At 34.9% G+C, this 144179-nt stretch overlaps 3 protein-coding genes across 9 annotated transcripts in view; 1 reads left to right on the top strand and 2 right to left on the bottom strand.

Annotated features, from left to right (window-relative positions):
- Positions 1-17127, bottom strand: part of LOC115444259 (ABC transporter G family member 20) — a 71035-nt gene extending 53908 nt beyond the window's left edge. The window contains exons 1-2 of one of the 2 annotated variants that reach the window (XM_030169960.2): positions 16905-17127; positions 3665-3690 (exon numbers count right to left, since the gene is read on the bottom strand). The gene's annotated coding sequence lies outside the window, so the exon portion shown is untranslated. The remainder of the gene's footprint in view (positions 1-3664; positions 3691-16904) is intronic. The other variant, XM_030169962.2, reaches the window with a different exon arrangement.
- Positions 17128-43861: 26734 nt separating this feature from the next.
- LOC115444254 (ABC transporter G family member 20) lies at positions 43862-127617 on the top strand. Of its 2 annotated transcripts, none has more exons than XM_030169956.2 (16): positions 43862-44027; positions 94316-94577; positions 97270-97429; positions 103727-103863; positions 106144-106269; positions 107687-107780; positions 110986-111171; positions 111571-111815; positions 112602-112836; positions 114173-114350; positions 121128-121243; positions 121425-121495; positions 122804-122901; positions 124206-124373; positions 125107-125214; positions 125533-125726. In XM_030169956.2, the coding sequence occupies exons 2-16, from the start codon at positions 94321-94323 to the stop codon at positions 125724-125726; spliced, it is 2373 nt and encodes a 790-aa protein (XP_030025816.1). In that variant the 5' UTR covers positions 43862-44027; positions 94316-94320. The 2 variants fall into 2 exon arrangements, with proteins under 2 accessions (XP_030025816.1, XP_037296009.1); XM_037440112.1 differs by lacking the exon at positions 43862-44027 and adding an exon at positions 62015-62155 and having other exon boundaries at positions 125533-127617.
- Positions 127618-128866: 1249 nt separating this feature from the next.
- LOC115444280 (lysyl oxidase homolog 2) lies at positions 128867-139816 on the bottom strand. Of its 5 annotated transcripts, none has more exons than XM_030170002.1 (10): positions 139671-139816; positions 138243-138459; positions 137494-137634; positions 136822-137075; positions 136327-136558; positions 133768-133919; positions 133043-133179; positions 132076-132233; positions 129573-129667; positions 128867-129043 (listed from the first exon to the last, which is right to left on the bottom strand). In XM_030170002.1, the coding sequence occupies exons 2-10, from the start codon at positions 138421-138423 to the stop codon at positions 128921-128923; spliced, it is 1473 nt and encodes a 490-aa protein (XP_030025862.1). In that variant the 5' UTR covers positions 138424-138459; positions 139671-139816; the 3' UTR covers positions 128867-128920. The 5 variants fall into 5 exon arrangements, with proteins under 5 accessions (XP_030025862.1, XP_030025864.1, XP_030025863.1 ...); XM_030170004.1 differs by having other exon boundaries at positions 128921-129043; positions 138243-138506; XM_030170003.1 differs by having other exon boundaries at positions 128921-129043; positions 138243-138450.
- Between the last annotated feature and the right edge of the window lie 4363 nt (positions 139817-144179).

The raw sequence follows: 144179 nt of genomic DNA, 5'->3' as shown, positions 1-144179 counted from the left end.
TACCTCTCTTGTTTTTCCATGTTCCTAATTCCGTCTTAACGTTTTTACTACCCTTAGCCGATCCTTGCACCTTATCCTGCCGCTTTGCTCGCGGACGGTATCCCTGAACTCCTCTGAGTTCGCCTGTGACTGGCTGCAAGCTCGATGAGGAGTTTTGCGCCGTATCTACCTATGTAGATACTTCTACTATATACTATAGATAGAGGCGGCTCGAGCTTATGTTACGCCTGTGTGCAAAAAATTCCTTGACGCCCCCTAGGAGACAGTGTAATCTTTAATAAATTTGATAATATTAAATTAAAAGTTATTGTGTAAAGTAAAGAAGCCGCTCGCCGGCATTAGCGTGGGCGCAGGTTGTTTGAGAGCGCCAGTGTCGCGAGCGACGCATGTCTCTTTGAAGGTGTCGTGTCTGGCGCCCCCTAACACACTGCGTCCATGTAAAGCACATATCCTGCACAATAGGTACAGGCACATCTGACTATAGCCTTTGCCCTCCTCCCTTGAGGGGACATAATAAGTGCAGTCCATTAATAAAGTACATAATAACGTCACAACCTGCTTTACTCAAGCGAACCTTGGTTTGAACCAGCTGATCGTTGACTCAAACAATTGTTAAGAATAAACAAACTGTGTTAATGTAAATACGTCATCACGTTGCGGTAATCTTGCTAGTAATTTACGTAAACTGAATCATGTTAGAAATGTAAATAATATATTGTTAGCAGTTAGCAGGAAGCGTTCCGATATACCATATCGTATCGAAAATCGTATTGAAACCGTATTTATGCTAGTAGGTAGTAATGTACAGAATATATTATTAGCAGTTAGCAAGGAGCGTTCTGATATGCCATATCGTATTGAATATCGTATTTATGGTAGTAGGTACAATCTAACAAAATATAGACGTGGAATATAGTTGTATTCCAATATAAATACTAGTATTAAAACAGGTCCAAGAATATGAAGAGCACAAGGTTAATGAGGTGACATTACGCCAGTGTAGAGTTATTAAACACATCAAATACTGTCGGACATTATTGGTCATTGACAGAAAACGACTGGCTATAATCGGAATCAATAAAACCATTAGGTTCTTTCTAAATGTCAATATGCTTGATGAGAAAAAACGCTAAAATTATAAAGATAAGTTTTGCACGCGGATTTGTTCACGTAGAAGTTTGCTTTGAAAAAAGTATTTATATTCAAATGAAATGACAGTGTAATTATTGAGGGACAGGATAGCACTTTATTTTTTTTCGATACTATTACATAAAGCTGAAGAGTTTGTTTGTTTGTTCGTATGCGCTTTTCTCAAGAACTAATGGTTAGGATTGACAAATGCTTTTAGTATTGGACAGCCCATTTATCGAGGTACGAGTGGAAATTAATGAGAACTGTCGCAAAAACGGGGAAAATTTATTGTTTTTGAGAGATTTCGTTGCGTGCGATTCGTAAGAGATTTAAGTTAGGCAACAATCATGTATGTATGTATGACTGCCTCGGTGGCGTAGTTGTATTGCATATCCGGTACAATAGCGCTCTGAGATCCTGGGTTCGAATCCCAAAGGGCAAAGTGATATTTGGGTTTTTCTGCCCAGTATCAGCCCGGAGTCTGTAATTTGTGCCCGATATGGCGCTAGGCTCGCCCCCTATCACATCATGGGACGGAACATATTTGGCGAAAAGTGGGTGCCCTAGTCGCGCCTCTGCATACCCCTCCGGGGATAAATGCGTGATGTTATGTAACAATCATGTATGACGGGATTGTTCCTCTTAAAACGTTCTGAAAAATAGATTATTAAGCAAGGTCCCACATAGTATTTGCCTATCCGAACGTGACTGACTCAAATATTATTCAACATATTTTGATGAAATTTTGTATGGAGGTAGTTTGATACTCTGGGAAGGATAGGCTCTTTATATCCCGGGAAATATATAGCGTGACCTTTATCCCGGAAAACCCTTTCACGCAGGTAAAGCAGCGATCAAAAACTAGTTGAAAGGTTATTTTAGATTTGTGTCAGTACTTGCTGAGATTAAACAAAGTCTATGCGAAATTTAACATACAGATTTTATTTCTGCACATTCAATTATTGACATAGATTTTTACACCTCGGTGTTTGAGTGTATAAGATATACTTTTTTTGTATTGCTAAATTATTCATGATGACGTCTTAAATATTATGTTAGTTATTTTAGCATATTTTAGTCTCCATTTGTATCTACAATAATAAAATAAGTAATTAATTAGTGTAAATTTGCACCTGCAGATAGGGTTGCCAATCGTATTATAATATATATTTTACTATATTTTGGGTCTGCGTACTATACACTTTTGAAGAAATATATAGTACGCAAAAATACTGTATTAACGCTCCTTTACATTAACTTTTAAGTGATGGGACAGCGTGTATCCGAACTTTTATAGAAATAAATCAGTAACTAATACATATTTGTCTATTTTTTTGCTTTTCCATAAAATACTATAATTTTTGAAGTATATTTTTTATACCTTGTGAAAAATACTATATTTCACCGAAGAGTTGTTGGCAACCCTACCTACAGATGAAGTAATAAAAAGTTTGTCAGCCGACGTAACATGAAACCACACCTGTATTCTTGTTTTTGTCATAGTTAAGTTTGACGAGGTCCTATCATCATCAGCGGCAGGATGTCCACTGCTGAACCTGAGCCTCCCCCAAAGATTTTCAGATCGACCTATAGAAAGCGGGCCGCATCCAGCCACCTCCTGCGACGAGATACTATAGTTTAGCTAATTTCATGATATCCAAGTTATTGTTGAAAGTCGACTAACTATCGTATTTCATTTATTTATTACTAACAATTTATTTCTCCATAATGAATATAATTCTGGAATTAAGTACATTCCACTTGTTACTAATGTCTCAATACTTACGCATAAAATGGAGGAGATATTGCCAGAATCTAAAATCACCTCCTCTCATATTCTTTAATATCAAAGAGGCATTGATAATTATCCTGGCATTTTTATTGTTTATGGCCGTAATTATAGGTGACCCATTTAAAGGTAATTCCTTCTGATATAAAATATGACAGCATTCGAGAATGTTCGACAATCATTCTCTTACAGACCATCACTAATAGTACACTTACATAATTCATATACCATTCAACCCATTTTCGGAGTACATTGCACCTGACCCAGATCGGTTAATGTGACGCTGGTTTCGATCACAGAGCTATCCGTATGTCGGAGCACGGAGTGTTGGCAAATGATCGCACACGACGCAATGCCCTCTCGTGGACATTGGGAAACCGATTCGGCACGACAAATTTGTAGAGTTCTTATTTTTTTTTAGCAAAGTTTCCGCTTCGTTCCGCGTCATTGGGTTGATAGTTTGATATTGGTTTGGGATCTGAGGTCAGTTTAATTATTTCACAATTTACAAATAAACTTTATTTGACAGTTTTCGTATTAAACAGGAAATGGACTCATTTTAATAAACTCATTTATTTGGGATCATATTTGTTTGGATTCATGGTGGGTTTATGTATTTATTCAGAAGCTGTGAAATTTGCCGCTAGTTTATTCATTTCATAGCTTGGGATTTCCAATTAGCTAAGGAAGGAAGCTTAGGACAATTTTCGTCGGTTAATGAAAGGATTCCTTAAAATGGCTTACCAGCTTAGATAGATCACGATGTCTACCTGAAAACAAAGTGAAAATATTGTTTATTATTTGCCCATTAGTACACATAATCTATAATTATATTAATTATAATTTATTATTACACGTATAATTAGTTATATTACACATAAAGATATAATTATTTTTTTATGTCGCCCCCCTTGTCTCTTTTTTATTAATTGATTATTGACTGCTGTAATCCTTCAGAGGAATTCTAAAATAGACAACAGCGTAACTCATAACCACATGTAATAAACTAACTTGTAAACGATAAAATTCATAAGACCTATATAATTTCACATATCTTACTGAATTTCCTGCGGAGGTATGTTACTTATCAGTTAATCTCAATTCATACCTTCTTGTCGAACACACGTTAAATCCACAACACGCCAGAGATATACTCTCAATCTATTATTGATTTTAACATAATTTTGGATATGTTAGCAAACAGGCTCTTTTTGACATCTAAAATCATAAAAAACGACACGTAAACCGAATAGATTGTCGTCGTGTGTAGTTGACCATTCAAGCAGCCGTCCTCCAAAATATGAATATGTAACGGCCGAAAACAAAAGGGTACTTTGACTTCGCATTCCAATTCCATGGAGTGAAATTAACCTTGGCTCGCATATGCAGCGCACGCGCCGCGTCGCCCTTGGCTCGTAAAGTGCGGATATGTATGTTCTTCGCGAATGTTTGTGTAAATGCTCGTGTGCTTCCTTGCAATACTCTTAGTTGCATGTATTGACAAATTTTGAATAAATAATTTTACGGTGTAATATTAAATGAAATGGGAATTCATCCTTCTATTTATATAGTTTTTTTTTTTATGTCGTATAATATCTTTAATATGTTTGTGACTTGTGCTTTTACTTTTAATTGTAATAGTTTGTTATTGGTAATTTTTTTGGTAAAATAGTATAAATAATATAAATACTTAGTATAATATAAATAATAGTAGGTATGTACGTTATAAATCGTATATAAATTGGTATGCTTGAAATTAAATTTAAATTAAATCTCCTTTGGTTTTTTGCCTTTGTCGGTTGAAATTTACGTGTATCCATGTGAATTTTTATGTCATATTAGCCAGTATGTATACGTATTATTTAAATATGTAACTTTTAATTTATGCAGATGTCAGCATTATAATTTCTAATTAATATTTTTTGCATTTTAATATAAATCACGTCAAGTATGTGGTTATTATATACCTAATTTTTTGTTGTAGAAAATCTTAGTTCTAATATAATTTAAAAATAAAAAATATAAATGTCAAGCTAAGTCGTAAAACAAAAGTGCTCAATGATAAAAAACATGACAAGGTTTTGCTCGCGGGTCTGCCTGCATGACAGAATTTTACCGGGTTAAAATTCACACTAGGTATGTACGTTTTCAAGATAATTCAGCCTAATATCCTTTCGTATGTGTCAAGGTTACTTGGCACTAAATTTTAATCAAAATCAGTTAAGTGTAACAGACAGACAGATAGACGGGAGATACTTACGCTTTTGTAAAAAGTAGCCTATAGCCGTCAGGCGTAAGAGAAAGAATTTACAAAATCAGGTACGTAGTTTGTCCATTACAATCACACAATAAATTAAATATAAATATTTGAATAAATTCACTTTTATTCCCGTAATACATTAAATATAAAAATCGACTTTACGCCCATTAAATAAGTATATGTGTACATTTTTAAACCAAGTTCAAAAAAGGAGGAAGTTATGAATTCACCGAGTATTTGTTTATTTGAAAGATTATACTTCCAAATTGGTCCTATAGAAATAGTTTCAAAATCGCTCCAGTAGTTTGGTTTTTAAACTAAAATAATAGAAGTATGTCGTGCAAGTAAAGAAAATGGCGAATTTTACTTTCCTGTAACATCTTCAAGTGTGTTCATGTGTTGGGTTTTATTGTGTATCAGACTTATTGGCTAAGAGACCGAAGCAATCGCTCTGTGTTTGTACATCGCAAGTTACGGGCGACGCGACACGTAGCTTTATGCCTTATTTAAGCTATAGGCGGATAATTTGCCGAATAACTTAGCAAATAATTCGTGAACGAATATATAATGAATTATGAGAACTAATACACTCGAATAAGCTGTTGCGAGCTCCTGAAGCGCACACCTAAAAGTCCGGTGTAATTGTATAAGCCAACCCTTATCCAGGCCAAACGTAAGAAAAAAAAAACCGTGCGAATACAAATAACTAACCACCAGCGTTATTGGTCTGATCTGAACAATGATTTTATAGAAAAGTATGCTGTTAAGCGGCGATAGCTTAGTTGGGTGTGGAACGGACTGCCAAGACGAATGTCCGCAGGTTCAATTTCCAAGAGCACACACCTCTGACTTTTCTAAAATCATGTGTGTATGCAATCTTGTGAATTTATCGTTCGCTTTAACGGTGAAGGAAAACATCGTGAGGAAACCTGCACATCTGAGAAGTTCTCTATAGGAATTTCGATGGTGTATGAAGTCTACCGATCTGCACTAGGCCAGCGTGGTGGACTAAGGCCTAATCCTCTCAGTAGTAGAGGAGGCCCGTGCTCAGCAGTGGGCAAGTATATAATACAGGGCTGATATTATGCTGTTAAGAGGCGGATATAGGTAATTTGATTTCAGAATAAAATTATGCATGTAACCTGTTATATGGATGTCACGTAATAAGTAGTTCTGATGAAAAACTCAATAAAGTATGTTCTTGCAATGCAAGACGTGAGAGAATTTAAATAATTTAAATTCTTCGTCATATTTTCTACCTTGATAAGAACATTTTTATGATAATTAATTACATATTTGTTTAAGCGTAATAAATAAATAAATTTATTTTGGAAATATACATGTATATTTAAAAAAAATATATAATTGGGAATTTTTGTGACACCATATGGTGAGAGCCCACCTGGGTAGGCACCACCGCAATATTTATTTATGCCAAGCGGCAGTGTGTAGTCACTGTTGTGTTCCGGCTTGAAGGACATTGTATGACGAGACGAGATTTACCGTTCGCCTGATAGTAAGCGATACGACCGCCCATTACAGCAGCAACAATAGAAACAGCATCCAACACCTTTAATTACAAAGTACTTATTGTTTTGGTATTACATTGCGCTCGCCATCTTGAGACATGAGATGTTAAGTCTTATTATGTACAGTAGTTACACTGGCTACAATGTTGGTTGGTAAAAGTGTTTTTGAAGTCAGAAATTGTTCTTTTTATTATAAATCAAAATTGCTCCAAGTTCCTAATAAAATATATTTTATACGACTTAGCATAAATCAGTGCTTATTTCCAGTAAAGATTTATCTGTCAACACATTTGTCTGAAACACGTGAGATGTTTAAACACAAATATTTATTTGTTAAATATTAACTCCGCTAAGTAGGTACGTAATTATAAATAATATTTGCTATTACAATAAGGAACGATGAATATTTAATAAACAAATAAACAATGACAGATGTTACGTACAGTAAGCTCTTAAATAATATAATCCGTTTTCGCGTTTCAAAACTAGTCAAATTAAGTTATAAAAACGTCTTTCATAATACACGAGTGCATATATCTAATATTTATTTATTTAAAAATCGAATTGAAGTTTACAGTGAAGGTACCCCAAAACTAATGATAATTTTTATTTGAAAAAAGAACAATGCAGAACATTAAATTATTGTAGGTTCAGAAGACTCGTTCGTATTACTAAGAAACAAAAATTTTTACTAACCACAGAAGTTAGCTATTGCAAATTCTTCTTTAAACCCATCCAAAATAAAAAATGTTGTGGTTTCATTTCAAAATATAGGCATGTTTATGGTGACGTAGCTATAATGTGTCATAAACGATGAGCTTACGTTGTACCCATGTTATTGAAATAAGATCAAAAAAGGTTATCAATAAAGAAGCGTTTTATTATTCGGATCTGTTTAGAATAACCTCCACAACGCCCTAACATTATTGATCAGAATTTTGGCCGGGTAGATAAGTATTTTCTGAGTTTGTTTTTTTATATTGCCTTGAATGACGAGACGAGCTTGCCGGTCGCCTGATGGTAAGCGATACGACCGCCCATAAACAGTAGAAACACCACCCAAACAATACCTTAAATAATAAAGTATTGTTTGGTATTACACTGCGCTCGCCATTCTAAGACATGAGATTTTATATCACCTCTTCTTATGTCCATATTTCTGCCACTAAATAGTTTCTGTAAGTATCCGCTTTTATTATCGCCTGCAATGGCTGGGCGGAACCAGCAAAATATTGAAATTGGGACCAGTGCTGGATTTATATTTTTTATGAGTGTAGGTTACTGTATGTATGTATGTATGTAGGTTGATAGTTGTAGATGTATGTATGTAGGTTTCTGAAATACCTAATAATTTTCCATTTCATTGTATTATGGAAGGCACTAAAGTTAAATAAACGAATGATTAATTAAATCGAGTGAGCGTCCTATGAAATCTGGCGCCCCTAGGAGGCTGTCGCCTATAGGCCGCGGCTTATACGGCCTATTTACAAATCCAGGACTGAATGGGTCTATGATAAAAAAGAGTTTGGGAACCTCTGCACTCTAACTGTACCTTACTCCACATACCATCTGGTGTTCTAGAGTCAGTTTGTCTTACCTCTTTAAGTAACAGATTGAATTATGATTCGAAGTAAATTCAATGTTAAAGGGAAAAGGAGGTGAAGGTGTGTAATTGTGACGGTGAAGCGAGCGTTGGCTTTTCACTTGAGTCAGCGGGTCTAACCGGTCCGAATTACTTTTCAAGTCCTAGACGGTTTTATGTAATAAGTATTTCGTTCTTAATGTCATTAATTACAGGTCTGCTCAGTTTGTAGAGGAAGATTGTGGATTTAATTCCCAGAAGGAAATATTTGTGTGAGCTGATCTAAATAGATTCGACATGCGGACGGAGTAGATATAATTTTAGATTGTAAAAGGTACAATAAAGACAAGTTGACATTCCAATACCTTTTTTACAACGGATAGACGAGCGCATTATTCATGCAACGAATTAGCTTCCAGACCTGTTGACATAAAATCAATGTATGTGCCAAATCGATTGTTTAAACTTTAGAACATTTATAGATTATGCATACACATGACGCCTTTATTTTTTTTTTCAAATAATTTTATTTCTGATTTGATTGCTATCGACATTTTGTTATATCTGTGTTTTGCATTTGGGGGGGGGGGGGGGGGGGTCCGCTATTTGATACGTAATTCGCCTTCCCATTACGACTTTATATCAGAAGGGGTAAGCAGAGGTGTAACCAAGACAACTACTTTTGCGCTTGTTTGTTTCGTCCCTAGACGTAATGATGACGGAGGCGAACTTATTGCCATGTCGGATACAAATCCCAGACAGACAGCATCAGCCTGGATGCTGATCAGAAAAATCCAGTAGGAATTTTAATCTGTTGTTTTAATTAGAAGTTAAAAGAAACTTTTGTAACGGGAAAAGTTATTACGCGGGTAATGCTGGGAGCGAAACTTAGTAAAGAAATAAAAAGATTCCCAGATTTTATCGTGGATTTTAATTTATAATTTTCTCCCGACGTTTCGAAGACTTTACAGCTTTCGTGGTCACGGGGCAGACTGAGGTGTTGGTCGCCCGAAAGCCAATATCTACCTACATTTTACAATTATATTTATAATTGTGAATGTCGGGAGAAAATTATAAAAAAAAATCAGAAATGGGCGGGCCACGTAGCGAGACTTACTGATCAGAGATGGACCGTAAAGACAACGCTTTGGAAAGGTCCACTAGGCAAAAGAGGCAGAGGGAGACCTTTGACACGATGCGAAGACGAAATCAAAAAGGTTGCCGGCCCAAATTGGGTGCAAATAGCACAAGACCGAGAAAGATGGGCATCTTTGAACGAGGCCTTTATCCAATAAGGGAGTCCTTGCATAAAAGAAACCTAACAAAACTAACCATCAATTTAAGTTTAACTAACAAAATAACACACGTATTAGTAATAAGAGAATCCTGTAATAATGCAAGTAATAATAACGCTTTTTTATTTTATTTATTTATTTTATTTTAATGTCTAACATTCGTACACATAAGACATCATAAGATTCCCACATACTCACATGCTGAATCGATGCCATTTCTACGATATAAAAATACTTTAAAATTCCCCATACATTACTCCACAATTACTTCACAGAATGAGTCGACTCAAGTTTATAGTCAGTTAAGTGTGAACGCGTGACAGACATACTAACACGTGGTTTCCTTTACGAAATTGTAAAATAGATGCCACTGAGATTAGTCGGGTGGGGAATATTAATCAGCTGTTACTATTGTATGGACTCTGGAATTTTGTTCTGATTGTTGATTTGTCAGGAAAGTGTGGAAATGTGAAGATTTTTTTTTAAATGTTTTAGGGTCGAAATGGAGCTGAATTAAATTAAAGTTGTAGGTAATAAGATATTTGTCTTTTTTTAGGTTTTTTTTTATAGCCTTTCTGATAAATATAAAAACTAATGATTACTAAAACATAAGGTACTTTATGTTCTCCTAAAAATAATATATTGAACCTGTATGTACAGTCAGCCACATAAGTAGCTACACAAACTCAAAACTTCAAATCGCCCATACAAATTAAGTTTAATTTAAATACTCTTTTGGGTGTAGTAAATCCTTTTTATTTATTTTATGAAGAGAAAAGATATGTTCGTAGGAACACGAAAGTGAAGAGACACTTAGAAGTAAATGCTTGAATGCTTTGTCCAACCTGATTGATATATTCTCATGCTCTTTGACGGAATTCACAAGGCTGCTGCTGTAATATTAAGTAATAATAAAATATTATAGTCACAAACGAACTACACTAACTTATCGGGTTTGAACTGTTAAATACTTGTATGTGGAATTAATAAATAATTGGTTTAACTACTTATGCGGCTGAGTGTTCAATAATACGACTTGCACGGCATTGCGACTATGATGGGTTGTTGGTACTAATATTCCATCATACAGTTTTACTACGTAAAACATGTCGAAAGATGTCATTAAAGTAATATATATATATTTTCTGTTCGGACTATAATGATTTTTTATGTTTATGCGAATGCTAGACATTAAATAATACAATATTTCGGATTTTATACCGGTTCTTATATTTCAATTTTCTCCCGACGTTTCGAAGACTTTGCAGCCTTCGTGGTCACGTGGTCAGTTTAAAAGTCTCCCGTCCATTATGTAAAATTGTTTGATGGTTTTTGGTCAGTTTTTGTTGAATGTAACAAAGGAATTTTTTTTTACATCTAATTTAATCTTGTTTTACTGTATTTTACACAATTCTGCAGTTTAGTTATTTTATTATATACTAAAGTATATTATTAACACGTCTTGTTGTTTAATAATTAAGCATTTATTTTTGTCATAGATTATTAAGGTTAAATATTTATATTTTGTTTATAACATTTAGTAGAATAAAGAAAAAATAATAAGTATCTAGTTATGTCAAAAATAACCTCAAACATAACAGAAGTTCAAATCAATAACAATTTAGTGATTTTTTAATCCGTCTTTTTGCAATTAAGGACATTGCAATGGTAGGACAGCTTTGATACCTATATAGCTAAATGTGTAAGAAATCTAACATTTACCTATAAGGCTCTTAAAGCTCTTCTTCTATTACCACGTAATTGCAAAAAGAATTAGCCTCCGTAGACGGTATCAAACCTCCGACTATAGCACGAAAAATATCATTGCAAAATTACTGTTCTATCAACAAAATTTACACAACTGCCAAATATTACTAAATATGCACGGAAGGAATCATTGTAACCCAAGAATTCGTGTATCACGATAATTCCTTTACAAACATAATAAATATCAACTTAACGCCAATTTCTCAGAGGTCACGCAAACAAAACCGAGGACGATCCATAGTGTGCGAAGGTCAGATTATGTGACATCCAAATTGCTGGCCAACAATGCACAATGCAGCAGGAAGAACGGCGCGCGGGGACGTGACGTAGCCCTTCCTGAATATGAAAAGCAGTTCAACGTGGGTATCACGTTCTTAAGTTTCGTTTTAATAGTAATAGTAGAAGATTTGATGATATGTGGTTTGGAATGATAGGTCGTGGTGCCAAACATTTGAGTGGAAGCTATCGGGATAAAACTGCTTACAAAGGCCAAAAATGCGCTGGAAAGAGTACGTGAAGAATATTGCTGGATTGAACTGGACGAACAGAGCTAATTGCCGTAACTAATGAAAGATGTTATGAGACCTACACTAAAGAGGTGGAATAAGAGTAGAAAAGAGAAGTAGACGGTGTTGTTAAATTTAAAAACAGAATAGGCTTAGATCGTCTCGTATTCATAATAGAACACGCATTTTTTTTAAGTAACATAGGTATCACTTGACATTTTTTTTATCGCTTTGAATGCCGAGACGAGCTTGCCGCTTGCCTGATGGTAAGCGAAACGACCGCCCATAAACAGAAGAAACACCATCCAACACCTTGAATTACAAAGTATTGTTTAGTATTCTACTGCGCGCGCCATCCTGAGACATGAGATGTTTTACTATGTCCAGTAGTTACATTGGCTACAATGCCCTAAATAACTAGAATATTATAACAAGAAATGACAATAAACCTAGTTTTCTTTAGCTCAAACGTTGACATTAGCTGAATTTACATTTTTTTTTAATTATTGCATCTTTCAATGGTCACCTGAATTATCATGCCTAATAAGTGATAACTGCTTCATATTCGTCATATTTCTATCATAAATGACCTGTGTTAAAAGCTGGTCCATTTCAACTCTTTTTTAAAAAAGTGGGTAAGTACATATATGAACAATTCTAAAGAATATAAGTTTCCTTTATTTTTAAGTGGGCTAAAAAAGTAGAAAGCGGAACACGAATTCTACATTTTAACAATAAACATTTGAACATTTTCTTATTTTGAATTTTCACTAATTACGAGTCATGAAGTAAAGGGCACTACGATAGAAGAAGTTTATTACACGTTTTCAAGAAAAAGACATTTAATACTTTACGATACAACCTCTCCAAGTATTATTGCGTTGAGCAGACGAGAGCTGGTGGCAAGGGGAAGACTCCGCTCCGAGAATATTCCAACTGATATGGCAAGCGTGTTCCATTGTAGACCACATTATCACCATCAGGCGAGATAGTGGTCAAACGCAAGCCTATATGCTATAAAAAAATATATGCATTATGGGCAAGCCACTCATGAAGGTAGTCACGAGCAAACGCTAGCAAGTACGAATTTACTCTGCGTTGTCGCCTGTTTCAAAAAACAAAGTGTCGTATTACCATGACGTCAAAATTCGTCAACAATGCATTGCGATAGCGCGTTTGACGTTTTATTATTGTTTTTAAGCATTGCTTTTTATGTTTCGCTGATAGGATTATCGATCACAAAAGTATGCCTGTAAGTGGCATGCATATCAGTCAATTGTTAGTTACAACATTTTCTAGACTTAAGGATATGTATGCGGTACATTATTAAATAAATAAGAGTAAAATATATTCAATAAATTGTTACAAAGATTTGATTTTTTTTGATTAATTGGATTTTCAAGAGATCCTTTCAATATTTTTGGAACTAACATGGAACCCAACTTAATGTAGTCCACCCCAAGTAATAAATTACAAGATCAGAATCGATTCTAGAGATCTGGAACTCGAACGATCTTACTTACTTTCATATATGTCATTGAAGAGAGTTGCTCTTCGGTCATTGGTCATTACTGGAGTCAGTGGAGGACATAATTATATCGGAAAGGTAAATTGCTTCTTCACGCTTCGTTCGCCAATCTAGTATTTAATTAGAAAGGAAACGCGCGACTTGTCGATATGTTCCGAAGATAACATACTTCTTGAATATGGAAGTCAGAACACACTGGTGGTAGGTCTCTCATATGTGAGAGTCCACCTGGGTAGGTATCACCGCAATGTCCATTTCTACCGCCAAGTAGCAGTGTTTAGTCACTGTTGTGTTCCAGTTTGAAGGGCATTGTAGCCAGCGTTACTACTGGACATAATAAGACTTGTTATGTCTCAGGATGACGAGCGCAGTGGAATACCATACAATACTTTGTAATTCAAGGTATGGTGTTTCTTATATTTATGGGTCGTATCACTTACCATCAGGCAAACGGTAAGCTCGTCTGGTAATTCGAAGCAATACAAAAAAAAGACATAACACCATAACGTGCCCAAAGCACAATGTGCAAGAGGTCAGAATTGCAAAATGATTTATCAAATTGATTGAAGAACTGCCAGTCATTGTATCCATGGAAGTCGTGGATGGTCGCTGCAAGTAATATTTAAAAAGGTTAATTACTGCCATCAATATACTTTGAAGATATATTTTATAAATGAATAAGATTTTATTTTTAACGACCGAATTAGCATAGAATCCAAATTTATTAAATGTTGTTGACGTTCGAGTTACTTTTATTGTTAAAACAATCTAATTTTAGCAAGAAAAGTTCTTTATTTTGCAAATTTTATTAGCTAATGTTGAATGTTTTTACGTGTTATTTTCAAAATATTTTGTTTAGTAGTCGAAATAGAATACTATTTCGAGCACATATTTTTGTCGACCTTACTGTTTTATCTAAAATTAAATACTTTATCCACTTATTGTTTTTTTGTGCTGCGAAGCACGAGTGTAATAAACACGGATACTATTTTACGAGTACCGCAAAGTGACCCCACTGATCCTGATGGTAAGTGGAGTGGGGTCCAATAGAATGTCGACTGACGAGAGATGATTATCCCTCAGCAGTCGACACAATTATGCAGGTCTGTTGGAACCGGATATACGCAGGCTGATGCGGGAACGCAACACACGGGCCATTATAGCGGGTTTTAACACCTTGTATACGGTGGTCGCTATCCGGGCGGATCATCAATATATCCTACCACCATCAAAAGGAATTGCACCAGACATTATTGATCAAATACTGTCTCAAGGTATCAAGAGCAGTGACAGGCAGTACTATTAAAAATGATGCAATTGCTGACCACCCGAGAAATGTTCGTTGTGTGCATATGCATTCATATAATTATGACAAGTTTTACTTCGACTTTCTACCATGCAAGTTGTATATTTTAATCCTTACGATCTGACGAGCGACTTGTTTGACTCGTCATTCAGTGCATACATATTATTTTATGATGAGTCTATGATGACTTTCTACCATGCACATTATGTTGTACGGCTAAATTATTTTGATAAACGAGTACCAATCAAAGCGGATACGGAGCGACATTGTGTAAAAACGACGAACCTCCTTAAATAAAGATAAAAAAATCATCAGACATTTTTCGACATTTAACATACGTATGCATATAATTTTATAACGAGTTAAACTCTGATTACTTTCTACCATGCACATTATGCCGTGTGACTAGATTTAATCTTGCGTATAATACTTGTTTTTTTAACAATCATCGCGGTAAAAGTAACATTATATTGTGATGGTGTAACAACACGCAACATTTCCATTGTTAAATAACGTTTTCTTAAATTTCACAAGTACAAGAGTTTGCTTTTACGCATTACATTATTATTTTAATATTTCGAAGGGTTTCGATCTTAACTGGTAACCTCTGAAACTATTTTTTTTTATAAATTGCTGCGAGGACTTGCTAGTCTAAACACGGCTTAATATTTACTTATTTGTTTTATTTCGACACCATTAATACACAGTACAAATATCTTTAATGAAGTATTAGGGTATAGAGTTTGTTTACCTCTTAAATATATTTACAGCTTATTCCAAGAAAATTGTTAGGTACTTAATTGGTTATGTATTAAAACGTTATTTTAATATACTTTTTTCACTATTCTGTGTGACCATTAGTATTCCAGATAACGCAATGATAGAACGAGATTTATTTCACGCTCTATGCTTGCGATCTATTGTATGTATGTATTTTTTTTATTTTATTTTTTTCTGTATCTTTTTTTATTTTCCGTCTGTTGGCTTTATATCACTGGTCGTTGGCATAGTCATCCTTCTAAATAGTTTTATTAATTTTAATAGTCATTGCAAAAATTACTGAATTAATTTTCTCTTAAACTATTTATTTTACTTACTGATTTGAAGTAGTCAATATTTCGTTACGAAGTTTGGTTTTAAATTTTTGGTGGAATATTCTTTAGTGTTGAGGCCATGTAGCGCTTCCTGTACTGTCTAGCCCTTTCTGATTTTATTCAAGTAAGATTGTCTTAAAAAAGAGTATTTTATATACAAATCATGAGCATAACCATAGATGCATTATTCCTCCATAATCGTTGGTGTTTCATACTCTCCCAGTGACGGTCCTGAGCCGAGGTTCGTAACCCGTTAGTGGGTTGCCCTCAGCATGGTCGCTTCATTATCAAGGGTTGCGTGCGCCTAAAGCACTCACCCAAAATTCCGGTGTGTTTGTATAAGTTCAGCCCTTGACAGGCTAACAAACGTAATGTCAGTTAAAAAAAGCGATATTCTCTGCATTACTTGCTATTAGCAATAAAATACATTTCTGTACTTACAAAAATCATTTATCCATGTTTTCCTATTATATCTTACACTTAATATTTTAATAAGTTTTATAGTTAAAAGAATGACGAAAGGTAGACTCGCTTGTATTCAACACCCAGCAGTACGAGTTTTAAAATTAATTAAATTTAGATTGTATTTAATAACATATATTTTAATTGTCATAAATTTTATTTTTAATAAGCTAAGGAATTCGTTCTTAGAGCTTTACAATTGTGTGATAAAGTAGCAAATTAATTCATTATTTTTGCCAGAAAAATTCAAACGAATGTGTATAAAATTTATGATGCGTTTAGTTTATTAATGCCAGAATTAAAAATAATATATATTATGTTGAGGTTGACTGAAAAACTTTATTTACACTTATAGAAGTTACAAACAATAGTAACTTAAGTTACCATAATTAATAGAGGAAAGTCTGTGAAAATAGAATCAAAATTTTGTTTTCATTGGCTAAATGAATTTACATTTTTTTCTATTTAATAACCGTATAATTGCATTATACCAATTTTCGTTTCGTTTCGTTCGTTCATTTCTTTTCCACATTAAAATGCAATTAACATCTTATCGAAAAAAACTTATTACATAAAATTACCTTATAAATTACAGAACACAAAAACCCGATTAACCAAACACATTTTGCCAAAAAGAACGTTATGACAAACTCACCGAAAACGTTTCACCTCCTTTTACTTTTGTAATAATTGCACACTCACTAAAACACGGTCAGTGTCAAGACACCAAAAAAAAAAAATAATATTCAAAAGATGGCGCGTGAAAAATATTCTCCCGCTAATTTATCGCGCGCCTTTTCACGTTTTGAAAATGGAACTTGGGGATTCTAGAACGTTGTGTTAGGTCCGAAGGCGGGTTCGCACTGCGGGACGTTGGCGGTTTAACGCTCTCTCTTGGCTGCTTTGCAATGCTAAGAACCTTGAGAGCGGGCAACCTATACTATTACGTGTGACTTTGCTTACATTCAGAAATTACATAAACGGAATTGATAATTCCAAGAGTATGTGTTGATTGTTTTTGGGCATCCAACACGATAAAGGAAACTTATAATTAAATCTGATGCGTGCGTTTTGGTTTGTCTGTCTGTGTGTTTGACAATTGATATCTATATTTAAAAAAAAATATGTGTGCGTGTGTTATATGTTATTATAGAAGATATTAATATAAAATAATAAAGAGAAAAGGCTTAAGTGCACCAAACTCTATGCTTTAGTTCGACTTTCGTAGTGACTAGTCTTTAAAAATATAACTGAATTCAAGAGCATAATAATATTGAGTATACGCCATGGCTCAGACTGTAAACCCGTGATTTTATGAATTTGTACACACACACATTAGTATGTGTGTGTACAAATTCAGTCGGGCGTCAGTACGCCCTGTATCTCCGAAGGCGGAGAGGCGGAAGTTCATCCATTTTAGCTGTATGTTTGCCGTCCCATGATGTTAATGAGGACGAGCGTCTCGTCATATCGGGCACAGATTCAAGACTCTGACCTGATACATAATATAAAAATCCAATATACACACATATAATACTGGATACCTTTTCCTTAAATTATTCTTGACTTAACAACATACTCATATAGTATTGGATACCTTTACCTGAATTTTATTATCCTTGACTTGACAAAAGGACGACCTTCTTTAGGAACAGTTTTTAAGGTAAATAGCTTGTATGCCTGTATAGATCAAGATCAATCCAATAAGATATTAATACTCTGTTTTTTTAGAAGGGAATAATAAACATAGCTGGTGGGATGTTGTCTTCACCATTCCTAACACTCTGAATGCCAGTACTAGGAAAAGGATTTAGACATGACTCTAGCACTCTAATACTGTTGTGCTATGAACATTTCTTGTTCAAATAAGAAAATATATAACCAAAAAGGCTTACCGCCGTTTCTAGCATTTCTAAACACTACAGTACAGTGACGTCACGCCTAAAGAGATACCTTTCTCTGCAATATCGGAGCGCAACGCACCCGATGTCCATTGAGGTACACCGCGTCGGGCCGTGATTCACGTTATGTGACCCATATTTGGTGCTCTTTTACATAAACGCGTCCTTTACCTTACATTAGCACTGTGATGTCATTATTCATGACTGTTTATACTTATTTTTTTTAAAAAATATCGTTAATTACAAAAGATTATTTTTTAATAAAAAATAACCTCTACGTTTCCGAACGTGTGCTAAATTTCATCAAAATCCGATCAGCAGTTTCTGCAGTAACTTTTAAGTCATCTGAACATGTTCACAAACACATTTATTAGGGGTATTAATAATATTAAACGATTTAATGCAATGTACCATGTATTATACATTGTGATACCCCTGATCCCTTGATTTATAATAATAATATCACCCTGTATTATACATTGTCCCCTGGGCATAGGCCTCCTCTACTACTGAGAAAGATTAGGCCTTAGTCCATCACGCTAGTCAAGTAACGGATTGGTAGACTTTACACACCTTCAAAATTACTAAAAAGAACTTTTCAGGTATGCAGGTTACCTCACAATGTTTTCTTTCACCGTTAAAGCAAGCGATAATTCACTAAGTATACACATCATTTTAAAAAAGTCAGAGGTTTGTGTCCTTTAGGGTTGCCAACAATTCTTTTGTGAAATATAGTATTATTAAAAAAAAAGTATAAAAAATATAGTACACTTAAAAAGTTTATATGTATTTTATGGAAAAAGAAAAAAAATTGTCAAATATAATATATTTGTTACTGATTTATTTCTATAAAAGTTCGGATACACGCTGTCCCATCACTCAAAAGTTAATGTAAAGGAGCGTTCATATATTTTTAAAATAAAGTATTTTTTTATTAGTTAGAGGTGATGAAAATGTAGTATTTTACGTACTATGTATTTCTTCCAAAGTATATAGTACGAAGACCCAAATTATAGTACAATACTATATATTATAGTACGGTTGGCAACACTAATGTCCTTAGGTTTTGAACCTGTAGATATTTGTCTCGCCAGTCCGTTCCATAACCAACTATCGCCGCTTTTCAAACCATTACCTTCATCTATTACCCTGATATTGAGAAGTTGTATATCCAGTTAGGTCACACCGGTAATGAAATGCCTCGTGACGAATACATTTGCGACAGCGCGTGAAAGTAATTAGGAATATTACAAATACTGTTTAAGATATCATTAGGTTCTAGCAAACCAAATCAATTATTATATTTCTGTTAACTTTGAAATAAAATATTTTTTCCGAATTTTATCACTGTTCTTTTTATATCATAATTTTCTCACGACGTTCGTAAACTTTGTAGCCTTCATGATCACGGTGGGTGTAGAGGGGATGGAGCGTGGTGGTTGAGGGGGGGTCTTTGGTTAATAAAATCCTGAAAAAAAGTTTATTACAATGTCTAACATTTACTTATACATAAGAAATCATTATGGTCAATTCTCTTTATTTTAAAGGTATTTTTTTACATTTTTACATATACATTAAAAAAAAAATGCATAAAAAATATAAAAAAAATAATTACCCTCCGATGGCGAAGCTCGGGACCCAGGCCACCGGCGCACAGTGGACGGAAAAACGGGGCTCCCTTTCATAGGAATTTTGAAAAAAAAATTGCAATTTTTCTTAATTCTAAGTATGTGGTATTATTACTATCATCTCAATATTTAATATTATTATAATTTTTATCGGTTTTTTGGTCTCAATAAATAAAAAAATGCACTTTGCAGGTTTTAAATGTATGAAAACGGGTTTTGTTTTCGTCATAACTTTTTTTTTATATTAAGATGTAAAGCTGAAACTTTCAGGTATTGTAATTTAGATCATACCTAAGCTATATGATGTATGACCTTGACCCCAACCGTGCCCGTTTAGAAGATATGAGGTCAATAAAAATGCATGTTTAGCCCATATTCTGATCAAGGCTAATGTGCCTTAAATAAATTATTTTCTCGAATTTGTCTATGCAGTAATATTATATGATAACTAAAGACCCTACACCACTTGTGGTCTTGACCTTAAAGAACCACGTTCCAAAGATATGAATTAATTAAAAGTGCACATTTTGACCATGTTGTCACAGGACCGTAAATTCATTAAACAACTCACTGTCTAAAATTACTTATCCTGGTATTATTATACATTATCTAAAGACTCAATATGATATTTGACCTTGACCTTGAAGTACCCCGTAAATAACGGAAGCTCTGCTGTTAGACAATGACTTCGACACTTTAGCTTATGCGTTGGCCAAAAAAGCAGGCGAAAATGAAACACTGACCGACTTTGCTGAATTATTAAAGCACCTAATTAAACATCCGGAAGATGCTCCAATGCTACGAGCCAGTCTGAATGCAAATCAGAGAGCTTGCTCTGCTGACAAAGCATTGGGTATCGCAACGTCTTTAAAATTATCTAAATGGCAATATAAAACATTAAGAAAAGAAATGAAAAATATGGGATGTCATGTTTTCCCTTCTTATGAAATAATACAGAATGAGAAGCAAGAATGCTATATAGAAAAACAAGATATGGTGATTACTGAATCAGAAGTAAAACTTCAACTTCAATCTCTTATGGATATCACTGTTAAAAGAATATTCAAAACATTGGAAACTGACTCTACGGGCTCCAATTTAATTCTTACCAGTAAATGGGGATTTGATGGTGCATTTGGACACAGCAATTTTAAACAAAAAATGGACGGTGATGATTCCAGCATTTTTATGTGTTCAGTTGTTCCGTTGAAACTGGCAAGAGATTACACTGATGAAGTAGTATGGGAAAATCCGAAAGCAGATTCAACATTTTACTGTCAGCCATTTTATTTTAAATTTGCTAAAGAAAATGATTTAAATATTAAGGAGGAAATGGCTTTAGTAGAAAGGGAAATTGCTGCTCTACAGCCAATTAGAGTTGAAAATGTAAGCGTCAACCACAAATTACATATGACCATGATAATGACGGCAAGATAATCTCACATCTCTCAGATACATCTACAGCGACATGTGATATTTTCAAAGCAAAACCTAAGGATATGAATAATATCGACATGTTTTCGCAAAGAAGTTTTTCTGTGGATATGCTTAAGTTTGGCTTGTCTTCTCTACATACACGTATAAGATGTATGGAATGCATATTGCACATAGCTTACCGCCTTGATTTCAAGAAATGGCAAGGTAAAGGAGATGATCTCAAACAACAATTGGCGAATAAAAAAAAAGCAATCCAAGATCAATTTCGAGATGAACTTGGACTTCTCATACATGTTGTAAAGCAAGGTACAGGAACCACCAATGATGGAAATACAGCTAGAAGATTTTTTGCTGATTCTGAAACCACAGCACGGATCACAGGAGTAGATGCAGAATTAATTAAACGCTTTCAAGTCATCCTTCAAGTAATTTCATGAGGAGAATTTGTTGATGTTGAAAAATTTCGACAATATTCTACTACAACCGCTCATAAATGTGTCGAGCTGTATGCATGGTATCATATGCCATCTAGTGTGCATAAATTACTTATACATGGTGCAGACATAATTGAGCATAATAACTTCATTCCAATAGGCAAACTCTCCGAGGAGGTATCCGAAGCGCGAAACAAAGATTTTAAATATTTCAGAACTTTTCACTCACGGAAAAACAGTAGAATTGCAATGAATGAGCACATTATCCATAATTTAATGATTTCATCTGACCCATATCTCTCTAGTTTTAGACCAAGAATAAGTCAAATTCGTAATCAACCACTTTTAGAAGAAGCCAAATTATTATTAGTGTCACTCTCTAGTGCAAATTAGGAAATTATGTTAACAGACATCATCTATTATCATTTTTTTTTCAAATAGTTAGATCCATCATTTATTTATAGTTATAAACAAAATACAAAATTTTACTTTTCTTCGATAGTGTATTTTTTTTTTCAACAAATATTATCAGTTTCTTCACTCTTGAGATGAATTTGCAAAGTTCTTTTCTTGTCTAAAGAAACTTTGTCCCAAATTTAATGATTTTAGCCTAAGTAGTTTAAAAAGGCGATGCATTTATCAGTCAGTGACTCAGTTCTCTAATTTTCATACTTCTTGGGTTGAGTCATTAGGAATTAAGGTCAAAGGTCATATCAAGTATTTACTAATTAAGTATAATACTGTGTCTCAAATCTAGTACGAGACACAGTATTGTTTGAAGTTCATAATCTCGGGTGGTAATATAGACTAAAGATTTTTTGATTTATTCATACTTTATACGGGGTCTCTTCAAGGTCAAGGTCAAAAGTCATATGGGGTCTTCGGTTAATGTATTACAATACCAGAACAATCAATTTAAGACACTAATTTGTTTAATGTATTTAGGTATGTCCGTGTAACAATGTGGTCAAAATGTAAGCTTTTAATTAATTCATATCTTTGGAACGTGGTTCTTTAAGGTCAAGACCATAAGTGGTGTGGGGTCTTTAGTTATCATATAATATTACTGCATAGACAAATTCAAGAAACTAATTTATTTAAGGCACATTAGCCTTGGTCAGAATATGGGCTAAACATGCATTTTTATTGACCTCATATCTTCTAAACGGGCACGGTTGGGGTCAAGGTCATACGTCATATGGCTTAGGTAGGATCTAAGTTACAATACCTGAAAGTTTCAGCTTTACATCTTAATATAAAAAAAAGTTATGACGAAAACAAAACCCGTTTTCATACATTTAAAACCTGTAAAGTGCATTTTTTTATTTATTGAGACCAAATAAACCGATAAAATTATGATAATATTAAATGTTAAGATGATAGTAACAATACCACATACTTAGGTTTAAGGAAAATTGCAATTTTTTTTTCAAAATTCCTATGAAAGGGAGCCCCGTTTTTCCGTCCACTGTGCGGCGGTTATCATTATTATTGTTAACTTATTCTATTTCTTGTAGTTGTAAAGTTTTTATTTGAATTGTTAAACTTGTTTTTACACAATTATCTACTTTACCTTAGCATAATTTATATGTAATCTACAGTGAGTAAAATTTGTGAATGCTCTGTCTATTTTATAATAATTATGTACTTGGACTTTGTTTTTCTTATAATTACTTCCTAGACTTGCTATAAATGTAATAGCGTATGATTAATAGCAAACCTAATAAATACATCAGGCTAACGCTATATTTAACACTAAGGCCCTGTTCTTGCAGTGAGGTCTGAATTGGATTGTACATGTACAAAATAGGTAGTTTTATTAGATTTCGTAATAAGGGAAAGAACCCCCTTTCCCTCCCTCAATTTTTTTAAAGTGCACGGCAAAGTAAAGTCGAATAGAATGTCGACTGACAAAAAATGAAATCCTTCGGCAGTCGACACATTAATGCTGACTTCTTGGTACCTTAATTACAGGCAATTTTAGATTCCAAGCTGATATGAGGAAAAACCCAATCTCATTTTATCAACGGTCGACCAGGCTTTAGCTCTCTTGTACACCAACACTAATTCATGGGCGCTGCCAAGATTATTTTTTAGATGCATTTGCATAAGTAGGTACATTATAATATCGTTATATCTATTTGTTTTTAATAAATATCGCGCTGGTATTTGCGTGTGCTAAACCATAATAAAACCTCTGTCGTCGATTGTTCCCATTGTCATACAGTTATTTTTTTATTTGTCCCGGACAGGGTGTGCACGTGCACCTTGCAACCCCCTCCCGGCGCCCATGACATTATATTATACACTAGCGACCCGCCCCGGCTTCGCACGGGTGCAATGCTGATACTAAATACACTACAGAAAAACTGTGAACGTTGTATATAAAAACATAGCGGCCCGCTCTGGCTTCGCACGGGTATAACATAACAAAATAACAGTATTTCTCCACTATTTAATGGATGTTATTATTATACATATAAACCTTTCTCTTGAATCACTCTAAGTATTAAAAAAACCGCATCAAAATCCGTTGCGTAGTTTTAAGGATTTAAGCATACAAAGGGACATAGGGACAGAGAAAGCGACTTTGTTTTATACTATGTAGTGATTTATATATACAACTTTTAAATGTATCTTTTACGTATTGCCGCTATTTGTAGAGATGGGAGATCATTGGACAATCATTTACGGTGTCACGCGGAAGTTTCATTGCGAAAAATAATTACATAATATCGAACGGTTGCCTTGAGTTTACTATTATTTAATCTGTTTACGAGCCGTGTGTTCTAGGTTTGATTAGCAAATATTGATTTTGAGGTTATGTTCTTCTTTTATTATAATAATACAGAACCATTGACGTATATATTCTATAGACACGAACGTCCATATATATAAACTATTTGTTCAAAATCTGAACTAAAATGGCAACCAAAACTGTTATAACCTATTTATTCACTTGAACAATTAATAATTTTAGTTGTTTGACTAATATTTTTTATTTCAATCCAGGTTTACACTTAGACTCGAGTTTTTATATCATGAGCATCACTTCGTACACAACCACAAGCTGTCAATATTGCCTAAACTAAAGTCAGTTTGAATGGATTGCAGTTGGATTCAGTTGAATACAGTGAATGTTCGGAAAGCCAAATCTAGTACGTAGTACATTACTTATATATCGATGTACAGGACACAATCATTAATAATAATACTTAAGCACTAAATTACATTAAGACTAGATTGCCTTCTTTAACCTTCAGTGAATTGATGCAATCTACGAAACTTTGATTAAGTTTTGTTTCAATCCCTTCCCAAAATAATGATAATAACATTCGGAGTTAATGTATATTAGTGAAAGGATTTTTGGATCGGAGCAGTATTTGTAGAGATTAGCGCGTGCAAACCACTTTAAATATATTTATACAATTAAACAGCTTTATATATTTTTTTTCCGAATAGATAAAATGTGTGTTCTTTTTATATATACTAATAACATATTATGGAGTATAAAGGCTAAAAATGTAATTTAAAGCGCATTTTTTTCACTATTAAAATATTAACGGATAGGTTAATATATTAAATAACTGATCGCTGGCAATTAACAAGGCGTTGAGACTTGACATCTTTCTGGTGTTTGGCATATGAGGCACCTCTATAGAGATCTTTATCTTTTTTTTTAATATGGGCACGACAAAGTGACTCATGCATGTCACAGTAAGTGGAGCCGGATCAATAGAATGTCGACTAACGAGAGATGATTACCCCTCGGCAGTCTATACTATTATGCCGGCCTGTTGGAACCAGATATACTGGTTGATCACGGAAAGCGATACACTTAAGTGGGCCACTATGACTTTAACTCCTTGTGTACGGTTGTCGCTATCCGGATATGAAATATATCCTACCATCCTTAGATTCTTAATTTTCAAATGAAGGGTCTCTAGGTCGAATAATTCAAACTACCAAAATTAAGAACCGTGTTTACCTTGACCGGGTTTCGAAGCTGGGTCCCGTCGTTCCGTATACCTCATAACTAATCATATAATTACGGTAGTTATTAATTTTATAACACATCCAAGGTAATGCTATTGATAATGTTTTGATACGCCCTTACGGCTAAAGCGTTTTATTGTTTCATTGTAATCACTAATCGAATTAAATATTGTTTTATTTCACTTTCAAATTCTAATTTGACATTGGGATAATACATTTGTATTGTAGTTGAATGACGAGACAAGCATACCGCCTGATGGTGGATACGAACGTCCATAGTTAGTAGCAACGCTGTATAGAACTTTGAATTATAAAGTACTCTGTAGCACTCTACTGCACTCATCAACTATGAGTTTTTTTTGTGCTATCTTAACTACACTTGATGTTAAACGAAATGATGCCCTTACAAAGTGGCACCAGCAAAAGACACAAGCATCCTCAGACGGTCGGCAGTCATGCCGATCTGCATAATTGCTTCTTCACGCTCCGCATGAAGGATCCCAAGTTAAAGGAAGGAGGGAACACGTATGCTGGCAAACCATTCCACAGCCTGACGGTGCGACAGATATAAAATGTTAAATGACATTCTAACAATTTAACCGGCTACAATGTCTTTTAAACGGGAACACGATAGTGCACGTGCACAATTCATTTCTTTTTTAATGCCTTAGTAGACAAACGAACATGTTATCCATTATAATTAAACTATTTTTTTTTGGATTTTATCGCGGTTTTAATATTTTAGTTTTCTCCCGACGTTTCAAAGATTTTGCAGCCTTCATGGTCACAGGGGGACTGAGGTGTTGGTCATCCGCAAAGTCAAAGTTACAATATCTACCTACATTTTACAATTTGCAATTATACAAAATTATACAACTTTTTTTTAAAATTTAGTTGTTGGTGGTCCGTTCTACGCAGAATGAGCTCACAGTGTTTTGAAATCTGACAACCGGTCTTTTCAATCAATCTCAAGAAATACCAAGACTTACCCAAACAAATCCTATCAAATACCGTGGCCCTACCCTTTACCGGCCACACATACATACATACATAAATACAACACTACAGCAATAAAACACAAAAAAAAAATCATCTAAACGGCTGTTCTTTTATGAGAGAGATAGCAAGAGTGAGAGGTGGAGGTAGGTAGAATAGAACAATGCGGTGGAACCTAACGAGATGTCGTAGTACTATTACTACTATTGCATCTATATGCAACTGAATTTCGTTCCGAAGTGCGAAATTAGGTGAGACGCTCTCAACTTAAAGTTAGCATCTTAGAGGGGCGTCGCTATTTGACAAACAGATATCGACAACATCTCAAATATTATTTTAACTCACAGCATATTAGATTTTGAAAACTGGGTCTTGCAAATCTTTAGGGGAGGATGTTCAGCAGTTGACTTTATATGCTTGATGATTATGTGGCTAGTGTAATTAAGGTCAGGGGGACCTATTCCGTTTATAGGGGCGAATCTGTTTTTTTTAGCAATTATGGGTGTCCTATTCGAAGGACAGATTTGATGGCTGTATAAGTAAATAGGTGTTTTTTGACCCTTTCGTCTCTAATTACGAATAATTAGTTAAATTTTGTAGGTTGATTACTGTAACATACTTATTTGCGCAATTTACAGCGGTGTTTATTCAAAATGATGAGAGATGAGATGTTGTTTTATTTACTGATGTGGTCATCTGTTGCGTACTTTTTAGGCTTTTACGTTCGGTTTAGAAGCAATAAATGTTTGTGTTTTTGGTTTATAAAACAGGAAAAATATGCAAAATTCCGAAATAATAATCAAAACATCGATTTTATACGTAAATCTTAAAAAGTACAAAAACGTGACCTATAATAAATGGCGCACGTGCAATAAAAAAACGTGACGTTATAAATATTATTTTTAGTGATATTAACGATTTTGTGTTTTGCATATTTTTTAAGGATCCGTACTGAGTACGTACGAAGTAACGACTTTCCGTCAACTTATGAATTTATATTTTGGAAAAAAAACATAGTATTATATTTATTAGCTATTTTTTAATTCATTGTTATTTTTTACATATTTCACAGAAAACCTATCTGGTTTATTATTATTAAAATAAGTTAAATAAATGAAAAAACGTTTTGTTCCTAGTTTTGGTTTTAGTTTTATCTTAAAATTTTAATAAATACGCTTTACATTCAAGTAATTGTTGTGATAATATAAAGTAAATTAATAATTATAAACCATATGGAACCCTCAATAGGTAAGTGCGACTCGTATTTCGGTTTTTTGTCCCGATAAAATTGCATATCATGCAATATTTCCTGTTTTTATGAAATCTAAGTTTGCTAATAATTTTTTTTTGGGTATTTTTGCGTTTCGTGTATTCGTCAGTTAAGAATAATTTATATTCTGGAGTTCGTTCATGCTTACTGCTTAGTAGGTTTCAGACACCGATGAATGCCAGAAATAAAAACACCTTTTTTCGACACTACGCCTGTGCCTACTCTTTTGTGCGGAACACCACAAATAAATTGTTAAACACCTATCTATTATTTGTTTATTATCATAACATGTTTCGTCGTTTTAATGTATATATATTAGCGTAATTATTTGCGATATTTTACATTATACGACACGTAGGTTGGTCAGCCATAAATTTTTTTTTGGAATTTACTTCTACCGCGACGATTAAAAATGATATGTCATTAACTACGTAGGTAAAATGGAGTCTTAATGGATCTTTTCCAAGAAAAGCCATATCTTATGTATTTATGAGAAAATATAAAATATATCAACAATACTTTCAATCTGGATTTCTATGGACAATTTAGTCTCAACTAGATTCGGTTGCCGCCAGAGTTTTTTCGGGATAACAGCTCCACTTTATATTTTATCGAGATAAAAAGTAGCTTATATCCTTGTCAGGGTTTCTAAATACCTCCGTACCGAATTCGAAAACCGTTGGTTTTAAAGTTTAGTGCGTTCAGGCAGACAGATGCGGGGGACTTTCATTTATAATATTTTTTGTAGAACTTTTTAAGAGGAACAATTCCGTCATACATGATTTTTGCATAACTTTAACCGTTAACGCAGCGCACGCAACAGAAGCTCTCAAAGGGAATACATTTTCTCCTTTTTAGCAATTGCTTTTTATTCAAAGTTCCTGATAATAGCGCATTCAAACAAACAAAATCTTCAGCTTTATATCATGTTATAGATAGATAAATGGTTTCTTAAATAGTTTTCCTTTAAGAGACTCAATTGGCTATGAATAATATTTATTTCTGAAGTATGACCAGCTTATATTCACAAAAGAGTCCTGTGTCATTGTGAATGCAGAATTGTTGATTTTTTTTGCGATGTGACCAATCCAATAAATTATAATGTAAGCAAAAAATACATTATTGTAATAAATCATGACGTGGCTCACCTGTTTTTATATAATAACATAATAATATCACCCGTATAATATACTGTCCCACTGTTGGGCATCGGCCTCTCCTACTGAGAGGGATTAGACCTTAGTTTACGCTGGCCTAGTGCGGTTTGAGAGACTTCACATATCTTTAAAACTTTCGAGGAGAATTTTAGTTATGTAGGTTTCTTCACGGTGCTTTGATGTAACTTTGATATGTCACTGTGGCTTAGGTTTTGGACTTGCTTACATCGGTTTCGTAATCCGTTGTATTCCCAACTAGAATATCGTGTATTCCATAAGTTTCTGACTGATTTTCAAATGTCGTATAAAACTGATGTACTTATCTATGTCGCGGTTACATCTTAGAATTAATAACTTTATGATATGGCCAACTATTTTGTGAAATGGTCAACTAAAACTGACCATATCGTTTAAGCGTTAACGTTTGATGATATCATCATTCCACATTTGACCATATCATTAATGTAGGGTTTCCACGACATCAAAGGTTTAATAAAAAATATGAAGGTACTTATATATTTTTCTTCGAAGTACAAAAAATACTTATTGCAGTTGGCTTGCAGTTCGACCGTTTCACTTTTATCTTTTGCGCGTTATTATTTAATTTTTTATCACAATAATTATCCGCCGGTATGATGTACCACGAAAACAAACCGCTAACAGCGCCTCTAACGGTGGAAAATGTAACTTTTTGCGATATGATCACTAATGTTTGGATATATCATGGAAAAAAATAAAGGGCCAGTGTATAGGCGATGGTGTATGGGAGTGGAAGGGCCGTGGACGGTCAGGAGCAAAATCTGCCTGACTGGAAATCTCATTCCATAGAGGAACGCGACCATCTGTCCTTCTACAGTTGCGACTATTTAAAAACTTCTACAAGTGTTTAAATAAAATTGATAAATTGCGTAATCATTGTCACTACTTTATTATTACTTATAAACTACTGTTCTTTCTTACTTTTATACTCTTAGTCAGATATTTAAAACCTAACTTTTATCTGATTGAAATTAGATTTTACGCCAAGACATATTTTTTTCGCTAAAGTAAATAATAACGAAGACTACATAATACATTTGGTTATTAAAAAAAAAAACATATTTTCGATTACTTATAATCATAAAAACGTGATACGACAAATAATTTATCTGCGTCTTGCAAAATATTTTTTGTAATAATTCGATTGGTTTTCCTGTTGATTTTCAATTTTTAAATCTAAATAAATGTATGGTATCATTGGTGATTTATTAGTGATAGAGTATAATGATTAATAAGCGTGAGGTTTAGGGTTCGATTCCGAAGTCGTGTAATATTATATTGTGCCTCTGTATATTGAGTATAATGGTGTGTGTGAGACTGTGTGACGCTTAATGCCCTTTTTTAAGCAAATGACCTTGAGTATTTATCATTTCAGCTGGGACGTGCACTGCTGGACATAGGCCTCCCCCATTGCGCTCAATGTGAGAGGCCTATATACATAGGGACCGGTTCTGGGCCGCCCTTATCCAGCGGAATCCGGCGACCCTCGCCAGGTCGTCGGTCTATCTCGTGGGGGGCCTGCCTTCGCTGCGTCTTCCGGTTCGTGGTCGCCACTCCAGAATTTTTCTGCTCCACCGGCCCTTGAGTATTCGTTTCATATAGTTACAGCGTACAAATTACGGATGAGACTACGAAGACTTACGAATAATTGCTATAAAAAATCCATTTTATATTTGTGTATCTAATTGTGTTGGTTATAAATTAATATGATATGTATTTGGAGGAAATGCACGAAATCAACAATTTTAGTGGAATTATCATTATGTAATTAAAGAAACAATCCACATTACAAAAAAAAATATGATAAAACCAAAGATAACATATTTAAGAAATAAGATGTTTAATTTCCTTTTTATACATACTATTTTTGAATAGATAGTTTCTAAAAAACTTTTATCGCGGTATTTTAACGAGGGAAGGTCTTAATCCCTCGAAAATAAATACCTAACTTAAGTTTCCATATAAAGGGCCAGAGTACTTATTTTTCAATAAATCCTTGACCGTTATTAAAGGCATGTCCTCGAGTGCATCAATAAATTCAAAGGTTGTTAATGAATGTAATTTATAATATGTTTGCCTCGAAATATTTGTGTTTTCAAGGGAAGTGATATTTAATGTTTGAAATTTGAGAGGCGGGCGTGAGGTCGGCTTTTATTACTAAGGTAAATATAAAATTCGGGACATAGATTATTTTTAAAAACTATTTTTTATTTTGGCACTACACTGAGCGTATAAGCCAAAACAATCGTAATACATTTGAGGCACCAAGAACTGGAAACCAGGGTAGGCTCTCAATGAGGTGGGCCGACGACCTGGTCCACGTGGCGGGAAGAACCTGGGAAAGAACAACCTGGTGTGCATTGCAAGAGGCCAACACTCAGCATTGGGTGAATATATAGGCTGAGGAAGAAGATTTGGGGCTTTTGGCCTTAACGATGTCGGATTTGTGTTCATTTTATAACAAGTGTATGTTGTATTGGGCAAATAACGCAAATATTTGCACAAACGTGTCAAGTATAGTGTTAGTATTAAAGCGGTAGACATTACTGTATTAAAGGGAAACATGCCTTTTTTTTAATGAAATAGCTTCCGATTCCTTTGTGATTTTTAACTTGATACCACTACGGAGTTCCTGAGAAAAGGGTCTTGATACAGACGGATACACGGGCAACAAAGTGGTCCTATAAGAGTTCCATTTGGGCCACGGAACCCTTAAAACTTTGTGGCTAAGCAGTCCGCAATGCGGTTATGGGTGAAGTTAAGTTATTAAAAAAGATCCCACACTATTTTAGTAGAGTCGATCTACTCAAAAAAGATAAATTAATGCTATTATAGTTGCCTATAAATAAACTGCTATTTTATTCATGTCTAGTGGGTCCGGCGGACGTTGTCCTCCCATAGACCGCATTTTATGTTTACTATCGTTCGCGTTTTATCTTTTGACAACAACACCATCTATCGGATTCTAGATTAACCTATGACTCAAGTTAAAACTAACTAAACTCTCGCAAAATTTCATCATTTTAGAGATTGGCGGTACGATAAAATAAATTCATACAAAAATATCATCTTATTTGCCAACTTTTCTCGTTGATTTCGTTGATAGTAAATTATTAAAATAATATTTATTGGTTTAGTTTGTTAATGTAATGCCATCTATAGGGAAAAACGAAAATTTATTCTGCCATCTGTTGATTTATAATGTAATTAAAATAAACGAACCTTGACTTTGCAGCCAATTTAAGATTTAGTTTTCCATTTACGGTATAGATGGGGCTATTTCATTAATTACTTTAATACAGCATTGTGTTTCGGTATAATTCCGTAAGATGACACTTAATCCATAAATATCTTGAACCGTTACGCTTGTTCTCTGAAGACGTAGACAGATTTGTATAGAGTGTGTCAAGTATTATAATTATAAACTTTGAAGGTCAACTAAACTTTATGAAGATTCTGTTGGCGGTGTCCCCCACACTCTCTCTTATTAACTTAAGAAATCCAGTCGGTTCTAACTTGGTCTTTAACTAGTCATTGGTTGCTAAACAGGACTCTATATACCTCAATTTAAAGTTTAGTAATTTAATATCACAATCTAAAAGCAGTTAATGTTTTATAAGAGTTCTTGGAACAGACCATTAATGGATTATTATTTTAATTAGATATTGCAATATTTTAGAGTTCCGTATGACGTACCCTATTATAAATCTATACTTATAATAAATCTGTAGAGAGGTCAATTCTGTACATGAAATATATTTCCAAAATAACTATCAGGGGGTGATTAGGGATCGATACTGATGCCAAAAATGCAATTAGTAAAATTTTTGTCTGTCTGTCTGTCTGTCTGTATAACCGTTATAGAAACAAAAACTACTCGACGGATTTTAACGAAACTTGGTACAATTATTTGTCATACTCCTGTGCTGGTTATAGTATACTTTTCATCACGCTACAATGAATAGGAGCAGAGCAGTGAAGGGAAATGTTGGGAAAACGGGAGAAGTTATTCCATTTTTTAAGCTTCCGTCGCGTGTGCAACCTTAATGGTTAAAGCTACACAGAAATCATGTATGACGGAAATGTTCTCCTTAAAATTATGTAAAAAATATCCCACGACAGCATATGTCTGTCTTTTATGGTTGACTCACAATAACACGTGTAACTCCCGATAGCTTAGCAGTTCGAAGCTTTCTCATTATATTTGTCTACTCTTACGTTTATAACACTCTCAGTCATCCCTAATTAAAAAAGTTTACATTATTAAATATTCCATAAAAAAGAATCATAGAAATCGGGATAGAAACACCAAAGTTATACATGAAATACGCTAATAATAAGCCATTACGCGTGAATACTGAATCATGTTATATGCTTCCTTCGATTTCACCAGGATTCCATCATCAGACCCTGACCGGACAATCGGACCACCTGCATACCACCATACATTAAAAAAACATCCCGACAAATTGAGCACCTCCACCATTTTTGAAGTCCGAAATCCACGCGGGCGAAGCTGCGAGCGGAAGCTAGTAAACAATAATCTTAGAATTTCTTTGCTGTTTATGTAATGCTGTTCAGTTGTTTAGATTGGTATCTATCCTTGAAAAACCGCTGGGGTATAAAGTTAAAGTTACAAAATACCAAGTTTCGTTTATTTGAATATTATAATGCAATAAAAATTATGCATGATATAAATTCACTAGCTTACATCCTGGTTATTGGTAACCTTGAAATTTTGCATAAATATAATGATTATGAAACTTGTAGTCAAAAATACAAGAAAATAATTCCTATAAATACAAATCGTTCTGATGATAATTACATTCTACATGAAGAAAAGCGCCGGATTTTCCTGCCGAGGAATCTGGTTGTATAGACCCCACGCCACTGTAAGCTAGAAACAACTTAATGTTTCATAAAAACTATTTCGTTGCGTACATTTATTTTCAGAAATACTCAATACGTAGGCGTCTACGGCAGCATGAGGCCAACTACACACTGCCGTCCATCCCGGGGGTCAAACGAAAAATGTGTAAAAAGATGCATAGAAATGCACTAGGGCGGACAGCCCTCTGCTGCCCGCCGACGACCCCCATCGTGGCCCCTATTAGTCGCCTCTTACGACAGGCAGGGGATACCGTGGTGGATTTCTCCAAACGCCCCCATTCCACAGGGCGGGAGACGCCGGTCAGTCGTCCACCCGGCGCCTCCTACGTCTCCTCTGACGGCGGGAGGGATCCTCCCTCTCTCGATCCCTCTCGGCACTCTCCTTCTGCGAGAGGACCACCTCGCAGAAGTGGGCCACCGCACGCCAGGCCGCCCGACTGCCGACCATGGAAGCGACCACGGCCGGCAGCGAGAGATCTCCTCCGAAAGGACATTGCAGCTAGTGTAACTACTGGAATAATGAGACTTAACATCTCACGTCTCAGGATGGCGAACGCAATGGAACAACAAACAATACTTTGTAATTCAAGGTATTGGATGGTGTTTCTACGGTTTATGGGCGGCCGTATCGCTTACCATCAGGCGAACGACAAGCTCGTCATGTCATTCCAAACAATAAAAAAATACAGAACCCTTTGAAAGCAGGACAACTCTACACACTCGATCAATGTTTAATAACGTCAGTTATTATAAGACTCAGTTCTTTGTTACAAGCCCAAGGTTAGAATATTGACGATGATATTACAAAACTAAGTGCAATTCGCGATAGTTTGGCGGCCGAAGAACTGGATAGCGGGATGAAGTTCGCAAGTGCGATGCAATTTCAGGCATATTTTTTGAGTTTTGCGATCGCGCGATTATTTGTTGTTATTTACTGGTCAGTTTGATTGTGAAGGAAAATAGATAGGTATCCAACGTCAAGTTTATTCTGAATAATTCGAAGCTGTAGGGGTTAACACCCAGAGTCGTGATTTTCATTGAGGTAAATAAGCTGATATAATATATAATTATAATAATAATTATATTAGCCCTGTATTATATACTGTCCCACTGCTGGGCACGTGCCTCCTCTACTACTGAGCGGGATTAGGCCTTAGTCCACCATGCTGGCCTAGTGCGGTTTGGTAGACTTCATACACCCACGAAATTCCTATAGAGAACTTATCAGTTATGCAGGCTTCCTCACGATGCTTTTCTTCACCGTTAAAGCTAGCAATAATTCACAAAGTATACACACATTATTTTAGAAAAGTTGGGGGTGTGTGCCCTAGGGATTTGAACTTGGAGACATCCGTCTCGGCAGCCCATTTCACACCCGACTAGGCTATCGCCGCTTAATAAGCTGATAGTAATGGAAAATTTAAAAACGTCATTTTGTATTTTATGATTCAGCGTCTATATAAAAAATCTGACTAAGAAAAGATATTTTTGTTCCACTGTCAATATACATATATCTGGTTATGTTAATTATGAGGTTGGTGGCATTCGACGTCATTCGCCACGATTTGTGTAATTCGTAAACAATTCTGCGTCTGCACTGATTCATCTTATAAGTACTAGCTTTTGCTCATGGCTTTATTCGCGTGAGAGTTTGTCTGGAATAAAAGTCCCGCTATAGCGAAATTATTTGTGAATTATCGCTTGCTTTAACGGTGAAGGAAAACATTGTGAGGAAACCTGCATACCTGAGAAATTCTCTGAAGGAATTTTCAAGGGTGTGTGAAGTCTATCAATCCGCACTAGGCCAGCTTGGTTGACTAAGGCCTAATCCCTCTCAGTAGTAGAGGAGGCCCGTGCTCAACATTGGGACAGTATATAATACAGGGCTGATATTATTATAGCGAATATCAGACAGACATAAAATTATTTTACGGCTTTTATTGCGGCTTTTTATATTATTTGTTCCTGACGTTTCGAAGCCTGCTTTACATCAGGCGAACGGCAAGCTCGTCTCGTCATTCAAAACAATAAAGAAAACTTATATAAAATCTATTTTTCATTGGAACGATTTGTATACCGCATCCATGCATGTACCTATACGTTGTGTCGTATTCTCTTATGATAAGTGTCATCCTTCGCCACTATAGGTTTGTACACTTATTTTGCGGTAGAAGTGACATGTTATTTATTGCGCTATCAGCAATAGAATTACAATAATAGCGCAATTTCCGAGATCGTCGGAATCCCCGTCATATTAATCGTATTATATTCTACTCATGAACAATGGACTATTAGACATGAATCGTTTAATTTTTTATGCTTAACTAGTTGTGACAGTGACTATGCACGTTTACAGTCGCATAATATATAACCATACTATACAGATATGTGGGATGTTGAAATTGAAAAATAGCGAACTTCATAGACAATACAACTTCACATCTTATTCATGTTTTTACCTCATACGTCATAATTTCAACTAACATTTTACTATGGAGGGTAGAAGTAAGGAGCACCGTCTCAGTGTATCAAAAAGTGTCCATCAAAACAAGGAAAATAAGGGTGGCGCTGCGATCGCATAGTATAAAATTTTAATGAAAAAATTTAATGAAGAATTTCATGTTAATTATGTAAATAATTGCGTAAACAGAATAATTATTTATATTTACATTTGCAACAAGTGTCAAATCGTTTTGTGCAAAATTTGAAAAAATTACTTTATGTTAAGAGTATAAATATTTAAACTTATCGAATATACATTAGTAGAAAGGTTTATTGACTACTTGATTCATGAAAAGATTTAATTTGTTCATTTGGCTTACTATTAAAGCAACCACATTCGTATCGTAGTTTTTCGTACGCCAGCGCTATTGTGGTAGGTACTTGAAACTCTATTTTCAGCAAATGCTGGACACTTTTTCGAGTTCCCCTCCATATCAGACGGTGCTCCTTACATCTACCCTCCATACATTTTACTGTCATTCGATATATTGTATAACCAACCAGCAACTCTAACAGACTAAAACCTTTTTAGATTAACTATTTCCACATACATTTTGGGTTTGAATGGTAATGATAGTATTGGGGTTTTAGCTTAGAATTAGCTTGCATTCTGGAATTTGTGCCCGAAATGGTGATAGGCTCTTCTATCAAATTATGGTACTGAATACACTACATTGCATACTACAATACATGCACTAGTTGTGCCTCTGCTTACCCCATCATGAAAAATAGGCGTGAATGTGTGTGTATAATAATACCATCCATTGGCCCGATGACACTGAGTAGAAAAACCCAATAACAGTTTGCCCTACCGGGATCGAACCCTAGACCTCAGCCTTGATATCGTAAAACAACCGTGCCACCGAACAGATGTACATATAGATAATAAATACGTTTAATCCTACTGAATAATATACTGGACGTATATTCATTTGTCGGACCCATTATATTTTAGATTAACGATACGACTGTATTACAGTCGTAATTATGCGGCTATTTTGCCGGCCGGCATAACGATATGCCGAACTATTATGCTTGTTTATGACGCGGGATATTACTCCCAGAATAGTTTCCAATTATATACGTTACCAAGAGCTTTATGGTACATTCGTATTTAGAATAGGAATTGTCTATTTACAGCATTGTGATAATATATGTTTGTTAATTTTTGTTTTGTGATAATTTATTGTTATTAGTCGGTTTTTAAACGAAAACATCTTGTTCCTGTTTAAAATTATTTTGTGAAGTTGTTATTTGTACTGCCCAGTTGTAACTTGTTCCATTTTTTAAAAACATAAAAAATAGTACTTTAATAATATTTTCTATCATCACGATATGGTTGAATTATTTATAATTTGAAATAAAACTATTTCCCAAGGAGTCTCCTCCTTGACCAAGAAGGCTGCAAAGCCTTTGAAACGTTGGAAAAAATTATGATATAAAACCGCGATAAAATTCGTTAACTTGTTTTATTTCAATGTCTCATTCGCGTAAATGGAAGGAATCATTATACGTATAATTTTGTGTTTTATTCTATACAATATAACGCTCAATGACGGATGAGGTAGTCGATCGTCTTATTATGTTATAAGAATCGTACCTAGAGCCTTAATCCCTCTGCCACACGTTATTTTGATAGTACGTCATAACCACGTAAGGCGCCGCGTCGCGTGGGCACGCCACTATAGCGGCGGTAAGTCCCCTCTTCGAGGTGTGGCTGACGAGACGTCACGGCGTCCTCTCATTCCGGACGACGCAGGTACTGACCGGTCACGGCTGCTTCGGCAGGTACCTGTATCGGATCCGGGTGGAGGATACGCCCGCGTGTTTTTACTGTGCGGATCGGCCGGAGGACACGGTGGAGCATACGGTGGAGGTGTGCCCAGCTTGGGCTGAGCCCCGCCGTGTTCTCACAACGGCCATCGGTGGCGGAGACCTCTCGCGTCGGGGCCTGGTAGAAGCCATGCTCCGGGGCGAGAGAGTGGGACGCAGTCACCTCCTTCTGCGAGGACGTGATGCTCGCAAAGGAGGTGGCGGAGCGGATACGGCGCCAAAGCGCCCAACGTCCCATCCGCCACGGCAGACGCACAAGACGCGGGCGTCGAACGTCTGCTGAGGATCGTCGGCCTCCGTAGGCGCGGACCGTCGGGTGACGAGCATTGGGTAGCCCGTCGCCCGAAACACCCCAACGGCCCGTGTGTTCGGCGCGTAGTGTTCCACGCGCGCCTCGAAGAGCAGTGTCAGAGTAATTTGCGGGGCCCCTTAGGGCCGGTGCCTGCCTAGGTCTCAATGCCACCGGATCTTGGACCTAGGCACATAGGCAAAGGATGGGAACACCGTAGGTTCTTAGTCGGTAAAAGTCTGACACGCCCTCCCGCCCATCCCAAGGCGGGAGATAGTCAACTGACGATTTACCTACGTAAAAAAAAAAAAAAAAAAAAAAAAAAAAAAAAAAAAAAAAGGCGCCGCGTCGCGTTTAATAGAAAGTGCCATACAGAATACCATTCCACCGTAATTTCATGAAGGTAACGTAACGGACGTCTTATCAGTTTCCACTGTCAAAGAAGGTCCCTGCACGTAAACGGTAGCAATACAATCCAGAACTTTGAATCTAAGACAATAACCTATCTATACACATTATAAAACAAAGTCCCTTTTTCTGTCTGTCTGTATGTGATCGATTATCTCAAAATCTACTGAACGTTTTTTTATGAAATTTGGTTTGCAGATAGTTTAAGACCCGGTAAAATATATAGCAGGACATTTACTTCGAAAAATTCCTTCACGCGGGCTAAGCCGCGAGCAAAATCTAGTAATATTATAAAGCGAAAAATTTACATTACTTTAATATCAAATTAAAAATATATTCACATTTAATTCAGAAGCATAAATAAATATGCACCCTGAAAACTTTATGCAATTCAAACTCGTTAATGCAATAAAAATGTTATTGCTTGGGTTATACTGTATGTTTATTTAAAAAGTTTGTTTAAAAACATTTTGTGTGGATGAGCCACTAGCTTTACGCACTGTTGGATTGAATGCAGGTAAATTGAGTGATATGCAATTTTTTTATTGAAAAATATTTCGTAAAAGATTTGACTACAGGTAAAAAGGTATATTAATTGAAAGAGACAGCTAAGAGTACGTTTCTTTCGCTCTATGTTACTATTATATTCATGTATTCTATTAACCGACTTCAAAGAAAGGAGGAGGTTATCGATTCGACTATATTTTTTTTCGCGGGAAGCACCAGCTTTCCAATAAATCATCAAAATTGGTTTAGCCATTCAAAAGTTCTGAGGTGACAAACATAAAAAAAATAATTAAATTAAAAGCAAAAAATTTAAAAAAATACGAAAAATTATACCGCCTTCAAAAACCAAAAAATACTTAATTTAACATTACCTATATAATGGTTACTAATTTTGGAGTCGGTGACTAATCCTAAAAACAATTTAAATCAGATCGTAAATTGAGGTTAAAATTGAAGAAGACTTCGTGGTCCTACGACCCAGTAATATCAAAATTTTTAAAAGAAGTTTAATTATAGCCTCGTGGTTCTGCCACCCTATATCATTTTTTTAAAAAGTTTAATTCTAGCCTATACTATGTTGACAATATTTACAATGTTCATCATAAAAAAGGGATAAAATTTATTATACGGTAGTTGACCCGTGTCACTTGTTTTTTATGTTTTCCGCAAATATTCAATTACTAGCTTTTTCTTGCGGCTCCGTCCGCGTGAGTTTTTCTAAGGCAAATATTTTCCTGGTATGAAAAGCCTATAGCACTCAGGAGTAATGTAGCTTCCTATTAGTGAAAAAAAATCCAAATCGGTTTAGTAGTTTCTGAGAAGCGCTTTTAAACACTTCTACTTAATATATTAGTGTAGATTTTTACATTTTGTGCGTGTTAATTAGTTCATATTATTCATACCAAGGACTACATGATATTAAAGGTACGTAGGTACCCATTTTAAGACGCCTGATTACTAAAAAGGTAGAAAAATATGTTTCAGATTACTTTTTATATTGTTGTGAGTATTGCTCTCTGAATTATCAACCTTCACAGCTAACTAAACACCGAGATCAGAAGTTGCCATATAAGTTTTGTGAAACGGCAGACTTATTAATTTCTTAGACCAAATTTCACCCAGACACCATGCCATATTGGTCGTAGTTCTACATATGTGAGAGTCAGCCTGGTAGGTGCCACCGAAATGTCTATTTCTGCCGCCAAGCAGCAGTGTGTAGTCACTGCTATGTTTCGGTTTGAAGGACATTGTAGCCAATGTCACAACTGGACATAATATGGTTTAACATCTCATGTCTCAGGATGGCGAGCGCAATGTAATACCAAACAATACTTTGTAATTCAGGGTTTTGGATGGTGTTTCTACTGTTTATGGGCGGTCATGTCGCTTACCATCAGGCGAACGGCAAGCTCGACTCGTCATTCAAAGCAATAAAAAAAAGGCCCGGTAGTTGATATAATAATATACTAAAGTTTAAACATTATTTGGTATTAATAGACAATATTTGCTATCTTTACTTTTCAGAAAGATAGTACTGGCAGTGATGTTGCATTTAAACTGGCCTATGGCTTGTTGACCTTAGCAAGGTACCGACCTAAAGGGATTTTGAAATTATTGCTTAAGACTGCTAGTAATAAAAACAGCGTCCCTTAAATTGACGATACCTCGTAGCCCTATATTTTGGTTAATAAAATATTCATAACTTCCATTTTAAATATATTAAGATGTAATAAAAAATGATAATCTTGTTGTTTTGCAAATTAATAGATAATTATTTTTAGTTCGGCGGTATGCGGATATAGCCATAAATTAAGGCTTTGGCTTTTCAAAAATTAGTATGTGGTATTTACCGTAAGATGTACAGGTCAGTCATTTGATGGTAGTAGGATATACTTTATTTCCGCCCGGATAGCGATCATCGTACACAAGACGTTAAAACACGCCATAGTGGACAGGTAAGTGTGTAGCGTTCCGAGATCAGCCTGTGTATCCAGTTCGAACAAGCCGGCATAATTGTGTCGACTGAAGGGGATAATCATCTCTCGCCAGTCGAGACTATTTGACTCCACTCCACGTACTATCAAGTGCACTGGAGTCACATTGCCTTATCAGTAAGAAAATGTATATTTGACAAGAACTTTGAACGACTACGGTTTGGAATTAAAAATAACACTCAAACTGGTTCGACCACGTTTTCATAAGATTCCATATAAAACCTTGGCGTATGTTAAAAGCATTTCCGAAATATAGTTATCCTTTTTTATTGCCTTTAGTACGCAAACCAGTATCTGCCGCCTATAGATTAAAGCAATACCAGAGGCACTGTCAATAATAATATAATATCAGCCCTGTATTATATACTGTCCCACTGCTGGGCACGGGCCTCCTCTACTACTGAGAGGGATTAGACCTTAGTCCACCACGCTGGCCTATTAGGGATTGGTAGACTTCACACACCTTCGAAATTCCTATAGAGAACTTCTCAGGTATATAGGTTTACTCACGATGTTTTCCTTCACCGTTAAAGCGAACGATAATTTACAAAGAATACACATATGATTTTAGAAAAGTCAGAGGTGTGTGCCCTTGGGATTTGAATCTGCGGACATTCGTCTTGTCAAGCCGTTGCCTGCTGGAAATTAGTATTTTTCTGGCGCATAGAAATAAGGTAATTTATTATAATTGATTAGTATAATAGTAAGTCATAGACCTTTACAGGGTTATTTTTACAGTCAGATTTAATTTAAAGAGATTGCCATGGTAATATCGTTGTCTCACGGAAAATAAACTAATACTTAAAAAAAGGACCAAAGCATTGTCTTGAGGAAAAAAACTTATGTGAATCTGTTTTCGTTACGTATGGAGTATAAAAACTGACAAATTTAGAAATAGGTAATTATAAATCCCATTACTGATTAATATGATCATTATCGTAACCCGCAGAATGTCCACTGGTGAACATGGGCCTCCCTCAAAGATTTAGATTGACATATTGGAAGCAACCCGCATCCAGTGACCTGTATTGTTAATACTTACAGTAAAAGAGAAATTGTCATCACTTCGGATCTTAGAAAAAATGAAACAATAGTTTGGACAAGACCGGGTAATGTGGTACGTATTTTAAAAAAAGAATACTTTTATTTATTTAGCTATACTTGATGTGCAATTAGCCACGAAAATTGTTTAACAAATTGAACACTTCAAAACACTTCTACATTTTTACTTTAATTGAAATATTATTTTTGCTTTATCTAAAATTTATCTTTTAAAGTTTATTTTATTGGAGAAAAAAATGTTGTTGATATCTGTGTCTAAAATAAAGTTAACCTTTTGAAGTTTATTTTAATAGAGAAAGAACTTGTTGATGTGAAAAAGTTAAGAGGCGATTTGAGATTTTGTAATTGTTCATCTATTTTCGTTGCCGACTGTACAAGTGTCATTATTTCATGTATTCATTTAGGAAACCGATTGGGCAACGTCTTTGACTGCATCTAACGCATCACAAAACGGTATTTCAAATCTGTTTTCTGGATCACAGTCCATTCTTACTGTATACAAATATCTACATCACAACTCTATCGTCTTACAAACCATTAGAAATAACTCTGACTACAGAACGGATAAACTATGATCATTAATGCACATTGACCTCGCAATAATATTGGCACATTAGTTACATTATAAATAATGTAGTTAAATGCGATACGATCAACCTCTCTACTAGAAAATTAGTGTGCGTGCAGATGTAAAATTGGACTTGGATTGTTCTACCTATAGAACTTTTTTTTTCGCAGGGAAAAACGCGGCGGTGGCTGAGGTATTTCACTATATTTTAGAAGTAACACGTGTTTACATTGTTATCATATTTCCTTCGGCAAAAGAAACAATGAGAAGGACTGGACTAAAAGTTTTCATTAAAATGTTGATTTCTATTAAACTGTATTAAACCAACGCAGCGGACCAAAGTCCTCGATTTTGTAATTTAGAAGAAAAAAACCGGTTGTCTATGGCTTCCTGTCGGCACATCAGTGTTGGCAAATTCAAGGGCAAATAATGTATGGGTTTGTTAAAAATAACATTGGGTTTTTCCAAAAAGATACTAGTTCCTTAATCACATAGTCTTGAAAGATTGTAATAAATTAAATATGTCGGATGTTCGCCGCCCATTTCCCGCCAAAGAATGTAAGGTTGTATGGAAAATCTGAGAAATGATAGAATATTTATTTACCAATTAGACATAATTTAACCATATTTATACCATATTATTATTGTCTTACAGTATGTTTTTCTTTTAGACGCTAAAGACAAAGAGCAAGTTGCGCGTGAGCATTCAAGTTCAGTGTTAATCAAACCGCGCTGGCCGATGCGCGGATTGTAGTTTATGAGCGCGCGCAAAAAATTCAAATATCGAATAGTGATTTTTAAGTGGCCAGTGATTTGTGTTATAAATTAGTGTATGTGAAATATTGGACGGAGTTAAATTTAATTTCGGTGAGTTCTTTTGTAATTTAGTCTTTACACATTTTATATTATTTATTTTAATCTATTTTTTCTAAATAATCTGGTCGATAATTTGTTTGTTTGTGTGAAGCTTTAGTAAAATTTATTCATTCCGCCTTATTTTATTGTCGTTATTGATAATTTAAACATAAAGGTCGTTAGATTTTATTTTAAATCACAAGCATGTTATTTGATTATGTAAACTAAATTATTCAAGGAAATCATATTAATATGCGAACGCAAAAACGATTTCAACACGCTACTCAATTTATTTTTTAATAAAAATAATTAGGCATGTTATTGAAAAACGGAATCGACGTGTCTATATATATTTTTTAAATATTCAGTTTATAAAAAAATACTTATAAATAATATAGTAGAACGTATTTATTGGAGGACTAAACATACAATTTTGTAAAACTATTAAAGCACTTTATGTTCGTTAAATTTTAATATACCGATGGAAATTTATACTGGTGGAAACTAAAAAAAAAAAAAAACATTATTTTTGTTTAAAAAAAGAACATTGGCCGTAATGCTCTATTTTGCCGCCATTATTCATATTTCGAAATGAGGTTAGTTCGCAGCCAGGAAATGTCATAATAGAAAAAAATAAAAATGTAATTACAGTAGAGTTACATCAACTTTGCGTCGAATGAAACCTTCTTGAGAATGACCATCAGTTTTTTATCGTATTTATGCTAATATTTCTTTTGTAAAGAGGCCATTATGGTAGATCTTCGCGATATAATTAATAACGTTATAGATTTGTGTTATGGCATCCATTAGACGTACTTTGATAGAATCTTTGATAAAATTCATTTTACTTCTAATTTGTATTGTTAAACTCAAATCTAAACTTAAGTTTATTTTTGGAAGTACCACCGGTAAATTCACAGTTGGCATACCGTCCAAATGGTTATTACCACCTTTATAATATGATAGATGGCTTATCGCTATATTAGCTTTAAAACTTGTAGCGTATCTGTAATTCTGATATAGTGGTTTGTTTAAATAAATTAGAATCACTATCAAGAGTAAGAACAATTGCCTGCGTGTCTACCGCTTCGAATTTTTAGGTTCGAATAATGGGTCGGGCAGTAATATTGGGTTAGATATTTGTGCTCGATGCGATAGGCCCTTATCACATGAAATGGAGCACATATGTGGAAAAGTGAGTGTCTAGGAAGCATCTCTGCCTACCCCTTCGGAGATGAAGGTGATGTGTGTACAAATAAGGTTGGATATAAATTTCAAACAAGAGCAACTTATTTGTTTTCGACACGAAATTGAAACAATTTTCTTTTGCCCTGAGATACGAGTCTACAAATGTAGACATAGGTGATGCGACTAATGTCTATAAAACTCTAATGTTATCAACTCTTGCCATCAAGTTTTACCCGCTGAATTGAAATTCACATAATATTGTTTACTAAATAACTTCCGATTACACATTATTTGATTTTTTGGTTTAGCTTTTTCTAAAGACGTACACTAGGTTCAAAAGACGCAGAAAAATAAACTAATATCAAATATTTGTACAAGTAATTATAGCAATAATTGTAACCGTCAAAGTATAATAAATTTACGCTTTGGATTCCTTGTTACACTCGAAATAATAAATGGTTACATAGTTTAGCACTTAACACAGCTCGAAATTTTAATTACTTAAACATTTTCAAAGTTTTTATTGTATTTTATTATACACTAGCGACCCGCCCCGGCTTCGCACGGGTGCAATGCTGATACTAAATACACTACAGAAAAACTATAAACGTTGTATATAAAAACATAGCGGCCCGCTCTGGCTTCGCACGGGTATAACATAACAAAATAACAGTATTTCTCCACTATTTAATGGATGTTATTATACGTATAAACCTTCCTCTTGAATCTCTCTATCTATTAAAAAACACCGCATCAAAATCCGTTGTGTAGTTTTAAAGATTTAAGCATACAAAGGGACATAGGGACAGAGAAAGCGACTTTGTTTTATAATATGTAGTGATATTTAGTATTACCATTACTCACACTAAGCTAGGCAATCATTAACACAGATTAGCGTTAAAGAGTGACTGCGATATTGTCACTGGGTTTAAACTATATAAGGTTAGAACATAGATATGTATGTACTACGTACTAGATCTTGCGTTCCGTACACTACCGAACACTCATTGTGTTCGAGTCGACTGTACTGCAATCCGTACACCTGATTTTAGTATGATTTCAACATTGACAGCGTGTGGTTATGTACGGAGTGGCGCTCATAATATAAGAACTCGAGTCTAAGTATAAACCTGGATGTAAATAAAAAATATTAGACAAGTAAAGCTATTTGTTGTTCAAGTGAATAAATAGGATACAACAGTGACGTTTTGGGTGCCATATTAGTTCAGATTTGAACAAATAGTTTATATAGACGTACGTGTCTATAGAATATACATCAATAGGTTAGAATAAATATAAAACAAAATCGCGACATCGCCGATAAAATGCAGGAGAGCATGCTGCAATGATATGGTCTCCTGAAAAGGAAGCCGTCTGACTCCATAGGAATCTTAGCACTACAATTAACCAAGCCTGGTCGAAGGAAGAGAGGCAGACTGAGGTCGAGGTGGAAGGATGTAGTGCTGAGGGATATGGGAGAATGTCAGGTTTCCGAAGACGTCATGTATAGTCCGAAGTAGAAAAGACAAACGAGGAAAGCTGACCCCACCATGTAGGATCCATAGCTTAAAAAAGAGAGATAAAAAATGAATGTGTGTGAGCGTATGTGTATGTACAGTGTGTACTTTTGAGTAGTGAATGATATATGGACCTCTTAACTACTTTCAAAACATCTTAAATCTCAAGATGGTTAAGTTGACTTTGGTTGGACAAATGGATAGCCATTTGTCCAGTATTTTTTTGTCTATAAATCTCTAAATGAACCCAAACGAAACTTCACGTACGTTTCTTGCACTACTTACGTCAGACGCTAATAATTTCGGAACAGAAAAATAGTCCAAATGTGAAGCAATTACTTTTCTTCGCACTTAACAGATTTCATCTCATGCCGTCACAGTTACGTTACACGATCGTGGAATGTGACGCAAACATTTTGTAATATACGTCTCGAGACGGGATTGAACCTTGACCTTTGTTGTTGGCAACACTGCTTTCGATATCATGTTATATTTTATTGACATATTGGATTTTGGTATTCGATTTGTTTATTTGTCAAATGTTTAGGAAATACTTAAAATATACGCTTTACTTGACGCTTAGTTCACAACTGATTGTATATTTCTCGCTATATCTTATTATCTAGCTTCTTAGAAATTGCACGAATCTGAAACTTAATTAAAATTATAAGATTAAATAGAAGCAAATGCAGAAACCAGAGCAAATTTGGATAACATTTGGCGTACAAGACCATATCCCATAACGTAGGCTACATTTATCCCGGTGAAGAAACTTTCCAGAAAGGAACTCTTCATCATAACCCAGATATAATCTCTGTCTACCACCGCGTTAGTTCTTCGGTCCGTTGCTTTTGATACATGACTCACTGCATTGCCGAAATATGGTTGCCACACAACTGCGCAACTCAACAACTCACCACAAATAATGTGAAACAATGCGAATCGTTCCATCATTCGTAGATATTGCCAGATGGTGGCAAATAATCGACGGCGCAGTGGGTACGAGATGGCTTTCAAATCGGTGTTTGCCAGTTCGACTTTATGTAAATATTTGTGGCTTGCAATTTTTTTTGGTTCGGGTCGTAATTTTCATTCAAGCTAAATTGAGCCTTAGTTATGAATTCACAAATTTGAAACTCGGATTTGCTTGCTGTGGTATGGTATTGACCCTGCTACCATGGTCGTAGTAATTAGCGCAGTGTTTTAGAGCTGGAATTGCTAGTGTTTATGACAGTTACTGTATTTCATCAAGCTAGTTACTTGCTAGAAATTTAGTTGCATAGCAAATAATAATATATTGAAATATGTGAAATTACAAAGATGTGTGTATTCTTTGTGAATTTATCGTTCGCTTTAACGGTGAAGGAAAACATCTTGAGGAAACCTTCACATCTGAGAAGTTCTCTATATGAATTTCGAAGGTGTGTGAAGTCTACCAATCCGCACTAAGCCATCGTGGTGGACTAAGGCCTAATCCCTCTCAGTAGTAGAGGAGGTCCGTGCTCAGCAGTGGGCAAGTATATAATACAGGGCTGATATTATTATTATACAAAGATGTCAGTAATACTAAAGGCACGCGTGCCAGTGGCGGTGACATAATAATTCGGACATGCGAATATTATGCCAAATAAAAATATAGTTGGGTCATAAAAAAGGTCGCTAAAAGGGCACTCTGATAGATAAAACCGGTCCTAGATGGCACGTAAAAGGTCATATTTTATTTTTGATATATTAATATTGGCACGTTAACTATTAAAGGTTTGCCCTAGCCTATTTTGAGGATCAACGTTAAATATAAACATGTATTTAGCTATAATTTACTGCGACACAATTACCAAACTAATCCAGATATTATCAAACCTTGTGTTTAAAGAACTGTACTGTTATTCCAAATAAAGATTTATTATTATTTATTTATTATTTGGATAAATAAATATTAGTTTTTTGATGAACTACACTTTATTAAAGTTAAACAATGGTATTCAAAATATATTTTTCATTGTTAAAAATTACTTCTTAATTTAATTTAAATTCATCTAAGATACCATGGAAATCAGTACATAATATGTATAAAGAATACATTTTAAAATAAATAAAAAACACTGGCTGATGCAAGCAAGGTTAACTTTTTTGTTACAACCTTTTTGTTTTAAGATTTATTTTTCTAAATAATAACATTCAAAAGACATTCAATATTTTTTTTATTGATTTTTATGCATACAATTAAAACAACTTAAATAAAAAAAAAATAAGGACAAATGGCGGTCTTATCGCTCTAGGCAATAACTTCCAGACGAACATGGGATGGATATAAGAAAAGAAGAAAGAGAGGGCGGTCTAGTGAATAGAATCATAATTGGGGTAATAAAACAAATGTAATATGTATATATTGTGTACCAATTCATAAGCATTTTTATGGATTATTTAAGTTGTACATTTGTTTACATAGAATTATTTCAAATTTAAGTCTCTCATCTGTGAGAATCCGCCTGGGCAGGTACCACCGCAATGCTTATTTCTGCCGCGAGGCAGCATTGTGTAGTCACTGTTGTGTTCCGTGTTGAAGGACATTGTAGCCAGTGCAACTACTTGACATAATGAGACTTAACATCTCATGTCTTATGATGGAGACCGCAGTGGAATACCAAACAATACTTTTTAATTCAAGGTGTTGGATGGTGTTACTTCTGTTCCTGGGCGGTCATATCGCTTACCATCAGGTGAACGGCAAGCTCGTCTCGTCATTTAAGCAGCAATAAAAAGAAAATAAAAAAAATGTTCGTTGCTTTAACATCAAAATTATTTTTCTCTTTACTCTCCTTTAGTCTTGCCGATGTCTTATACATATAAAAACGAAATACTGAAAGTGCGTCATCGTCATTTTAACGAGTTAACGTCGTATGCGCGGCGCCTATATTCAAATATTTGCATGGCTTTGAACTTTGCTCATCGTCTTCAAATATTAGGTAAGTATCACAATGGTAAGTATGATGCTGGATACGATACCTAACTGGAAGATAGTAGCGTTTCTACACTGCAGTTTAGCAATAGAAATAGACAAATCTCATAGCCCGATTCCTGTCTTCCCTTTAGTAATTCATGTGAACTGTAATTATCATTAGAGCGATTTTCAGACCTCATTTATGCATATTAGTATGTTGTGTGGGTTTCCTTTCCGAAAATTTCACTCTTCGCCACTGGCTATACAGGGTCATTTTGATATTGCGTTACTAAATGAAACCACATACAAGTCACCTTTGCTAATATTGTGCCAAAAATCATCCATTAATAACTAATATTTTCATCAAAAAACCTGGTTTTAATTTTCTGATCATTTTGTAGTTTAATGCGAATATGACGTTTGCGTGAGTACATTTCTGACTGAAAGAATGATGTTGCCGTTGCGACGAATTACATAGTAGTGGCATTCGGGCGCGTAAAATCAAAAATTACTTTTTATTGATATTTATTTTGTTTGAAACTTACACTTTTTTATTTTATAACTACGGCTGAAGTCATTAACTGTAAAGTGTTATTTCTAAGTAGATAACTATGTGGTTTCATTTAGCAACGCAATGTCAAAATGACCCTGTATGCTTATATCTAACAAGAATAGTTTTACTAACCCATTTTTACTGTACCTTTAGCGTTAACCGTTTTTCCCGTGTGAACTTGTTTTTCTAGGAAAATTATCCTCTGCTATATATTTTTTCAGAGTGAAAGTACCATATGTCCATTCCGGGATTATAAAATATTTTTTGTTACCAAATTTCATCGAAATGCGTTTGGAAGTTTTTAAGTTCATCGCGTTCAGACAGATAGGTACGGCGGGGGACTTTGTTTTATTATGTGGGATAATAATCAGAATAAGTTCATAGTAAAAGTAATATCTTAGCATGCCGCTAGATGTCGCTCTTAAACCATTTAGAATGTCGTGATTTTATATTAGTTTTCGTAACAAATTGTCGGTACTATAAAAAAATCACAATGCTATAATTAAATCCTATTAATAATCCTACTTTAGACCCTAAAAATAGATAACATAAAGCTGTAATCTGAATGTCACTGTTATTAAATATAATTACGAGGTAGACACATAATGGTATATTTTTAATGTTTTTTATGTGGTCTATTAAAATAATACAATGTGTGTGACAATGTTGCAACATTATATACCTTGGTCTATAATCTATATCAATTAAATTTTATAGACTCTTTAGCGGTCGTATTTGACATAGCACACACACACTAGTACAAAATATACACGCTCTCTAACTTGCGCTTAAAAAAAATATTTTATATTATACTTGTATCTACTTAACAGATTATTTTATATTATAAATTTATTGGTTTCTCAAGACACGGACTCAGCCTAATTTAAGAACCTCTGGCAATTTATTTTCTATACCTTTCTTATATTTAAATAAAGATATTTTTCAATTGGTGCGTAGCGAATGAAAAAACGTTCAAAATCGGTCCATCCCTTTGAAATCTACAATCCCATAGAGAAATATACGTTAAATTCACCGTTATGTTGGGTTCCCTTTTAAAATTTCACCTTTGGCCACTGATTTCTAGATTTTCATCTGATGTTGAAAGAATTCGTGTTTAAGATAACTTATTGATGAAAACGTATGATGAACATTTCTTACTCATGAGTGTTACCTGGAACGTGTTGTTTAAGTAAACAACTAATAATGTTTGATTATATGACATCAATTGTAAAGGTCACCTCGTATTTGTGTGTTTTTGCTGTTTTTGCATTGGTAGTAGCTAATATTTAAACAAATCCTACATATTCATGCTTTACGGAAGCTTGAAAATTATGATGCAGAGAATTTATAAAAAGATCGAATAGTCAGTTTTGGCTTGGAAATCTAGTTGGTCCACATCGCAGGTTTGCAGAATAAGAAGGAAGAAGAGATACAGTTTTATACACCTTAACACTATTAGAGACGGAAGAAATGTATTACCCGCAAAGTTTTTTGTTTATTTTTACAATGGCATCAATTTTGTAGTGTAATTCATCTGTTTAACTATTTGATGAGCATGCGCTCTGTCGAATCCCTTTTATGCCACACTGCTACTAGAAGAATTTCTGACTGACTTTATAATCCAATTTGCAATTAAAAGCATTAATATTGCAAGCCATTTGAGTTAGTTTATAAGACAAGCCACTTATCTAATCTCAACCCAAGAGAGATTCAATTCTGGCTAAATCAAAAAAGAACACGAGTTTCTCTCGAGGAATTGATTCCAGATGATCGGACTATAATAATGCCCAACGTCTCGCATCAGAGGCCTAGGCCCGCAAACACCTCCTTTTCCCCTACAGTCATCTTAGGAAGTCCGATCTTCCCCCATTTCTTTCTCAACTCGCCATCAGGCCCCTGCAGTAGCCAAGCTGGGGGATTCCAGTATCCGATTCGCAGGTTCCGAGTTCTCTGCAAGGACACCTACTTAATAAAACCGTATTCCATCAACATATTACCATTTCTACTTAAAAACGATTACCATTTCTACCTTTATGGAAAGTAATCAAATGTAATTTGTTTATCAGGCCGTAATAGCTTAATGAGTCAGCATTCGCTGTCTCGCAAGGTCGCTGATTCAAAGTCCAGCGGTAAAACCAGCCATTATAGTTACGCAATTTTCTGAGATTTAGTAAGCGCAGTTATTGCTTGCTTACTTATAAATAGGATCGGTAATATCATTTTGTTATGTCTCTTTAAAACCGTGTATCAAGAATATTTTGAGTTTTTTGGTGGATTTATTTATTTATTGTTAACAAGGATAACTTACAGCTAAAATTGACATTTTAAATGTATTAGTTAATAACACCTGGCTAATTACAAGTTTTCACATATATGTACTAGTACAATTAATGGTTGAACAGCTAACACTAAAGAATACAAAATAAGACATCTAGAGCCACTCACTTACATCATACATTACGGATTAAAAAAAGATTTACTCATTTTCCTTTTAAGGAATGCTAGTGTAAAATAGGTCCAAATTCAAATCAAGCGCCAATGTATTAAAAGATCTAGAAATAGACGTAGTATTAAGTTATGTCACATAAAAAGGGAGTATTGTATCAGTGCATACGCAATGCTGTTTATATATACGCCATAGTGGTGGTAAATATGTCGCGTTCGGGGATCAGTCTGTGTATATCCGGTTGCAACAGGCCGGCATAATTGTGTCGAATGCCGAGGGGTAATCATCTCTCGTCAGTCAACATTCTATTACACCCCACTCCATTTACCATCAGGTGCAGTGGGACACTTTTCAGTGTTCGTAGCAAAATAGACATGTGGTAGTATAAGGAATAATAATCTCGGATACGAAACTGGCGATTTTCGCCCACGCAGTGTATTTTTAAACAGAATTACCATAAATTACTCGTTTACGCATTAGTCTTAAAAATGTCGCCTGACGAGCGCTAATATAAAGCTTCTTTTTCTCTTTGTTTGTTTGTACCCGTTAATCTCAAGGACTACTAAACCGTTTTTTAATTCTCACTAATAACGAAACATTACTCCTGAGCGTAGGTTACTTTTTATTTCTGAAAAATATTTCACGTGGGCGGAGCCGCGAGCAAAAGCCAGTCATAAATATATTATGTATTACATTAGATACCTCATTATAATTCTTGCTGTGGACGAATATTTCAAATTACTTAGCAACAGCACAACCAGTTCTCAAGGAAGTAATCGCGTGTTTTGCTTATCTAGTATTTAGGCAACAAGATAAGTAATATGAAAGGCTATATTATATACGCGAAGAGAAATCTTTGTACCCCTGTCCCACTGCTGGGCACGGGTCTCCTCTACTACTGAGAGTCTTAGTCCACCTCGCTGGCCTAGTACGGATTGATAAACTTCACACACTCTAAATTGTTTCTAAATTCCTATAGGAAATTTTTCAGGTATGCCGGTTTCCTCACGATGTTTTCCTTCTGTAAAAGCAAGCAATAATTCACTAAGAACGCACATACTTTTAGAAAAGTCAGAGCTGTGTGCCCTTGAGTTTTGAACCTGCGGACATTTGTCTCGGCAGTCCGTTCCACACCCAATTAGGCTATCGCTGCTTGTTGCGAGTATATACTCAAAACAAATACAATATAAAAAAATATTATTAAATATTGGATTTACATCAATAAAACAGTTTTAAAATATTTAAATTCATAGTTTTGCTTTTCTAAAAAAGTCGGAATTGTAAAATGTAATTTTAAATTTAAATTGCGAGAACTTTAAGTTGAACTAAAAGTTGAACTTTTGACCTACAAGTAACATTAATTTCCATGTTGATTAAATCACTGGATTAATAGTAATAAGACGTAGAATGGAATAATATAGATATTATTCCATTCTACGTCTTATTTCTAATTACAATATAGCAGATATTATTTTTATAAACGGTTACTGTGTTTTTAGTTACTATGCTGGTGGCAGGTCCCTTACATGTGAGAGTTCGCCTGGGTAGGTACCACCGCAATATCCATTTCTGCCGCCATGCAACAGGGTGTACGTGTAGTCGCTATTGTGTTCCGTTTTGAAGGACATTGTAGCCAGTATAACTACTGGACATAATGAGACTTAACATCTTATGTCTCAGGACGGCGAGCGCAGTTGAATACCAAACAATCCTTTGTGATTCAAGGTGTTGGATGGTGTAGCTACTGTTTACGGGCGGTCGTGTTGCTTACCATGAGGCGAACGATATGCTCGTTTCGTCATACAAAGCTATAAAAAATTTAAGCTTTTGGAATTCAATATATCTGAGAAAATAGATGGTATAATTATGGTATATTGCGTCCATGTATGACCAAAAACAGGATCCTGGTTTCGACCCTCCAGGTTTGCGCCGTGTGCCTGGGCATCGTTGGCACCATAGTTCCACTACCTACATCCATGATTGACTGAGTTCGTATCCTAAGTGAAAAGTTTAGTAGGTTCCATCGCAATGTCTAATTCTTCGTCCAAGCAACATTGTTCTATTCTGTTCCGGTTTGAAGAACATTGGAGCCAATGTAATTACATAGTATGTAATGTCGAATGACGAGTACAGTGTTTTGTATTTCAAACTTTATGTAGTAATGCGTAATGATCATAATAATGTTCTTCGTTATCGCAAAATTGATTAAATTTTTGATTAAATTGTATTTAATTAAAAAAATAGTAAATAAATAATTTATTAACGAATAATAATTAGTAATAATGAAATAAGATTTAGGTATGTAGGTAAGGTTAATCTGATTTTTTATTTCATATATATATATTTTTTTAAGTAAGGTCATGTTTTGGTTGCTTGTCATTCAAATGGCAATTAGTCCAGTATTTTTTACTTTGTTTGTATGTAATATTATTACTTTTGTTGGCAATACTTAATAAATAAAAAAAAAAACACATACAAACTCCGACAATTCAAGATCCGACCAGTCGTAAAACTGAATGCACATAACCAACAGTGCCTAGACGATGGTACTGATATAAATTGCAATTTTAATATACATTACTTGGCCTGCAAAAATATTTGTGGCCATTAATTAATATGAGTTTTTCCTGCAGCCATGAAGGTTGTTGCGTTTTTTCCTGACATCTTAGTCGATGTTACTTAACTCGGACCTTGTGTTATCTCTAATTAGATGTATTAGAAATAACTACTGATTACTCAATGTTGCGTATATTATAGCGAGTGAGATGAACTGATAAAACCCTCAGTTTTTTAATTCCTTATCTCTGTATCTTTTCTTGTATGGAACGGCAGTGTCCTACTGCATTTTATGGTAAGTAGAGTGGAGTCTTATAGCATGTCGACTGACGAAAGATGATTGCCCCTCGGCAGTCGACACAATTATGCCGTTTGAAACCGGATATACATAGGCTGATCTTGGAACACGGTGCAGGTGGCTCATTATGGCAGGTTTTGCGCCTTGATTCTTCTAATTCTGTGAGTTCAGTGTTATGCTATCTGGCCTATGCAATAAAAAAATATGTTTATTAGTATCATAATTATTCTTCCCATCATTCTGTAATTGTCACACAAAAGAGCAATTTACATTGAAATACAACTATTTTCCGGATTATATTTTGTTTTTCTATGTTATTATTTTCTCCCGACGTTTCGAAGACTTTGCAGCCTTCGTGGTCACGGGGGGGACTGAGGTATTGGTCATCCGAAAAATCAAAGTTACAATATCTACCTACATTTTACAAATATAAAATTTTTAGCTGTTGATGTTTCGATCTATGCTAAATGAGCTCACATTGTCTTGAAGTTAAAATAATAACATACAAAAACACGATGAAATCCGAAAAATAGTTATATTTCAGTCCAACATTCGCGTAAACATTAGAAATAATGAGCCATGATCTTTGTTTTTCGTCAAATACGCCTTGAAGAAATCTTATTGCGCTAATATTAAGATTCTGTATTGAGAATCTAAGCGAGTATGAGGCGACACGTGCGTCGAATACTGCTATATTTCGTCTTCAAACTTGCACGTGCCAACTTCTTACCTTGATATAATCGAATTTTACTTTTAGAGGTAACGCGATCTTCAATCTGTAATTATAGATTTGAGTTTCTAGGTCGTTCTAAGGATAAAGTACTCTTTGTATTAGCCAATAGAGCGTAATTTTGAAGAAACTGAACCGCTTAGAAAATATCTTTCACTATTGGAAACTACGCTATTTCTTTGATGGCTTTTGTTTTGGGATATGACAGTGACATTTTCCGAGGCTTGATGAATGTCTTAGCCCTTGTCAGATCTATAATGTACTTTAAAAGCCGGTAAGAAACTTTAAATTCCTTTGCCTGTGTAGTATGTTTACAATGATCATTTCCTATCAGGCAGCCAGTCCTTTAACCTTCTATATTTAAACTCAATTGTTTACCTTTTAAAAATCAAAATTAGAAAACTTTTTATAGTCTGTCTTACAAGGAACTTCGAATTTAAAATTGGAACTCGTAAGATGTTCTTCGTTGTTGGAATGGAGCGGTGTTTTGAGGTCATTGCTCCTTGAGTACTGGTGTTACGGAAAATGCACAAAGGCGCGACAGCCAACGACCCTTGTTTGAGTTGTTTCTTACCTTTCAGTACCGATGCTTGTAATACCAGCCTTGTATTATTTACTGACTTATTATTGTACACATGCCTTTATACCACTGCAAGGGTTGAGCCGTTTTTTCTTTGGTATTTAAGTTCGTGTCAATATTTACATGATGTATTTATGCGCGGTATGACAAGCGCTTTAAGGTCTGAGGTTCGAAACCCGGGTCGGGTAAAGTGATATTGAGTTTACTATCAGTCTGGTGTCTTAAATTTGTGCCCTATATGGCTGTAGGCCCACCGTTACCACATCATCACCGAGGTAGTCATTTATTTAGATATATCAGAGCATTATGTATTCTGTGGTTTTACGATGAGTTTCCGTTATGTAATTACATTGTAGCGGCTTTGTTCCATTTACGAGGCGTCGAGCTAATGTAATTTCCTAATGTAAGATTTTTGCTTTAAAATTATATTGTGTGATTAATCCTTGTTGTATTATATACTGTCCCACTGTTGGGCATGGACCTTTTTACTACTGCAAGACTTCAGGCTTTAGTCCACCACGTTGGCCTAGTGTGGGTTGGCAGTCTTCGCATACCTTTGAAATTATTATGGTGAACTTTACAGGTATACAAGTTTATTTATGATGTTTTCCTTCACCGTTAAACTAAACGATAATTAACAAAGAATACATATATAACTTAAGAAAACTCAGTGGTGTATGTTGGATTTCGAACCTGGGGACATTGGTCTCGGAAGTCCTTTCCTAACTAGGGAATCACCACTTTTTTTCCGACCAGACTATCGCCGCACTGCCGCAGGGACGTATTATTTATCCTTTTTCTACCATTACACCCGGTAGCCAGCGATTTCTCTTTAAAGTAATAATTTTATCCTCCACTTTCAACCCCCACGCGCCACCGCCCTATCTGTCTGCAATTGTATCGTTAATAACAACCATTACAATTATTGTAATAATGCTTCCTACAAATTGAAGGCTCTTTCGATTTTTATAATTGAGGCTTTAAGGATACTCTACTTTCGCTATGACATTTAAAATAATGATATACTTTATGAAAGTATTGTTTCCGGAATATTTTTCCTGAACGCGCAGAGGGCTTAGTAGCCTTTTCTTTATTTATGTTAATTGAACCAGTTATGGACATAAAACTGGCTTGATTTTATTTCGTAGTTCCGTGCAAGTGTAAAAGAATAATACTTAAATCCTAGCAGTCGAAAATGATTATAGTTACTGTGTAAACTACATTACGGCAAAAATTACATGCGACTTTTGTAAAAAATACATATACACACAATGTGCTATCAATTTCGTAAATCTTAAAAATATAATAATAAATACTGGTATAATATTTTATCGTTTTAATATTATAATTACCTTAGAGCAATGAATTCTATTTTTAAATTTTATAAATAAATTTTAATCACGCACTATTTTTAAAATTAGAATCGAACATCCCAACATGGCGTCCAAACACGTCATGTAATTAAAGGAAAATATGTCAACACAACTGTTCAAGATGTGTGTCTGTAATCAGCTAATGTATGTTTAGATAATGACGTGTGTTGCATGAATGGTTAGCCACGGTCGGGCGCGTGCGACCTTAACGCCTATTCCTTTTGTTTGGTTCTGATGGCTACTACACCACGTTCGAGGTGATACATGTCTAATTAAAGGTTTGTATTGTCAGTTACCTTCTTGACCTTTTGATAAGAACTGTCTATGCGATCGGATTAGTATCTTCAAACATTATTAACGACGTATCAATATTTTCGGAAATTATTTTAATAATATTGTGGTGTATTTTGCTCGTTAGTAAATGAGGTTTTGCTAGGTAACCTTCATGAATCCTCTTTGGTGGGAAATTAAAGTTTTTTAAACTTAAGATAGCCATCGCCATTGTCTGTCATTAAGAGGTTTAAAAAATAAAAAGATTATTTGTTAATATTACTAAAAATTGCAGCTTGATTCGTTTGTAACAGATTACATCTAATTCTAGGCATGTTGCACCACGAAGCCTTGGTGAAGATAACTATTAGGGTCTCGTATACCATTTCTTATGATGTTCCCCTCTGGATGCGAGAATGGTTGTAAAACTGATATTTATTCGTAAGATTAGACATTAACCGTCGGTCAAGGCACTTTCTGTTTTCCCTTATTCATGCAAGCATTTGGAATTTAACCGATTTTCGGGCGACGACCTTATAAACATAGTTGTGGCCAATTTGTTGGAAATTACTTTTCGCGTTCAATATGAAAAATATTCGATTTTAGGGTTACCTCAAAAGGAACGCTTGAAGATCAGTTTATTGTCCGTCTGTCTGTTGGGCCATTTTTCTCAGGCATGTATCAAGTTAAAATCAATGCAAACTGTGGCCTGCGATCTCCTTCAGAAGTAAAAAAAAAGTAACTCAACGCAATCAAAAGGTAAGACCATATATGTTATATATTTTCGAATGTTATGCGATTTGACAAGGAACCAAAATCTATACTTAAGAGAATCATGATCCTAGAATATGACAGACGTCACTATGGCGTGACGTCACTATGTTACTATGGCGGGATCACATGCGTACGGTGGTCGATATCTGGGGCATAAAACAGCTCTGGAAAAATCCATTACACATCAATTTAAACAATGACCCAAAATTATAGTACAAAGTAATTGACAATGCAAATTGTACGTTCTTGTAAGGTCACCGCACATATTTCCTGACAACATTGCGTAATGGTTTGTTTGTTTTTGTACTTAGTGAAGTGTGTATTCACAAGTTTCTTTGGCAGTATTATATCAAACTCTAGGGGCCAATTTTAAGTTAAATCTTAAGTAGACATTTAATGTATTGAACTATTTAATAAACCAAGCTTAAGATGTCATTTAATAGCTTGTTCTCATGAGTCGGAGCTGTTAAATAAACAAAACTCAAGTCAAAATCCGTCACATATTGCGACTTGATATATCATTGAGCTGATGTCAATATGGGTTTAAATATCGACTATCTTAAGATGCTGTCTTTAAATTTTACAGCGTCTGATATCGCACTTCAGAGCGGAACTGAGTTGTATCTTTTAATAACATATTTTGCCTATGTTGTACACACTATGCTCAAATATATATAAAAGAAACGATAACATACTCTATGCGACTCTAGTGAATGATTGTCTTGGTGGTGTAGTTGTTTGGTAGACTGCAATGCTGAGATCACGGGTTCGATTTACGAGCTATATATTGTTTTTTTATACTCAGCATAAGCCCGGAGTTTGGAATTAGTGTCCTATATGGCGAAAGGTCCTCTTCCTACCACATCATGGCACAAAATACGCATGGCGGTAAGTGGGTGCACCAATTGCGTCCTGGTCCCCTTCGAGAACAAAACGAGTAAGTGTGGTTGCGTGCATTATAGAGCGTAGCATAACCACCTTAGAGCACGCCTAATCTTTATTGAAATTATCGTCAAAGCCTACTCCTGTATGCAAATCTATACGTCATTATTACTAACATAAGTCCGTCATTGCTATGTCATGATGATAAAGATCAAATATGAATAAGTTTACTCTTACGTAAAGCCGACTCATTAGATAAATATTGGGTATTCCCTCTATCTCATTACCCGACTGCCAAAGAAGGTTAATAGTTAAGTCTGTTCTTTACTATATAAACAAGCGATAAATACTTCTGTCTTAACCATGACTTGACTGCCTTGGTGGTGCAGTTTAAAGCATGCATGGTACGTTACTGCTCGAGGTCTCTGGTTCGAATTCCAAGTCGGGCTATGCTATTGGGTTTTTCTACTCAGGCTGGAGTCTGGAATCCTCATCCTTCCTATCCATCAATCCAGACGGAACACACATGGTGAAAAGTGGGTGCAAAGGCACCTCTGCCTCTTTCGGAGATAATGGCGTGTCTTTGTTTGTTCAAACCAAGGTAACCCTTACAAAGGCAAAGGTAAAACGTCATACCTTCTAAACAAGGTGATTTTCCATTCGAATTACCATTGAACACGCAAGCGATTTTACGTATTAAGGAAATGTGGCTTTATTGTCTCCTTGAAGGCTGCTTTATATTACATTGTAATTATCAAAGTGTTCTAAGATTATATAGACCGGACATTGGACGGATTGTCATACAAAAAAAAATTTCTTATGTGATGGTTACTCAATCTACCATGAAATACCAAAACATCAATCATATTTTTCCATATCATGATTTGCACGTTTTTAATGCGAATATTAGCATATTTTCTGTAAATATATTATTTTTGTATTATTATCTAAGGACGCTGAGACGACTTGTCATACGGACATTTCAAATAATACAGCGACATTACCAATAGGTAATGATTTTGGACCGAAAATTTGGCTCTGATATCCGGTTTATAACTAGCTATAATAGTTTAATGTCTTCGGTACTTAGAAATAGAACTTTGTTTTATTAGAGATCCAGCGATATAGATGAACCAAAATATTATTATTATGAATTATTAAAATCGTACCAAATGTCGGTAGGCGTTCTTTTTTATGCCAATTGTATATTACATATAGCTTGTACTTTATTTTTTATTTCCTTACATAATGATATTTTAAGGGTTTGGTAACGTCATTGACTAGTCTGTGTATCAATAAAATGCATGGTTTGTGTCTTTTATTTTGGAAATGACTATCCGACAAAACTAGAAACCAAAATTGCTAGTGGTAGTATATTTATATTCGCCCGGATCGCGATCACCGGACATAAGGTGTTAAAACCCGCCATAGTCGTCCGCGTAAGTTTGTCGCGTTTCGGGATCAGCCTGTACATATCCGGTTCGAACAGGCCGCCATAATTGTGTTGACTGTTGAGGGGTAATCATCTCTCGTCAGTCCACATTCTGTTGCACTCCACTTACCATCAGGTGCAGCAGGGTCACTTTAATAATAGTAATATCAGCCCTGTATTATATACTTGCCCACTGCTGGGCACGGGCTTCCTCTACTACTGAGAGGGTCACTTTAACGTGTCCTTATAAAAAAGAATCTTCCATTTCTACTCCCTTGGAACACTATACTATGCAAAATATTAAAGTCACCTCATTAGAAAACGACTAAAACCAAAATGCCTGACCTAGAAACCGAACCTTTGCCGCGAGATCCGACCTTAATAGCCTAATATAGGCTAATTTATTAATAATTTGTTAATCGATTTGTGGAAATAGTTTATTGCGATTTAAATCGTCATTATTGTGTAGAGTGGACGTCAGTACACGTCGTGTTATAAATATAGAAATAAGTGTGAGTGTAAAAATGGATATTTATAGAAACCGAGTGAGATTTCAAGATATTGAGGAATTGACTAATTATGGATGCTATTTTTCTAAAGGTATGGGTCTAATAGTATCAAATTCATACAAAATATTTTTTTTTTATTCATATTAATGTTTTATAATTTTAATCCATTAAGCAGACCGGTATATTTGTAGTAAATATCTGGCCGCATCATTTATAGCTGATTTCTAGCTGGTCGGATTTTTTACTCACTATTTAACAGCAATAACTTATTTGAAGGTTATTTTGTGTGGTATATTTAAGATTTGTTGAACACGTCGATAGACATAATTGTTTTTTATGTGAAAAATTATAAGTTTGCTAGTTTACTTGTTAGAAATCGGTCCTGGAACGCAACACCATCTCAACTGTTTTATGACACGCATTTCGAGCAATACTTGCATATTTAACACCAAAAATGTCTTACATAAAGACTTATCATTGTCAGATTGTATTAGATTTAAGGTATTAGAAACCATAGCAGTCTTTCAAATACTCAAAATAAATATTAGCGAACTAATCAAAATTAATTTCGGTAGGTCACACTGCACAAGAAATAACCAGGAAATTCTAACCACGTTAAAAACAAGGCGTTTCTTATAGAACTTTTTGTTTCGTATTTACGTCATCAAAAGCAATTAATAACATACCAATGCTGGCAACTTCGAAACTAATTGGGATGATAAAAATGGAAAAACAAAATGTTACGATGTGTTATGAAGCGTGAAAAAAATTAATTAAATATAAAAACAAATTGATACAACTCTTGTAAATAAATAAGTGAAATATTAATAGATTTCGTTTAAAGTTTGACAATAGCAAAAACTACGTTCTAGATACTGTGAAATACGAGACCACGGGTTTTCAATCTGTGAACACTCGTCTCGGCAGTCCGTTCTATACCGAACGAGGCTATTGCTTCCTACCTAAATATGTATCTTTATCTTTATTAACATATTACTCTAGTCATATAAACTATTGATTCCGTCGAAGTTATTAACAGTAAAAAAAAACTTTATTTATCACGTAGGCGAACAAAGTTGCACTTATGATACGTTAAACCAATGTATAAGATTAAATAGTAACGTATTATTTCTAAATAACAATTAAAACTACTTTATGATTTCTTATATTTATGCGAATGTTAGAATTTTAAATTAAACTATTTTTCGGATTTTATCGCGGTTTTAATATTTTAGTTATCTTCCGACGTTTCCTGATTTTAAGAAACAGTGAGCTCATTCTGCGTAGATCGGACTACCAACAGCTAAAATTTAAAACGTTGTATATTTGTGAAATGTGGCTAGATATTGTAGCTTTGACTTTACAGATGAACAACACTTCAGTCCCCCCGTAACCACGAAGGCTGTAAAGCCTTTGAACGTCGGCAGAAAACTAAAATATTAAAACCGCGATAAAATCCGAAAAATAGTTTAATTTTAATAAAATTACTTATATAACTATGTAAATTTTAAATTAGGGATAAAATTTATAATGAATATAAGGTACAAAATACAATGACACATCGCGCCATGGACGAATACGCTTCTCACATTCATGTTACACAAGTTGTCGCAATTGTTTCGAAGAATCATAAAGCAGTTGCTTTAACTTCGAGCCTTGGAATCGGAAAGTTTTTAAGCCTTCAGGACCGCTGTGGCAAAGTTGTAGTGTATTGTGCAGAAGTCATCCAACACAATTTTTTTAACATACGTTTGTTAGCCTGGCAAAGGCCGTCTTATATCGGATATTTCGGTAAGCATTTTAGATGCTCGCGGTCAGGACCACATTATGGCAAAGTTGGATTATGTTCTACAGATATCATCCAAAACAAAGAGTTCATAATTAAGCATAACTATAAAAAAGGCTAATCGGTCTTGATAATCATGTATTATGTAATAAAATATTTCTATCGTGTTGTCTATAGATAACAGTAAAATAAGTCTTTGTTACATGAGAACACAGATCATTTTCGATTGAAATGAATATCTCAATTTTGGCTTTGGTTAGATCATTTCTGCACAAGGTCCGTTTTATCAGCGTGGGCGTGTTGCCAGTTTTGAACATTTACGGAATTGGATTCCGAGGTTAAGGTTGTGTGGGTTTTATGTTTAGTTGGACTTTGTGATCTAGTTTACTAATAAAAATAAGGAAAAAAACACTTTTTGCTGTTTACCAATAAAATTCATGTTCAAATAATAATAACACAACTTAAAGAGAACCTTTGAGCTTAGAATATAGAAAACATATTTATCTTGCGAGTCTGAATGTTTGCGGGAACTAATGAATATCTTATATATAAATGCTTAATACAGAGTAAGGAAAAATGAATTTTGTGGCAACAGCTAACGTCACGGTAAAGAGTTTTTTTATATAACCATGGCAGAGTCCCTACTGCACCTGACGGTAATTGGAGTGCACTAGAATGTGGACTGACGAGTGATGATTACCCCTCGGCAGTCACCACAATTATGCTGGCCTGTTGGAACCCGATATACACAGGCTGATCCTAAAACGCGACACTTATGTGGGCCACTATGGTAGGTTTTCACACCTTGTGTCCGGTGGTAGCTATCCGGGCGGATATAAAATATATCCTATTTCAAGCAAAGGATGTTATTTATGAAGTATTTTAATTATAGGGCTTATTAAACCTATTCTCTATTTACTATAAAAAGGGCTAAAAACACTGCTTTTATCTATGAGGATAATCTCTGAAATGACAAAATCATTATAAAAGTCTCCCAAGAAAATTTCGAAGGCCATATTTTATTCTAACTTATTATTCTGTAAACGGACGAACCACTCATATTTTATATTTATCTTTTATTCCGAGATACTAATACAGATGGAGCCACAAGCAAGAGTTAGGTCGTATCACACCGCGTTGTGGTTACTTCTTGTATAACGATCATATTTAATTACACGACTTGACGGTTATTGTAAGGGACATTTTGAATCGATGTGCATTTTGCATTTGGTTATGGTCAATCACCACCGGTAATTGATCTAGTAATTGTATATACAAATGCAGTTTGTTGTACAATGTATTTTTATAATATCATCCCGGTATATAGTGATAAACTATATGCGTTCACAAACAGGAGCAGCGATAGCCTAGTTGGGTGAGGAACGGACTGCCGAGGCGAATTTCCGCAGTTTCAAAACACAAAGGCACACCTTTGACTCTTCTTAAATGATGTGTGAATTCTTTGTGAATTATCGTTTGATAGTGAAGGAAAGAAGAAGAGAAGAAGAAGTTCTCTATAGGAATTTTGAGGGTATGTGAAGTCTACCAATCCGCCTAGGCCAGCGTTGTTGACAAAGGCTTAATTCCTTTCAGTGGTAGAGAGTAGAGACCCGAGCCCAGCAGTGGGACAGTTTATACTACAGGGTTGATATTATTATCATAAAGATACAGTTGCCTATTAGTTAATAACATAATCGTGACGTTTGAATTATGTAATAGATCAGGATGTCGTGTAGTTAAATATAAATAATATTACTTATGAATAAACATGTTAGTTAAACATTTTTTAATCTAAGCCACGAATTTGCGACACGATTGCGTTACCAAACGCATTAGTGAAGTCTTTTAAATAGTTCGTGTACCAGTCATATGTATTATTTCTTAATGCATCATCGGGTTAGTGTGGAATATTAGTATATACTTCATAGAGAATAACTATACAGTTATTCTCTATGAAAGTAAGTAAGTAAAGAATAGTTATTCTTCATAGAGAATAACTATACAGTTATTCTCTATGAAGTATATACTAATATTTGTTTAGTAATTATGGTTGTTGCGGATATTACATTTAAAAAGTTGTTTTATCACCTGACATGGGTATGATAATACAATAGGATTGTCAGAATTTCATAAATATAAATAGTTTCTAATAGATAATATGTTAAGTAGGTACTTTTATACTAAATTCTATTTTTGAGTAGTATATTTGCAAACATCAATAATTTGACGAAATCATTAGCCAATTTCTTGAATTTGATTATTTCTTAAAAACGTTGGTAATTATAACATTGTTAAAGCCAACTTTATTAAAGTTTTTCTGTATTTTTTTAAATATTAGACGATAATTGGTAATTAATAATTTGATCTAATGATCATTAAAGTTGTGTGAGTTGGTGTCGGCGCAGCGGTGAGAGAGTAAGGTTCGTATTCACAAAAATACTTAGCTTAACAGTGGCGAAGGATCCCATACAAATTGATTCCTAACGATTTCCCTTTTAGATTTATTAACGTTTGTCTCAAATTTTGTTTTCTATTAAATTGACCGTGATATGTTAGGTAAGGCAATGTCTTTTTTGGTTTATTTTTTTTGTAAATATCACCCTTCGCTACTGTAGCTTAATATAAACCAATTTTATGATAATGAGTCTGTTTTTTGGTCCTTCGCAGTGCGTAGGCATAGGGCTAAGTGATTTGCTAATGCCAAGACACAACTTTACTTCAGTTAGCTGTTAGATAGAGCTGATCATAGCCAATAAAACTATTAAATTAAGACTATGTATCTTTATATCTAGTATTTTTTTTGAAAACGGGTGTTAAGACTCTCCGAGTAAAGGGCCTTGAGCATGCAATCTATATATTTAGGGCGCTCGAGTTACGAGCGCGCGCGCTCTGTGGCGTACCTTGGCAGAGGCCTATGTCATCATGTAATGTTATTTTTTTTTTAATTTCGAATGGCTTTTCAAAAAAACGGTAAGCGTATTGTACTGGAGAAACACTTTAATGGACTCAGTTATAAAGTTATGACACTGAGAGTTATTCTCTATGAAGATTTACTAGTATTCCACATTAACCCGATGATGCATTAAGAAATCATTCGTATGACTGATACAAGAACTATTTAAAAGACTTCACTAATGCGTTTTGTAACGCAATCATGTCGCAAATTCGTGGCTTAGATCAAAAAATGTTTGCGAAATGAAGTGGCATTTGAATGAGACATTTTTGTAATAATCTTGATACTATTTCGCGCCAATTTAGACCATGGTTACAATGTTTATTTTCACTCCGATAGTACCATGTCTAACTATAAAAAGCAGCAAGATCATTAGCGAACTCGAAAACTGTGAGTGACTGCTATATACTATGCGACTTGGGATATAAGGCTCATAATGTTTGTTAATTTCTTCTTTAATGTTCTTTACACCAAAGCAGTAGTACCAACATAGCGGTATAAACAGTACTTATTAAATAAACGTTTACAAGCAATATTTATGATTCATAAGTTGCATTTACAAAATGCATGGAATGAGACAGCAGAATATAAAATTACGTTATTGTTGGAATTGTCGCAAAATATTTATGTCAATTATATCATCATGTCGTAATTAGCAAAATTAGGGTTGCCAATTTTTGTCGACAAAAATATTTCTTTAGCGTAAGTCATGAAGCCATCTTATGTATTTCACTAGTCAGTTGATGGTAATTGGTAACTTTTGCCTATAATCATCATTAGTACGAGGAAAGGCGTAAAAATGTCGATGCGCGTGTAAAAAAATATTACTTTCCCTGAACCCTATGTATTTTCATTTAGGTTGGGATACATCTATGATGTACTAGGGGGTGAGCCTAATGTCGGGCACAATTTCAGACCTCGAGCTAATACTGAGCAGATAATCTTGTATCACTTTGTTCGAGATTCGGACCCGAGACCTCAGCGCGATAGTCGCATCGCCTGCGCAAAACAACTTCGCCACCAAAGCAATCAATAGACCAAGGCTATAAAAAAGTCTAGCAATAATTACTTTTTTAATTGGCAGCCCTAACAACACGATTTTTTTTAGTAATTTCCAAGATATTTTTTTACAACGACTTTATGATTTTAAAATAATATCACTTAATTGCTACACGAGAAGTAATTTTCGTAGATTCAAGATTTTTTGCATGTTTGTTTTTGCGCTTTCCTCCGGCCTTGCGCTGTCAAAATCATGGCTAGAAACATTCCACAATATGAAATGAAGACCTGAATTGTTAAAGTTTTAGCTATTATTATTGTCTCTATTCAAATTTGTATTACAAAGACTGCCTCTCTGGCATAGTTGTACTGCATGCCGTACCGGCAGCGCTCTAAGGTATTGGGTTCGAATACCGGGTCGGGAAAAGTGATATTTAGGTTTTTCTGCTCAGTATCTGCCCAGAATCTGGAATTTGTGCCCGATATGGCGATAGGCTCGCTCCCTATCACATCATGGGACGGAACACACTAGGTGAAAAGCGAGTACCCTGGGCACGTCCTTGCATACCCCTATGGGGACAAATGCATAATGTGTGTGTGTGTGTGTGTATCACAAAGTGCGCATTTAAAACTTCTTGTTTTTTCCACGCACGAGTGGTAGGATATTTGCATGTGCATAATAGCGATCTTCGTATACGAGCTGCAAAACCCGTCATAGTCCACGTAAGTGGCGTTCCGTGATCAGCCTGTGTATATCCAGTTTCAAAAAGGCCGGCATAATTCTGTCAACTAGCGAGGGAAAATCAGCTCGTCAGTCGACATTATCTCAACACCAATCCCTTACCATCAGAAGCTGTGGGGTCACTACAGTATTTCGTTAAAAAAACACGTCACCACAATATGGGGTCAGCGCAATATAAGATATCAAGCATGCTACTATTCTGATTAGTTTTAGTTTCCCGATCGGCTACACGTATAATGTCCGCTTAATAATCCAAACCTGGAGTTCGCGTTCATCAGTATTCTCCTTAAATACATATTAATTGCACATTCATGTTCATAATACCCATACATATTTGCATTGCCTTTTATGTTTATTTATTAACATACTCGCCATTTACACAGTCATTGAAGAACGGTTTTGAAATTTGCATTCCGTACTTTCCTTGACAATGAGTATTGAGAGTGTATTGTTGAAGCTAGAAATTCTGTTGTTAGTAACTTTGAGAATACTTCTGCATTTAACCGACTTAAAGAAGAGTAATATTAGTTAATCCCAATAAAGGTGAAATATAAATATATTATTCTTGATTAATTTATTGAGTTTGATATTTATACTAAATCAAATCAATTTATTTTTCAAAAACATTGTATAAATTATGATGGTAAATATATTACATGTGCATCAACGGTATGCTAAATTTTATATACGTACATACAATTAGAGAAGTTAGTTACATAGATTGTTATTAATAGTTCTTGTTTGTTATAAAACTGAAGAGTGTTTGAACGCGCTAATCTTAGGAATTACTGAATAGATTTTGATTGTTTTTTTACTAATAGGAAGCTATATTATTCCTGAGTGCTATAGGCTATTTTTATCCCAGGCAAAAATTAATCCCGGAAAAACATTTTCACGCGGGTGGAACGAAGGCATGTTAGAAAAAATGTGCATTATAGAGTTAAAAGAATTAAAAAAGGGATTAATTCCTTCAAAATGTATGATCTACATACCTACTAAAATAAGCAAATTAGAAAAGAAGAAGACCAAATCTTTAAAACCAAGGTCAAAATTTTGAGTGTAGTCAAAATCATATCTTAATCTAAACTCTGTTGAAACAACTGAATACAATAGACAAAAAAATAGTTAATTCACGACACATGTTTTAAAATGCTTTGTCTGATATAATGACTGAAAATGATGCACTTAAAATATAATTATTTGCAATCATATGTAGGAAAATAACTTTTATTATTCTAAATACAACAAGAAACATAACCAGCATCAAACAGTGAACACTTCACATGGATTTTCTGTGTGAGTTGTACAACTCCAGTTGAGGTAGCCCACTTTAGTATACCTATCTATAAAGGTCTCAGGAACATGCTGGATGCAGGCCGTTTTTGACAAGTTCTTCTGGATTTTTTTAAGAAAGGCCTATTTTAGCACACTTATGATGATTATAACGATATCTACTTTACCATTTGAAATTGTTTTTCTTACGTAATCTAATCTTGATTTCGCACCCAGTAGGTCATTTACAAATAAAAACATGAACGTATTTTTGTAAGGTTGATGTAAAAAGTAAATGTAATCAGATTTAGCAAACAGTTACATTGATTACATAAGGTTGCTACACTGGACATGCCCTGAATCGCACCATCTGAGGTATCTTTGTTTAGTATTGTTATACAGAGTGGTCAAATTTGTATCTGTTTTGAGAAAATTCGATGTTTTATTTTTTCTCGTAGATTTTAATCGCAGTGTAGATGCGTAAAAGTTTTCGAAAATATATCTCTCTGTATAGTTTCCCAAGCTAAAACTAGTATTCAGGATTCCAAATATTTGTGTGCTAAATTTTTGTCGTATCCATCATGCGGTTTCTCTGTTTACTTTCTGCAAAAGTCGAAACGTCTTCACAAATACTCGCGGTTATAATATTGAGAGATATTGGACTAACCGTGGCGATAAGCATTGTTCCTGATCTCTAACACAACTTAAGGAATTGTGGGTGAATCTTTATTGAAAATTGACAAGTTATAAAAAGAAAAATGTCCATGTTAAAGTATCCACAACCTTATATCAATCATTTTGAAGAATTATTCAAATTCTCTGAGTATTTATATTACCCGTGACTATGAAAGCTGCAAAATATTTGGAACTAGTTTTATTTCGATATACATTTTATTTTTATCATATTTAATGCTGATATATAATAAATTACTCTAATAATATACGTATTATGATTATAATTACAACGTATGTAATTTTGTAGTATTTTATGTATTTTTCAAATAGGAGAAACATTTGTTTTTTTTTTTAAAACCAAACAATAACATTAAGTATAAACACAAAAAACTTACCAAAAATGTAAAAGTAATATTTTTTAAAATTTAATTCAAGGCCTATGCGGCAATTTGTTTTACAGTCTAGACTTTGTTGTTTTTATCATAATATTGTTTATGAACGTCATTATACGTCAAGTAACGGCAGTTTCCATAATTTATGATTATGTACTGGGAATTAATAGCTACTCGGAAAATCATGGTTGTTTTAATCAAGTAACGTGACGTCATTGGAAATATTCAAGAATTAGATACCATGTTATTTATCTTTTCGAACTGATATTAAAATTGGGGTTTCCCAGTGAATGTCGTAGAGAGGCTGAATATACATTTTTTTGATTTATTTATGCTTTATTATTAAGTAAATTTTGCTTGCGACTTCGCTCGTGACTATGAGTTCTTCCGTTATAAAAGTCCTAAGAAAAAAGTAGTCTATGTTCTTAATAGAGTATGAAACTCTCTTTAAAACAAATGTCATTGATATTCATTCGGTAGTTTTAATAACAGATTTATTAATATGGTATAACGGAAAATGGTACCCTATCATAATTCTTCAATTTGAGTGTTTTCACTCATTCAAGGTTGAAGGTACAATTCAAATAATAAAAAACGTACCAATGATCATGAGTGCATATTAAAAACTCATTTAAAATTGATTATGATGAGTTTTTCGTGGTGTTCTCTAGTGGGAGGTTAATCGATTTTGTGTCCGGCTAGATGGTGATCTACATCTAAAAACCATAGTAGTTCTTACCATAGTGAATTGTTCTGAGACGTCTAATTCCGGGGTTAGCCGGTTTACATCTAGTGGGATAGACGGTTTCCTTTTAAGGACTGTTAAGATACTGGGAACCCAATTATATTGGGTGTTTAACGCGCATTTTTTTAGTTTAAAAATCGCATCATACGTGCATAGCAAAGTGATCCCACAGTGGGATAAACGGTTTCCTTTTAAGGACTATCAAGAAACTAGGAACGCAATCAATTATTTATCAGATTCAGTCAGATTAGCGTAGCGTGTATTTGAATCTGAACATCACAGCATACGTGCATACTAAGTGACCCCACTACACCTTATTGTAAGTGGAGATGACTCCAATAGAATGTTGACTGACAAGAGATGATTACCTTCCGACAGTCGACACAATTATGCCGGCCTGTTGGAACCGGATAAACACAGGCTGATCCCCGAACGCGACATACTTACATGAGCCACTATGGCGGGATTAACACTTTGTTTACGGTGGACGCTTTCGAGGCGGATATATAATAATTGATATTACTATGATATCATTTAATGTCTCCAATGACGCCTATTGCATAGGACAATTAACTGAACGCTATGCAAGTAATGGCCGAACCATTTGTAATTTTGTGACTCATACACCGCAAATTTACTGCATTCGTGATATTGCCACGGTAACTTGGCCTAAATTGTCTTTCTTACATCATTAATAACAATGTCTTTGATGAGCTATTTGTGAGATTGGATGTCCAAGGCAATCTCAAACTGTTAACTTGGAAAATTATTTGATATATTATATGTCCTGTGGGTAGTAGGTGTACACACATCACGCCTTTATTGGCGAAGGGGTAGGCAGACGTGCAACCAGGTTACAATTTATAATGATTTTGTGTAATTTGGTCATAATATAACGATATATTATATCAAGTAAGTCGGAAAAAAATGCTATCTTGGTGTACGTGACAGCGTACACTAAGATAGCATCTTTTATACGGAAGCTACTATGACCAAAATAGTGAGCCACAAATATAAATAAATCGGATGCTTTTTAGCGGGACTTTTATCCCGGAAAACTCCTTCACGCGGACGAAGCCGGGAACAAAAGCTAGTATACAATAATCACGCACTTTGTATAAAGTTTATATACATTCATAATTCTATGTACTAATTATAATATATAATTAGTTGAACCCTTTAAAATAACTTTAAAGTCGTTTAAGTTATACAAAACGTTTTTTTAATATGATGGTTTACATTTAATTATGTTTTAAATGATTGCCACTTACAATTGACAATTACAAAGTGTTATTTATTGCTAATAATAGTTTTTATTAATAAATTTATAGTGCGGTTAGTATTACTTCCTGTAATTAAAGGGAGTTAAATTGCCTTTATAGGGGCTAAAATGTTTCTGAAGGTGAATATAGTAATTCCTTGTTTGAATAAGTGGGGAATTACGGGGCGAAGTAAGGAATCGGCCATAGTAATATGAGTCTGTTCCAAATATTCCGTGGTTTGTTTTTCACAATTTACTACATGTTTTTTTATTGCGTATAAATTATATTCAAGGTGATTATGTCTAGTTTAATCTTTAGATGGATTTTCATTGACAGATAAAGAAGGTATTAAATAGAACTCCTATCAAATCGGTTCAGCCGTTTTGACTATCCTGGACAAACCGACGAGACTTTAAACAGATGTCTGCTCGGTGTCATAGTTGTATTACGGTACTAATATAGTGCTAAGGTCTCTGGTTCGATCCCTGGTCGGACAAATTAATGTTGGGGTTTTCTGCTCAATATCAAGGATCCTGAATTTGCGCCTAATATGGCAATAGGCCAGGAGGAGGTTTCACGAGGTTACTGGATGCGGGCCGCTTTCAATAGGGCAATCTGGAAATCTTTGGGTAAGGCCCTTGTTCGCAAGTGGACATCCTGCGACTGATAATGATGATGGCGATAGGATCGCCCCCTATCACATCACGGGACGGAATACACACGGCGCAGTCCGCACCAGTTCCGCTTCTACCCAATATAAAAGGCGTGGTCGTATGTAAACAATCAAGCCTTATTTCGCAATCACCAACATCTATTTTATCTATGACATAGTTTACCTTAAGCGTTTCCGATGTAAAGGGCGTCTTGTTCTTGCTCGCATTGCTTGATCGATGTAATTTGCGGCTCGTACAAGTTTGCGAAATCCTTTGAGTACTCACGCTTTATTACTATGTGAGCGTTCAAGGTTTTGTCGGCGGAGTGAAGAGGTGTTGAAGCTATCTGTCGTGTTTAAACTAGGTTTTGCTCGTGGTTCTGCGCGCGTCCATGTGTTCCTCGATAATGAGTTTCATTGTGCAGTCAGCCACATAAGTAGATGAATAAGATAAAAACTTCTAATCGCCTGTACACGTTAATTGAAGTATTTTTGTTCTTTATTTGAAATTATTTTGTGAAAAACTAGTAACTCAAAACTCTATGGCGGTTTTGAAGTTTGAATTTGATTAGCCTATGTATTAATCCAAAATGTGATCTATGCGTATTCCAAATTTCATCCAAATCCGTTTAGCGGTTCCTGCGTTTACTTGTTACAAACATCCTCCCAAACATCCGTATCTATAATTAGTAAGATTCGATATTAATTCGATATAGTTCTAGAAACTGTCAATATTTACTCTACAAAATATAAATTTTCCGATCAATGTTTCATTAATGACGTATATTAAATTAGTTCAAAATGTGAATTAAAATGGCAACCAAAACGTCTCTGTTATAACCTAATATTGATTTGAATAACAAATAATTTTACTTATTTTGTCTAATATTTTCAAATCACATCCAGGTTTACACTTAGATTTGACTTCTTATATTATGAGCGCCACTCCGCACACAACCACAAGCTGTCAATATTGACACCAGACTAAAGCAGTTGTATGGATTGCAGTTCAATTCAGTTCAACACAATAAATGTTCGGAACGCCAAATCTAGTACGTAGTACGTATATATCGACGTGTTTCCCTATTTATTGTTTTGGACTTTTATTCTTACCTTAAATTCAAATCAAATTTATAATTGTTTATTAGAAACATCATTTATTATGGTAATGTTTCTTCGTAAACAAAGTTTTTAAGATAAAAAGCCAGTTTTTCAATTTGTAAAAATGTGTCTTCATTGAAAGTTGAAACAAAAGAATATTCCATTGCGTCAAGACGTTAAAAGATGCTCGCCAGCCATCTTGTTGGAGATCTTCAAGTTTTTTGTTTATGAATATTAATAAACCGAATCAGTTGCATTGTTTGCTATGCTTCCAACATGGTAGGTTTCCATATTAATACAAGGTCGCTCAGTACTACAGGATTATGATATACATAAATATATTTGCTATGAAGTTTGATATTTTAAGTTCGATTCCTATAAATATTAAATTGAATCTATCAGTTTCTTAGTGGTACTCCAGAGTCTAGGATTTGTGCTCAGCATGACGATAGGCTTATCCTGTTCTATAATGGAACGGATATAAACTCTGACACTAGTGATAAACTTTCCGCTGTTATAATAAAAAATCTGTATGATATTTTTTCCCGTCTACGAAATTGAACCCAAAACCAAAAGGTAGGTCCAGGACCTCTACCACCAATAACGTAAAGCTATATTTACCTTAAGAAATGTCGAAGGTATCCGACGATTCGTGTCAAGGCAGCAGTGCCATCTTCATAAGTTCATTGTCAATTTTTTTACGACTTCCTTAATCTATAATTTTGGCTAAAGATGGACGAGTAAGGTTGCAGCATATTTATGGTTCGTAATTCGTAATTACGTAGACAGCTGTTAACCGCTTATAAACTTGATTGCATAACGGCTTTTTGATTGAGATCTTTGGATTGTTACCAACAGCCACAGATGTCTTTATGGCCTGTTTTTTACTCAATTTACGGCGATTAAAGTTAATTTTATTTCATGGTTTAAGAGTTACTTGTGGTAGGTTTTTCACATGTAAGACTCCGCTAGGTATGTACCACCGCAATGTCTATTTCTTCAGCCAAGCAGATGTGTATAGTCACTGTTGTGTTTCAGTTTTAAGTTGTAGCCAGTGTAACTATTGGACAGAATAAGACATAACATGTCATGTCTCAGGATGGCGAGCAATATGAACACCAAATAATACTTTGTAATTCAAGTTGGATAGTGTTTCTACTGTTTATGGGCGGTCGCATCGCTTACCATAAGGCAAACGGCACGCTCGACTCGTCATTCAAAGCAATAAAAGAAAATGTTAACTCTGTTTATTTAGGGCGTCCACTTACATGTCAAATTGTCCAGAAACATTACACTAGAAATTTCAACTTCAGTTTTAAATTAGTTTCAACGCTCCCAATATATGACTTGATTTAATTTATATAAACGAGTTTCGTCCGTTTGCTATATTTACCGAGGGATTTGACGTCAGTATAGGTCATTAACATTTCCCATAAGGACGATTGAAGTGACATACTGTTCATTTCTTTAATAACTTAGAGGTAATTATTGGACAGGGCCCTTATTCTCTATCCCGCACGTTATTTTAACAGTGCGTAACAAGCACGTAACACAACGCGTCATGTTTAGGACTATAGAAATTTGACTTACAGAATACCATTTCACGCACATTTCTGGGAGATAACATGACACGGCCGCGTTACGCGTTTACACTATCATACAGAATAAGGGCCCAGGTATTTTGATGCGAAGATTTTTTTTATGTACACGTCAATTGAAGTATTTTTGTTCTTTATTTGAAATTAAATTCCATTTATCTTGTTTTGTGAAAACAAATTGGTAACTCAAACTTCTATGGCCGATTTGAAGTTTGAATTTGATTAGCCTAAGTATAAATCCAACATGTGGTCTATGCTTGTTCCGAAGTTTGTTGCGAAGATTTTTTTTTACGTTTTTGTATGGGCTCCTGATGGTAAGAGTGGGGTCCAATAAAGTCTCGATTGACGAGAGATGATAACCCCTTGACAGTCGACACAATAATGCCGGCCTGTTGGAACTGGATATACACAGGCTGATCCCGACACGCAACACTTACGTCGGCCGCTATGGCGGGTTTTAACAAAATGGTGGGAAAAATATACCTGCTGGCAACAGGATATTTGACGTCCAACGACCGTACATAAAGATAAAAACCCGCCACACTGGACCACAGAAGCATGTCGTATTCCGTTTCATATTATTATATATACATTCCGAGTTCATTCGGGGTTCTGCATGCTTACTTTGTGTCAACTGGCGAGAGATAATGATCTCTGGTCACTCGACATTTTATCTGGACTCCATTCCAGTTACCAAGTTGCGTAGGAGTCACTTTTTCACGTATAAGACACCAGCCTTGTATATACTGACCCACTGCTGGCACGGGCTTTACTAGAGAGCGTTTAGGTCTTAGTCCCCCATGCTGACCTAATACAGTTCATCCTAATTTAAGTTTGTGAAATTTTTTTTTGAGATTTAGAATTTATACATTTGTTTTGATCTTAATTCTAAATAGTAGTACTTGTATGTGTCTTGTTTTAATTGCGATTAGAGTGTTTGTGTATCATTTTGCAAATTATCGTTTTTTTATCACAAATAGTGCATCTTGTGATTGCCTTAAGAAGGTGTTACTCTTATATTTTATAATATTGTTTTTCTTTTATTTAGTGTAAGCAACATTGTAACAACTACTGGCTGTCCTAAATATATAAATAGTGCGAGTTGGCTTTACATGCCTTCGAAATATTATACGGTTATAATAACGTCTCTTTAATTACTTTAATAACCTAGAATAATTTGTTACCAGCCAAAATAGTTTGGTATAATAGCACGTCTTAGCAAAAAGCATTTGATTTTGAAATGACAACCGTAATATAATGAGCATACAGCTGTCAATACAACTATATTATAATTATTTTTATCAATATTTTAAATGTGGTATTTATGTACTACAGAATAATAAGATCAGAAAAGTATTATTTTTTAAAATGAAATAACTATTATATATTTATATATGTATGTGATAAATTGGAAATAATTTTGCAAATATTGACCAGAAAAATAAAATACCCTGCTTTTGGGCGCCACTTTTGCTTTTTCGTTTTAAAAACATAGCGAGTTTTTTATTTTTCTGGTCAGGCTATTGTATCCTTGATGTTTCTAGAAATAATGAACGTTTAAGGCAAAATCTTTGCTACCATTACCTTTTTTAGAGTAACTCAATTATCAGAGCATTATTTAATTATTCATGATTCGTCGGAGAAAAATATCTTGAATAGTATTAACCTTATGATAGAAAACGATATTATTCATTATTATTTCTTGTAACAAGGTTTGTTTTCTTTTTTATTAAAACTTTTTGAGAGCAAAATGAACAAGTTACAAGCACGTGAATATTTATAACGATAGACGAAGTTTAGGCGCGTTTTCCAAAAGTATTGTAGAGGTGTGCGACATTGAAATCGAAGCTATCTTATCTTGATAACTAAACCACACACCGCAACCACTATTCTTACTCAGGAACAAATGCACTCAAAGGAGCACGGTAGCATCTAAATTCTAAAATCTCGGTTAATGTAAATACATTACATTTAGGTTTGAGGTAAAATTATACATTTTTTTCTGGGAGGTAAGTAATCTTTGACATTATTAAACCCATTCAATTTTTTTATGATTTTAAATTTATACTATTCCTTACTGTTTCCATTTTTAAGAAGACTGATATAAGCAAAGTCGAAAACAAAAGCATAGTCGTTTGCCATGACATAAAGTTGAGTCTAAAATTCGCAAAGTTGATCTTGTTATTTGACATTGACATATCATTTTGAATTTTATTATCGACATTGAGAATAATCTCGAAATTTATGCCACACTATCGAGGTGATACAGCGAGACTATTTCCGCTTATTGGTTATTTAAACTAGCCCAGAACCGTGAGATTGTAGGTTTGGTTCCGTAGTGTGTGAATTTCCTTGCATATTTAAAACAAAGTCCTCCGCCGCCTCTGTCTGAACGCGCTAAATTATAAAATTCCAAACGTATTTTGATGATATTTGCTACGGAGACAGTTTAGGACCCTGGGAAAGATATTGGTTACTTTTTATCCTGGGAAGATATAGCGAGACTCATACTGGAATAGCTCCTTAACGCGGAGGAAGCCGCAAGCAAAAACTAGTAACTGATGAAGTTGAGACATCAATCATTCGGAGTTGGAATTATAACGGTAAACGCTTTTTCAATTTCAAAATATTCACAAGAAACTTTGAGAAATCTCTTTTAAAATTTAAATCTCTACTTACAAATATCATTTAGACTGATTATTTCAATGATCAACGACCATATTAGTACGTGTCGTCTTAGAGAAAACAATAATGTATACAAGGTGATGTGGGCTTCTAGATTTATCATCACATCGTGTAATTTAATAAAAGTAGATTCTAGAATCAGTAACATATGCGCTAACATTGGAAAATAAATAAACAGATACGTATGCACATTAAAGACTTACAATTTCCAAATCTTTGATATAACTCTAGTAGGACCAAAACAACTTCAATTGTAACAAATTGATTGCATTAAAATCCTCATCTATTTTTGAAGCCATTAAAATAAAAATCATCATATAAAAATCCTTGAAGTCCTCCTATGGAGTTTTACCATATTTTACTGCGTACAATATTTTACAACACCATAAACACAATGGGGTATTTTATGGTTAACTTGTTGAAGGTTTATTGCTGTCTCTTTTGAACTGAATCGCGTGTCTGTTATAATGCAAAATTTATTCACCGTGAAATATTTTCGGGACTTATGTCTTGTGCTGTAGGATTTTTTTTATTGTTTTGCATGAAGATGAGCTTGCCGTTCGCCTGATGGTAAGCGATGCGACCGCCCATAAACAGTAGAAACACCATCCAACACATTGAATCACAAAGTATTCTTTGGTATTCCACTGCACTCGCCATCCTGAGACATGAGACATGTTAATTATGTCCAGTACTTATACTGGCTACAATGTCCTGCAAACCGAAACACAACAGTGACTACACACTGCTGCTTGGCGGCAGAAATGGCCATTGCGGTGGTACCTACCCAGGCGGGCTCTCAGATATGAGAGACCTACCACCAATAATGTATATTTGATTTGGATATATGATATATTTTGTATCTTCCCTTGCGAGCACCATACATAAAGTGTAAAACCCGCCATAGTAGCCCGCGTATGTCGCGTTCCAGGTTTAGCCTATGTTTTTTCAAATAGCCGCCATAATTATGTCGAGTGGCGAGGGCAGTGGTTATAGGTGAACTTTTTCGAAAGGGAATCCGACACAATATAGATACTAATCATTAATATGGTCTGCAAATCGTTCTAATGACAATTAGATTCTACATAAAAGGAAGTTAGTTAGAATCGGGGTATATGAATCTTTAGCCATTGCGAAGAGGTTATCTTCGTCAGTCAATAATCTACCTGGTCGTTTCGTTTACCATCAGGTGGAATAGCGAATGTCGTCTTCATATAATATGGGTATTATTAAAAACAAGTTGTGTTTGGTTCCTTTTGGTATAATGTTCAAAATTTCGTTAGCGATTCAAAGTAACAATCATCCGAGTGTTTTTGACGTTAAATTACTTAAACTGAATTTTCGCTTTTCTGATTACGGAATTGCCAGCTATGCCAACATTGGAAGCTAAGTTAATAATAGATTGTAATTCATTGTGACTGTTTCTGTAGTGTAGGTGTAATGTCGTTGCTCCGCGCTGATGTTTCGGGTTTGAGTCCCAGTTTCAGCCCGGAGTCTCGAATTGTGCCCGGTACAGGCTCGCATGTAATGGGTACATGGGATATAATAGCTGACGAAATGTAGTTGTTCTTACACCTCTATCTACCTATGATAAGTAAAAGACGTGATGCTATGCATATATAATTCATTTCAATTTGAACTTTGGAATTATTTAATAGACTATGACATTTAGAAAAACAAATAAATAAATTAAATGGATTTTTTACGTGTTATTGATATTTGTATTTGATTGTTTCTGCTTTTTGGGGGCATAACACTGGTATAATCTTGGTTGTCACACTTTAACAATTCGGTTTAAGCGATTATCAACTTTACCACAACGTTTATGGTGGCTAATTTCAATATTAACATTGATGTGCATGTATTAGCTTATATCACTATTATGACATAGTAAATAAGACTTGATTAAAATTGACAATTGTTGGCAAAAAGTGAGGATCTTTTTAATTTTTTTTCTTCGAGGAGTCATTTGTTTGGTAGCTGGTGAAAGGTTGGTGGGTTAAATAGGTTGGGGCTTGTTTATTCTCACCAGTGAGGATCGCGACACATCCTTGACATTATTTTATTAACATATTTATATTTACTTCTTATCTCCAAGCCCCAGTTGGCTTTTTAGTTACATCATACTTTGCTCTTTTAATTTTACCTTTAGCACTACCAGTCTTACTTATAAACTTGTTTTAGCGTTAAGAGGTGGTAAAGAATTGTTTTGACTTACAGCTGATCGAGTAAATTTGTGTTTTAACTAAGCATAGCTTTGAGATTTTTTTATAAGTAAGACTGTTTCTCATTCCTGTCCTACCATAACGACGGTCCCTACGTAAAGTATCGAATCTGCAAAATAGTGACCGTCCATTAGTGCAGATGTTTTCTATCTGGCTAATAAATTTTATATTTCTATTATATGCATTCGAATAAACACAGATTCACTGGTAGATAAAACATCGGTCTACTAAAAATTTTGGTAGTAACAGAAATTTTTTAAATTGAAAATAAATTCGAAGGAAAATTCTGTATCCAACTACAGCTGGATAGCATAATACTTAACGTATTAATGTTAGAAATATGTTTTTTGAAGATGTTTGCCGTGAAGTAAATGCATAGACGCCTGTATAAATTTGAATGCACTTAGCACATGGATCAAGTCTCGCATTAACAAATTATAGGTAAATATTTCCAATACTTAGTTACAATAATTCCAATATTTACCCGCAATAGTTAGATATATATTGTTAAGTCACACTTGTACTACTTCCTTGTTTCAATATATTAACTACCTATATACACTAGTACTCAATAGTTTTAATATATCTTAGTCCGCACTTTAAGAAATTAACTAATCTAAGGGCGCAATGTTTAGGAATACATTCTAATTTTTATACTTATATATTTTATAATTTGCTATAGTTTTGATTGTAATCTGTTTTGCGTCTTAATTTAATTTAATAAAAAAATAAATACTATATGTCCGTAATTTTTCGTAGTTATATGTCATTCATAATTTAAATAATTAATTATTGACATGTATTTTGAGTGCAATTACGTTCACTTTCGTCACCAACATATTATTTGTATTTTAATTTTTATCGCAGAAATGTGTAAAGACATAGAAATCGCGAATAACTATATTTTTAACTATAATAAAAGAGCAAATAGATGCAGATGGTAAACATTTAAAACATCAACGAAAACATAATGAAATGCGTCTAAAATTCTATCTTCAAGAACAAAGATATTTGGGATATTCCAAATTAAACAAAAGTATATAGTAGCCGGTACATCGTGATACAACAAATTTTATGAAGCAATGAAACCAGTATAGTAAACACATATATTTAGGCAATAATCAAAATTAACTACAGCTTTATTCTTTGAAAAAGACTCAAGAGATATCCCTAAAATATAAAAGCAAAAAATTCTTGCTTCCATAAAATCTAAATTCACTAAAGCAAAGTAATATTTTTAAAGATCGCTGATAAACATACTTCTAGTAAGGCGGCGATAGCCTAGTTAGTTGTGGAACGGACTGCCGACACGAACACCCGCAGGTTCAAATCCCAAGGTACACATCTCTGACTTTTCTAAAAATTACGTGTGTATTCTTTGTGAATTATCACTCGTGTGTGTGAAGTCTACCAATCCGCACTGGACCAGCGTGATGGACTAAGGCCTAATCCCTCTCAGTAGTAGAGGAGGCTCGTACTCAACAGTGGGACAATATATAATACAGGGCTGATATTATATACTTCTAGTCGGCTTCTATAGAATTGTGTGGTGACGTGAACTTGACTAGACGAGACGAAGATGATTTGTCACTTTGGTTTTTGCATAATAAATATGAGCAAAGGATAGTGCTAACAATGTAAATTTAATTAACAAGGTATCGTATGACAATGATTTTTGACACTCTTATATGAAGTCATAAGTAATATATTGGTCTGGTCAAGGATACAATGAAAATCCTTAGGTTTTTAGGAAACGAATGACTGTTTTACCTCGTCGTCATGTAGTGTATCTGATTTGCTGTTTTAAGAAATCTGAAGCCACCAGATGGTGAAATATCAAAGAATCTGCGTACTTATTTCTTTCTTACAGGTGATAATGCATTCATTGTGGAGCTTGCTTTGAGAGTGGAATCTCAGAATGTTCCAATATATTATTTTAGTTGAATAAAACTTTACTCTATTATGACAATTGTGAACATTTCAAGGTAGGTCGTGTAGTTCAAATATAATGTCAAGTATAACTAAAGATCCTACCAGTTGTCAGAATTATATTATGATCCGCATTCCTGGATATGCTCCGGCTGATAAAGAAAATAACTTCTGGTAATTAGGGACTACTGCGGGTTCTTCACCGCGTGTACTAGATTGAATAGTTACTATGCGGAGGAGATATCATTCCTTTAATAACAATTCGTGTTTCTTAACTCGCTAGACAAATTTTATGCTGACTTAAAAACATTAAGATATGATCAAGCAAATGCTTTTTATTAATAATTATCGAATGGGTGCTATTTTTTTAAAACCAGCAAAAACATGGTATGTGCGTCATTAGTTTTTGTTCGCACGTAAAGGTTATTTGCGACGAATGATCTTTGTACACAGTTTTTGTGCACCTTTTATACAAAAAGGTAGGAAGAAGCATTGAAAAACGATCTTGTAATAGACAATGGTTATTAAGAGTTGTAACCATTTGTTTTTCGAAGACTTTTGAATTAATAATAAAATTTCACAACAGCAAATACATTTCTATAAATATTCACTCCCTTAAGCCTTAGAGAGGAAGGAATTTTCGAGGGTGTGTGAAGTCTACCAATCCGCACTAGGCCAGCGTGGTGGACTAAGGCCTATTCCCTCTCAGTAGTAGAGGAAGCCCGTGTCCAACAGTGGGACAGTATATAATACAGGGCTCATATTTTTATTAAGCCTTAGAGGTATACAGATTATCCCCAAGATCACTGTTCCGTCCTCGCCGCTTTCCCCGTTCCCTCGACCCTTCTAAGAGTTCCGGTCCGAGTGCCGACGCGTACGCTAATGATTAGATTATTAATTCGCTACGACTATACGCATCCATAATCGTTGGTGTCTTATCCTCTCCAAGTGACCGTCCTGAGCCGAGGTTCGCAACCCGTTAGTGGATAGCTCTCAGCATGGTCGCTTAATTTTCAAGGATTGCGTGCGCCTCAAGCACTTAATCAAAAGTTCAGTGTGTTTTCTATAAACCGGCCGTTTCCAGGCTAACAAACGTAGTCGGAAAAAAAAAAACAGAGATTTCTGAGGTACGTCTTGAGTCTTGACACCTCTCTTGTGTCTCTTTGACAGTCATCTTAGATTCCTCCTTTCCTTTAAATTTACAAAATGCAAAAGTCCTAACTTTTCATATTATTTCACAATAGAACACATTGAGAGTATTTCAGCTATTCCAAACTACATTTAAACTAGAAGCAACTCTGTCATATTGCAAATGTTTTTACCGAAGCTAATGTAACCAGGTCGTTGCCCCACGATTTAACGTTAAGTTATTTGGTCTGTTATTGGCCGGTAATTTGTTGAAGAGTGCTTTAAAGTCTATAAATTTACAATAAACGTGTACGTGTTTTAAATTTTAAAACTGAGATTATCTTCGTCTGGCTTTTGGCTTTGAGTTGTTGTTGGTATTAAACGATTATTGCAAGGTAATTCTTTCGTTATTAAGTTTTTTATCTAGGACGTGTTATGTTCATTTCTAGTGACATTAGTTTGATCCTCAGACTGTTTGCGAATCTTGGGGTAATCGTTAATCTATGTTGAAATTAAATAATTTTCTTTACACATAAATAAAAACAACAAAAATAAAAGTATAAAAAACAAACACAACTAACAATATTAAACTTACGATTTAGGCCTACGAAGGATTGGTTAGGGAAAATGGTTAAGATAGTTTCATCGTCTCATCATTGTTGGTAATAAAAAAATAATAATAATATTAGCCCTTTATACTGTCCTACTGTTGGGCACGGGCTTCCTTTAGTACTGAGAGGGATTAGGCCTTTGTCCACCACGCTGGCCTAGTGCGGATTGGTAGACTTCACACACACTCCAAATCCTATAGAGAACTTCTCAGGTATGCAGCCTTCCTCACGTTGTATTCCTTCACCGCAAAGCAAGCGATAATTCACAAAGAATACACACATATTTTTAGATAAATCAGAGGTGTGTGCCTTTTGGAATTTGAACCTGCGGACATTCGTCTCGGCAGTCCGTTCCACAACCAACTAGGCCATCGCCGCTTTTTATTGTCGTTAATATGTTGTTTTCATTATTTTTCGTAATGTATTGTTTGTATTTTCGTCTTATTTATTTACGTGATTTCGATTTCAACTACAAAAAATTGTCCAGAGCGGAAACCTTATTTCGATTATTTTTAGAGTTGAAAGCTTAAGTATTTTCTTATATGTATAATACATTTTAAATTATAGTATATAAACAGTTATAGCTCTGATACATGCTACTAATATTATAAATGCGAAAATTAGTTGCTTCGGTGGCGTAGTTGTATTGCACGTCCGGTACAATAGCGCTCTGAGGTCCTGGGTTCGTATCCCGGGTCGGGCAAAGTGATATTTGGGTTTTTCTGCTCAGTATCAGCCCGGAGTCTGGAATTTGTGCCCGATATGGCGATAGGCTCGCCCCCTATCACATCATGGGACGGAACATACTTGGCGAAAAGTGGGTGCCCTAGTTGCGCCTCTGCATACCCCTTCGGGGATAAAATGCGTGATGTTATGTATGTATGTATGTAAAATTTGTGAGGATGGGTGTATGTTTGTTCGTCTTTCACGAAAAAACTACTGAACGGATTTGGATGAAACTTTACAGTAATATTGGTTATACATCAGAACAACATATAGGCTACAATTTATAATAATTTCGTGTAATTCTGTCATAACATAACGACACATATCATGGAAGTTGGAAAAAAAATCTCGGAAAACTTCTTCACGCGGGCGAAGCTGCGAGCAAAAGATAGTTTTAGATAAAATATGCATAGCAATACCACAAGTTTTAGTCAGAATAATTTCGACCCCTTTTGAACCCCAAACGTCGACCCTCTTTGTTTTTGGTAGGTTGGCATATTGTAAAAACTAAGGCAAAACTTTATTTACTGGCGCATTGTGGTAAAATAGCGCTTTAAATTATTCTAAGCACTACGAATGGTACAAAACTTTCTTTCATCTGGGGAACGTTTGTCGTTATGAACTCTAAAGCCCTGCTGATAAGGTTGACGCAAAGCAGCAATCTTGGGAAGTGTTTTAGGTTAATCCCGCATTAGAATGGGCTAAGGGCTGGAAATATTAGCCAATGGGGTATTTGACTTATTTTTATTTATAACTTTTATAATATATACGTCGTATAAATTCTAAAACAGAAGAAATCATTGATATCTTGTGAACAATCTACAGGTTATAAGCCATTGAAATTAATTAATAGAAATGAGTGTTAAAAAACAGAAAAGGGACGAAATACTTGCATGTGACGTCAGCTGGCATTACGACGCGTGCGAAAGAAAGAGATGGAGCGTTATCCCCACTCCACGGCCACTCCTGGGCCCTTATTCTGTATGATAGTGTAAACGCGTAACGCGGCCGTGTCATCTTATCTTCGAAAAATGTGTGTGGAATGGTATTCTGTAAGCCACATTTCTATAGTCCTAAACATGATGTGTTGTGTTACGTGCTTGTTACGCACTGTCAAAATAACGTGCGGGATAGAGAATAAGGCCCCTGCACGTAGCAATATTTGTAATATGAATTACTATCTTATTTCTTACCGAATTTTAACGCTGTTTTCACAGAAGGATTTGTACTAATTGCTGTTACATATCAAATTCACAAAATAAAATATAATCAAATACCCTCCTACTTCAGTGTTTTTAGCCTATAACATAAATTCTCCTCAGGACTGATCAAGTTTGACATAAACTTTATAACTCTTGAAAACTTTCATTCCTTTGTCTTCAGTGATTGCTTGGAACAATTAAATAAGATAATCTATTTTTCCGTGTCGACGTAATTGGGTAAATTACTTACCAAACTCATTTAAAGCATTGATTTTATGAACGAACTCGTTCGAGACACTAGTACATCAAAGTGTAATTAATTAATATAATAAATAATAATAATATCAGCCCTGTATTATATACTTGCCCACTGCTGAGCACGGGCCTCCTCTACTACTGAGAGGGATTAGGCCTTAGTCCACCACGCTGGCCTAGTGCGGATTGGTAGACTTCACACACCTTCGAAATTCCTATAGAGAACTTCTCAGATGTGCAGGTTTCCTCACGATGTTTTCCTTCACCGTTAAAGCGAACGATAAATTCACAAAGAATACACACATGATTTTAGAAAAGTCAGAGGTGTGTGCCCTTGGGATTTGAACCTGCGGACATTCGTCTTGGCAGTCCGTTCCACACCCAACTAGGCTATCGCCGCTTATTAATTAATATGACGCGAGATAATTGATGATTCGACGAATAAATTATCGTTATGTTATTTACGACCTAATTCTGGCGAAAATTGAGTTTTATTTTTATGTTTATTTGAATGATGACACTAGTCTGTTGTTGCATCATAACTGTCAACTCTAGAAGGTTGATATATTTTCAAAATAATAACCAAATCGATACATTATAGTACTTTGATTGAACTGCACGCCAGGAAACAAAGTTTTTATAATACGCAGTTTGTGTAAATGTATAGTGTATACACACACTTGCTTTTTATTCCCGAAGGGGTAGTCTGTGGCGCAACTAGCGCACCCATTTTTTTCCGTCCTATGATGTAACAGGAGCGAGCCTATCACCATACTGTGCACAAATTGCACACTCCAGATCAATACTGACTAGAAAAATATCAATATCAATTTGGCCCAACTTGGATCGAATACGAAACCTCAGCGCCGCAGTCGTACTGTAACACAACTACGCCAACGAGGCATTCAGTTTATATCGCAACAAGATCATTATTACAACTTGTAGGTACGGTTCGCCCAGCATATCTACTCCAAGGCAAAAACAATACTCATAGAATTTTAGCGAACACAGTGTCATTGACCCAAGAATTGGCGGCAGTAAAACCGATCGTAAAATAAAGTTATAAACATACCAGTGAGGTGAAAAAAGGGAGACAAAACATTGATATTAATTTATAACAACCTTCATGGGCGAATCTACTTTTTTAATTTAATTCAGGAGCGCGGAAGTTAGGGGGGGGGGGGGAGGCAGAGAAGAAGGGAATGGTGTAGCTGTCAAATAACAGAAATAGCAAACTGACTTCACCGTCCACAAGACATGCGTGTGAAAGAGATAGCACGATAACTTCATCACGCCCCCACTTTTGCCAACAATATTTAAAAAATAAATAACTCCTTTATTTTGTAACTAATTTTGATGATGATTTCACAGATAAAAACTTTTCGTACTATTTTTATGACCTATAAAATAATATACAATATCAAACATATGAAACTGCCATGTTGACTTCAATGTATTTCAAAATACAACGCTGTATAATAATTAAAAAATCTAACCGGTTCTCAAACCAATTAAAATATTTCGAATTAGTGTCACGTGGTATATTTCTTAACTTGTTAGCACAGGTGAATGCTATGTCAAACATTAGGTTCCAATGTTTCATTGAATTCTTATAATAATATCAGCCCTGTGTTATATACTGTCCCATTGCTGAGTTCGGGCCCCCTCTACTACTGAGAGGGGTTAGGCTTTAGTCCACCACGCTGGCCTAGTGCGGATTGGTAGACTTCACACACTCTCAAAGTTCCTATAGAGAACTTCTCAGGTATGCAGGTTTTCTCACGATGTTTCCTTCACTGTTAAAGCAAGCGATAATTCAGAAAGAATACAGACAGAACTTTAGAAAATTAAGAGGTGTGTGCCCTTGGGATAACCTGCGGACATTCGTCTCGGCAGTCCGTTCCACAACCAAGTAAGCTATCGTCGCTTTTTTAATCATTGAATTCTTATAACGTAATAATATCCCTTTTTTTTCTAATATGACCCTACTTTTGTCAGCCTGGCAAGGGCCGAATAATTATACAAACATGTATGAAAGACTTTTGAGGGAACGATTTAGGAGCTATTGAAAATTAAGCCACCATTCTGAGGGCAACCCACTAATGGGTAACGAACCTCGGCTGAGGTTGGTTACCAGGAGAGGATGAGACACCAACGATTATGGTAATATGCCAATAGTCTTTGTAAGAAGATACTGAATATATTTTATATTGAAAAGCGACCACCATATTTACCTTGGGGATAAGTTCTGATTACTCTCGTTATACGATAATTCCAGTGATTGTCGAGGGATACAAAATTGGACGATATTAGTTTAAAGTATTTGACTTTGGTCGACTAGAAGACTGCCAATTTAACGTTTTATTATTTATACTTAGGTGTTTATATTGCTAGTAACTGCTAACAGATTTGCCCCCTATCATATTGAACGTAATAGTACACCTGCTCTATATTTCATCAAATGCGTGCGTGACAACACCTCTGCCATCCTTGAATGGGAACAGGGCTTGCTATGTATGTATCCACCTATCTCAGGCAAAGATTATTGGTTTTGGATATGGAGGTTTTGCTCGCCATCTTGACATAGTAAGACATCGTTTCTCTGATAAAAACGAGCCTATATATATGTCTCATAATACATATATTGTAGCCTTGATTAGTGATTCTTTAAAATCGGTGCAGTGGTTTTAGATTGTAGACAATACGCTCTCAGCACAGAAATTTTGATGAAATTTATTTTTTTAATATCACAAACTATTCTACGGAAACGAAACATATTGTTAATATAGATTGATTCGGTTCGAATTAACTCATTTAGTGAATTATAGTTTGTAATAACGGATCTGATTCGTGTTGCAAGTTGGGTTTTACGCTCTGTCATTCTGTTTGGGCTAGATATTCAACAAGCGGTAAATGGAAAGGGATGGACCTTGGTGGTTAACATTAACATAGCCGTAATGATATGTGGTACGTATGTATTATGTACTACGTGTTGCTCGCGGCTTCGCTCGTGTTTGAAGCATGTTTGTCTTTTTGGCTAAACAAAACTCCATTCGTGTTATCGACCTTCAGTAACCTATGATAAATTAAAATAAGGTGTAGATCGCGAAAAAATTCAGAGAAAAGAAAATTGAATATTACGTAGATGGATGCATAAAATTATAATTTAGAGCATATTTGAATCAAGGCAGTTTCTGTTCAAGCAATTTAGTTCAAATGATTTATGAACTAAATTTGAATAAACATTTCTGCAAGTTATTATTTTTTTACTACACAATTTTAAAGCAGCGATAGTTTAGTTGGGTTTGGAACGGACCGCTGAGTCGAATGTCCGCAGGTTCGAATCTGAAGGGCATACTTCCTCAACTTTTTGAGGAAACCTGCAGTCAACACTATCTGTTGGTGATCACTTACCACCAGATGGAGTGCAGTCACCGGAGCGTTACGAATAATAATTAAAAAAAACTATTTATGGCCAGTGTTTGCAAACAAAGGGTATGCTTCTTGCATATTTACTAACAGATCGCCCTGATCACGAGGCTGTAGAATTTCCCAATCTCTTTGAATTCCTTACTTTATTCTTATTTTATTTTATTGCTAAATAGGACCAAAAACAACTCTAATAGCTTTAATTGGTTTCATAAATGGATAAAAGCTAAAAACAAGCCTCTCAATTTCTGTTACCAATTGGAACACAAATTATTGTATTTGCAGTTAATATAACTATTATAGATTTTAACATTAGCTTAGGATAACCGGTTTTAACCCGGCGAGCGTGTGGTGAAAAAATGTAACAAGGAGTATGAGGCAGGGTATGACATACCCCTTAAAAAAATTGGCTATAAAACTTGTTTCTGAAGAAGTATTATACTATTTATTTTTTGGTATAATAAGACAATACCATCATAACGCATTGGAAATAAAACAATCGCGCCATTTTAACAATTTTATTTTTTTACCTCGATGGAAATAAGTCACTTTGAATTTCAAACAAACACTTTCAGTCTCTTAAAAACTAAAAGGAACTAAAGTAAAACCAGTTTTATGATAAAAAAAACTTAATCGTATGATAGAATATGAAATAATTTTCTTTATAAACTAAAAAAAAATCACAAAAAAATTTAGGAATATCTTAGGAACTGGAGATAAAATCTGTGCAGTTTTTGCAAAAAAACGTTGCATGCTCCACACTAATAGCCTTTCCTCAGCTTGTTCATGAGTATTTTGTCTTATGATTATTTTTGTTGGGGTAATCTCTACATCTAATAAAATGACCAGGAACATTTTGAGTCGATGAAAGTGATTCGTTGATCTGGGAAGAAATTCTCTGACGTATATAAATCGGAATATATATTTTTTGTCATTTCACATCTTCAGGTGTTCGTAAAATAAAGCCAAGCCTAAGTTACGGATGAAATCGGTCCATTTAGTGTCTTTGCCCTGATTTTCACGAAACATAGGACCCCTGGGGGCCTGTGGGCCCCTCTCAGGGGATCCGCAAGTAAAATAAAAGTTAAAAGAAAAACTATAAAGTGCACGCTTTTGCACTCTTGTATATCTAAAAAATAAATACAGAAGTAAACTGCTAGTAAAAACAAATTTAAGAATCCAACTGAACAACATCAGCCCAAACATTACGACTTTGGTCGCAAAAAAGGTCGCATAAGGTGGCATTAGCGGTCCGCACTAAATAAAAGTTTGCGAAACCCTGTTCTAGTAAGTACATCTTCTATCATGGACCGGAGTTGTTTTTTTCTATTTTCAACATCCATTTTCTATTAAAATCTACAATTAAACAAAGAAAATAAGTTAAAATAGCAGAAAAAGCAATTTTAGTTTTTGTCACACCAGCTATGAGGCGGGGTATCACGTACCCGAACTCAGTTTGCAAGCGTGTAACTCGAATGCAGGTTGCCGCGACACTGTGATCACGCCACTATTACCTTCCGCAACCCTGTAACTCCAGCTACTCAAAGAGACTATAAGTTTGAAAGTCAGGTACAAAAAATATACGCCAGTAATTAACATGGGGGGTATGACATACCCCGCCACACGCTCGCCGGGTTAAAGGTAAAGTTGCCAGTTAAATGCTAAGTGGAGCGGAAATTAAACTTAAATAAATTAATAAAATTAATATTAATCACAACAAATTTATGGGATACCGGCTCGCGGTTAGTCATGGTCGAAGTATTTTGAATGGAATGAGCTCCTAGCACATTTACGGCTTAGGTTCTGCGCAGACGGTGTTTGTATTAAACACTACTATGGATTCTAAAAGCTGTTAGTTTACAGTAAATTTTTACACTATTCGTTTCAAACGCAAACAAACTGATATGGCGATAGGCTCGGCCCCTATCACATCATGGAACACACTTGGCGAAAATTGGGTGCTCTGGTTGCGCTTCTGTAAACCCCTTCAGGGATAAAAATGTGATGACGTGTGTGTGTGTTTCTAGGCAACAATAAGACAGCGTCTGCGCTACGCCTAAGTAACTAAAATTATAAAAAAACATCAAACTATTTAGCCGTAGGATTACATTAAAACAAAATTGAACACGGAATTCCACGAAACAGTAGAATACAGATGAATGTATGAATGTATCATTTGCAATGATTGAATGGTTATTAGATCATTAATTCGGATTTGGATAATTGATGAATGAATTTAATTGATTGGAACACTGTCACGTTGGCCGATAATCAAAATATTAATAGGTTGAAGTCTTTGGTTGTTTGTTTATTGTATACTGCGTGTTGTATCCAGTTCTGCATGAATGACCCTTGAAAAAACGTTACAATATGTACTTTTCCGAACTAAAAAACGGCCATACATAAATTACATACGGTAACCCAGGAGTGTCAACGAAGTGTAACATTATGTGACAAGAGGGTGGGAGTGATAGATTTCGTGACGTCACATGTCAAACCTCAGTATTAAAACACATTAAACAAAAAGCTAAAAAATATATCTTTGGCTATACATATAAGGCACTTCTAAAGGTGTAAAACAAGAGACGTCATACTAAAAGGGAGACACCAAATGTAACCACGTGTGACAAGAACGGGAAGATGGGTTCAAAATCATGAAATTCGCGTGACGTTTATGAATGGACAAAAACAAGCCTAAATATCAAACTAGAACATGGCCTATCTGTGTACCAATTATATCCAAATCCGTTCAATAATCTCTGCTTTCTATCAAACATGGCGAAAATGAACCAAACTTTGGTATTTATAATATTAATAGGGTATGATATCCAGACAATAGATGCAGTCACATAAATCATAAATACATATTAGTAACTAGCTTGTGCTCGCGGCTTTGCCTGCCTGAAGGAGTTGTCCGGGATAAAAATCCCGTTAATTATTTTCCCGGGATAGAAAAAAGCCTATAACCTTCCCAGGGTCTTAAACTATCTCCATACCAAATTTCATAAAAAATCCGTTGAGTAGATTTTGAGAAAATCGATAATATATAGACAGTCAGCTGTTGGAGATTTTGAAATAAAAACTAAAAACTATTTACCCCGGGGACCCCCCCCCGTGACCATGAAGGCTGCAAAGTCTTCGAAACGTCGGGAGAAAATAATAATATAAAAAACCGCGATAAAATCCGTTTAAATAGTTTTTAGTTTTTATTTCAATGTCTAACATTCGCGTAAACATAAGAAATCATTATGTTGGAGATTTTGTTTTATAATAAGTATAGATGTATTAGCACTTATTATTAGTAAGATAATTTCATAAATAACTGTTTTCTTAAATTCTGCGGCTACGTACAATGCTCAAGGGCATAAATTATGTAGGTATTAAAAACGTTGAATACCTATTGGCGCGGATCCAAAGATGTTCACGCTGGTCTAATATGATTTAGGACTGTACCCTAATTATTCGGTTGACTGCACCTTATTATTATGAAAAATAATATTGTAGATTACATTCTTGTTTTTATATAAATTAGAATTAAGAACTTAATTATTATATCTTTTATTGTACTTGAATGTTACAAAATACTAGTTTTAAAATCTTGAAAAATACATTCATATTTGAGCAGCTATCATCTGCGACGTTTGGTTAGATTCCATAAATGGGTTATAAAATTTTCTTTAATTTAATAATAATCAACATTCCTTCTTTCCAACTCATTATTCAGGGATTGCCAAATACAAAAAAAAAATTATAAAGAAAATACTTAAGGCACAATTTTATTTAAATAACACATCTGCCAGATCTTGAAAGCCACGGTACTCATTTCAATATTCAAAAGCAAAATAAAGAAAATCTGCAAATATTCACCACCTTCTCTTTTACAGGAAAGATGACAGCCTACGACAACGAAGGAGCAACGATCTCCATGGAAGATGTGAGGGACACAGATCGGCCAATAACAATAAACACGATAGAGGAAGAGCTAATAGCCAGGAGAAATAGAATGATGAAGACACAGAAGTCCACGGTGGCGAGTAGAAAGCAGCAGGCGGTATGCGTGAGGCGAGCTCACAAGAGATATGGGACAGCGAAGAGCCCCAATGTCATTCTGGATGGATTAAATATGACTGTTCCGAAAGGGGCTATGTGAGTATACTGAGGATTTTATATTTTTTGAAGCCGTTTTTAAGGATTTAAAGTAGAAAAAATTTGTGTAATGTTCTGTTGTTTTTTTAGTTTCTACTAATAATTAATACTTAGCTAACTAAATGTAATAGTCGTCCATTCTCGGTAATCTTTTTTTATTGTTTTGAATGGCTAGAAGAGCTTGTCGTTCGCCTGATGGTAAGCGATACGACTGCTCATAAACAGTAGAAACACCATCCGTCACCTTCAATTACAAAGTATTGTTAGGTATTCACCTGCGCTCGCTATCTTGAGAATGAGATGTTTAGTCTTATTATGGCCAGTAGTTACACATATTTTAAAATTTATGTAATGTTTTTTTAATATCGATTCCAAATCAGGTAAAACAAACATAATAGGTAACTTATATTTCCATGAGAAAAGGAAAAACAAAATAAAAAGTGAAGTTACGCTGGTGACTTCCAATTTATTTCTTACTGATAATTAAAAGACTGCCTCGGTGGCGTAGTTGTATTGCATGTCCGGTACAATAGCGCTCTGAGGTCCCGGGTTCGAATCCCAGGTCGGGCAAAGTGATATTTGGGTTTTTCTGCTCAGTATCAGCCCGGAGTCAGGAATTTGTGCCCGATATGGCAATAGGCTCGCCCCTTATCACATCATGGGACGGAACATACTTGGCGAAAAGTGGGTGCCCTAGTTGCGCCTCTGCATACCCCTTCGGGGATAAAATGCGTGATGTTATGTATGTATGAGAATTAAATTTTAAATTTTATCTCTGTCTTTAACTATCGGGATAGCGTTTAATTTTTTTGATATTTTAAAAACAATGTCGTGACATATTCATTAATTGTCGGTTATGTATGTTTAAAGATTGTAATTAAATCTGAACTTCTGATTATAGTCATATTTCGTTGGCTAATGTCAGCCATTTTGAACACTGTAATTTGGCTCCATTAGTGAGTATCCAAAACAATTTACGAAATTATTTCAATTATTACCGATTATCGAAGTTATTTATGAAATTATTTCATTGTTAAAAATATTTTTGCTTGTTATTTTTATTTTTTGTTAAACGTCTTGCAGAAATTTTGACAAAAAAGGGCCCTTATTCTGTATGATAGTGTAAACGCGTAACGCGGCCGTGTCATGTTATCTTCGAGAAATGTGCGTGGAATGGTATTCTGTAAGCCAAATTTCTATAGTCCTAAACATGATGCGTTGTGTTACGTGCTTGTTACACACTGTTAAAATAACGTGCGGGATAGAGAAAAAGGCCCAAGTTTAAAAATATTAAGACGTGAAGCCAATTCGTCAAAATGGTGACTAAATAACATAATTGCATAGAACCCTTATCTATATTTATATATATAGCTGAAGAGTTTGTTTGTACGCGCTAATGTCAGGAACAAAGTACTAAACCGATTTTGTTTTTTTTTTTTCGCTAATAGGAGTGACGAGTGCTATACTACTTTTTATTCCAGGGAAATATAAAGCCACGGCATAACTGTTTCATGCGGGCGGGGCCGCCAGCAAACACTAGTTATAATGTTTGTAATAGCTAAGGAAGAAGTATTTCAGTTATTTATTAAACACAAGCTTTTGTCCGTGGCTCCGCCCTTGTGAAAAAGTATTTCCGTGATAAATAAACTCAGGAGTGATATATCTTTCTATCAGTGAAAGAATTTTCAAAATCGGTTCAGTAGTTCCAAAGATCTGGCCACACAAACATACAAACAAATTCAAACACATTTTTCGTTATAATATTAATATAGATAATCATTTTCTTTCATATCTCACCTATTTTTATGAATCAGAATAAAAACTCACTTTACTGATTTTTTTCCTGCATTCATTTCAACAAATTGACGGATAGCCCCGTTACAGTCCATTACAATTTAAAAAGAAGTTTCCATAATAATTTTCCTCCAAGAAGACGGCAACGAAATTGCCTTAGCGCCTTTAATTTAGATTTTTTTATGAAATATTTTCTTACTCCCAACGTTTCCTTCCTTTCCTGTAGGAATTTGGAGATTTAAAAGTTTGATTTGAAGATAAATTTAAAAATAGCATCTAACTTCGAGCGTTTAAATGACGTATTATAGTAAATGAGGTTTCCTTAAGTGTACAATTGATTTTACTGACTTTTTATTGAAGAGTCATAGATTATCGCTGGAAAGAACAATGCGATACTCTTCACTAACAAAGGAGTGGATAAAGTAATAATTAACTAGTTAGATATAGCATCAGGCCATTTTCAGTTTTCAGGGGTAGCCAGAATATAACCCATATTTCTCCAGCTATCTTAAGTCCTATATAATAGAGACCGTATTGTCATTTCGTGGCACAATTCCATATTCCAAGCTGATAATGAGAAGTAAACGCAATATCAATTTATTCGACCCGGGATTCGACCCCGAGACCTCGTGATAGTCGTAATGCGCAATACAACTACGCCACCGAGACAGTCTACTAATAAGACAACATATTAGATAAACCATAATGTATTAATTAAAATAAACGCTTGGAGTTTACGATACATATTTTAAGACAGTCATGACAGAATGACACCAACTTCTTCTATTAATTCTTCATCATCTTCTTCTTCTAATAATCCTACAGGTTGCCGGTTTCTTGTTCTTTAAAATATATCCATGATTGGAGTTCATAATTTTGACGCTTATCTCCTTTTCAGATACGGTCTTCTCGGTGCTTCCGGCTGTGGCAAGACTACCCTTCTATCCTGCATAGTTGGTAGGAGACGGCTCAATTCTGGTGAGATATGGGTGCTCGGTGGGAAGCCTGGGAGCCCGGGGAGCGGCGTTCCTGGACCCAGGATAGGATACATGCCCCAGGTTTGTGGTTTTAATTATCCATTTTATGATTTATAGTCTTTTCCCAAACACAGATGTTTTGGAGCCGGTTTATTTTGTGGTATAAATAGATACACGATTTAGGAAACTTCTAGAAAATAACTTTATGCTATCTGACATTTTTGAATAGCATATAATATTTATAATCGCTTATCAGCAGGTGACTTGCTTATTTGTGTATTAAAATACAAATATTTCCAACTTGTGCAATAAAAAACAAAGAAGAGAAAAATGACTAGATTATCTTAAGTTCAAGGGATGTCGTCAGGTCATCGGCTCATCAAATCTTAATCAGCTTTAAGCCTTATAATTCCAGCTCCTAATCCGATAATCTCACCTAAATATTAATAGGTCGGTCCTACATTAAATTAATTTTCAATCAGCGACCTTTGAGACCTAATTAATTTAAGATTTATTATGGAAAATTTTGTTGAAGAATATTTTTTTCATTCACTATAGTATTCATCCACGTCAAATAGAAGTGGTCTAAAGGTTAATATTGTCTTCCGATTTTCTTAAGAAAAATTGGCACTCTATAATTTGATTATTATTTGACTTTATCGTCCATACGTAAACGACATTTTTAAATCGCTTATACAGGGTCATTTTGACTTAACGTTACTAAATGATACCACATACTTATCTACTTGGAAATAACACTTTACAATAAGTTACTTGAGCCGAAAATAAGTTAAAAATAAGATAAAGTGTAAGTTTCGAACAAAATAAATATTAATAAAAAGTAATTTTAATTTTACGTGCCTTAATCACTACTACTACTCTAAGAGAATTCGTCGTAGCAGCAACATCACTCTTTCAGTCAGAAATTCACTCACACACGCATCATATTCGCATTAAACTACAAAATGATAAAAAAATCAGAAAACTAAAACCAGGATTTTTGGTAAAAATATTCGTTATTAATGGTTGGTATTTGGTACAATGTCAGCAAAGGTGACGACGAATATACGATTTCATTTAGTAACGTAATGTCAAAATGACCCTGTATACTTTAATGTTTTTCCCAAAAATACAATAAAGGAGGTTTACTTCTTTCGCACAAGATAAAAATGTTTCAAATAAACTTAGCGCATAGGTCATTTGAAGTTTTAAAGTTCAACTACTTTTGTGGCGATAGTCTATTTGGGTGTGGAACAGACGTTCTGTGTTTTTAAAATTATGTGTTATTATTCTTCTATATATTATTCTTTGTGAATTATCGTTTGCTTCAACGGCGAAGGAAAATATCGCGAGGAAACCTGCATACTTGAAAAAATCTATATAAGAATTTTGCGGGTGTATGAAGTCTATCAATTCGCACTAGGCCAGTCCGGTGGACTAGTACCTAATCCCTCTCAGTAGAAGAGGAGGCCCGTGCCCAGCAGTGGGACAGTAATACAGGGCTGATATTATTTATACTATCCTTTTGTGGCTAACTGTACATAAATTACATTTATATGTTTAATTTAGCAAAACTCCGAGATATATTAGTGATGTTTATTACATATAAAATAACTATAATCTTATACAACATAGTTAAAGACTGTGTTCTTCGTATGTTATTAAGATGCGATCTCTGTTTAGTTTTTATTGTCGTTTTGTGTTATATAGACAAGTAAAATTATTTATGTATTAGAACTTTTTAGGATTTCTTACTCAGCTTTATGGTTTTTTTAATGCGGGCACGGTTAAACTATCCTACTGCACCTGATGGTAAGTGAAGTGGAGTCCAATAGAATGTCGACTGACGAGAGATGATTACCCCTCGGCAGTCGACACAATTGTGCCGGCCTGTTGGAACCGGATATATGGGTGATTCCGGAACGCGACACACTTACGTGGACCACTATGGCTGGTTTTAACACATTATGACTGTGATCGCTATCCAGGTGGATATAAAATATATCCTACCATTAGCATTAATAAGGTTAGAAAAGTAAAATCGGGATTTTGGTGAAAATATTTGTTATTCGTGGATATTTGGCACAATGCTGGCAGAAGTGAAGACGAGTATGTGGTTTCATTTATTAACGTAATGTTAATTAATAATAATAATATCAGCCCTGTAATATATACTGTCCCATTTTTGGGCACGGGCCTCCTCTACTACTGAGAGGGATTAGACCTTAGTCCACCACGCTGGCCTAGTGCGGATTGGTAGACTTCACACACCCTCGAAAATTCCTATAGAGAATTTTTCAGGTATGCAGGTTTCCTCACGATGTTTTCCTTCACCGTTAAAGCAAGCAATAATTCACAAAAAATACACACATGATTTTTTAGAAAAGTCAGAGGTGTGTGCCCTTGGGATTTGAACCTACGGACATTTGTCTCGGCAGTCCGTCCACAACCACAACCAACTAGGCTATCACCTGCTTTGTTAATGTTAATCGACTCTGTATAAACAATGCCAAAACATTTGTGATATATCCGTTAATGTTAAGTCATTACGGATTCGAACTTAGGAAGCCATGTTACGTACAAATTAAACGCTTGCTCCTATAATTTGTATCCAGAAAGCGTCCAGTGTCATTTTCCATACTTACGCAATGTTACATAACGCTGTCGATTAGGTATAAAAGGAATTTCAACTCTACCGTCTTGGTGTAGAGTTTATTTCCATTTGTGCTGTGTCGTAACATAATAGTTTAGTGCGTCAACGCCACTTCATGGGAGGTGAAGTGGAACCTCGGAGGGTAAGTTGTCCGCAAAGATATGGGGATCGAATTATAGTCATTTATAGAGTAATTACCTTTATGATGAGAATAGACCATATAGTGTAGAGACACTAGATATATTTGGCTATATGAATGGGTTGGCTTTAGCGAGGTTACAATATCTTTTGAAAGCTGAAGGGAAGTGACAGTTCAATTTTGGTTAATAAAAAGCCATCGAAGTTAAACTATTTTGCGGATTTATCGCGGTTTTTTATTTTGTGATTTCTAGGGAGAAAATCATGATACATCATAATGGAACTGGATATACACAGGCTGATCCCGGATCGCGACTCACTTACGAGATGAATTATGGCGGGTTTTAACACCTTGTGTACGGTAGTCGCTATCCGGGCGTATATAAAATATATCCTACCACCAGCGAAATTATTTCGATGTCTAACATTCGCGTAAACATAAAAAATCATTATAAAAGATGAGGCGTTCAAACTTTTTAAAAATGCACTTGGTTTTAAATTAATATTTTTACTTACTGTTAAACAATAAATTCGATTACTTAAGACACGGAAGCGCTCGTGTTCAAGATACAGGTATCCAATATTTGACGTAATATCTGAAAATTACTGTTAACTAAGTATATATTATATAAAAAATAACAATGTAAAAGTAAGCACTGTGTACTAAAGTAGTATTTCACACTGGTACCTATCCCGGTAGAATGTATTGCAACATTTTTATATTTTAAACTACCTGTATGTTAAGAACCATTCTGCTACAAACAAAGAGTTTTAAGATTATATAGAGCGAACATTGGAAAGATTGTCATATAATTTACGCTTTTGTGATGGTTACTCAATCTACCGTGAAATAGCAAAACAATGTAACGGTGATGTGCGTGCATTAGCTTATATAACTATTGTGACTATGTACAAGAAAGACTTGGAAAAAAAAATACAAAAGAAGTACTGAACAATTTGATGACAAAAAAGAAAGCCCGGAGTTTCTTTCTGCATTTCTTCTTCGGGTAGTCATCACTTAGGTAGCTAGTGAAAGGCTGGTAGGTTAGCTAGGTTAGGGCTCATGTCCTCGCCGGTGAGGATCGCGACGCGTTACCCTTCTATTTCCCCCTACTTGCCAGTCCGAGCTGGTTACTTCGGTTTGTACCTTGTCTTTTGTATAAAGTTTATCCCTAATTTAAAATCTCCATAGTTATATAAGTAATTTTAATAGTTGTTTAGAAATAATAATTATTCTTATTCTTTGTTTTGACGTATCATAAGTGCAACTTTGTTCGCCTACGTGATAAATAAAGTATTTTATTTTTATTTTATTTTTATTTTTACTTCATATTTATTCCATATGATTCGCACGTTTTTATGCTAATATTAGCATATTTTCAGTAAATATATTATTTTTGTTTTATCTAAGGACGCCGTGACATCTTGTCATACGGACATTTCAAATAAGACAGCGACTTATAATTGGTAATAACTTTTGGAGCAAAAATTTTATAATGTCGGGTCTAATTATAAGGTTTAATTTCTTTAGCAATAAAGGATTTATCTATTTTCGCGCCAAAACTGTCATGCGACAAAGAAAGGCACCGCAATAATTGCTTGATATTATCTTAAAGCGCGGCACAGATGTTTCCGAACGTCGCCACATGCGTAATTGTGGAAATTGCAATGTTTTCCTCGTTACAGGTCATAAATGTTCCATAGCCCGAGATGGTAGTACAATTTATTGCATCCTACATAAATATAACATAGTTTCAATTATGGTTTCTTTGTTTTCATTTGTATAATGGGGTTATTTGCAAAGGGGATGTTTGAGGATTTTGAAAATGCCTATGATAAATTGGTAATTTTTTTTTGAGTCGAAATGCCGCATATTTCGAATTATTACTAATATATAAAGCTGAAAAAGCGGCGATAGCCTAGTTGGGTGTGGAACGGTCTGCCAAGACGAATGTCCGCAGGTTCAAATCCCAAGGGCACACACCTCTGACTTTTCTAAAAAATCACGTGTGTATTCTTTGTGAATTTATCGTTCGCTTTAACGGTGAAGGAAAACATCGTGAGGAAACCTGCACATCTGAGAAGTTCTCTATAGGAATTTCGAAGGGGTGTGAAGTCTACCAATCCGCACTAGGCCAGCGTGGTGGACTAAGGCCTAATCCCTCTCAGTAGTAGAGGAGGCCCGTGCTCAGCAGTGGGCAAGTATATAATACAGGGCTGATATTATTATATAAAGCTGAAGAGTTTGTTTGAATGCAATTGCAGGAACTACTAAACTGATTTTGATTTTTTTTTAATAATAGGAAGCTACATTACTCCTGTGCGCTATAGGCTACTTTTTATTCCTTTAAAATATAACGCGGGTATTTTGTCCCGGATAAGCTTTCACGCGAGTGGAGCCGCGAGCAAAAGCTAGTATAACTTTAATTTGATGTAATCCGGCATTTTTATATCCTGGCATGCTAGCACTAAACCACACAGTATAAAGTAATGTCACGTAGGCTGAGAGACGTTACACACACACACACACATACACACATTATCACGAGCTTATCGCCATATCGGGCAAAAATTCCAGACTCCGGGATACTAAGCAGAAAAACCCAAATATCACTTTGCTCGACCTGGGATTCGAACTCTGGAACTCAGAGCGCTGCTGTACCGCGCATGCAGTACAACTACGCCACCGAGGCAGTCCGAGAGACGTTACGTCACATATATTTAGTTAGTGGCCTCAACTATGTCTATCTTGTTGGGCTTGAGTTGTGGTCTAAGAACTAAATCCTTTCAGTAATAGAGAAGGTCCATGCTCAGCAGTACACAATACCTATATATAATATAGGGCTGGTATTATATCAATAGCTTTTGCTCGCGACTTTGTCCGCGTGATAAAGTTTTTCCGGGTTAAAAGTCCTGCTATATATTATCCACGGACAAAAAGTAGCTTTTACCCCTCCCAGGGGCTTAAAATATCTCCAGACTAAATTTCATCTGTATCGGTCAAGAGTTTTTCAATTTAACGCGTTCAGATAGACAGACATCTTCCCCGAATAAAAAGTAGCTTTTACCCATCCCAGAGTCTTAAGGTATTCCCAAACAAAATTTTATCTAAATCAGTCTCGTAGTTTTTTAATTTAACGCGTTCAGACAGACGCGGCCAGGGACTTTGTTTTATAATATATCAAGATTACACGTTTATATGATTGGATGTAGTTTGGCTGCCCCAGTACATAAGCCATTTGCAGTCCCGGATGTAAAGGGAGACTAGCTAGGACCCATGCCCCGGGCGGCAAATTCAAACTTGGCAGACGAATACATAACTCATAATTAATTCAACTTTGACTACTGAGACATACAGTACATTCAATACTAAAATTATTTCCCGCGGGGCAAAATTATGATGAAGATGACAAAAGTAAAAATATAGGTAGATGGGGATGGCATCTTTCAGATTTTGCCCCTCCTCGAAAAAATTCAAGATCCGGGGCTGGTCATTTGAACGAGTCATAAGTCCTTGCTATCCTGCGGGACATATTTAGTAGTTCACTATGTATATGCACATTCTACTAATTTATGTGTTATTCCAGGAAGTGGCGCTATTCGGCGAGTTCACTATCAGAGAGACGCTTATCTACTTCGGTTGGATCGCCAACATGGCCACCAAAGACGTGGAGGAGCGCATCGACTTCCTTATCCAACTGCTGCAACTACCAAATCCTACCAGGTGAGGTTTTGATCCTTTTTATACTAAAAAGTACGAGCAAGTTGCAAGTTTGATGGTATGAAACAGCCTGTAAACAGCAATCAAAACTTAGAACTATAAAGAACTATGTGCACTGGGTTATCATGAGATACTTACAAAGGTTATAATATCTTTTAGACGGTAACAATCGTGTTTGGTCACTGCCTTGGTGGTAAGATTAGACAATGCTGTCATATACGTAGACGGACTATTATGGATGAGAGTTTCCTGAGTCTATTAAGTTCATGATGGATTTATAATATAGGTCAGTAAGGGTAACTATTTTAACCGCTGTGGCTACAAGACAACTATTCTAGAAGATTGTTCACCAATTATTAAATAATCATGATTTGCATCGACAGATTTTGTAAAGAAAAGTATCTATAAAAATGACCTTTACTGCCTCTTTTCAAAGACAAAACTCCAAGGACAGACTCCTGTATAAAAATGCTTATACAGATTGTCTTTGAAACGGGGCAGTACATACTATTTTATTTTTTTTTATTTATTTAAAGCCTTTGTCTTAGCGACTATATCCTATTATAATAAAAGAACTACGGCTACATACAAAATGACTTCATTTTAAAACTAGCTAATATATTGATTTAGTTCTATCGGACAGTGGATTGGCAAAAATAGTGTTGCATAAACCAATATCATATGATTTTTGTACATTAATTCTAATGCATTTCATCATCGTAACTAATTAGCAACAAATTATAAAATATACTTGGTTTAATTCTGCTAAGTTACCACTGCTACCTTGGCAGAGCTTCTATTAGTCCACAGTCATCACGGTTTGGCGATAAAATAATCATTAAAAAGAAAACTTATTCGATGAAATATGTCCGAAATACAGTCTATAGTAATTAAGTTATTCAAATCGCAATTCACTTTTCATTTGACCTTTATCAGAATACTCTTGGCACAATTCAAAACATCGTTTTAGCAATCTTAACCTACAAATCTTAATATAAACTTTACAAACAGACTGCGCAGTTTGATATAATTATGAATACATTTTACATTCTGATGTTAAACGTTATACATGAAACAATTACTTTTAGCTAGAAATATATTTTTTTGAGTCCAGTCTGTTATAAATCATGTCAATGTCACAGATACGGCTTACGTCATGTTTTGTATTAAATTTATTGTCTAAACAAGTTAAATGTAACATTTTAAAATTTTAAATCGGACCTTTCGCTGCCATTTTTTCTCGCTGTTTTTTCTTGTTGCATCTCCTCTTCTTGTATCTTATTATTAACCATTTTCAATAAATGATCTCAATCTCAATCTTTATTCCGATTCCGAAAAAGATTATTAAAATAAGTCATTTGTATGTATGTCAAAAAAATACTGCCTTGGTGGCGTAGTTGTACTGCATGCGCGGTATGACAGCGCTCTAAGGTCCTGGGTTCGAATCCTGGGTCGGGCAAAGTGATATTCGGGCTTTTCTGCTCGGAATCAGCCCGGAGTCTGGAATTTGTGCCCGATATGGCGATAGGGTCGACCCCCATCACATAATGGGACGGAACACACTTGGCGAAAAGTGGGTGCCTGGTTGCGCCTCTGCATACCCCTTCGGGGATAAATGCGTGATGTTGTGTTGTTGTGTCAAAAAAATATTGTTTTGATTGGCCCATACATGAGATAGTTCGTAAAAAGTTATTGGCATTAATTACCTATTGTAAATGGCGGTAAATCGGATTACCAATACCTAATAAAGTATTCCATTTTCGTATTGAATTTATACGATACTGTGATTATATCAGTACTTTTCTTTTGACTTGATTGTCTTTTGAGTTAATCAATAATAATACCAGACTGTATAAAACTCACCAATAAAGGTATTATTTGCGCCAATTTCTTGTTAAACATTGAAACAGTAAAGATTTTGAAATTAAACTAATTTTCGGATTCTATCGCGGTGCTAGTATTTTATTTTCTCCCGACGTTTCAAAGACTTTGCAGCCTTCATGGTCACGGGGGGGACTGAGGTGTTGTTCATCCGTAAAGTCAAAGTTACAATATCTACCTACCAGTAAAGATTTATTATTTACGCGAATGTTAGACATTAAAATTAAACTATTTTACGGATTTTATCGCGGTTTTAATACCTACTCTTCTCCCCGCGGTTTTAATATTTTAGTTTTGGGAATCTAAAATATTAAAACCGCGCGGAATAGTTTAATTTTAACATCGAAACCGCATGAACGTGTTAGCCCATTGTAAAATTCGATATATGATTTTAATTTCCAGACAAGTTAAGAACCTGTCAGGAGGTCAGCAGAGACGTACTTCGTTAGCCGCGGCGCTCATTCATGACCCTGAGCTGCTCATCTTGGACGAGCCTACGGTCGGAGTTGACCCAGTTCTTAGACAAAGGTAAACATTTTTTTTGTGCCCAAAATGGTAATAGGCTCGCCCCTATCACATCATAGGACGAAATACATAATTATGTTGACTGTCAAGGGGTAATCATCTCTCGTCAGTCGACATTCTATTGGACCTCTCTTACCATCAGGTGTAGTGGAGTTACTTTACCGTGGCCATATATATAAAAAATATATGTTCATGAACACCACACTACATACAGCTTGCTACAAGAAAAAAGAAAACAAAAACCTGGTAACACAGCCGTCGCATCCCTATCGACGTCGCATCCCTATCGACGTCACTTCCCTATTCGGCGTCTGTAGCGTTTTTGTTCGTTCGGCCATTTTTCATACATTTTAACTTTTGTATTTAATACAACAAAGAAAATGAGAACCCTATCAAGTTTACAATAATGTATTATACAAATCAAAGATGCACAGACGCGACAATATATATAATTCGGATACCTTTGATTAATATTTTAATTTGCATATGTCAAGGTGTTAAAAAATCCCGTTCCGTTCAATTTGTAAAACCGTTCAATGACCTACGAATATAATTTTGAATATCGAACTAATTTTAATAAGATTTAACGAAAATTCAAATGCAATCTATAGGTGTTTCAACGCATGTTAAGGGCTATAAATTTGTATTAGGTCGTATCGTTTTTTAGAAACATCTGGAATAAGTTTTACAAGATGGATGGCATTGGATTTTCAGATTGACAGAGGTTTAGAAGTTTTGGAATACGTTAAATTATATTAAAATAACAACTTCTTTTGTGGCTGACTGTACATATACATCATAAAAAACACAGCTTATTCACTTAGAATAAATTATAATTGGCTACATACTGTATTGCAAAATATTTTAAAGAGAAAATTAATAATTTATATAAATTAATATTCATACTTTTCAAAAATAAATTTTGTCGCACTCAGTCAATATCTCGGGACCCATGAATGATCAAATAACTATTGCGTTCTATCACTCGAACTAAATGAAATTAATTATTGCTTAAAGTCATCATCATCATGATCACTATCATCGGACTATATAAATAACTAGCGACCCGCCACGGCTTCGCACGGGTGCAATGCTGATACTAAATACACTATAGAAAAACTGTGAACGTTGTATGTAAAAACATAGCGGCCCGCTCTGGCTTCGCACGGGTATAACATAACAAAATAACAGTATTTCTCCACTATTTAATAGATGTTATTATACATATAAACCTTCCTCTTGAATCACTCTATCTATTAAAAAAAACCGCATCAAAATCCGTTGCGTAGTTTTAAAGATTTAAGCATACAAAGGGACAGAGAAAGCGACTTTGTTTTATACTATGTAGTGATTACATTTAATTTTCCACGTGAATTATAAAATTCTTATGTGTAGTTATAACGTGACAATTTTGTTGCAGCATTTGGGACCACTTGGTGGAGATCACGAAGGGAGGTCGCACTACAGTTATCATCACGACTCACTACATAGACGAGACCAAGCAGGCTAATATAGTAAGTTGGATTTATTATTAACTAGCGGCCCCGACATATGTACTGGCCTAAAAAGGAGATAACATTTTGGAATTTAAGTACAGCGCCACCTACCGGGTCATATTGTTATTTATTTATTTATTTATTTATCATCACCATTTTGACAATATCCTTACAGGTACCTTAAACCTAATACAATATTGTCGCTATTAACTATAGTAACTATTAACTAATACACTACTTAAAACTAGAATATTTTAAAAAAAATATCAAAAACTTATATATATTTGTATATGCCCAATATTTCTAAATTGTGAAATATGTAACTTGTGAATCTAAGCCATCCAAGGACTAAACACATATAAAAATTCATCAAAATAGATCCAACGATTTGGAAGTTCAGTTATATACGTACAGAAGAAATATATATGTTTTGTATATTTAGTAAAAAGCAAAGCAAATGTGTGCTAAATTTACATGGATGAAAGTCGCGAAGTTAAAATAATTGTTAAGTTTCCTGCAATTTGCTAATTTTCTGCGCAATTTTAATTTTTTTTCGTAAGAAGCTTCTTTAAAGTATTATAAACTTTAAAAAAAGATGTATGAAATCTGTCAAAACGTTCTTAAGTTATGATGTGACTAAGGGAAATCGAGATAAATTTTTATACATAAGTATATGTAGATTATGTACACATATATAGATTACACTAGAAGGTAAATGCGCTAAACAGTATTTGTAAAAATTAAGTTAATTCCTCCTATATCAAGCTAAAAATGTTGACACCAAATTGGGATTGGATAAGAGTCGATTCGATTAGGTCGAAGAGACTAGAAGCCGTATGGAACTACTTGGGCAGGTAATACTTTGTTGAGTTTTACCGCTGAACAGTGTCTATGCATCGTGGTTAGAATAAAATTATATTGTAGACAGTGTTTCTCATTGAACATTTAACAATTTACTGGTGGTAGGTTTCTCATATGAGAGAGTCCGCCTGGGTAGGTATCATCGCAATGTCTGTTTCTGCCGCCAAGCAGCAGTGTATAGTCACTGTTGTGTTCCGGTTTGAAGAACATAGTAGCCAGTATAACTACTGAACATAATAAGACTTAACATCTTGGAATAGCAAAAAAATACTTTGTAATTCAAGGTGTTAGCTGATGTTTCTCTTATTTACGTATCGCTTACCATCAGGCGAACGGCAAGCTCGTCTTGTCATTCAAAGTAATAAAAAATAGAATAATATATATAATTATTGTTTTATTAATTGAATTTTGCAGGATATTTTAATAATTTACGGCAGTGCTCGTTTCGCTTTATGGTTCTAAGTTTCATAATTTTACTCGAATTACTAATTCCGTGGTGTCCCAAGGGGTATTAAAGCGACCGTTAGCTTAGCCTAGTCGTATATAAGCAATTTCAAAAATGCTAAATAACCAACCTCAGCTTCTCGCAAAAGGCAACATTAGAGGCTAATTTTTATACCGATCTATTATACCAAGTTACTGAAAGCCAGCATAAATACTCTAAAAGATACCGTCCTTTTGGATGAGAATGATTATATTCTCATTCCAGCTTAGATATATAAGAAAGTAAAGTTTCGGATCAACTGTCGTACGTATACAAAGAAGTGCCAACTATCCGCAGAAGTTTGTGCAACATTGAATATTTTATTTTGTTAAGAAACTTCGAGGACTGGATTCCGGACGCATGGAAAATGGGCCATCTATTATTGTTTGTTGGAATACGGCTCATACTTGGCATGAGTTTTGCGTCATACAACTTACTCATAAAGTTATTGTATAGCTCATTGAAAAGGCTATTTAGCTGGGCCAATGGGTAAAAAGTCCGTTTGATCACTGCGCCTAACTTTAATGCCAAAGGAATAATTGCGTTGCGGCTTTTGAAAATAATGGAGATTTACCGATGATTTTGGAACTTTGAAAGATTAACCAGCGAATGAAAGGATTGTTTGATAGTGAGTGATAATTATTGAAGAAGAGAAGAGAATTCATAGAGCAAATAGAGATTTAGGTGTCCTAAAATCTGTTCTTAACTGCAAAGCTGGTGCTACGTGCCGGATTTAGTTTGACTATAAGACTCAGTATGGGTCGAGAGTTTTTGTTGTATTTGAAATTGGCGAGACTGTCTATTCTTCATTGTAGTTTCTACAACAAGGGAAACATTCGCTAGCACAGCTGGTGATAAAATATAGCTTCTAAAAAGAGTTTTCGAAATATAAATCCTTTCTACTTATACTTTCGTAAGGATTTTGTGGAATATAAATATTAATATTGCATTTCTAAACTTTAGTAAAAATGATGCTTGATATTTTGTACCTATCGAGGATAAAAAGTTTGTAGTTTTCTGTTCATGATATACGAGTTAAAAAGCTTTCGTATTTTCGGCATGTAAAAGATTTTTAAAACCGAAAGTTTACTGATTTAATATTGTTTTAGTCTCAAAGTGATTTTAGATGCGTTTGAATAAATTATAGGAGTACCTATTACATGTGATACATCGATATATGATATGTATTGACTTGCGCTTATTCCTTTCGAGAGTTAAATTATTATACCAGATCTTATGATTAATTATAATGCTTAGGTTCTCTATAGGGCTACCAGAAAATATTATTTTCATTAATTAACAAACTAATCACGTGTGGCTAGATCCGCGCATCAAGATTTCTCAATCCCAATGACTTTTGGCATACACTCAACATGACTTATAGTGCTAATTGTTATTAAAATATATTTCATATTAAGACGCATTCCATGTATTTTTATTTATTTATTAGTTTGTATAAGCCTGGGATTCTATTATACATGCGGTAGCCAGACTATAAGACGTTGTGAGCTCATTCTGCGTAGAATGGACCGATATTAGCAAAATTTAAAATTCTGTATATTTGTAAAATGTAGGTAGATATTATAACGTTGACGTCAACGCAGTCCGCCCCATGACTGTGATGGCTGCAGTCTTCGAAACATAGGGAGAAATTAAAGTATAAAAAACTGCGATAAAATCCGAAAACTAGTTTTATTTCGATATCTAACATTGGCGTTATCATAAGAAATCATTATACTTATTTTTTTTTTACACTGGTATAGCAGACTTAATGCCACAGGCATTCTTTTCCATGCATCCTTTAGGTGGTGCAAAATTTCACCAAATTATTATAGTTGTAAAGATTCTTTGCAAAAACAAAATAACTTCTACTTCTAGATCGGTCTTATGCGTGGAGGAAGGTTCCTGGCTGAAGAGGCACCGAGCGAGTTGATCCGCAGGTACAACGCGGAGAGTCTCGAAGAAGTGTTCCTCAAATTGTCGGTTATCCAGAACCTGGGCAAGCGGAGAAGATCGAGCATTTTAGCCGATGTGGTGGAGAAGGTGGAATTACCTACGATGCCGGTAAATAAAAAGGACTTATTTCTTTACTTTAGGAAGATGCAAGAAACCTATTGATGTTGAGAAGTTCTCAATAAGAACCGCTTTGAATATTGAAAAACTATTTTTTAGTAATTACTGCTGATTATAAAGTTATTTATATTAAGATATAGGGTTCTATACTTATAGCATTTTATTACAATTTGTAGTCTCGGGATACTTGTGTCAAATTATATAAACCGCGCAAGTAGCGCCTGTTTAATAAAGATTTCTAAAACAACAACATTTTATCATTTGGTTCTCTAATCGATAATTATGCTGCCATTTAACTAGAGAGCCGAATATAGATTATTATAATAATGTTAGTTCGTTACTGTTTCACAATATTTTCTTCTAAATAAGATGACAATGCATGCTATACAGGATCCGTCGGCAATAGATCTAGAAGAAGCAGAAATAGGAGAAATCTCCGGTGAATTTGGAGATAACGTGTCGATGAGCAGTAAAGGAAGAGTGGTGGTGACGCCCGACGTTCCGATGCCGGTGGAGTCGTTGCCTCCAGAGGAGAAGGCGACGAGGTCCTTTGTGGAGACTATAAAACCGATGAAATGGCATCACATGAAGGCGCTTATTTGGAAGAATTTCTGGAGTTTGTTCAGGAATTTTGGGTAAGATTTTCCGTTGTAGTAATTAATTAAATGGTCAGCCTAATGGTAACTGTCAATGCATATTACAATGCCAGGGGTACTACGACTCTGTCTACAGTGAAGTTTTGAGTTCTTTAGGCTCTATGAGGAGATAACATTTAGCACCGGAATTTAATGATTGAGGAATGACCTTTGATTTATTTAAAAACTGATTGTAGTAAATGTCGAATTTACTTGAATGTCATAACTTTACTGAGACTTTATAATTCATAGAAATATCATTGAGTATCTTTGAGTTTATAATAAAGTTTACTGTTAGGTTCCTATCAAGAGTTAGTTATAACTATTTTTAACAAAAGAGCTATGTAACCAAAAAATACATTCAAAGGAACACAAACGCGAAAGTAAAAAATATTAAATATAATCTTTCGAGATATGTTCGGCCTTAATATAGTCGCATAGTTTTCCAAATGCTACATTAGTTCATTAGCTCAAAGCGATTACAATATAAACTGATATTGTATATCAACATTCCAGTTTGTAAATGAAATATAACTTGATGGCTTCGCCCGCATGAAGGAGTTTTCCGGGATAAATATCCTTCCATATTTTTTCCCGGGATATTGAGTAGGCTAAAACCTTCCCACGTTCCTAAAATATCTCCATACCAAATTTCATAAAAATCCGTTCAGAAGATTTTGAGAAAACCAATAACATACGGACGGATAGAAGAGAGGGCTTTGTTTTATAAATTAATAAATTATGTATAAATATCAAATTTTAATTTTGAATTCCTTATTCATTTAGCGTCATAGCTTTTATCATGGGCCTTCCTGTCTCCCAAATGGTGTTCTTCTGCCTCGCCATCGGGCACTACCCCGTCGGTCTTCCCATCGCGGTGGTCAACTACGAGTCAAACAGTACTACACCTCTCTGCCCTTATGAGAAGACCTGCCCTCAAGACCTGGCGACCTATGAATGGAACCTCACTGACTTCAGCTGCGTGTACCTGGAGTTTTTATCTAAACGGCAGGATAATTTGGTAAGTTACTCTTTATAGAGCGCACTTTAGAATTCCAATGAAGTTACGTCACTGTGATTGGAAAAAGAAATTAAGGGTAACAACAAAAAAAAAGACAGTGACTTCATTCATCATGCATTTTTTCGGTTTAATAGTAGTTGTATTTATATTATTAACTTTAAAGGTAGATGCTTGGTTTCTAATATACAACTAGTACGCGAAATATTTGTTTACTACGACAAATTCTAGAAAATCTGGTTGTACTGTTACTGTAGAACTACATCTCTTGAATTTCATAAAGGCAACTAAACAGTAAGCTTACTGTACGATAATTAATCTGGTAATTTTATTTATTTATTCTGTCTGCAGTTGTGTTTAAAAGTTAGCTTAAACTTGTTTGCATAATCAAGATCTCATCAGGCATGCATATTGTAACAAAAAGTCATGTTTTCTCATTTGTTAAACTAACAAATAGCAAGGGAATTTAATTTTATTTGATTATCAAACTTCTAGTTCGCTAACAAATTGGAAAAGAACAAATAAAATCAACTATATTTGTAAATGGTTGAGATTTTAACAATGTAAACCGAGCATTTGGAAGTTTCTTTTGTTAAGTGAATACGGACATTTGTTGCGGAGAGTGCAAAAATAGTTGACGTGTTTGAGCTATAAAGGTTCAAAGAGCTGCATTCTGGAGTACAGTGGGTTACAGGGACACAGAGAATGGACTTGACAACACTCTAACAAATTAACCACTTTGTTTAAAACGACGTAAATGGGACTCTTTTAAGCGGAAATCTGAAAATGTGAAAAACTAGCTTAATGCTGCAGTTTCGCTTCCTCTCTTTCACACTGTCTTGACAATATTAATTCAAATTAATATTATATTATATTGGGCTGGAACGACTTTTGTTCCCGTCCTACTGGCAGCATTCATTCTATAGGCACACAGAACAAGAACAAGCAAGGCACACAAAGAGTATAATAATAATTTTATGAAAATATTTAAAAAATATATGCACAAAATAAGATCGGATTTCTTATGTTTACTTACACATTGGAATAAAACTTTTTAGTGGATTTTTTTTTCGGTTCATATATTACAATTTTCTCTCGACATTTCGAAGATTTTGCAGCCTTTGTTGTCCAGTCCGGCTCATGACCACGATGGCTGTAAAGGCTTCGATATGTCTGATGAAAATTATAATATAAATACCACTATAAAATAAAAAAAAAACATCTAGTTTAAAACAATAAATATGTATAATGTACATATACTTTAGGTGTATTTAACATTATTTCTTTCATACATTTTACATCATTTCTGGCGTTACTGTTATATCTGATTTCTTCCCAGATACTGTATCCGACGAAAGAAGCGGCGATGTACGACGCTTCCCACGGGAAGGCGCGAGCGGTGCTGGTCTTCCACTCAAACTTCTCCACCTGCCTCCAGGACAGGATCACCGACCCGAGACGCGCTGACTTATATACCGTGAAGAACTCCGACATAGAGGCTCATATGGATGATACTGGTAAAATAATTATTAATGCCCCTACAAATGTATTACTTTTATCAAAGATGGCTTCATTGCATCTAATGTTAATTGAGTTGAAACTCTAAAGAATAGCAATTGGTAAAACATAAATACACACACATATATACATACAGTCGGCATAGTTATGCTGAGCTGTCTAATTGTTTTTTCAGGTTATGTTGCATTCAAATGTGGCGATTCTGTAGTTCACGCGCTGTCTAGTTATTGCAATTGTTACTCCTAGATAAGCCGGTGTATGTATATCCGGGTTCTCCCGTCAATTGACACTATCTGGACATCATTTTACTTCCTAACAGATGATATGTAATTTTTCAATTCCAATACTTGATGGCTTAAAATATAACGCGTACAATTTGCGCATTAGGTACATTCAATTTGCTTCTTATACCCATGCCATATGGTTGCTTTTAATGTTTTGCAATGATAATATTAACTTAACCTCTGCGCATTTTCGGTTCATTAGCCTGTCCGTCTCGATCTAGAATAAAGATGGATAGTTTTGCTTGAATGCTTCTTAAAAAGCCAATTTATAACGCCCACTGCATTTGGACAGCATGACAGTTGAAGAAAAAGCATTTCTTATGAATTTACACTTCTTATTGGAGTGGCAAGAAATCTTTGCTTGCTGAATTCTAAGTACAAGATAGTCTGGAATTTGAAATGTAGTTGATTCATGGAATTAATACTAATAAATAGCTTTGAAAAGAAAATAACGTTTCAGTTCTACTAAGAACTTGTTTGGGATCCTTCAGAATTTTCACTTCAAGTAGACTATCAGTCGGTCTTAGAAACGGTACTATAAAATACGTGTAAAATAATCTTAAGATGATGTAAACGTACTCTCTTTGCGGAAACGAATAAAGGTAGAAAACAAAAAACGAAGAAATAGAAGAAGATTCCACTGAAGGTATCACGATACCTAATAGTAAAATGTACCCAATAGTGAAACTATTTTTTGTATTTTTCCGCAATTTTTGTTTAATTTTTACTCCCGTCGTTTCGAAGACTACTTCATAGCTACGAGTACGCCCGTCAAAGATAATAATTAAACAAAGTCGAGATGAATCTGAAAACTAATTTTGTTTCGAAGTTTACATTCTCGTAAACTCAAATAACCAATAGAATACTTGATTATCTAGACTATTTTTAAATATAAAGAATTATTTTTACTTTATTTGGTTTTAGTAACATTACATAAAAACAAAACAAATAATTAAAGAAAACCAAAATAAACTACATACTTAATTCAAGATAAATAAAAAAGAAACAAACCATAAATATAATGAAAATAAATCCAAATAAAAAGAAAACAATATTTTAAAAGCACGAATTAATTCTCATTATTTATTACTTTAAGCAGTTAACATGGTTTAAGCATTGGAAAGCATTCCTTGATGTGGTATTTCAAATAAATTTCGAGAGAAGTGGCCAAATCATTAATATTCTTTAAAGATCCACTCGGAAAAGTACTCTAAAGCTTTGACTTAAAGTTGAGAGTTTAATTATTTTTTTAAAATGTTAACACGAAATCGCTTCGATCGGTGTTACAACTAATTTATATGCAAATTATATACCTTTTGCGACTCAATGTAAAAGAACCATTGGACACCCTTAATTAAATGGGTTCATGGATGTTATGAAAGAAAATGTAGAAATATTCAAAGAGAAATAATTCATTCATGCATTTTTATGTAACTATATTAAAAGTTGTAGTTTCTTTGCTTGAACGCGCGGATCTCTCGCAACTGCGGTTTCCACTCGGAAATTTCTTTTACAGACTTTTTTGTGTCGGGAGCAAGCTTTTATATCGGGACGGCATTAACACGGAAGGAACCACGGGTAAACTTATTATAAAATATGTAAGGATCATTGTTTTGTATTATGGAGTGGTATGGGTTTATGATTATCGCCCCTATTAAAAGGTGCAATTTAATTTCGCTCTGCAGTGCGATATCAACTGAGACGCTGTCAAATTAATGTCAGCATCTTAAGATCATCATAAGATCTGGCGTTCCGTACACTCATTGTCTTCGAGTTAACTGTACTGTGATCCGTACACCTGACGTTAGTATGTTTTCAACATTGACAGCGTGTGGGTATATACGGAGTGGCGCTCATAATATAGCATCTCGCGTCTAAGTGTAAACCTGAATGTGAATAAATAATATTAGTAAAATTCGTAAAATTATTTCTTGTTCAAGTGAATAAATAGGTTATAACAGTGACGTTTTGGTTGCCATTATATTTTAGACTTTGAACAAATAGTTTATATGGACGTTTGTATCTATAGAATATACGTAAATTGTTCAATACCTTAAATGTCTACTTAAGATCCTACTCAAAAGTGAGATTGGTTTATTAGTACCACCTTGATAATTATAATTATCCGTACTCCATAGTAGGGCATTGGAGGTGGATACTATATATGGAGTATGAAAATTGGGCGTTCCGCTTTGCCTTTTTTTTGATTTTATCGATGGCTTGGTTAAGTGGCTTCACTGCACGTAAGGGCAGAAGAGTTAAACATTCCTGGACGGTTTGCATAGTGATGCTGGGCTGCTTAATTGCTTCTGGTCTTGTATGTTGTCTCGACGTATTATTTAATAACTACGAACGTAATTTCGCTAATATTCCAAGAACAGAACGAAAAAAATGTATACACCGAAAATATTAAATAGAAAAAAAAATTTAAGTGTGAAATCAATAAATCTAGCAACTCAAATTTATATCCAACAATAGCGAGTCCTCCACATAGCCTAAGTCGCGACCAAAGTCAATAAATATTGTTAACACGTGTTACACTTGGAGCGAAACTGCAAGCAGTTGCTCGTTTCTTTTACTTCGTTCACGTGAATTTATGCTAATTCCTTCGGAAAGTCTATGATGGATCGAAATAAAATATCCTTCTAGACTTGTAAGTGAGTTTTTAAAACTCTGAGTACTAGTGTTAAGCCTGTTATGTTTGATTTAATCCCTAAATATTTTGGTAGATTCTATATACGTATTACTAAATTCTGGATTATACACACGATGTTTTCAACAATGGTTAAAGCTAATAGAAAATAAAAAGAAATGTATAGGAATGACGTATCCTAGTACATGGATGGCGAACCAATGACATGCGTGTTAGTGGTGGTACGGGACAAAATCATTTGTGCACGAGAGTGATATACCTAACATTGTATACAAGCCGACTAGCCGCGACGGTGGTTGGAGGTTGACTAAGTGAATGTCGGGCAATTACCTTGCTTTCGTCTTGCCAGTATTGAGCTCGGACAACGTGTCTATGCAATAAAAACATCTTAGGTATATGTATCTTTCTTTGAACTTTACTTAGCTTTACATTTAGTGCAGTGAAGACACTTTGCCGAGTTCCGATAAAAAAAAAAACAAAAACATAGTTGGGTCATAAAAAGTCGCTAAAAAGGCGCACTCGAATAGATAAAACCAGTCCTGGATGGCCCCTTCCTGGCCATATTTTTTTTTATAAATAGCATGTTAACCAATAAAGGTTTGACATCCCTGTCCTATTGATATATTTATCAATACACATAGGTGTTTTTTTATTCTATTAGCATCAACGATTGTAGATTGGCTTCTCGTCTAAGGGTCTAGGAGTGCAAAAGAGATTAGAATGATAGATGGTCTAGGAACCTGGTCAAACCACCAGCGGCGAAAGGTCGATACAACCTTTCATAATTTATATGTAAAATTAAAAAGCGGCGATAGCCTAGTAAAAGGCGGCGATAGCCTAGTAAAAAGCGGCGATAGCGTAGTTGGTTGTGGAACGGATTGCCGAGTTGAATGTCCGCAGGTTCAAATCCCAAGGGCACCCACCTCTGACTTTTCTAAAAAATTATGTGTGTATTTTTTGTGAATTATCGCTTGCTTTAACGGTGAAGGAAAACATCGTGAGGAAACCTGCATAGCTGAGAAATTCTCAGCTATTTTCGAGGGTGTGTGAAGTCTCCCAATCCGCAATAGGCCAGCGTGGTGGACTAAGGCCTATTCCCTCTCAGTAGTAGAGGAGGCCCGTCCCCAACAGTGGGACAGTATATAATACAGGGCTGTTATTATTATTATTATTATTATATGTAAAATTAAATCATTATAAGAACGATTTCTAAACTTTATGCATATTTTAATACCTTTAAGTTGTGTCGGGTTCTCTTTTGGAAAATGTCACCCTTCGTGACTGCAGACCACTAATATAACATCTATTCTGGTTTCGGGGCTCAATCACATATTTGATTCCCAAAGAATTGTGAAACTTAAAAAAATAAACTCTACGATTATCAAAGCAATCACTTGCAAGCAAGTTTTGTAATATGCATGAACTTAAAGAATAAAAGTTAAATGCCAAAGTTAAGAGATAACGGGTTAAAGCCGGGTTCACAACGGAAATGGTGCCAATTATATAATTACGTATTAAAATCGGTGAGGCAACCGTCTTCCTAACGAGGATTTAGAACCAGATTTTTATTTAATTCTGATTTTTCCAATAAATTTCTAGACACGTAGAAGAAGATTTCCAAATTTCATATATTTTCTTTACCAAGATTGAACCTGTATGATGGGAAGTCTTAACTTAATTTAGATCATTAGAACTGATTCTAAATGACTAATTTACCTCAGGATTATAAGTTTTGTCTCCATCAATGTGCACTCACCCTAAAAATATATTTAAATTCTAAACGGAACTTCCTCGCGATATGTGGTTGATATTAAAAGTCCAAGTTGGATCGTTTGCGTCTCGATTGTTGTTAGAAGGCTTGTTAAGTCGTGTTCTGGGTTCTAAGTTCCTGGTATCAAAGTTTCTTGATATTTTGACAAGTTTCAAGTTATTTATTTCGTTTTCATCATGACGTATTTTGTTAGATTCGTTTACGGTACATTATTTAGTTACATTTATGGTACTTCCTCTGATCTCAGAATTTGATTTCCCTGATGATTTTAGAAAGGACGTAATATTCCGTCTAATAAATATCTCTTTCACTTATAATTTTCTCACATTATTTATATCAGCCTATATAAGTAATATCAAATTTAAAACAACTGCAGCAAACATCAAGCACCAAATTATTTTCAAATTTTCACCGGCAGTTTATAACAAGTTTTAAAAATTGATAAAAAATTTATGCATATGGTGAGTGTACTTTAAAAATTCTTTACACCAATGTAAAGAGCCTTTCTTACAATAACTACCTTTATTAAAATATAGTTAAAGTTGACAATAGAGAATGTAACACCCTCAACTGACCTACTGACCGTTAGATCAGGGCACAATATTAAACAATTTGAAAAGGGTCACTCAGTTTTCTTACATACGACAAGAGACCCCGCTGCATGTCATGGTAAATGGAGTGGAGTCCAGATAGACTGTCAATTGACGACAGATGATTATCCTGCCAGTTGACATAATTATGCCGCCCTGTTTGAAACCCCGTATACACACTAATCTCGAAATGAGACACGCTTACGTGGCCCACTATGGTGAGTTTTGCATTGTCGACCTTGTAGATGGAACTGTGAGCTCACACTATTCCCTACGATAGGGCGGTCGACATGTAGCATTTACTTATTGCTGGAATTATGTTCAGTCAAATGATGTAATATGATTTGTAATCTATTGCAATTACAATTTGAGTTTTTAGAATTGAAAAGACTGCAGATTCAATTCGTAGTAACATACATAACATCACGCATTTTATCCCCGAAGGGGTATGCAGAGGCGCAACTAGGGCACCCACTTTTCGCCAAGTATGTTCCGTCCCATGATGTGATAGGGGGCGAGCCTATCGCCAATTCGTAGTAATCAGTCAAATAAAGTTTTCTTAATGTAACTCTAATGTTGGTTCCCAAGATACAGAGCTCACATAGTTCGGCACTTCTGGCAATTGTAGTATAAAACGTATTCTTATGATTTTTTTTTTAATCTTCGTAAGTCTTATTTTTAAGGTTTTTTTTATCTGTGCCTTCTGTAAACGTTTGATTGTAGTTCACGCGTTATAAACTCGGTTCACCTATACTTGTCTGACCGGGTCAGCGTTAGTTCACTCTTCAACAATAGTGCCAATTCATCAGTCTTTCCCTTGGCCACTCCATAGATTTATTATCACCTTTTAAATCGCTATCGCTTTTTATGGGTATATATTGTTTATTTTCTATATCAATATTATTGATAAAGCGCGATGAGAAACCACTAATGACCATTTTATGTATCATTCTAGAATTAATATAAAATATTATAATGTTTTATTGCTCGACTACTATATTTTGCGAGATAATAAAACTCACTAGTATGACTAAACTTTAACAAGAGAAATAAAACATATGCATCAACCCTGTTGGTGGTAGGACATATTTTATATCCTCTCGGATTAAAAAAATATAAAATAAAATACCCTATAATATATTATAAATAATGTTACTATGTCTTATATTCTATTGTTAGTTCTTTTCATACTGGTACAGGAAAGTGGCCCTACTGTATATGACGTTAAGCTAACGTCCAGGGGCCTTATTCTCTATCCCGCACGTTATTTTGACAGTGTGTAACAAGCACGTAACACAACGCATCATGTTTAGGACTATAGAAATTTGGCTTACAGAATACCATTCCACGCACATTTCTCGAAGATAACATGACACGGCCGCGTTACGCGTTTACACTATCATACAGAATAAGGGCCCTGGTGGCCAAATGAGTGTTACAGTCCAAATTTAACTTAAACTTTACAACTTTGTTAACAGATAAGCAGGTAGAATGGATGTTGAATCGTGATATCCAGCTGGCGTTCATGGAGGCGGCGGAATACCTGGCGAAGCTGTGCGACCTGCCGAAGAGGATCATGTCCATTCCAGTTTATGTCAGTACAAACTCACAAACTTAAACTTACCCTGTAAAGAAAAAAGCTGTATTTATGTAAAGAAAAAAAATGCTTATTTATATTGCGTCAAAAATTTTGTTTATTTAAGATTTCTTTTAAGATTCCGAGCTTAAAGGAGCTTTAAGAAAACAACTTTACTAATTCTTATTTCTTTTTTCAGTTCAACAAACCCATTTACGGGTTGGACGTGCCCAATTTCACGGATTTCGCAGGCCCGGGCGTTATTCTTACGTGAGTATGCATTCATAATTTTAGCACTTAATCTAGATAAGCTGGTATAGTGGCAGCGTATACCAGGTGGTCTGGCGTTCGATTACCAGGTTGGAAAATATTTCACATTTTTTAAGACAAATTTACTCTGGACTCGATACTTTATAAGGGTTAACACCAGAGTGTTTCCGCAATATGTCTGAAAAAGTGAAGTGAAAAAAGTGTGGGGTCAACGCCTACAACCCAGCCCCAACCCAATCATAGTAATTATTTTCCCTGCCAAAAAAATAAAACAAGAACATAGGAGCACCATATTATTAGGACATTAACAATTGCAGAACTTATCTTCAGACTCTCAGGCAATTTCGTACAAAAAATACATTTACATACTTTACGAACTTATTCTTTATGTTAAACATAAAAGTTTGTACAAAGCTGTACATAATAATGGCAGCATATTCGACTTTTATATTGTATCTCAACACTCCTATAGAATATTTATGTCAGTCGTTTCGTTTTTATGTTCAACGTAACCTATTGTTGAGTTTATTGTAAAGATTTGAGGCTAACCAAAATGATTGTTATGGGAATGAGAATGGGTTTTAGTTTGTGGGTCTTGTTATGCGAGTGTTGATCCATGGTCAGTGGCGTACCTCTGTCAAATTTGTGGAATTTTGTTCATTAAGCAGTAAAATTTTGGTAATTATCATTAAATAGTGCGAAGTTACGATGGCGAACCGCGCTGCGCCGATCGCTTACACCTTCCAGAGTCATGCCCAAAACGGTCTTCCTTCTGCAAATAAAAATATCATTACTATACTACACAGAACCAACGTAGTTACATAGATAAGCTTAATTCATTTTATTTTTAACATAAAATATGGTGGTGAACTTGGCATGGTGTCTTACTGAAATATTTAGATCAAAGTTTGCATGGTCTTTCATTTTAACAGGCATTGAAGTATCATCAAACAAATGGCCTACACTTTATAATGAAGAAAATATTCTATAATTTTTATTTTTTATATGGATACAGCAAGTGATCCCATTGCACCTGATTGTTAGTGAAGTGGAGTCCAATAGAAAGTCGACTGACGAGAGATGATTACCCCTCGACAGTCGACACAATTATGCCGGCCTGTTGGAACCCGATATACACAGGCTGATCCCGGAACGCGACACACTTACATAGGTCATTATGGCGGGTTTTAACATCTTGTTTACAGTGGTCGGTATCCGGATATAAAATATATCCTACCACCAGCAATACCTGATCAAACTTCTCGAAATTTTCTGTATATTTTGTATTAAATGTAGTGGTAATTTCAGAATCATTTTCTTCTTGGCTGTCGCGTTGACTTCTGGGTCTATGTTGGCTGAACGCAACGAGGGTATCCTGGAGAGGTCTTTAGTTTCAGGGATTACGGGTAAGTGAACTCTAACGCTCTATTCATAGAGATTAATTTAAATTGCAAGATTATTAATCCGTTTACAACATGTATATTAAAATGGTAAATGATAAGAATAATAAAATAAGAATGGAAGAAATTATAGTGTCTTTAATAACATTTAATTAGAAATGTTAACAAAATTATTATAAAGGTACAATTTCAAAAATCAAATAACTTGTTTTTTAAGACATAGGGTCGTGGCTACGTTGCTTTTCTACCATCGTAAACGCTAACGTTATGTATGAAAATGACGCATCCTAGCGATAAACTTATCGATAGGATCATATACAAATATTTTTCTATTTTATATTAGCGTTAACGATTGTAGAAAGGGATTCTCGCTACTATCCCTGTTAATATTATCCTTATAAGACAATCATAACTATGTAGTTTAGACATAGTTGCGAAAGTACACAAATTACAACATACTTTGATAACTGACGGTTTCCTTTTAGTTCGAGACGTTTGATTATGTTAAGAATAAAGCATAACAGTTAATTAAACGAACCATATTTAAGTGGTCTTTCGAGTCAAACTAGCGAAGGTTCCGCTCATTACCATTAAGGAAGGGTTGGCCTCCACCCCCTAATTGTACAGAACTGTAATTGCGTTTTTTACATCCGAACTGATAATGGCAGTTGGCTGAATAAAAATTAAGGAAAATGTTTCAGAATGTTAGGTGGAAAAACATTTTGTGTTTTTGGCATTCGTTGCTAATTCCTTTGCTTGTGGTTAATAAATGTAGATGATTATCACGGCACGATAAGATGTTTTATGAAAATATATTTTAAGTCTTATTAAAAGGTCGAAAGGTGTATTTTGTACGCAACTGGGCAATGATCATCTTATACGTGGATAAATATCGAGAATAACGGTTCCTTATATCGAATCACATTTATACACATACGATGTATACCGAGACAGCCCGACAAAATTATTATTATATGGGCAGCAGTGTCTTTTAGTTGATACTAAAGTCTATATTATTGTAATAATTTACTGAAATTATTTTGTGTACTTTTCCGAATTGGAAGTTGGCACTGACGTTACAATCCAAGACATGTTCTATCTGTGTGCTAATTCCATACGAATTCGTGCAGCATTTCTGCGTTTCTTCAACAAACCTCTATCATCTAAACAAGTTTTGTTACAATCCAAGACATGCCTTATATTCGGGGTACCAATTTTATACAACTTCGTGCAGCAGTAGTACGTTTCTTTTCAAACCTCCATGCAAACTTTTGAATTTATAATAGTAAGATTCACATTGATATCATCAGGTACTGAGATCCTGTTCTCCCACGTGATGGTACAAATGCTGGTGATGATCGCGCAGTCCGTCATCGTTCTGTTCCTTGGCTTCGTTGTCTTCGGCCTCACCATGACCGGACCTCTCGGATGGGTCACCGTCCTGACCCTGATCACTGGGCTGTGTGGAATGACCTTTGGTAAGTTTTATTGTAGAGGCGGAAAGGTCTCGGACCCATTGGAATCCTAAAACTCGTACAAAATAATAAAAGTTGTAGATTCGTCACCTATTCAAGTGCCCATTGATCCCCTGATAGGTTGTAAGTCAATGATCTGGGTGACTATTATTATGATAAAATTCCAAAATGTGAAGTAATCGGATGGGAAATGAGATATTGGATTTTAAAAAATCATGAATACGTTGAGTCAACAGGAGTGGTAAATTCTATCGCAAAAGGCTTGCAGTGGTACCACTTGCGATTTGATTGCCGTACAATCAATTATAATTTATCTCCTCTACCTTCAAATGTTCATATTCTTCGTTCCTTAAGGTTGATCCCATACAAAATACTACTGGCAGAAGATTCATGGGTAATAGTGATTAAGGTTATAGCTTAAGGTCCATTTTTCATACATTTTGTTTCAGCTTTAATCTGGGTAAAAATTTAATACGACGAAATTTTAAAAGCCGAAATATCCATGCATATTAATTATTTTTACGTTTTTCTTTCAACTGCGAGAACTAATCACTAACTAGACGTGAATTTAAATTCTTTACTTGTCAATACTTGTTTAGTTACCCAGATTAAAGGTGAAACAAAATGTATGAAAAATGGACCTTAAGCTATTACTTTAATAAATCAGTTTGCTTGTCTGCCTTTTGCCATGAAACATATTTTTAAAGCATCTAATGTGATGATGCATTTTGTACAGGTTTCGTGGTTTCGTGCATCTGCGACACCGATAGAACCGCTACGTACTTAGCGCTCGGCTCCTTCTTGCCCATGGTGCTGCTGTGCGGCATCATCTGGCCTGTTGAAGGTAAGTTCTTCCTTAGTTCTAGAAAATTCTAAATTCTAAAGATTAATTTTATGTAACTGATGAGACAAAGGAATTGCCTAATAAAGACTGCAAGGAAAATAGCAAGCTGGAATATGAAATTAATAAGAACTGCCTGTCAAAACATCAAAAAGCGATAAGTTTATAACACAACGAACCAAAATTATCTGATAAATTATTTACTTAAGTAAACATTTTGTAAGCCAGTAAAAATTACACGATATCCATCTCTGTGCAAAGAGTATTAGAGCTAGGAAGAGGATTTATTACCGTCTAACTTTAAATTGTTATTGATTCCAGGAATGCACATCGTCCTCCAATGGATAAGTTACGTCCTGCCCCTCACCAAATCGACGGAATCTCTTCGTTCAATGCTCCAAAGGGGATGGTCTATCTCTGTCCCCACAGTGTACTCTGGATTCATATCAACCGGTATTTGGATCGTGGTGTACCTTACGACCAGCATCCTACTCCTCAAATTCAAGAAGGGATGAACTGTTACCACAAATTAGATACAATAAAAGGTTTTGCTCAATTCCGTTTGTAGTTTAGACTGATTTTAAATAGGCTAGCAAATGCAATAATAAGTTTACTGCGTTACCAATTTTGTTACCAATAGTATGAAATGTGTATTTAAAAAAAAAAATTTAGTTCTTTTGTGGTGGGTCGTCGACTCTCTTGCAGTTGACGAGACGAAATTTTACGTTGACGTTAAAGTAATTTACACTACAGTTAATAGCTAATTAATTCATGAAGTTGCAAACTAGTTTAAGCAATGAGCAGAACAGTCTAAAAATCGATTCGTTCAAGGCTCATCACTAGTTAAGAAATATTTGGATTATAAATCTTAGTATGAAACTAAAATAGTAAACATATATTTTTATATAAAGTATAATGAAATCAATATTGTGACATAAAAGGAACGTGAATGAACACAATGTCTGAACCAAAAGCAATATTTCGTGCGTAGATGTACGACAATGACAGACTGTCAAACAGACTCGTGGCATTAATATTATCTGTGGGTTGGATCAAATACCTTGTAGGTACGTTTATTTATTTATGGAACCATCAAGGGTGTATAGCATTTAGATGTTTTGTAAATATTAGTTTGTAAGTTTAATTTGTAATATTGTCTTTATTAATGACTAACGTAGTAATATTTCCTTATTTTTAAATTAAAGTATTTTTCGAATTTTATCGGTGTTTGTATATTTTAATTTTCTCTTGACGTTTCGAAGACTTTGCAGCCTTCATGGTCATGGGGGGGACTGAGGTGTTGGTTATCCGCAAAGTCAAGGCTACAATATCTACATTTTACAATTATACAACTTTTTAAAATGCATGAATTTTGTAATCGAGCAACATTAAATTAATACTCTGAAGCTCTACAGATGGTTTCTTTAGATTAAAAACAAATATCGCAACGCCTCGATTTACAGAATTTAGGACGATTAAGCTGACGTTTAGCTTTCTAATCAACGCTTAAAGCGCTTAATTAGTGCTTTAGTATAATTAATTCAATTTGCTTCACCAGTTGAATTACGTGTCTGGCGATAAGTAAACGCAAACTTGATTTGCATGTTGTCAAAAAATTGAATTTATTGCCAAGATTTTTAAAGCACAGACACGAAAATAGAAAAATACTATTTTTTATCTGATATTTTTGCCTCGGAATGGTTTCTGTTCTACAAAAAAATAATCACATTTTTGATTTGTAGGTTTCACTTTCTCGAAAGATTATGTTTATGAAAATTCATTTTTATTTGGTCGTAAGTTAAATGAATTTATTTCTGAGATATGCGTGGGTTTTATTTGATCCATTAGTTTCACATTAAATACATTTACCGCTGAATAAATAATAAATTATAATCCAAATTTATTAACACTTTCAGACTGCGTAGGCAGATTCTAATGCCATTTTTAAGTATTACTTATATTGAGATATTTGATGAAAACGTAGTTTGAAGGGTAAGATACGCCTATGTTCAACAAGGGATTCTATATATGTTCAGGATAATTCATTTATTTTTGCCAGTCAGTGTATTGGAAAACTATGGTAGCTTACTATGAAGTACCTATTGGGTATAATTAGATACAGTTTTATCTTGTGATATTAAGAATGTATCTAGATTTATATCTAATAACTAAAATATGAAATTACAAGAGTCGAGCAAGGAATTCAAGAACCGGTCTATTTTCTCTCCCTTTTTATTTTAGTATATCTAGTTCTTCAGATGAAAACAATGAACAAGTCGTTAGTAAAGACGATAATTAGTGGCTAATTAATATTGTGTAGAAAAATAACAAGTTCTGTTTTCATAATTTTGCAATGACAATGTTGTGATAGTACGTTTAAGGGTGCAAATAAAATATTCAAGTAAACTGTTTTTTATTTATTAACAATCAAAAAATAGTAACGATAACAATGGAAATAGTTCGTCAGTTGCAATGGCGCAGTGAGTGGTAAGATTGATAAACGAAGTGCCAGGTTGCATGAAGTCAAATGGATTTCGGATCGCACAAATCATTATCTCGACGTGAGAATCGAACAATATTTAATAGGGTACCGGACTCATTTTTGTTCTTTACTGTTATCAAATATTTGCATAATATAAATTATAACACAGAAGGAATTATTAAAATCCGGTAAAAAATCAACAAGTTATAAGTCTTTGAATTTCGGTGGAAGGGGTAATTAACAAGAAACAGAAAAGAGACGAAATATCCACATGTGACGTCATCAGGAATTACGACGCGTGCGAAAAAAAGAGGTGAAGCGATATCCCCACATCGCGCCCACTTCTGCACGTTACAATATTTTAAATATGAATTACTCGCTCATTTTTTAACCAATTGTTATGCAGTTTTCGCAGGAGTGCTTCTTTTTCGTATTATTAACCATTACATATAGAATAATGTACAAAATCAAGCATAGGCCGGTCCCCTATCGGAGTCCTGTCACTCAATGCGTCATCCAGAAAAACTCCAAGAAGATAATAAATATAATATTGATTAGGGTAATGTATTCAAATAGAGTAATGCACATATATGTATAGTTAATCTCCTCTTGTTAGTTTTACCATAATTTCTCAGTGGGGTACATAAATATACCAACGACTAATATAAAATTTTATTCCGGGACACAAGTACCGTTTTATATCCCTGGATAAAGAGCCTATAGTATTCAGGAGTAATGTAGCTTCCTGTTAGTGAAAAAAAAAACAAAATCGATTTAGTAGTTCCTGAGATTAGCGCGTTCAAAGAAACACTTCGGCTTTATAAATTAGTATACATTAAATAACACTCTTCTGGTGACAGTCAAGCTTTTAAGAGCTCTATATTGTTATGTATAAATTAAAGAATACCTAAAATGTTGACACGTAGTAGTTATCTAAGTTTTACTTCCGACTTCCAGATACTGTGTGTTGTGCTCCGGTTTGAAGGACATTATAGTTAGTATAATTACTGGATATAATAAAACTTAACATCTCTCAGGATGGCGAGCGCAGTGGAATACCAAACAATACTTTATAATTTAAGGTTTGGGATGGTGTTTCTACTGTTTATGGGCCGTCGTATCGCTTACCATCAGGCGAACGGCAAGCTCGTCTCGTCATTCAAAGCAATAAAATTTATATATTATATAGATCTATATTGACTTAGTAATGACTGAGTTGATTTTAGTCTAAGGTCTTTCAAGTCTGCAGCCGAAGACCGCGGCGTAGGTTTCTGTGAGCCGGAGTTGGCAGGAGGCTGCGTTGTTGTGGTAGCTCTGCTCAGGAACCCGAGCGTGGGGGTTCACTGACACCTGGAAAAAATTGCTACTTTTTATGCCGGCAAGGTACCGAGTGCCACTGCACCCCATGGTGAGTACTGCGATCAAACATAATCAGGACAACAAGAAGTTTCCTTCGCTAGATTATCGGCTTGTTATTTAGTTAGGTACGCTATACTACAACACGCTAAATCAGTTTTTTTATAAACAAGTCTGTTACTTAATACTTAATTACTCGGTTCAGTAACTCAAATCAGTGCCGCACCATCAGACCGAATGGTTTGCCAGCATATGTGTTCCCTCCTTCCTATAATTTGGGGTCCTTCATGCGTAGGTTGAAGAAGCAATTATGCAGTTCAGCATGACTGCCGACCGTCCGAGGATGCTACTTTTTAGCCGATTGGCACCTTTTTTAGGCTTCACTTCGCTTATCAGGTGCAGTGAAGTCTTTATCAAGCTCCGATAAAAAAAGTGCAAAAAAGCATTTTATCAAAGAAATTCAAGCACAATAACCGTCTTACTCATAGTATGCTTAATAGGCCATACCTTGTATTAACCGTACCTTGAATCTGTAATCTCCGGGCGCGACATCCGTCACATCCACCCACTGGCAATCTATGTTGTACTGGTACACATCGGAACAGTTGATTGAAATGCCTGGAACATAGACAGTTTTATAGACAATTGTTTCGGTGGCGTAGTTATTGCGTGAGCGGAACCATTGCTCGGAGATCTCGGGTTGAAATATCGGGTGGCTGAAATTTGTGCCCAACATTGTGTTAGGCTCGCCTTATATCAATGCATTAGAAGTGTTTCTGGCTATCCTTTCGGGGTTAAAGGCTAGTGTGTGCGTGTGTATTCCACAAATTGTTGGTGGTAGGATATATTTTATATCCGCCCGGATAGCGATCAGAGTACCCAAGGTGTTAAAACCCGCCATAGTGACCCACGTAAGTGAATCGCGTTCTGAAATCAGCTTGTGTATATCTGGTTCCAACAGACCGGCATAATTGTGTCAACTGCCGAGGGGTAATCGCTCGTCAGTCGACATTCTATTGGCCCCAACTCCACTTACCATCAGGTTCATTGGGGTTTACCTTGCACGTATAAAAAAACTGCCTTAAAGGATTACTTGATATTTTTTTATACACAAAAGTTGGTCTAGAACTATCCAACCGAAGAATCTTAGGATTAAAACTTCCATTACTCTTCCACAATAGGTGCCAAAGCAATTGTACATTCTCATTTTCTTTATCTTTGATAGTTTGTTCATTCCAAGCTTTTATAGATACAATTAACTTCGTTACACTGTTTTTATTGCATACAAGGGAATGCTCTTTGTCTCATTACTTTGTCGGGAAGATTTTTTTAAAAAATTGCGATTTAAAATGTTATCGTTTGTACCAACAAAGGTTTGGAATATTTTTATTTTGCATTCAGTTGAAGTATAACATCGCTCATTGTTATGCGGGACTTGTTTAAACATTGTCAAAGAACTTTGCTTTAGTTAAGTTTAATTTTCTGTGAATTGTTCATGTTACTTTTTTCCCAGAAAGATATAGGCAGTGAGACTGGTGCAACTACAGTTTATCAAAATTTATTGCCGTCCTAAAAGCGATCCAAAGATTTTATAGAAATACCATTAAGGCATTGTTTTTTATTAACTATTCTAAAAAGTGTATACAAAGCCTGCTTTTTCCCCTAAAGATATAGGTAGAGAGACTGTTGCAACTACAGTTTATCAAAAAATATTTCTGTCCGAAAAGCAATCCATTGACTTAATAGAAATACCATTAACGCATTGTTCTTTATATCAATTGATTTTTATTAACTATAACAAAATGTGTACACAAAGCCTTTATTTGCCAAATGCCAATGCATCGCTTTTAAAATCGATACTGTTACGTTCGTAGGCTCGCTCGCTATTTTTATTTTTTTTCAAACGTGGACGTAACAGCATTACGTAGTCAAATAACTGCCCTGTATCCAGCAAAATCTGTATTAAAACTACTGAAATTTCATTTATAGACAAAAAGTAGAAAGAAGTAAAACGATTTATTAGTCGCAGTCGCAACATAAATAAACATAATATTATAGTAATGATAATATATGAAGTCTACCAATCCGCACTAGGCCAGCGTGGTGGACTAAGGCCTAATCCCTCTCAGTAGTAGAGGAGGCCCGTGCTCAGCAGTGGGCAAGTATACATTACAGGGCTGATATTATTATTATTATTATATAATGATAATATCAGCTATATATGATGCACTGTCCCACTACTGGGCCGGGCCTCCTTTACTAATGAGAGGGATTAGGCCTTAGTCCACCGCGTTAGCCTAATGCGAATTGGTAAACTTCACACACCCTCAAAATTCCTATAGAGAGCTTCTCAGGTGTACAGGTTTCCTCACGATGTTTTCCTTCACCGTTAAAGAAAGCGGTAATTCACAAAGAATACACACATAATTTTTAGAAAATTGTGTGCCCTTGGGACTTGAACCTGCGGACATTCGTCGTGCGGACATTCGACAAACATAGTAGACATAAATAGCAAATAATTAAAAAAAATGGTTGGTCGGGGCTGTGACCAGTAGGTGACCACTCAGTATAATTATTTCAGTATAATAATATAAGTTCTGAGCTGATATGCTTTTACTAGGTGGTTATTTTTTCGTATGTAACAGTCCGTCTTGACGCATAATCTATTTTTGCTGGCAAACACTGTGCAGCAGTGGCGAAGGGTGAAATTTTTCGAAAGAGAACTCGACACAATATGGATATGCTTAAAACGCGGTCTGCAAATCGTTCTGATGATAATTAGATGCTACATAAAGGAAAACCGGTAGGAATCGGGTTATATGGACCCTTTACCATTCATATGCAAGTTGTCTTGTTTCAATGACATTATAGCCTCTATAAATGGTTATTCTTTTGATAGCATTGAATTACAAGTTTGATTTTTTCGTAGCTGAAAAACCGTAGACCCAAGTACATGAATTAAATTTTTACTTGGCAACCTCTACGCGGTTTATAATATACAACTGAGATTAAGCTAGTCAAAATACCTTGATCTCCATAGTTCTTGCAGGAATATTGCTTGTCGATTCCTGGCTGACAGGTATTGTCTTCTAAACAGAAGGACGCCTTGTGACCCTCAGCGACTCTACGGCCGGTGTGGTCTAGCACATCGAACGTGGCAAACACTTCCATGCTGTGGTAATGCCTAGGGAATAAGGTTTAAAATCTAGATTATAAATGGATGGCTATACGCCCAAACAGATAAAAGATGACCTAACACCGCCAGTGCCGTAAATTTGCTGAGCAAAAATGTAGTAAGGATGCCTCGTGTATTGCGTACGCGATACGACCATTGCAACGTTTAGGTTTTGAGTACGAATCTCGGGTTTCGGTTTTTTTGTTCAGTTTCATCCCGGAGTCTGGAATTAGTTAACGATATGGCGATAGGCTCGGCCCCTATCACATCATGTGACGGGACTTATATGGCAAAAAGTCGGTCACCTCTGCCCACTCTTCAGACACAAAGGCATATTTATGAAAAACATATTCACAGTGAATTGTAAGTACCTTGCAACTGAATTATTGTAATGGCCCTATCGTATATACCAGAAAGGTTCCCATATATCTTTCAAACAAACAGGAAATGTTTATTCGTTCTATTTCCTGTTTTCTAAACATATATTTGTAAACAAGTTATTTAATTTCAATCAAAATTGACATTAGTCAATAAGCTTCAAAAAAAAAATTCTAACAAACCAGAGACATAGTTATTTAATTGTTTAATCACTTTCAAAATCGTCTAAACATATAAAAGACTTAAGAAATACATCGAAATCATTATTTAATAGATATTATATATACCTACAGTAAAATACGAATATTTGATGCACACCTGTTTCAATAAATATAAATAACAAAGTGATTACTGACTTACCAGTACGTTAAAAAAGGAGTTTATTACAAACATCATCATAGTTTCCCATTATAAAGACATATATATATTTAGATACCTACATATGACAGAGATGCCATTGCCAAAGATGCTTTGGTAGATAGGGTCTGAAGTCCGCGTTGCCTTTGTTCAGCGAAGACGCTGTGAAGCGAAGCAGCCGACGAGTCTCAAACTGCCAGTCGGGGTTGTGTTTCTGAATCTGAGGAAGCATTGTACATACCTATAGAACTATTTTATTTTATAAAGATATACCCCCTTATTCATAGACGTTATTTATCTAAGGATGGAGCATTGCTGTGATAACAAATCTGTTTCTCAGTCACTACGGCATGGCAGCCTTCGCAGTGCGTAGACATAACTCCGCGCCGTTGTGATTGGCTAATATTGAGATATAACTTGAACTAGTTAGCTGTCAGATAAACAAAGCTGAGAAATAGACTTGTTATAACAGCAATGCTCCGTCCTTTGATAAATAACGTCTATGAATAAGGGGGTTAGAGTTTATATTTTTATATTAGCGTAATTAGTCATCTCGTTGGTTTAATAGTGTACAGGGATGGAGGATTTTGGTTTCTATTCTCTGGTTGAACACTGTGTGAATTTTTTGCCCACTTAATCCCAAAGCTGTGGTTGATATCAACCGATCGACTACAAAATTAGGTCAAATCCTTCTGGTATCATATACAATGTTTGTTGCATCGACCCCACTTTGGGGTGTAATACAAGCAAGCAGTAGAAAAGTAGGATTACTAAGATTAAGAAAAGTAGAATAACTGAGATGATATACCTCGTAAGCCGATTTGCTCAAGCAGTTTTCCTCCATAGCGCACTGTAGTTGGAACATCATGACATCTTGCAGATGGGCAGTACGTTCGATTACCATCGAGTCTAGTTCTAAATCTGCCAATTCATGAGAGCAAACGACAGCTGCTACATGTTCTGGAAAGTTAAACATTCCAATGTTAAAAGCAATAACCTATTTACATTTACAGCTTAAGGTTTAGAACATGAATTCATAAGTAGGTAAATTCTACATTATATGGAATTCATAAGAGTAGCTATGGAAACATTAACTAATAATATATTGCCTATATGAATTACCTATACATAACAATCTATATTTGAATTAGCTATATGACAATGCAAATACAATGGTATTGGGTGTAACTGCTGTAAGATTATATTTAATAAATAAAAAAATATTTATAAGGGTCATTTTCACATTGCATTACTATACTAAATGAAACGACGTGCTATCTTCTTGAAAATGACATTTGACATTAAGTTACTCAGTAAGCTAAATAGGTTATTAACGGTCTTCTTAAACTAGTCGATGGTAGAAAAACGTAGTCTTTAGATATAATTTTAGGTCTCTCTTCGATTATTTATATTATTACGCAGCATCCTCAAACTGAAACAATGAGTTTTAGGTTCAATTCTCAAGGATGTTATTTTCGAAAGTATAATTAAATCACACGAAAATGACCTTATGTGTGCATATTTTGTGATTATGATATAAGATCGGAAATCAAAAGCAATAAATAATAAATATGTTTTAGTATCAAGAGAACATCCAGCTCAATAGCATGTTGTATTACGTGAATCTAGAAACACATTGTAACTAATTATGTATAACATAAAAGGCTGGTTCATTCGAGGCACTACCATTGTCAGAGAAAACCGACGTCAAGTAGCAGGGAAAAAACAAGCGTGGCTTTTCCACACTCGTTTTTATTGTAAATAAAAGAAAAGGTTAGAGAGCTAAACTAGTGCAATAATATTTTTTGTTATTTTTCTATGAATAAAGATGCGATTACTACCTTTTGTTAGCGGTTTTATCTGCATGAATTTGGCGCATGAATATTAAAAGTGGCCCATGTCCTTTCTAGAAAACTCGAAAACTCGAAACGAAATTTCATCAATATCGGTTTGAGGTATTTTTTTAAAATGGTTTTGAATGACGAGACGAGCCTGCCGTTCGCCCGATGGTAAGCGATATGACCGCCAATAAACACCACAAACACTATTGCGCTCGCCATCCTGAGACACGAGATGTTAAGTCTTATTATCTTCAGTAGTTACACTGGCTACCGTGTCCTTCAAACCGAAATACAACAGTGACTAAACTCTGCTGCATGGCGGAGAAATAGACATTGCGGTGGTACCAAACTAGGCAGACTTTCACATATGAGACACCTACCACCAATGAGTTGAGGTTTGCCGTGAAGGCGTTACAGACAGACTTTACTTTTGCATGTTATTAATAAGGGTGCCTCTTTAGTATTAACGGAATTAGTTTTAAAAAATAAAGGACCACAATTAATCTAACTAGGTCATTTATATATATATCATATTGGCTTTTGGAGAAATCTTTTGATAAAATGCTATTACAAATACTTATAATATAATCACATTTAAATTTAGCGACGAAGTTCAAAAGCTCTTGAATTGAATGAAGAAAAGTTGCATTACATTGATTAACGACAAAGAATTACAATGAACAAATTTAACCAATCTTTCTTACAATAATTTAAAACGCATTTATCTTTATTTAAGTGCTCTTACTAATTATTCTAATATTGTCTTAATTATGTTTTTAATTTAATTACTTTAAATAAATAGAAAAATGTCCGAAGAATTTCTAAAAGCACTTTTGCAATTAGAAACGCCTTCGCCTAATAAAGCTTGGGTTTTGCGTTCAATTCCATTGCTAATTTAGAGGTGGATTATGCTCTGACATTTTAAATAATTTGGATTGTAATGACGTACTTAACAATCGCCAGAATTATTTTTTAGTAACTAATATTGGTAGGGAGATAATGTAAGTAAGCTAAACTAGATATATTTAGTGTTGCGTACAATAGTGACCCCTAAGTATGAAATTCGAATTGTGAAATACACAGGTGCACTCTCTATCCTTCACTCTCATAGTACGGTGGGAAGACAATTCGTCGTGACCAGAGAGTGATCAGGTGCAGGACCAACGGCTTTACGTGCGTTCCGAGACACTATAGTATCATACCGCCAACTTCCTGATTCCGAGCTGCGACTGAGTAATTTTTAAGATGGAAAATCCTCAAACGTCGGGAGAAAATAATAATATAAAAAACCGCGATAAAATCCGTTAAATAGTTTTTAGTTTTATTTCAATGTCTAACATTCGCGTAAACATAAGAAATCATTATGGAAAATCCTACTCAGCTATTTTGGCGCGACCCGAGGTTCGAACCCAGGACCTCGGCGCGGTATTCATACTTACATCTTGAACGCATTAAAACTACGCCATCGAGAAAGCAAACTGATTAAAAAAAATATCAGATCTATAATAACTTAAACCAAACCGTACCATTTTCTCTAGGACAGAACACTTTCCCGTACTGTTGATGCCTGCAGAAAAATAAATTCGTTTCGTTTCCCTCGCATTCAACGCCATTCAAAACCAGCTTGGAACTGCCGAAGTAATCTGTTTGAAGAGCTTGTACCGCATGACCAAGAGCTAGGTGACGGCATACAGCTAAGGCTTCATATATTGTCCAGCCTTCAGGGCAGATGCTGCCCCAGGTACCATTGTGGTAGATCTGGGAGAGATGGTCAGTTTAAATGAGTCTTGGTGGTGGTTTACTTAGAAATCTTGTTTAAATAGAAGAAAAGTAAGGACGGTTGTATATTGGAAATTTGTAGTTTATCAATTATAGATTTTTTCTTGAAGTCGGACGTTAGAATAAACTGGTTATACATAACATCTTCGTTCTTTGTCAATGCGCAGTTGCATAAGTGGGCATTGCGAACATATTCAAAACATTAAAATTTACTTCACTAAGAGTGTAGCTCCATATCTCACCTCAACTCTTCCTTCTAAGTTACTTCTCCCACCAGCCAATCTCAAGCTTGTAGTCCGAACATCCAGAATATCAAGTAATTTAGCTCCTTTCTCCTTTATTTGTTTAGAAGGAACGCTGTAATCATCTTTATCTACGCACACGACTCCAGCAGCCTCACTGGCATCGCAGTCTGAGGATCCCCAGCCAGTGAAAATACACTGTGCTAGTGATGTCTCATCACCTTGACATACTACGTCATCCATCCAGTATTTCCCTGAAAAATAATTTGAATTATTGATATAATAGTACAGAATCTTCAGAAAATCTGCGGAAAATAATTGGAGTTTAAATGTTGTTGATTTATTTTTTGTGATTAATTTGTGAGCGTAAACAACCACACATCTACGGCTTTTATCGCCGAAGGGTATAAGCGGAATTGGTGCACTCATTTTCCACCGCATGTATACCATCCCATTATGTATTAGAGAGCGAGCCTATCGCCATATCGGTCGGGCTGATATTGAGTAGAAAAATCCAACATCACTTTGCCCGACCCGGGTATCAAACTTGAGTCAGCACTACAGTCGTACTGTATATCTATCTACACCACCGAGGCAGAAATAAGCTCAGGTATCGAGATAAATGACACGTTAAGTAAAATAATAAACCAATATCTAAATGACATCACTTACTAACAGCTTCTCCAAACTCGCTTCCTACCGTGGCGACTCCTGTCTTGTTAAAGGCGTTGCAAACTACGCGAGCTGCAGCATCATCCCAGGAGTCGTCGCAGACAGCTCCCCATTGCCCAGCGTGGTAAATGTAAACATTACCTGGAATATATTTGCTTGGTAACAGGATCTTTGCAACCGTAATTGGCTAACTCATATAATCACATTTTAGGATTTGCAGTATTTCCCAAATGTAGTGCTCGATATTCGACCATTAATTTAATGCATTTTTAATGGTAGTATGCATTTATCATTTTCACATATTATTATAATAAATGAATAATCACTCTACTTAAGCATTCAGTATTTCACCACGACCTATCACTGCGAAATATGTATTAACGTCAATTTCATTTCAGGTATTTTACTTAATTTCCAATTGAATTCCGTGATTATTTAAAAATGCCCATGAGGTGCTTGTTTTTGTTAATACACGATGTTTATATTTTATTCATGCAATCTTAATTCATAATTATCATTATACACAGGATGACAAAAATCTTAATTAGTCAGTCTTAACAATTTTAATAATTATTCTTTTAATTTTTTTACTTTTGTATTTAGGACAACCCAATATATACTAACAACAAAGACATTAAAGTATATAGTTATTTAACTAACAAGAATCTCTTCCCCCGTCTAGAGTATAAACCTAATCCATAACATCATATTTCAGTATCCATAAACACAAGCTTGTAATGTAAACTTACCTTCGTACTTGTCTGCGCCTCCGACCAGCCGTAGCTTTCCCTCCAAATGCTTCCGTTTGTTCAGCAGTTTTTGAACGAACGCCGCCCTCGCAGCCCTCTCACTCTCACTCACATCTCTACTTAGCACTCCCACCGTTTGTATTAACAACGCCAATAGTAACATCAAGTTTAATTTCACCATCTTTGTTTATCACTGCATCTGCTACTTCTATAAACACTAATGCAGTTTCTTAATTTATACTTTAATGATAAGTATTTTTAATACTTTGTTAAATTTGGAATCGAAAAAGAAAATACTGATAAAAGTGTTTTTGGCAAGACCTTGTCAATAAATAATCTCAATAACTTCTGAACATAGAAAAAAATATTACGTAAATCCTGTAGGCAAGGAAACAGATTTTGTATAAACGTATATGCTTTAAGGAATGGTAAGTTTAATATTATTTAAATGTGTTAGGCAAATCCGGGTGCATTAGTGTATCGATGTTCATAATATTCCTTCAGGAATTCCAGAGTGTAATTATTAAAAACTCTGTATTTAATTTACTTGACTAACTATTTATTCGGTTATTACTGATTATTTAATTATTCAATTAGTCATAACTGACTACATAGTTAGTCAAGAAAATTAAATACTACTAAGTTATATTAGGCCCAAGTGTCATAAGCTATTTTTTTCACAGGAAGGACCTGTAACTCAGACGAAACCGCGAACAAAAATCATTACTTATAATATCTACTAATTCTTTTGTTAAATTCCGTATCTAACCTATATTGAAGCTACTTCTTTGAAACGTGGTTGCAACTGCATTTGACAGCCTTTTGTATCTTACTAGACAACGGCTAAAAAGTTGAACAAAAGGGGATAAAGATACTATATATAGTCTTTTTTAAAGTTTCCATCTTCTATCTAATACAAACTGGGATATTTCTATGAGTTCATTGAAAAAGATTTCAGAGCTTCTATCCGTAAATAATTTCAAACACGATCTAAATTAATTTGCTACATAATTAGATAACAACACTTAATTGATCTAATGCCAGGAAACAAATTCATGCAAATGGGGAGAAGGAATCTCAGAATAAAATAAGTAGGACTCAGAGAATTGGTACCGAATATTAAGTCCAAAAGCTAACTAGCCAAAACATCATCAGTCTTACTTATAAAAATTTCGCAAAGCTATGCTTAGTTGAAATACAAATTTACTCGATCAGCTGTGAGTCAAAACCCGCCATCTTGCCTCTTAATAAGGTTTAAACTAGGAACCGGTGATGTTTTTGACAGCTATTTAAGCAATTCTTAACCAAGTCTTAACGCTAAAACAAGCTTTTAAGTAAGACTGCATATTATCGTATATGCTTCCTGGTATATCACGTGTAACTTATCACTATCACTTCAAATAGGACTTCGTTTCAAAATTTTCTTACGCATCCAAATCCTGTATTCCGAATACAACAAACTAATTTAATTTTAGCATTTACAGATTTTGTATTTTCAATGGCACACTGTGATTACGGAACACCTATTTTTATCGAGGTGATGTTTGTCTGAAATGTTAAGGACGACTGATAGAATCGCGTAGTGGTCTAATTGTTTTGAATTGTATTCGTTATAATAGTTCAATGTCAGTGTGATGATAATTTAGACTCATGTGGCACAGCAATGTGCTTCTTAAGGCGAATATGATAAGGAACAGTCCAGAAGAAACTTCAGTAGAATTAGATGCATATCCTTTATAAAAAAAGTGGAAATAGCAAGCTGTTCAGAAACATCTACAATATTTTTAGGCGTACCGTAATCTCATTAATCTTTTAATTCCCAAGAGCATAGCTTCAAAAATGTTGCTGCTCTCAAACCCAATAAGGTACCTATTTAGCTATCGAGAAACTTTACTGATAGTCGACATGACAACTCCATTTATGATCGTACGAAAAGTGAAGTGTAGGTATTTGACGATACTAACCGATTTTTCTTACCCTAGTTACTTCCAATTTCAGGTATAGCTTGATTCTACCCTAGCGTACATTTTGGAAGTACCAAAACCAGACTCCAGTTTCCAGGAAATCTATAGGAGAGGCATATGATGAGAAGTGGATTTGATGCCGCTGATAATGTTTGAAACATAAACTGAATCAAATTCGTTTGAACTATAATTAGAATGTATCAGGTGTAAGTCTAAACGCCGAGCTCCTTACCACGTGATTTATAAGTTTTTTGGAATAGTGCCTAGCGGTTCATTAGTTCTAGAAACAACTGTGCAATGGGGCTCTTCGTCACCCCCTACGAGAATTAACGGAGCAATTGCTACGGGGTCTCACTTCTTGAGGGGGCACAATGAAGAAAACATTACGTTTCGGCACTCAGGTAATAAGCCCTTGCTAGAAACTGTCACCAAGAGCCTCGCATTAAAATTAAACCATTTTTCGGACTTTAATGCAGTTTTAATATTTTGGTTTTCTTCCAAAGTTTCGAAGACTTTGCAGCCTTCGTGATCACGGAGGGGACTGAGGTGTTTCATCCGCAAATTCTCGCATTAGTGGAAACCGTCATTGAACTACGTAAATGGACTTACTAAGCACAATATTATGGTTTCTTACCAAGCTATATATTTAAATGCATTTATTTCAAGACTCAACTCGTTATACAGCAATCAGGCCACAACATGGTACGTCGCCTTAATTACAGTAATAAATACGCGGAACAATTTAAGGAACATTGTTCCATTTGACCCAAATTACTTTCCATCGTGGGTTAACAGGAGTGTATTGTTATTAACGTCACAATGGAAACCATGCCTTATCATGTTTGTTTAGGGTTGTATGTTGTGCAATGAAGTTGGAAGAAAGACTGATAGAATCAGCAAATGACAATCGATAGAAAAAACAGTAATCGTATGATCTCATCTGATGTTTTTATGAAGATGCATGTTCGTTTTATTGGAAAACAAAATGATTTCCGTGGTCTCATGAGAATTTATTATTAATTATATTTATAAAAAACAAAAGTTTCAAGATGTATGGATGTTTGAAGTAAACTCGGAAACCGATTAACACATATGGATCTAATTTAATACACATTAACATATTATATTTACATTTTATCGCGAGAAACAGCTAGTATTTATAGCTTCAGAGAATCATCGTTACTAGCCTTTAAAATAGGTTTATAATAATATCAACCCTGTATTATATACTGTTCCACTGTTGGGCACGGGCCTCCTTTTACTGAGATGGGTTAGGCCTTAGTCCACCACGCTGGCATAATGCGGATTGGTATACATCACACATCCTCAAAATTCCTATACAGAATAAAATAGGTATAACCGTCTTAAAAATAAACGCTTTGAAAATTGAAACGCAATAAAAATTACAAGGCTTTAAAGAGAAGGTACTGACGGATTGATCATCATAAAGAAAACTTATAGGGTCTCTTGGATCCTTGACATTAAGATCTTCATGTAAAGGAACATCAAAATATTCGTTGAAACTTTCTATGGTGTAATCAGTGCTGGCGCTTATTTGACCTTATGTCTCAAACACGTAGCAATAGAGTGACAAATATACGGAATTTGTAGTGTCACGTCGTACCCTCAGTGACCGTTAAGTTCTACTGGCATTTGACCGGTTTTATTGTTATAGACAATCTTATCGCCGAACTGGCACGAATGCCAATTATCCCGATTTGTTATAATATCGCTTAATTTTTATTACTGGACGTGGAAATCGAAGCAAAGACCTATTGAATCAGTACTGTACGCTGCCAATGATTTATAGCTACATTTCTGATAGAGAAACCAATAAATTGCTACACGAAAATTAATATAATTATTATTGACATCCCCAATGCTAATGGAATTACAAATCGTGTTAAACCGATTCTAGATATTAATTGCCAGAGGCGTTCATTCATAATGGACGGTGTAAAATATCGGGTAATATTCAGAGATCTGAAACTTTGGGGGATATTGAAGATTTTACATACGAAAATGGATTTTATGGTTCATAATATTGGATTTAATACTTTTTGTTACGTGGTTTTTACTCGAATGATTAAAAAAGCAGTCCCATAACAATTATTAATTATAATAGTTCTATGAAGAGTCAATCAGATAAGACGTGTTTTTTTTTGCAATAATATAGGATATTTTAAAAGTGACTGTGGATTCAAAAAGATTAAATATTTCATCAAGTTATGGGTCCAAAGTTTGAGGGCTGTAAGTGGCATCTCTTGTTGGTATAGACTTTTTCATATGACCACTGCAGATAAATAACCTAGGTGTGGTAGTCTTTTTCATATCTTCACCGCTGATAAATACTCATAATATTAAAAGTATCATGGACCTTAAATGGAATAGGGTTTAGGAAACAAAAAACAACACATATCACGCCTTAATCTCTAAAGGCGTAGACAGAGGTGCAATCAGCGGTCCAACTTTTAGCCCAGTGTATTCCATGCCACGATGTGATAGTGAGCGAGCCTATCGCCGTATCAGCCATATTTTAGCCGGCCTTATACTGAGTAGAAAAACGTAACCCGGTACCTTAGAGTGTCATACCACACGATACAACTAAACTATTAAGTTAGGTATTACGTCAGAAATAATTGTGTTTGTTTCTAGAACTCTCACAAACCATACAAACTACGAGAACTAGCTGATGCTTGATAGCTGTGAACAACGTTTGTATATATTTTAACGCGCAAACTACCCATTTATAAAGCACCTATATAGTTAGACCCTAAATTACAACAGAGGTCTCCTAATGACGCTACCTGTGTAGTCGCATAGCCTCAAGACCCGTAGATGCAATAAAAACGTCACCCATACATTCTGATACAATTTATGGAGACAAGTTTATGGCGACCAGTAGAACTAGACCTCTCCATAGAGCAGTAACAAGGGTTTTGAAGTTTGAAATTTGAGAGTATTTAGGAAATGTAAGGTCATGTGGAGTTGGTTAATTCGAGTTTACGGGAGAAATGGGAAGGTATTTTTTTGGATATTTTAGGAAGGTAAAAGATAAAAATTAGTGGTAACATGGTGTCAGTGTAGTGCATTTGGCAATTCAAACTATTAATAAAAATAGCTAAGAAGTTTAATTGCACGACTAAATTTGATTTTTAAGTATACTTTACTTAGTCTTCGGATTACGGACACCAAATATCAAAAGTGGACGAACTAGTTACGTTAAAAATTGAAGCAAATCGACATAAAGGCACTTCCAATGACCTGAATTTTGGATCGGCATTGTGTGAACTAACGCCTCGATAGATCACTTGTTAAGAAATCGAGGTTTCTCCAACCTTCGACATTTTATTAAATGTATAAGAAATCATTTGCACTAAGATTAGGAACCTGGAACGTATGCAAGTATTAGACTTCGTAAGAAATACTGCAGCATAAAAAAAATCTTATTTGAAATTAATGAATATTTGAAAACTGGATTATTTGAAATTAACTGCTTTATCTATATGGTCATTTAATATTACAAATGACGATACATTACTCCGATACAATAGGAGGCTACATTACTCCAATTTGCTGTAGGCTGCTCTTTATTCCTGGAAAATATAAAGCGGGAGTTTGATCTTGAAGAAACATTTTCACCGGAGAAGAGTCGCGAGAAAAAGCTAGTAATATCATAAATCCAATGAAAACGGGTTAAGGTGGTAGCTCAAGGTCCATTTTCATACATTTTGTTTCGGCTTTAATCTGGGTAACTAAACAAGTATTGGCAAGTAAAGAATTTAAATTCACGTCTAGTTAGTGATTAGTTCTCGCAGTTGAAGAAAAATGTAAAATAATTAATAATCATGGATATTTCGGCCTTTAAAATTTAATATGACGAAATTTTAAAGGCAGAAATATCCATGATTATTAATTATTTTTACATTTTTCTTCAACTGCGAGAACTAATCACTAACTAGACGTGAATTTA

This window comes from Manduca sexta, chromosome 18, assembly GCF_014839805.1.
Source record: "Manduca sexta isolate Smith_Timp_Sample1 chromosome 18, JHU_Msex_v1.0, whole genome shotgun sequence".
Classification (NCBI taxonomy): Eukaryota; Metazoa; Arthropoda; class Insecta; order Lepidoptera; family Sphingidae; genus Manduca; species Manduca sexta.
This window is presented reverse-complemented; position numbering and strand designations above follow the sequence as displayed.

Excerpts from the sequence above, each read along its gene's own strand:
- LOC115444254 (XM_037440112.1), top strand. The coding sequence starts at position 62,080 with ATGGATATTTATAGAAACCGAGTGAGATTTCAAGATATTGAGGAATTG. Across the intron at positions 111,816-112,601 it reads AGTTTGTTCAGGAATTTTGG|CGTCATAGCTTTTATCATGG; the intron begins GTAAGATTTTCC and ends TTATTCATTTAG. Across the intron at positions 121,244-121,424 it reads TCATGTCCATTCCAGTTTAT|TTCAACAAACCCATTTACGG; the intron begins GTCAGTACAAAC and ends TTCTTTTTTCAG.
- LOC115444280 (XM_030170002.1), bottom strand. The coding sequence starts at position 138,423 with ATGGTGAAATTAAACTTGATGTTACTATTGGCGTTGTTAATACAAACG. Across the intron at positions 137,076-137,493 it reads CGAGTTTGGAGAAGCTGTTA|GGAAATACTGGATGGATGAC; the intron begins GTAAGTGATGTC and ends ATTATTTTTCAG. Across the intron at positions 129,668-132,075 it reads CAAGAACTATGGAGATCAAG|GCATTTCAATCAACTGTTCC; the intron begins GTATTTTGACTA and ends TCTATGTTCCAG.